Source organism: Crinia signifera, chromosome 1 (genome assembly GCF_055691185.1).
Source record: "Crinia signifera chromosome 1, ASM5569118v1, whole genome shotgun sequence".
Taxonomy (NCBI): domain Eukaryota; kingdom Metazoa; phylum Chordata; class Amphibia; order Anura; family Myobatrachidae; genus Crinia; species Crinia signifera.
In genome coordinates this window covers 336,158,058-336,302,236 of record NC_139217.1, presented here as the reverse complement: position 1 = coordinate 336,302,236, position 144,179 = coordinate 336,158,058, and the positions used below count along the sequence as shown (strand labels likewise).

Below are 144,179 nucleotides of genomic sequence, written 5' to 3'. Positions count from 1 at the left end.
GGTCTAGAGAAGCCCATGCGTCCCTGAAGTGTGTGAGACGCCCCCCCACCTTTATCACTGTCGGGCAAAACCCCTGACAGTCATGCGGAGGGTTTGTCCTCTCCTTTGGAGGCAGGCTTCTTGTTAAAGGAACCAAACTTGGATTTTTGTGTCTTGCCCCTAGAGGACTGAAACTTTCCCCTGAAAGACTGTCCTCGAAAGGACGCACCACCTCTAGGGGAGGGCCGAAAGGACGGCCTAAAAGCAGAAAATCTGGATGCCTGCTTAGCCGAGGGGGTCGGCAGAAATGTACTTTTGCCGCCCGTGGCCTGTTTAATAATTTCCTCTAGTTCAGTTCCAAATAGTAACTTCCCCTTGAAAGCTAAAGTTTCTAGGGCCTTTTTGGACTCATTGTCCGCTTCCCAGGCCTTAAGCCAGAGCACTCTCCTGGCATTAATAGAGACTGTGGACACTCTGGTCGCAATTTTAAGAGCTTCCTCCTCTGCTTCCACCACATACTCTGCAGCTGCCTTAATTTTCTCTGCCAGCAGCAATGCACCAGGGTCAGCCTGCAGCATGGTGCATAATTCACCAGCCCACTCAATCATGGCCTTAGAGACCCAGGCTGAAGCAATAAGGGGGCGTAGGGTGAATCCCACCCCTTCAAAAATAGCCTTGAGGTTACCCTCCAGCTTTTTATCCACAGAATCTTTAAAAGCTGCACCGCCCTGTACTGGCAATACAGTAGCTTTGGACAAACGTGCCACTGAAGCATCCACAACTGGGACCTTTTCCTAGAGCTCCGCATGAGACTCTGGCATGGGGTACAGACTAAGGAATCTCTTAGGCATCTGTAGCCTCTTATCAGGAGTTTTCCAAGCCCCTTCCAACAATTCCTGTAACCCCTCATCTGAAGGAAAGTAACAGCCTCCTTCCGCTGTCGCTTAAAAACACCTTTAACAGGAGTCTTATCCTCCACAGACAGTTTTAAAGCCTGTTTCACAGCTACAATAAGATCCTCTATACCAGCAGAAGAGGTCTCTTCAAAATCATCACCCTGATTCCAGGGGATGTCAGTATACGCTCCCTCCTCCTCATCTGCCAAAGTAGGCATAGCATAAGACCTTTTAGGGGTCCCTGCAACATCAACATCCATTTTGTCTAGTATTTCACTAAACCTGTTGATCCCCTTAGCAGTATCCTGCATCACCTGAATAAGAGCAGGATCTGCCTGGGTAAGAGGCAAGGAGCCAGAAGACTGCTGAGATGATGGCATAGGTCTCTGTGATTCTACCAACACATCACTCTGCCTGTCCAAAAGCTGCACCAAAGCGTTCACAGACCTGCCTAGGGCACTGGCCCACGCGGGTTCAATCTGCTCTGCCCTATGGGGTTCACTCCCCATGGGTCTCATAGCAGCGCAAGTAATACATAAGCCCCCCTTGGCCATCTGCTCAGGGACAAATTTCTGTGTGCATACATTGCACGCGCTCAGTGCAATAAGGGCTTCCTCCCCCAAAACCACAGCCTGATGCTCAGACATGATGCAAGTGAAAATCTCTTATATATTTGGCTACATCTGTCACTCAAAGTGGGTGTCTGTGTCTATAACGCTCTGTTCCTGGACTTTCCTCTTAATGGCCTTTATTCTGATCGGTGCGGCCGGAGCCGCATATGCGGCTCTGACCGCACCAGGCGAATCCCCGCCTTCCATACGGATCGCCACGGCCGTCCGTACGCGGACATGTGGCGATCCGCATGAATGTGTACGGGGATACGCCTCCTCCATGGTGGGAGCAGCCCCTGCATTCGATGGTCGCCAAACATCGAATGCAGGGCCGCACGCTCCACCAGGTCCCGCAACACAAGACCACACGGACACTTGTCCGTGTGAAATCTTGTATGGGGGCGGGCAGCTGACATCCGGCGATGTCAGATGCCCGCCCTGTACCCACGCGTCACGGCCTCATTACCATGCATACGCCCCGCGTTTGCATGGGAACGCCCATGAAACGCGGGGCGTATGCATAGGGAAATGAGGCTTAGTAGCCCCTCACGCCCCTATCCACCCCCTTTGCGCCGGTCAAAAAAAATGTGCTGCGATTTCGCCTGCACATGCGCAGAGTGACCTCTGCACATGCGCAGAGCGACACCATCGGCGGAACGGCCGCAAGCGGTCGTTACCGCTTAGATCTGAATAAGGGCCAATGTGTGATTGCCTTCATCTGTGCTGAACACCTTTCTGAGAAATTAACCTGTTTAAAACAGGTGATGGCAATCATACATTAAGGGGAAGTCTAGAAACAGAGCATTGTGTCCCTCCTGGAGAGGGTCATGTTGGGAGGTATGTGACAGAGAACCAGCCCAGTGAGCCCACAGACAGTGCCAGACACCCACTGCCTTCCCATGTTGCCCAGCACTGCTACTCCACAGCCACCAGGTGAGCGCCCCCCTCCCGCGATTTGCGGCAAAACCTCCCCCCCCGCGCCCCCCCCTCCCGCGATTCGCGGCAAAAACACCCGCTCCCCCGCGACCCCCCCTACCGCGGTTCGCAGCAAAAACACCCCCCGCGACCCCCCCTCCCGCGATTCGCTGCAAAAAGAACCCCCCCACGACCCCTCCCGCAATTCGGGGCGGCACCCCCCCTGCGACCCCCCTCCCGCGATTCGCGGCACCCCCCCCCCCCGCAATTCGCAGCAGCCCCAGGAATAAATGGCACATGCAAAACACTGACATGGCTATGGTCGACAATGAAAAAGGTTGACATGAGTTTTTGAAGATTTATTTTTAATTTTTTTAATTTTTTCATATTCATTGTCATGTGTCGACATGGACACCAATGAAGTGGCACACTTATGTCAACATTTACATGTGTTGACCTTTCTGTGTTGATTTTTTCTTGTGGCGATTCGCGTCACACCCCCCCGCAACCCCCCCTCCCGCGATTCGCGGCAACCCCCGTGACCCCACACCTCCCGCAATTCGCGGCAACCCCCCACCGGAACCCCTGTGAACCCCGCCCTCCCGCGATTCGCGGCACCCACCCCCGCGACCCCCCCTCCCGCAATTCGCGGCACCCCCCCGTGATTCGTGGCAGCTCCAGAATTAAATTGCACATGGAAAACACTGACATGGCTGTGGTCGACAATGAAAAAGGTTGACATGAGTTTTTGAAGTTTTTTTTTTCATTTTTTGAATATTTTCATATTCATTCTCATGTGTCGACATGGATACCAATGAAGTGCCACACTTATGTCAACATTTACATGTGTTGACCTTTCTGTGTTGATTTTTTCTTGTGGCGATTTGCGTCACCCCCCCCCACCCCCACTCCCGCGATTCACGGCACGCACACACACACACACCTCCCCCGCGATTCTCGGCACCCCACCCCGTGACCCCCCCTCCCGTGATTCACGGCACACCCCCGCGCCACCCCTCCCATGATTCGCCGCAACCCCCACCCCGTAACCCCCCCTCCCGCGATTCGCGGCACCCACCCCCGCGACCCCCCCTCCCGCAATTCGCGGCACCCCCCCCCACGATTCGCGGCAGCTCCAGAATTAAATTGCACATGGAAAACACTGACTTGGCTATGGTCGACAATGAAAAAGGTTGACATGAGTTTTTGAAGTTTTTTTTTTTTTCATTTTTTGAATGTTTTCATATTCATTCTCATGTGTCGACATGGACACCAATGAAGTGCCACACTTTGTCAACATTTACATGTGTTGACCTTTCTGTGTTGATTTTTTCTTGTGGCGATTCGCGTCACACCCCCCCTGAACCCCCATTCCCGCGATTCACGGCACACACACCCCCCCGCGATTCTCGGCACCCCACCCCGTGACCCCCCCTCCCGTGATTCACGGCACACCCCCCGCGACCCCCCCTACCATGATTCGCCGCAACCCCCGCAACCCCCCTCCCGCGATTCTCTGCAATCCCTCCCCTCCCGTGATTCGCAGCATCCACCCCCCCACAACCCCCCCTCCTGCAATTCGCGGCACCCCCCGCGACCCCCCCTCCTGCAATTCGCGGCACCCTCCGCGACCCCCCCTCCCGCGATTCGCGGACACCTAAGTTGCAATACAGGGCATCTTTCATACAATTCTAACCATATTTCTCATATACAAACGTTCACAAATTAAGGGGGCGCAGCCCCTTACGACGGTGTGAAGAGCGCCCGTAGGGCGCGATGAATCACCTAGTAATCATAATAAAAGCGCAAAGCATAAGCTACAGCGACAACCCGAAAAAAGCGCCTAGCAGAGCAGCACATCGTCATACGGCCCCTCCCACAGAAACACACTATATGGATCACACCACTTGTGCATACAAGCGGGGGGGTGGCACAACAATGATATGAGCCAGGATTACCTTCTTCTCGCTCGCATAATCTGGAACCTCCCGTGTCAGGGATGAATACAATCACAGCGGCACACTTGTGAAGAGAAAACGGTGTCACTCAAAAACAGGCTCCCGAATCTTCCCCTTCACGACCACAGAGTGGTATGCTCCGGCGAGGCCAGTAAGCCGCATGCGCGCCGAACACTCCCCACACGGACGCTGGAGCGGTGAGAGGACACAAAATGGCTTCCACCGGTGAGTAACGGCCGATGACCTCCGCAACGCATGCGCTTCCCGTTCCCAGAGCCCCCCTGTATTGCTCGATTCCCTCCGCCATCTGCGCTCAATCTACTTGCTGTGCGCACTATCTAGTTGTTTCTTCACGGAGAGCGCTGCCGGCCCTCTCCACTAGGCCTAATCCAGGCAGGGCGCAGCGTCCGTCCTGAGTACACGCGGTACCTGGCCCGGGAACGCAGCCTCCCCTTCCACCTGCATTTACGTTACCCCTTTGTGCGTGGTGTAACGGGCGGCAGGCTGGGTATCTATTGTGCCACTACAGGTGTGTGTCTGCTGCCCCCGGCTGTGTGACCGCAGGACCCGCGTACTATTCCCCCGGCCTACAACTGTGCCGTCTCTTCCCCCGGCGACCCATTGCCCGCTGCGGGCTGTACTGGGGTGCGTTATGTGGTGTTCCTATTCACTAGTGCAGTGCAGGGGGTCGGTCACGTGTAAGATCTACTTACACGGCTATGGTAGTGTTAGGTTACTCCGCTGATGTGGAAGCTTTGTGTGTGAGTCCCAGCACGTTGTGTACTGTAAAGTGCCTGGTGCAGCGTCTGCCCCTCAACACCTTCGGTAACGCGGGGTTCTACCATACTAAAGAGGGACTAAGGAGATAATTGTATGGTGTGTTCGGAAGTGGTACCGAATAACCTGATGCAGACGATCCTTAAAGTGTGCCGTAATTGTGTGGCAGGAAGTGGGGTTTGTACGTTATGGGGCGTTAACAATGTTGCAAAGTAAATACGTTTTCATTAAAATGAAATTACCTGTTGCAGCTCATAACTTCACTATATAGTTTATATACGTAACTGGTTGTCCATGTGCCACTTCTCAACTTTTTTTTTTTTTTTTTTCCCACTGCTTTATGAATAGACCCCCACACACACTTTTTTTTTTTTTTTTCTTACGGTTGCGGCAAGTCTGCACCTTAGCGTTCTCCAGCTAGGTGGTGGTCAATTCGGAACAAAACATGTAATCTGAAAGTGTTAACTATTTACTACATAAACTTTTTTTTTTCTCAGTGCTTGTAGCGAAACTATACATAAAGGCAGAAATTTATGTTTGTCTATTAATGTAGGATATCTGCTTTATCCCTTTAAGGGGCCTACAAATGTAGTGATCCCATGGCATATTCTAAGTGATCTCACTAGATTTCTTAGGAAATACCCCTACATTTACACTAAATGCCCCATACACATATATCGCCTGGCATAGCGACCATATTCCCTCCCCGTGTACCAGTCGCTGGGAGCATGCTGCTGCGACCGGCGGCTTCCCCTGGCAGTGTCTCATTTTCATCAGCTAGTTGCTGATGAAAACGGGGCAATATGCTTTCTGATCGATGATCGGTCAGAGAGCATATCTTCCCGTGTGTACGGGGCTTTACACTGTAAAGGGGCAATACCTGTTGCTATCGACCCAGCGATTAATAACTGGCACGCTGGATAAAGTTAATCACTCATGTAGAACACTGGCCCCGACAGACCGCTCAGCAGCACATTGCTGTGCAGCGCGGAGTGATCTAGCATCACTAATGGTGTGTACACACTTGTACAATGTGCATGAGATTTTGACTATATAGTCAAAATCTCATCTGGATCTCATGCAGATCGCACAGGTTTTAACCCTTGCGATCCCAATGCGCGCTCTTGTATCGCAGCCAGAAAGTCTTGGCTGCATTGACTATATAGTGCGGATTCAGTATGAAATCCCGGCGTTCAAAATCCAGACCGCTGAAATCCCGACAAGGGGGGATGTGGATCGCCACACAGCGGGCCCGGTGCCTCGCTATGCTCGGCACGCTAATTTATTCTCCCTCCAGGGGTGTCGTGGACACCCCTGGAGGGAGAAAGTGTCGGGATTCTGAACGCCGGGATTTTAACTGCATCCTTATAGTGCAGATCTGCACTATATAGTCTAAATTGTATGCAGGTAGTCTAAATTGTGTCTATATAGAATATAGTCTAAATCGTACAAGTGTGTACACACCATTAGAACACTCATCTCCGGTGTGTAGGCTGACTAAGTCTTGATCAAAAGGAGAGGTACTTAATTTTGTTTGGTGCTGCTTCTGCATGATTTTAAAATAAAAAAACTAACCCCCCTTTTCTTTCTGTTAAACTTTAAAGGTGTATGTCCGCTAACCCGCCCCCCCACGGGTGTGAACCACTTTCCATAGTAGACTACGAAAAGTGGTTAACTCAGCCTGACTGATGGCGACTATGCCAAATTATGAATCGGCTTTCACCATCGCCTGCCCGTAATCACTAGGTGATTGAGCTCAAAATTGACTAGGTTGTATGCATCTAAATTTCCCATGGTGAAAACTCTCATGTAGTGAGCAGGGATACTTTGTGGCTGAAAACAGAGCTCAGAAGAGTCCAGTCTCTACTGCATTATTCCTTAATTTTCATTGCCTAACATGCTGGCAGCTATTTGGTCTCTACAGGTATAGGAAACCTAAATCTAATATTACTGGTAAGAATAATAACGATTGTACAAGTACTAATACAGTACAAGTACTAATGCACTATCTCCAGTAACTCCCATTTTCAACAAGTCTCCTATTCATGTGTTTGCAACCTGCATTATCACTGCACTTTATTCTTTCCCTGGCAGGCCACACTCACTGCCTGCGAACCATTACAAAATGCTCCTTGTATTTGGTGCTCCATGACACAACATCTGTAAGAAACAGATCACTTTAGATTATTACTAGAAACCTATGTATCATTCTGGTCAGGGCAACAAATGAATGGCAATGCCTCATCCATGAATCTATTTTTGTTTAAGAAACTTTTATGAAAGTGCATGTGGGCATTCAGTTGTCACACATTAAAATAATCAATCAAACTCAATATTTCTGGGCACAACGAGGGGACATCAGCACACCTGTCTGAAATTCTGCTGTGGGTGCTCAAACTCCCAACCTACTGCACATTGAGCTCCTGACCGCAGGAGGATGTGAGCTGCTATTTCCTCCCCCTCCCCCCACAGAAGGGAATTGTTCTGCAGGGTGCCATCTAGTGGTAGCTGTGGTGTTAAACTGAATTGACCACAGAATTGCAATAAAAATGGCTTTGAACAACTTATTTATATGTAGCCAGTAACTTGTATTACTATTTTTGCCTGTCTTGTAGATTACAGCACCTATAGCCAAGCTGGAGCTCAGCAGAGGTAAGTCTATGTGCACTTCGTATTGTCTGTGGACAGTAGCTTATTAAATGGGATTTGTACTTCAGTGGGCTGCAATATTTGTCTCGTAACTTTATTAATTTAATTTTGTTTGTTTCCCCCCCCCCCCCTCCCAGCTACGGTGCTTATACTGCCCAGCCAGCTCAAGGATACACACAGGCTGCTCAGGTATTGAATCTATTTTCTGTTCTGATAAATTATCCTTTTGGTTTTGAAATTGTTTAACTCTTAAATAATGTGCACACTCTGTATTAATAGTTTAGGACACATGTAGGATCTGTAAGTCAAAGAAAAAACATTTGAACATTTCTTCTGTTTTTGTAAGTGCACATCACTCTTCAGCTGGGTGCACACTTGAATGTCCAGTGATCTTGCGATTGACCCTTTCGATTTAAAAATCACATCCCCCTTACATGATATATTAATTTAACTGCACTACATCATACATATCATACCATGCAGAGGTGAGCTACCATTGGTGCATATCATACCATGCAGAGGTGAGCTACCATTGGTGCAGCAGGTGCATTGCCCAAATCAGCAATGACTTGTCCCCTGACCCTGCTGCAGACCATTTTGAGCAGTGTTTAATGAATGACCCAGTGCAGGGGGACCTACCACCTCCCCGATTTTCAGTCACATGCTGCCTCTATTTTAACACAGCTATATATTTTTTTCATACACTTTTGCCTGTGAATTAATAGCAGCTCAAAACTGGTTTAATTGGCACTGTCAGAGTAGGTGTGCCAAACTGAGGAAAGACAGGCCAGGGCCACTCTGTTATTTCTTCTTCAAAGGTACATGCTTCCTGTTATCCGCACCGTACAGGACATTCTGCTTGTACTGGTCACCCATGCGCCCCCCCCCCCCCCTCCAAATCTGATCTGCAGCACATCCAATGGAAAGATGAGACCACACAGTTCATAAACAAAGGAATTTAGGGTAGATACTATGATTTTTGCAATTCCTGACAAGTGTGTACCTGGCTTCATTATCCCCCACTTTGCATCTGCGGTGGCATGGAGTCATAGAAGAATTTGAAGGACCTTTTCAGGTTTGATCAATGAGCTTAATGTGTAACTGTAATCCTCCTGGGAGGATGGGTGGGAATGGGATGACAACCTAAAACAGGACAATGCTTCATTTTACTACGGGGGGGGGGTTATGCAATGTGCTGCCGCTATTTCCGACGTGGGCAACAGCAGCGGCTCCCTGTTCAATGCTGTCTTTAACGACAGCATTGATGCGGGATCATGGCATAATGGGCCCGACTTCAGAAGCTGTTTGGCCCGTTCTGTCAACTGCCGTGGATTGTCACATTCCACGGCTGTTTTCGCGGCCACGCCCCATCTGTGCTGAGCGACAGATGGGACATTGAATCCCGTCTGTCGGTATGCAGTCTCTGACTGCAAATGGGCCAGTATCATGGCTGTCGGCAGGGATCGACAGCCATGATCCCAGATTGCATGCCCCCATTGGTAGCCTATCAAATAGTTACACAGAAAGAAGTGTTTACCTTTTGGAAATAGTGCATTATACTGTTTTATTGTAAATTACTGCTTTAAAGTTTAGTAGATTTGTTAATTGATCAACATTTTCTCTAATTCTTGATTTTAACTTCACAGGCAAGCTATGGACAGCAGAGTTATGGCACTTATGCGCAGCCTACCGATTCCAGTTACACACAGGCACAAACCACTGCCACATATGGCCAGTCAGCATATGCTGCTACCTATGGACAGCCTCCTGCTGGTAAGACTTATTTATTTATTTGATTGGTTTCTCTTGTGCATAGACTCTAAAGCTTGTTTAAACACTTAAGTTGACTCTTTAAAACAAAGTGTGCTCATATATCATTTGCTATTGGTTCCAGCCTTCTTAATTTTCAATGGTATAGCCCGTTTTACAAAAAAAAAAGTACTAATTTGAAGGCTTCATGCTTTACTAGTTAAATGAAGAGACCCTACTGTTCCTCCTCCTGTAGGTGGTCACCATGGCTAGGGTTACAGTTTATCATTGTGTTGGCAGGAGGCCACTGTTTCAAGGAATTTGTTTATGTGGCTTTGAATGTGAGCCCAGGAATAAAGCACTGGTTTCAGAGTGACATCTTAGGTTAAGTTGAATCTCCTTCAGCTACCATACCATGAGTGGTCAGACCCTGTGATTGATGGAAGCTGCTCATTTCCCAGCCCTTTAACTATCCCATGCGATAGGTAGCAGCTTTCACATAGTTTCATTAATACTATCTGGATAAGAGCTATGTTTTTACAAGCCCTTTTTTAGGAAGCTGGTATAGAGTATAAATCCAAATTCCCATATTTATGTTTTTAAAATTCTAAATTAAATGTAAATATTGTGCATAGTTTTTTAAATAAATTGTATTGGTGTTTCTCAAAATATGGGGTCATAACATCCTTAATTTGTACAATAAAATAAGAAGTTAACGCACTAATGGCATAAAGTCCTATTTCAATAATGTAGTAATTGCAAAATTCTGTGCATGCTTCAAATTTACTTAACTTTTTTTTATTTTTTTATGTATAAAAACGAAATGCCTTATCCACCACCCATTTTGACTTGCTGCTTGATTTACTTTTTTGCAGCAGCAGGTTATACTGCTCCAGCAGCACCTCAGGCCTATAGCCAGCCAATTCAAGGCTATGGAACAACAGGCTATGATAGCAGTGCTGCAACCACCACCACAACCCAAGCTTCATATGCAACACCATCTGCTTATGGAACCCAGCCTGCATACCCTTCCTATGGACAGCAGCCTGCTACCACCGCTCCAGCAAGGTATTTCTGAAATGTAATGTGTGATAGCTTCAAGGGACTCTATTGTGCCTGAATCCTTGTGTTAATGTGAAAACTGAAGGAAAGCTTGGTATTCAAGCTGCTAAATATTTTTCCAGCACCTTAATTTGAGATGTAGCTGCTTAAAATCTATATATGTATGCTAAAGAAACACTTAATGGGTACATCGTATTCAGGAATTATGCTTCGGCTGCCTGATAGCCAAAGCATTATCCACGATAAGCCATCTGCAAATCATATCACTTGGGTTTGGGAACTTGTGCCCCCTTAGCCTTTTTAGCTGCATGTATGTGGCCTGCCTTTTTAAGTGAACCACCTGGAAAACTGAAAGGGTTAGTGAACGTGCCTATCATTCTGGGTGATATATTGTTAAAAACATTTTTGAAATGGGCTTTTTTTTTTTCCCCTCCCCATTCTCCACCCCCCCCCCACCCACCCTTCCATCACTTCTACCCCAAGGCCTCAAGATGGCAGCAAACCTGCGGACACCAGCCAGCCTCCACCAAGTACAGCCGCCTATGCTCAGCCCAGCGTGGGTTATAGTCAAAGCAGTTATAGCTATCCCCAAGTCCCAGCCAGCTACTCGATGCAACAAGTGACTGCCCCTCCATCTTATCCACCGACAAGGTATTGACTTTTCTTACAATGACTAGGGCTTGATCTTTGTCTCTATTGATTGCTAGTCCTCAGTTGGTGCCACGTGTAAAAAGTTTAGCATTATACTAATGCCATTGTGATATTGAAGTAGCTAGCTTCCCCTGGTGTGTGAAGGCACTATGAGCAGAGTGAAAAAAGGTGTATAATGTAATCCTTTTGCACAAACGTTTTTTTTTTTGTTTTTTTTTTTTTTCTTGCTGGGTGTTCCGCCTAAAGTTAGGGTGCCTGTTAAATCAACTCTGTTATTGCTCCAATCTTGCACCCACTTCTTAACCTACTCAAAAGCACCTAATCTAGCCTAAACTTAAATACTGTCTGCAGTTGAAAAGTCCCACTTGGGCTTCCAAACATGACGTTCTTGGCACATATTAGCTTTGGTCTCAATAGGCATTAATCTTTCCCCTACAGCTATCCATGGATGAATGGAGCAACTATTGAATTGCTCTGACAGGCACTACCTAGTGAATTCTGTGGGGTATAACAATTCACTTGCATCTTGCAGGGTTTTAAAGAATCTAAAGTGATTGAAATCTAGAATATGGATACAGTTCTCTAGATGGTCACCTAAGACCAATGTTTTCAGTTGGACATATTTAATAATGCTAGCTTTAACTAACAGTGTTCTTGGTGGTATGTTCATTCAAGCAGTCTTCTGACACTTGTGATGGAACATAACATAGGCAGTTCAACACCACCCATGGGTAACACTGAAATATTAATGCCAACCATTATACCTTCCAAGCATTTGTTTGATTCCCACCATGGCCCTAAGGCTGGTCTCACACTCCGGCTCCTGCCGGACGGTGGAAATCCGTACGACCAGGAAGCCGTGCAGCGCACAGTAGATTATGATGGAGGGGATGACCACAGCCCGGCAGCCGTCCCTTCCAGTGGCGGGATCCGGCTGCAACCGTGCGGCCGGGCCGTAGCCGTCCCGTGTGAATGGACACAATGGTGTCCATTCACAACTAATGTGTGCGGCACGGCTCCCTGGCCGTGCGAGATTTCAGTCAGGCAGGAGCCGGAGTGTGTGAAACCGGCCTAACTGTGTAGTGTTTCTCTGGTTTCCTCCGACAATTCAAAAATATACTGGTAGGTTGAATGTGTACATGTGCTAAGGAATATATGTTGTAAGCTCCATTGGGGCAGGGATTGATGAGAATGTATTAATAATCTCTGTAAAGTGCTTCAGAATATGTGCTATATTACCAGTTGTTTATAAAGTGCAACAGGTTATACAAGGAACTTAACATCTAGATTTTTATGACCTGAAGTTCTTGGATGCCATGTGTTTATTTATTTTCCTCTCCCTTTTATTGTCTGTTTAAAGTCAAACATGTGTTAAAGGCGCTCTTGCATGGGTTGTATGATTAGTTGTATTTATTTTGAAAGATAATAACAGGCTCTCATATCTTCCTCCTTTTTTATAGGTAAACATAGATAAGTTGTGGTCACCTTACTTTTAAATAAGCTTGTGTTTCTTGTACATTGTTCTGAATTTCTCTTTTTTTTTTTTTTTAATGGAAACTAGTCTACATCAAGTGTTAATGTGTTTGAGAAACACCATTAGTGGTCACCCTAGGATTTTTAGGGCAGAGTGCTGCCCACCAAGTGGACTCGGCCCCCTGTGAAAACCAGCTTGTAGAAACCCTGTGTTTTTTTTCCGTATGGATCTGCCCTGTACCTCCCTAACTGACACCATAATGACGTTTGCATGTAATGAAACCCGAATACGGGTGGAGTGCCAGCCATACACTGGCCACTGACTTTTTAGTATTGGTCAGTCTTGCCTACCCTCCTGGAATGGCCGGGAGGCTCATGAAAATTGGATAAGGTAGAAAAGTCTCCCATTTTTGAGTCCCCCCGCACTGACAAATACTGGTATTTGGACATCTGTGGTGAGGGAGCAGGGCTAAAATGACGTGATCCACTGGATTGTGTCATTAAGGGATGCAGACACTGACAGCTGCAGAAGGGCGCACAGTGCCTTGCGCAAGGGCAGGGTGAATTTAGAAGTCTAAAACCGGACAGGGTGCGGCACCCTGCAGAAGAAGCCTAGAGAGAACTCTGGCCATTTAGATGCTGTAATCCAGTGTATGCAGCTGTGTGGCTGCCAGTAATGGAAGTTATTGGCCTATCGGACTTGCTAACCGATGGGAAATTAAACTGCTATTCTGTATGAAGCAAGGCTATTGCATCTAAACTACTTATCACCTACATTCTGAACTATCAAAAAAAAAAACTCATGCAAATGAGAAACTGTTTCAAAGAATTGCAGAAGCCAGGGGGAAAGTGCAAGATATGGGCCTTCATTACCTTGAACGGAACAATTGTTACTTTGTATAGGTTCACCCATCTGGGCCAGTCAGGCCCCTGTTTTGTAAAATGGATTCGCTGTGGATAATGGGGGGGCGCTGCAATATTGCACAACGAGATTTACGCGCATACCCCAAAATCGTATTTGTTCGTAATCCATTGGGTTTCTGTACAAATCTGAATGTGGTTTTAACTCTGGAATGGTTATTGTCCTAAAATCCCCAGATCCCCTTGCTAGAACATGTTTCTAGGGGTAATGTGGCCTTATAGACACTACTTCAGGAAGTCTAGGAAGGCATAGCCACTCACTCGTTTTCTGCCTGCCTTTGGGAATGTGAGGTCTAGATAGTTTGTCTGACAGGTCGGTTATTCTGTGTTCAATTGCCAGCCCTTGGAAAGGTAAGGGACCAGTAAGTGGGCTCTGTAAATTGTACCTCTGCAGTGCTGAAAGGGATTGAGGAACCCTACAAGTAAAAACATGCTTTATTTTCAGCTATTCAGCATCCCAGCCATCCAGCTATGATCAGAGCTCCTATTCTGCACCCAGCTCCTACACTCAGCAGAACACCTATGGACAGCAGAGCTCCTACTCGCAGCCGAGCAGCTATGGCCAGCCAAGTAGCTATGGGCAGCAGAGTGGCTATGGCCAGCAAAGCAGCTACCAACAGCAGCAGCAACAGCAGCAGCAACAACCTCCTCCCACCAGCTACCCACCTCCATCTTCATCCTATGGCAGTCAGCCCCCAAGCCAGTATGGCCAGCAAAGCAGTGGCTATAGCCAGCAAAGTAAGTGACTTCTACCCTCTGCATAATGAACTCTTAATTGTATTGCAGTTTGATCTATTAAATGGCATTGAGCCAAGACCACTTTATTGATTTGAATCAGTTTTAAGATTTTACACCTTGAGTGAAATTCTGATAGAATAGTAGCAATATTACATGATGCATATAATCATTGCTGAATAAGGAGACAGGACATTCAAATAGTAATCAGGGGGGAAGAAATAGAGGTACCATTTTAAGGAGTATGATGTAGAAAATAGATTAATAGAGGGGGAAAAGGACTCTGCTCATGAAAGCCCTGCTCATGAAAGCCTAACTTCTAAAGGAGCAGCACAGTTGGGCAGAAGCGAGCATGGAACAGTGGGCTAGGTTAAGAGGTGGTGGGGTTTAAGAATGAGGTTGGTGTTGAGTCTGTTTAAAGTTTTTGTGGAGAGGGATGGGGAGAAGTAGAGCATTCCAGAGTTGAAGAGCACCATAGTGTAGTAATCACATTTGGGGAGAAAGATGAGTCGGGAGTGGCGTTTGTCAGGGAGGTTAGGTAGTCTCCCAAATGGACTACTGCAATCTACTATCAGTAGCAATTATGTATGTATACCCACCCAGGTGTGAAGTCAGGATGGGTCGGGCAGTATTTATGGAGAACACCCTGCTACTAGTGTGTAACCAGCCTTTAGTCATTAAGTTTTACGTAAGTGCTGATACATCCAGAGATATAGTAGATACAGAGGGAAAATACAAGTGAGTGGGTGAGAAATGAGGATGCCATAATGTAGAGGACTGAACTTAGTATGGCAGTACTAGTTTGATTTTATTTGTTTTCAGGCAGCTACCGTCAGGACCACTCAAGCAGCAAAGGTTCCTATGGCCAGGAGCCCCACCAAGGTTATTCTGGCTCTGGAGGCCGCAGCTCTGAAGGCTCTGACTCCCGCAGCAGGGGCCGGGGCATGTTTGACAGAGGTGGCATGAGCCGTGGTGGTAGGGGAGGCCGTGGAGGCATGGGGTAAGAGGAAAGCTACAATCTATGAGCTAACCTTGAATTTTCCTTTAACAGGTCATATTGGATTTTAAGACTTGCCTGGTCAACTATTAAGCCCATTGAAGAGATACTGTGGCTGCTACTTTATTAACTCCTAACTGTCCCCTGTCAAACCCAGCCTTTAACTTCAGTTAGTACCTGATTGGCCGGTGATAAAGTACCAGCCACAATGTCACTTTACCTGGCTTAATAAATCTGTCCCTCTTTTTATGGTGAAACAGGTCAAAGCATGCTTTACCGGTGAAGTGAGGGTATACTGGTACTTGTAGTTTTGCAACAGCTCATTGACGCACCAGTTGACCAGGCCAGTCTTACGGGTAACTTTCCCTCTTCTGGTTTCCTCGAATGCCCCTGATGGCTGCACAAATGTGTTATATGGAAACGGCTAACCGTGTCTTAAAGGTTATCTATTACACTTGTCAAAATCTGACTTTGTTCTGGGTTAGATGTGGTTTGCACTTAACCGACCAAACTCCAATCAGGAGGATTTCACCCTTATCCGAAAGACAACCTTGAACTCGTGTAACCAGAATGCACTCCATAGGAAAAGCCTAAACCATTACTATAAAGTCTCTGCAGTGTTACAGGAAACTTTCCATTGTAACATTGTGAGCACTGAAAAATCTTCCAGTAATGGCTTTATCCTATAGTTCTATAGAATAAGTCTGGCTTATCAATTTTTTACTTTTCTGTAACTGGTGTATGTACTTAGTCTTGTAAAGACAGTGGATTGAGAGAAATTGCCTGACAGCTCCTAACTGTCAGTTGTTTCAAACACTGGGGCAGGTGTATTAACAAGAGATAAATGCAAATGTGAGAAAAGATAAACATCCAGCCAATTGCCTCCTAACTGCTATGTTACAGGCTGTTTTGAAAAGCCAGGAAGGAGCTGACTGGCTGGACGTTTATCTCTATCACCCTTGCATTTATCTCTTGTTACTGCTTAATACATCTGCCCCACTGTCCCAAATGTATTACGCCTTAAGAGAAAGTGGAGGGTGATAAAGGACTGGTCAATCAGTTCCTAATTATCACTTAAAACCTAGTCTTTAACATAGAAGGACCTAGCCAATCAGCTCATAACATGTTATCACTCTCCACTTTGTTTCTGAGGCTTAATACATCTGCCCCACTGCCTGTAACATGGCAGTTAGGGGCTGAATTTACTGGTACTTTATCTCCCAAGGCTTAGTTCAAGTTGAAAGCGGATCTGTGTCTTATGGGCCTCCAATGTGCTGTTCTGAAGATCTGCAAAAGTGCATATTAGATGTCTGGTCAATATTGCATATTAATGGCTTTGTTTTTTACCTTTCAGAGCAGCACTATTAGGGGTATCTAGGTTTTCAGGCCTATGACACTCACTAAATTAAATGATTTGTTTGGGAACCACTCACATCAATATATAACATCCCTTACACTGCAATAGTAGTAGCAAGAGGGGTTGTGTAAGTATGTATGTTCCTTTTTTATTTAAAGCTGCACAGATCTCTGCAGTTCCATCTTGGGTTTTAGTTTCAGATTTTGTTTCTCTTTTTCAGTGTGCTCTGCCCAAAAAAACAAGGTTGCACTGCATTGTTTGTGCAGCTTTTTGCAGAAGTTCTATTTAATGAAGCTGTAGCTTCGGTCTGCTGCCTCAATTATTTATTGTAATCCTTTTAACATATGTATATGGCCATGTTTTATCTTGACACTTCTATAATGTACCTATTTTGTTACGCTCTGGAAAATCTGCCATGTAAATGTTGCAGCTAGAACCACTTTGTTTCTTGACTCTTCGCATCATGTGCTGGGTCCACACATACGGAATATAAAAATGGCACGCCACCATGCCCACAGTGCCTACGTAAATTACAGATAACCTAAAGTGCTTTGAGGGAATCTTCCAACTTCTTCTGCCCTCGCCCAACGTCACATCCTTGTCAAGAAACAAGTGGATCTAGACACAATCACTTGGTAAGGTTTCTTGTGAGGTTAAGGTCAAACTGCATTCATGATTCTGTAGCCATGCTCATGAAAGAACTGGAACGGTCTGATACAGAGTAAATAGACGTGCAGCATTTTTTTTTTTTTTATAACTACATTCCATTTTTATAAATGAGGGGGGGAGTTGGGACCAAAATAAACTATATACCTGAAAGCAGTGGCGGTCTGTAAAATAGGCCTGTTTTCCAGAGCTATTTCAGGGTAGGTCGCATTTTTGTTTTGGCCCAAATACATGTATTGTTTTTCATTGTCTGGCTATGTTCTTGATATTATTGGTTGTACATGAAAATCCCTTATTTTAACATGCTTTTGTCAAATTTATATGCCACAGGTTACAAAGTGAGAGCGTTGTGTAAACTTCAGTTCTAAAAAAGTACCCACTCAGCCGGCAGCATAATGAAAGTGGGACTCGGAGAGGAAATTTCTAATTAAACCATTATAGAATGTTATAAATACTGTAACTTAGAATAACACACGTATGGTACACGGTGTAATTACACAAACTTCTTTTATATGTAAATGATGTAGGCTTCTAGGGTTTGAGTTCAGAAAGCTGAAATTACCAAATTAATTGTTAAATGGTTAAGATGAAAGAGTATTAAAGGTGCAATGCTTATGAACAATATGGTGTGGTATTTGTCAGGATACTGTGCAGCATGGTACTGTCCTCACTCCCACCCAAGAATCTTTAATGCAGGCATGTCCAAAGTTGGCCCTCCAGATGTTGTGAAACTACACATCCCAGCATGCTTTGCCATAGTTAGCATTCTCTAATAGCAAAACTGTGGCAAAGCATGCTGGGATGTGTAGTTTCGCAACATCTGGAGGGCGAACGTTGGACATGCCTGCTCTAATGGGTTCGCCTCAAGATTAGAGAAATGTATGGAAGTCTCAAAGCATACACCATATGCTAAATGGCAGGGTTATTTACTTCTGCAAAGGTAACAAAGCCTGTAACATTGAGAATTCATTGTGACTAGCAATGTTTTTGAAATGCTTGGCTATCTGAATCCACCTCCCGTGTAAAGTGTTGATAAGAAATCTTGACATGGTCGTAGTTACTTTGACAATATTTATGTATTGGCGCTTTGAAACCTCAGCTATTGAGCAAAATAGCACAATCCTCACTAAAACAAATGATCCCTAGTATGGATGTGCTAATCAGGAATATGGGAACATTTTTTTCCTGATTAGCACAGGAAATCATGCAACGCTTTTCTAATATAAAGCTTACAAACTTTGTAAATGTGTTTCTAAGGCATAATGCCAACACTAAAATGTCACGGCCGTACTTTATTTTTATTTTTTTCCAATTAAGCATTGCACGCTTAATACAGTCACTGAAGTATTAAACCTGTGTAACGAAGGTTTGTTTAGATGTGTGTGTAAATGCTAAGGATGAACTTAAATAAAGAGAAAAAAAAATGCTAGAAACATACTTGGAAGATTAGTGCCACGCTGAGACAGATGCTATGTATGGACATGTTAAGCCACTGCCGGCTCTGTACCCTTGAACCCCCTTCGTGGCCCAGAATGCTTTATGGCTCTTTAAAGGGAAAAGGCCTTCATTTCTTCACCTTTATTCTCCCAGCAGCGGTGGAGAGCGAGCTGGCTTCAGTAAGCCTGGTGGTAAGTTTTTGAGTATTACAAATGGGTAGTGTAACACAACGATGCCCCTTCCCCTTTTTATGATTTAAGCTAAATTTTTGTTTTGTTTGGTCACCTTGAAACAATGGTGTAAAATTACCTGTGAAAAAGTTTAAGGGTCTGGCCGGCATTACTTAGGGGTATACATGGTTATGTGGTTACACAACAGAAAACCCCCAATCTGATACAGAATTGTGTGTAATATGGGGAGAGTTGCGTTACTGTACTGGAATTGATTGCACACTGGTGCAGAAGCTATACACATTTGGGCACACAAACTAACAAACCATTGGTTGTGATAAGCAGACTTGCCCCCTCTTATAAAAAATTGCCCATTTACTGCCACCATACTAATGTTTCATAGTAGGTTGTAGTAAATGTGCAGCATTCTTACTGTTGGGTCATTCCATCCCCATTAATCAAAGGTAATAATGAATCACCGAACTGCAACTGTGTGCCCTTGAAGCCCCCTTTTCTCACAGTGGTATTGTAGCTATAATGTGAATGTTTGTGTTGCGCAGGGTGTTTTTTCTTTTAACTAACTTTCCCTTGTGCTTTTATCTGCCAGGACTTCTGGACGACAGCCCCGATCTTGATTTTGGTATGATTATTATTGATTTTTATTTTTTTTTTTTAGTGTATTGCTTAAGACTAGACATGGCAAACACATGTTGCTATAATAGAGGAGGGGGGAATATATTATCCGTGAGGTTCTTTCATTATTGGCCTAGTTGTGGTCAATGAATGTCCTAAAGCAGGTCTATTGCCTGTGGAGATTTTTGCTTGCAACATTGGTAGGTGCGCACAGAAATTGGCAACATGGCCTTGTTAGAGCGTAAAATATTAAATACAAATACTGCAAAAATATAAGTTAAAAGCTGATTGGTTAGAAATTTATCAAAGCCATGGTTAGAAATTTATCAAAGCCATGCAGTTCCCAAACTGTGGTAACAAATTTACTTATAAAATCCTACTTGTATTTTTAGTACCGCCAATGGAACCTGAAGAGGAACCGGAGAACAACACCATTTACTTGCAGGGTCTGAATGAGAATGTGACGGTTGACGAGGTGGTAGACTTCTTCAAACACTGTGGTGAGGTAAAGGTGAGTGGTGCATGTGGGTCTTTTTTTATTTAAACTTGGCATTAGAAGGCCAGTTCCCTGTGGTGTTTTTTTATTTTTTTTTTGTTCTGTCTAAATATCAAAGTTGGCTAATACAGTTTATATGAATTACTGCTCTAGGCATAGTAACTTGGAGTTGGCATTTACTGTGCCTGAGTACATCTCTAGTCTGTTGTGCATAATGTAAGGGTAGTAGTAGGAATGCCAATCCCGGGGCATTTTTTTCAATCCCGGGATTGAAAAATGCTCAATCCCGGGATCCCTGGGATTGGCTTCTCTAATAATGAAAATAAAGTGTCCCGTCCCCCGAAAACTTCCCGCCCCGCATATCTCAATAGAAATGCCTAATAAGTCACCCCCGACAATCCGCAGTCACTTACGGAGGTGGGGACATGCAGGAGTCCTCCTGCGGACGGGCAGCGGGCTTGTAGCCGGGCGATCGGCACAGTGATCTGTGCTGACAGGCATGCTAGTGGCGGGCTGCGCAGTGTGACGTGATGTCAGGGGTCACGCTGCACAGCCTGGGCGGCGCCGCCATGCTTGTCGGCACAGATCACTGTCCCGAACGGCGGCACTTCCGGTGGCACAGGTAACTGGTCTATAGCAGTAAGCCGGGCAGCATCTGAGCCATATAGGTGCTCAGCGCTGTCCGGCTTCAAAAAATAAAAAGTGCATTTTACACGGGGTACTAATCAATCCCGGGATTCAAATCTTGCCAATTTTAGGCCCTAATCCCGGGATCCTCCCGATCCCAGGATTGGCCTCCCTAGGTAATAGTGTGCAGGTTGAGTATCCGTTATCCAAATTATTCCAAAAACCATACATTCCAGAAAGTGAAAATTTTTTTTATTTTTTTTTTCTTGCTAAAAACTTACTGGGGACATTTGTAACAGCACTACTTGAGACATGATATGTAACTGGCACTAAATATGTGCAAGACAATGATTGCTTGGCATTTAAATTCAGAGCCTGAGATGGTAAAACTGTTTCATGTTTTGAAACCTTGTTTTATGCTCAAATGGTTTTTTTCATGTGTTTATACAGCATAAATGCAAGATACTTTAAGATACATCATTGAAATATAAAAATATTCTGAAATACGGAATAATCCAGTTATCCAAAACTCTTCTGGTCCCATACATTTTGGATAATGGATACTCAACCTGTACTAACAGGGAGGATACTAAATATTTTATTAACAGATTCTTATATAGCGCACCTATTTTGCAGCGCTTTACAGAGCATTATCAGTATGTGCCCCAGTGGAGCTTACAATCTATATTCCCTACCACATGTACAAGCACACAGACATTCTATGGTTAATTTTGTTAGCAGCCGATTAATCTACCGGTATATCTTTGGCTTGTGGGAGGAAACCGGAGTACCCAGAGTAAACCCACGCAAATACAGTGAGAATATACAAACTCTGCACAGGTAGGGTCATGGTGGGTATTGAACCCATGACCTCAGTGCTATGAGGCAGTAATGCTAACCATTACACCATCTGTACTTCCCAAAAAAAGATGTATAATGATATAGATTTTTTTTTTTCTTCTAAATATGTTGTGGAAGCAAAGCAAACTATTGTTTCGATTGGCATGATCGTTCCATAACACATTATCGATTTTCTATATAGATCAACAAAAGAACTGGACTGCCTTTAGTAAATCTATTCACAGACAAGGAGACTGGTAAACCAAAGGGTGATGGAACAGTTTCTTTTGAAGACCCACCTTCAGCCAAGACTGCTGTTGAGCTTTGTGATGGTTAGTATGCACTTTTACCAGCTTGCCTGTGTATAGGTTACAACTATTATTATTATTATGGTGTATTCAATGCCGTGGGCGAGCGGCGACAGCGAGCAGGGCTTCCTGCTCGCTGTCACCACTCACCCTGTCAGTATTCAACACCCCCCCCCCCCCCCCCCATACACCAATTCCCCCTCAATCCTTTTTTTTTTTTTTTTTTGAGCGAGGTGAAATTGGCGTATGCGGCTCCAGAAACAGCGAGACTCCCAGCTAAATACAGCGTGATTTCTGCATTAGCCGCGGCTCTCGGAGTTTTGGGGAATTCTCACCGTCCTGTGACGGCGAGGATTTCCTCAGAACGTTAAATAGGGCGAGGGGGTTAAACAGTGAGGATCACTGGTTTTCTGCAATCCTCGCTGTTTAACCCCCTCGCCGGCCCCATTGAATACTACCATCTGTCTTGTATTTAACTTCTGTTAAAATAGTCTGTATGTTGCTGTAGCCTATCTTTCACACTTTAATGTTTGTCTAAATGTTTTTCAGGGAAAGAATTTCAGGGGAACAAATTAAAGGTGTCTTTGGCACGTAAGAAGTCTCTGCTGGGAAGCATGAGAGGTGGGCTGTTACCACGTGAGGGCCGTGGACAGCCACCTCTCCTTAGAGGAGGTAAACATTTCTAGGGAAGCTGAGGTCTGTACGTTGGTGTTGAGTTAAACTTTGACACCAAGTTATAATAAAACCAGCAAGATTGTAAATTGCGTGTTCTGTAAATACTTAAACAAGTACCATGTTTAGGTCCCATGGGACGAATGGGTGGCAGAGGAGGGGAGCGTGGAGGATTCATGCCGAGAGGGCCCCGAGGACCACGTGGGAGCCCAGGTGGTGGTGGTGGCGGCGGCGGCGGTATTGGCGGCGGCGGTGGTCCAAATGTGCAACATAGAGCAGGCGACTGGCAGTGTCCAAATCCGTAAGTCTTGTATAATGTATACTTTGTACATAAGCCACACGAATTTGGGGGGGAAAAAATCCCATTTTTATTTTTCTCCCCATTTAGGGGTTGTGGAAACCAAAACTTTGCCTGGCGAACAGAGTGCAATCAGTGCAAGGCTCCAAAGCCAGAGGGCTTTCTTCCTCCTCCATTCCCACCTCCAGGTATGCAACACACTTTTTTTTTTTTTTTTTTTTTTTTTTTATCTTTTTGAAGGAAGGACAAAAACCACCATAGGCCTGGGATGTTAAAAATGTGCACCTAATAGCACTTCTGATTTTAATAAACTCATGTTTCCGCTATTTGGAAATGTGTTATTGCTGTTCGAATCCAGCATTATCTGAGTTATGCAGACAGTGTTGCATAAATTGTTATCAGGCAAATGCTACAGTATTTGACTGAATTGCCAGTTCAGCTGTAAAACATACCATCTAATGCAAGTATTGCACTATAGCTGGGGTAGCCAACCCTAGTCCTCGAGAGCTACCAACAGTGCATGATTTGCAGGTCTCCTCACAGAATCACAAGTGAGCTAATTAGCTCCATCTGTGTATCTTTTAAAATGTGTCAGTGATTAATGAGTGCAGCTGTGCAGCAGCAGCTAGGTTGTCTGGAAAATGTGAACTGTTGGTAGCTCTGGAGGGCTAGGGCTGGCTACCACTGCACTATAGCTTCTTGACAATGCAACTTTCTTTATAAAGGGCAGCCAATTAGAATCTACTTATTTAGCACCTTTTAGAAGAATTGTATCTTATTGGTTGCCCATAGCAACATCCCATGTGAAATAGATCTCCCATCATAGTAAATTTCCCCCTACGGCTTCAGTATTTAATAAAAGGTTCCACGTCTGCTGATGAATTGACAGAATGGATTACTTGTAGTAAACTTGCCTGTGATTATTTATGCTGATCACTAGTTATTGCACCAATAGGTTGCTGTAGTATTTATAAAGCTTTTCAGCAATGGGCAGACTTGTGAAAGAACTGGCCCTCATCACAATGATTGGAAAATCAGCCACTACATTGTACTCTAATGCAAGATTAATAGTCCTCCGGGTCTTGTGAAACTACACATCCCATCATGCCCTTCCAGTTTTATCATGTTTAATATTGTGGCAGGCAGGGCATAATGTCGTTCCTGCAACTGCATGTTGAATATGTATTACCAGTGCTTTATATAGCATGCTCAGTAATGTCTAGCAAATATTTTGGCCATTCACCTCATACCTGCCCAGTGCAGCTGTGGTCTAGTGTAAAACTGCAGTGTCCATGTTCTGTTACATTCCAGCTACATTGGTTTTCCAATTGCTCAAACTGTTAATGGACAAGTGAAGAGTAAACACTGTTTACTTTTCAGACTTTTGTGAACTTCCTGATTTGACTAATCAATGGATAACTTCTTCAACCAGCAAACCTATTTTGTACAGTCTGCAGCAATGCTATGGCCTTTAAGTTTAGAATTCTTACTCTTCTACCCACAGGTAGTGAACGAGGCAGAGGTGGTCCAGGTATGAGAGGCAGAGGATTAATGGACCGCGGTGGTCCTGGTATGTTTAGAGGAGGCCGCGGTGGTGACAGAGGTGGCTTCAGAGGTCGTGGGATGGACAGAGGTTTTGGTGGAGGAAGGAGAGGTGGTCCACCTGGCCCCCCAGGACCTCTCTTGGAACCAATGGGAGGAAGGGGAGGTGGTAGACGTGGTGGTCCTGGCAAGATGGAGAAGTAAGCCGTTTACAAAGCTAATAGTCTACAACTATCTGTAATGTCCACGAATACTTTAACATTTTCTCCTTTCCACTAGGGGTGAGCACCGTCAGGAGCGCAGAGAGAGACCTTACTAGGAGTTGGAAGCCTTCCTTTACTACCAGATTTATTTTTTAAGCCAGAAATGTTTTAAATTTATAATTCCATATTTATAATGCTAGCATGGAGTCCCCTCTATTGTTACATTATGGATTATCCTTTGTCTGTAACTTTAGTATTCACAATTTGTGGAGATATTAAAATGGAAGTTTAACGGTAGTACCAATGTTTTGTTTTTTATTTTTCCAGAGAAACCCACATTTGCAGTTTCTTTTTCTGTAAAATTCCATGTTTTACAGAAGTGGTTTTGTCAGCATGTAGACTTGTGATGAAACATTGTTGGAGGGCGTAATCATAAGATCTCTTGTAACTATACTCTCAGCTTGTTAAATGTGTTTGGCCCTTTTTGTGGGTCACTTTCAGGCTTATCCCATTAACGAGTTTGAGATCCAGGAGTCCGGTTTTATTGAGTGTTTATTGCAAGAAGATTTGGGGGGGAAAGTCATGAATGTTTTATAATGCTTGTACCACTTTGTTGACTCCCACATTACAATAATAAAACTCTGTAAAACGATGTTTACGTCTAGTCTTTTTGTCACATATTGAATTGCAGATAGATGTGGAAAACAGTTTAGAGTTAAATTGTGGCTCGTTAATAGCCATAATTAGACTAAAACAAAGCTTTGTAGAATACAGTAATTTATGAAAACTTCAGCTACTTACTGATTGGGGGAGGCTTTACTGTCATTTTGTAAACCATAATCTACCGTTCCATACTCTACTACTTGTGCCTAACAAAATCAGGCTTAAACTTTTTTTACTCCATTTTTAAGCTTAGTCATATAAAATGTCTCGTTGCTTATATGAAAATATGAAGATGCAGTTAGTACCAATAATATCAGAACAAGCTTTATCACGGTAGAAAGAAGCAGCCTAAATCTGTTGCTCTTACAAAGCTAGAGAAGCATGCGTTACTTTAGCCCAGAACTTTCGGTTTTGTAAAAGGAAGACACTAGTCGTCTGTCCTAGATTTGATCATTTTTGCCTTTCATGATATGTATGTACATTTTTCATGACTGGCCACCTCATTGACCAGTGATAACCATGAAGCAATGGTGGGGCCCTCTGAGGCCATCCACAGCCGAGCCACCCACACTTTCGCTAACATACATAGATTTCTAACCTATCACTGCATGTATCTATCAAAGGAATCGGTACATCTGTCAGAATGAACTTAGGTCGACATGACTTAAGGTCGAATTTGCATAAAGGTCGACAGGAGGAAGGTCGACATGGGTTTTTTCACTTTTTTTTTTTTATCCGAATGTCAACAGTCGACATGGACACAGTTGGCAATGAGAATCGGACCCTCGCTCGCTTGCAATGGTTCGGGCACAGTGGCTCGCTTCGCTCGCCACAGCTTTAATGACCTCCTCCACGCCCTAGTGGATGGTAGGGCATGAAATACCACCTGTCGGCACATGTCTGCTCAAAAAAACAGTGAAAAACCCCATGTCGACCTTTATGCAAATTCGACCTTGGCCCATGTCAACATTAAGTCAGGTCGACCTTCCTGCCAGTCGACCTAGTGGGGTCGACCTAATGACTGTAGACCGAAGTTCATTCTAATAGATGACCGCATCCCTTACCAAATGCATCATCCTCAAAAGCAGCCAATATGCAAACCTGTGGAGTAAAATCTTCTGGCACACCAGTCAGAATCATTATCTTTGTTACTTCTACCCAGAATAAAGCAATACAGGACATGCCCATAAGTGCCAGAATGTGCCTCTCGGTGAGCTGCACCTAGCATCGGTCCTGCCCCCGAATCTCACCAGCTGCTCAGGGGTGATTTATATATTCAATGCAGAATAATGTTGGAGAGTAGTGCAGAGCATAAACCCACTTAGGCTGAACAGTCATTTTGATGATGTTGACCCTGCCAGTTACTGGGGGAGTTTCTTCCACAGTTATACGAGAACGCAAGTATTCTAGCTGAGGCGTCAGGGCCACATACTGAGACGTGTCATTGGAAACCCAGACACCTAGGTACTTAAATGAATCCACCCACTGTAGCAGGAGAGAAATGAGGGTGCTGGCGGACAAGCACCACTAAAAGGGACAATATACTTTTTGCCCCAATTTATTGGCAGCAGTATACTCCAAACTTAGTAATAGTATCCATTACGTGGGGCATGGATGTGTTGTATTGTGATATGAACAGGAATATCATCGGCATATAAGGCAATTTTGTTAGATTTTTTTAACCCAGTGTAAACCCCATTATTTCAGGATCAGCCCTTAGAAGGCAGGCCAGTGGCATCAGTTAACTGACACCCTCGCCGATGGGGCCAAATAAAACAACCTGTAACTGAGAAAATAGATGTCTCGCATTTATGGACGTAGACACAAAGCAAGTCTGATCGCTATGAGCCAATTGAGTGATAAGAGTTCAACCTAAGCGCCAGAACCTTTGCTAAAATGTTGTAGGAAATCTGCCTATAGGATTTAACTCGTGTAGGATTTCAAGAGTATGACCATTAGCGCCTCTGACTGCGGTTCCTTCCACGGTCCATGTCTTAACAGTCTGGGTATATAAAAAGCCATATGCTTTTTATACAGATTAAAGGGTATGCCTTTTTAAGGCCCGGTGCCTTACCACCTAGTAAGGATTTGATGGCTGTTCTATTTCAACAGCTGATAGGAGAGAATCAAGGCATTCCCTTGCCTCAAGGGACAGTGTTGGCATACATATATTATTCAGGTATGACTGTACCTCAGACATCATGCGTCCACTTCGAACTATAGAGATTTTTGTAGTAATTGAAATGCTGTAGCTATGTCAGGAGTTAATATAAGGCTTTCATCATTTGGGTCTAGCAGCTCGACTATGGTATTAAAGGCGTACTCCACCCTTGGAAGTCTGGCCAAGTAGCTGCCCGCCCTGTCCCCCATAGCATACTTTTGAGTGACGGGTGAAACCAGTCTATACTAGGTCTTCTCAACTAAGCAGTTCTGCCATAGGATCTAGGCTTCCAGCCAGGCAGTTTTGGAGTCTAAATAGTCAACCAGGTATTGGGCCTCGAGAGACCTACATGCCGCCTCAAGGTCCAATGTCCACTGTTTGGAAAAGGACTTAAGAGCAGCCAATTAAAGTGCCCCATAGAAACGCCTTAAAGGCATCCCACAATACATCTACAGAGGCCATACCCTTATTTGTCTCTAGATTCACCCCAAGCACACTCCAACTCCGCTCCTGAACCCATACGAGTGAGCCAGAACGGATTTAGCTTCCAAAATGATTGGCCTCTTTGGCCTCCCAAATCTAGGTGCAGAGTGATCCAATATGCCACTAGTCTTATAATTCACAGAACCAACTCTCTGTACTGGGGTATGAGTCAGCAGAGCCAAGTCTATTCTGGAAAAAGCAGAATGGGTAGAAGAGGAACAGGAGAACTGATTAACCTGGGGGTGTTTCACTCTCTAAGCATCTACTGACCTCCACTACGTCCCGGGCCTGTCAGTGATCAGGATTCAGCACATTGTTAAAACCCCTGAGACATCTCAAAGGGGTATCGGGATGGAGGGCAAGGCAAGAAATTAAACTTTTTTTTTTTAAGTATGTTGTGAGAATATGGGGAGGTATATACACATCCGCCAATATTAGAAACAGTGTAGTTTACAGTTTAGAAAAATGTACTGCCCCATGGGTTAATCTGTCTGGATTACAGTAAATGGGACAGTCTTGCGAACCAACACAGACACCCCCTTAGACATAGAACTGTGTGCAGAATGATCGCCCATCACACCAGAAAGAACTTTAGCTCCAACTAAGTGGGTTTCCATTAAACCTATAACGCCAGAGCCATACTGTTTAAGTACCAGCGGCCGTTTAATCTGGTTGTTGAGACCTCATACATTCCAGGCCAGAAAATTAACAGTGGCAGGTCCCATGGATCATCAGTAAATGTGCCACGCATTCTACTGAAAATGCAGCGAGATGTTGTTTGGAAAGCCATCAGCGTTAATGGGAAATTGCTCATAAACACACAGCAATAGCATACTGAAGGCAAACAACAAACTGACCTATCCCACCCTGTATACCATACCTAATCCTGTAAATAAACTAACCCAACTAGTATATATAACTATAGCATGTTTCACCCTGTGGCGGCCCATTGTTAAGCTCTTAACTGCTTTAGTTCACCTGCATGTGCTAGTCAAGGGTACAGTTTTGTATGCTGATCTTTTACATATGACAAATCAATAGGCACATTGCTAAACATTTTACATTTGTTAAGTCTGTGAATTTCATTTTTTTTTTATTTTAATAGGTAAATTGGGGCATATTTTGTTGCATACAAAACTGATTGCATATTGTAGGGAGCTCATCCAGCCACATGTTAGGGCTACTTTAACATGCCGCTCCTAGGGATTCTGCTCTGTCAGTTACTGCCTTATCCCAGTCATGAGCAGATAATGATCTACCACAACAGCCCCTATGCCAGTACCTGGAACTGCTCGCTTCTGGATATGATTGGACACACTGCAGACTTTCGGAGGACTGGCAGGAAGAAGGTGAAACTAGTCACAAAGACATTGCCCAGAAACACTGTATGGAAGTGCTGATGAGAATGCATGTACATGGTTAACTCATAGGAGGGTATTCAAATATTACTTTTCGGCATCAATTTTTCCCCACCTTTCAAATTCACGCATCTAATGTATTTTGAAGTGATGGTCGGGTTAGCTATTCAAATGTTTTTTTTTCTGTAGACTTCTAATCTGCTGTAGTTCTTTTTTTTTTTTTTTAATTCAATAATTTTTATTGAAATTTTTGAGATACAATAAACATACTTCCCCCCCTGCATGGATATTAAATGTAACAAGCACAAACATCAGATCCCGCATAATTGGAAAATCGATATATACAGTAAAATACAGTCGATATGTTAATATCAATGAGGCATACGGAGACATGAGAAGTTTTGCATTACAGGATATGTGAACCACCAACGTCCAAAGGTGCCATCTGGACTGGCGGCAATAGGGGATATATAACTCAGAGATATATGGTAAAATGTCTCGCTAAAATATGACATCTACTAAGAACATGGTAAAGACAATCTAGGAAAGAATGCTGCAAGATCAGACGTTCAAACAAACAGAATATAAGGAATAAAAAAAAGTAGGGAATAAAAATAAAACTTAATTACCACCAACTGAAATACTACCTACACTACCCAAAGCAAAACCCCCAAAAGAGCCCAAAATAAACCTCCCCAAAACCCGCCTCCCTGTATGACCTAACCCCAACCTAGGTATACTTGGATCCCTAACAGCCCACCCCCCACCCCCCCCCCCCCAGCTAACTATACTACCCATTACTAAAAAGGAGATAAATTAGTGGCCGTCAGCAACCTAGCCTAATTCACCCCTTCCTCCCACCCCCTACATTACCGTAGCTACCTAAACCCCCCCCCCAATATATTAATCGGATGATAAACGGATGGGTTAACTGGAGCCATGGCTTGATAATATTCAAGGATTGTAATCGTCTATGGAGAAACCGTCTCTCCCTCCGACAACAGAATATCTTATTAACTAGTATAGAAATAACTGCACAAAGAATTAAAAAAACTTATAGTTTCCATAAGAAAAACTGACCATGCTCTACTAAGGAAAAATAATAAACAAGATAGGGCTGTCACACATGTACATAACAAGCACAAGAGTCATTATGCCAGCAGACATTGAAGGGCGCAAGAGAAAAAAAATATTAATCCGGCCAATCCTCCGCCAGCGACAGAGATGTATATAGAGCAACCCGGTTCATTTTAAGATAATCAGGAGAGTGTCCAGGGTATGTTCTCCAATATTTCAAGTAGCACATAGCCGGCTTCAGGGGCCATTGAGGGACATATGGAGAAGCCACAGCGGAAGCCAGATAGACAAAGATTGAAAAGTGAGGAGCCATATATTTGGACAAAGTTCCAGTATAACAGTCGGCCAGGATGTGAGGGTATATAGGATTTGCAGACATTTCCAAGGCAACAGCCATAAGTGCAGTCCCCCCAGTCTCTCCAGCACGACACTCAGGTGTAGAAGAAGGACCATGCCATTTGGGGCCATCATTGCTGGTAGGTGCACCATCCGAGGAGAACACATCTAGGACATTGGCAACGGATATTCCCATGATCTTGCCGGACATATCAATCCAGGGTAACCCAACCAGGGTAGCAGCAAATGTAGGTGCTGCAGATGTAGCAGGATCATAGCACTGAGGTGGTTTCTCCCCAGCTTCAGGGTCACATTGATCAGGAGCAACATAGGTTGATAGGGCAGCCCCCTGCACCTCAGACAGTTTGGCAATAAGTCTGTCGGCAGAAGCGTGGATAGCCTGCAGTAGATGTTGAAGAGAGACTTCCATAGTCATGGGATTATTGTATGCAGCCAGTGTTCCAAAGTTTAGGGATGGCAATCTGACTGCCATAAAGGAGCCCTTATAAACAATGGTGGTGGCTAGCACACCACCAGATACAAGAGGATAGTGGCAGCAGAGGTGCAATTTTATAGAGGCGCTGTATATAAGGAGGCGCTGTATATGAGGCTACCAGGCACAGATGAATACAGGCAGACCAGTACCTCTGTCCCCGGGAGGGTCACCCGACCAGCAGGATGGAGCTGAGAATGGGCTGTATGCGAGGCTGTAGCAGGGATGTCCACCCCACAGCACGGCAGTCGCACTCACCACAGGACAGGAGCCAGGTGCAGCAGGGGGAAGGTGTCAGCGGCGCCTCTCAATCTGCTGTAGTTCTTAATGATCACGCCTATTTATTACCCTTTATCTCGCGCCCAATTTATCCCTTTTTTTTTTTAAATATCACAGAATGGGCTGTATTAAAATGTTAATTTTTGGGCGGCCGTTTTTTCACACCTTACAAATATGCACACTCTACATCTTGGTTGGTTGTGCTATTCATTTAGTGTTTTTTTGGTAGTCTTACCGGGGGAGGCGGGCTTTATTATGGTGCCCTTATTCTCCTCGCTGTGCTGTAGATTTACCTCTAAGCACAGCAATCTGCAGAGGCTGTTGGCCAGCGGGAGGGAGTAAGTGGCCAGGGATATCTGTCAGCGGTGCGGGGAGAGTCTGTCAGCTGGACTGGTGAGGAGGGGTGGCATAGAAGAATGCTTGCAAGCACTTCAATCGGTGATGGGAATGGAGCTGTGGGCTAGAAGAGTGAGCACAGCAGCAGGCAGCATGTGTGTTTTTAGAGGACATGCAACTTTTTATAGTATGTAAGTGAGCGATGCCAACATTAACCCCTGCATTCCTTACACAGTGCAATCACATTAACTCCTGTATTCCTTTTAGATTGTGCTGCCATGTACATACATGTGTTCTGTCTGTAGTTACATCCCACACCCTGGCACAGAACATGGGGTGCACTTCCTCGAATACTCTAACCCTCAGGGGCTTATTATGTAATATATTTGGGTAATTTAGCCGCAGATATTAAGTATCGCCTGTATGTAAGATGGAGGGACCACAGCAAGAATCTCCAATCCCTCCTGTCCTGTGACCCACATAGGTTTCTATTGGGGAAGCAATGCTGCCCTATATCAACATCAGACAACATCACATTGGGTCCTAGGGCTACAACGCACACACAGCTCCATCCCTCTATTATCAATAATAAAGTGTAGCAGAGCTATTTGACTCCAGTGCTGCTCACACTTCCAATGATGCTGCAATGTATAACCAGAAGCTCCGGGCCCTATGCCAGTCTTATGTGCCTAAAACTAACAGGCTTAGGGCTATGAAGATAGTGTAGCACATGGGTCTTCAACCTATGACCCCCCCCCCCCCCCCAGATGTTGTAAAACTACATGTTCCAACATGCATTGCCACATTTTTTCCTATAAGAGCATGCCAAAACTGTCAGGGCATGCTGGGACATGTAGTTCCACAACATCTGGAGGGCCACAGGTGGAAGACCTGTGGTGTAGCAGCTCTGCTGAAACTGGCATGGGCACTGCTCAGAAAGCCATTTCTGAGTGATGTTTTACTATATCCTCTAGTTCAGTCGTCTCCAGCCTTAATTTGGCATGAGCTACGTAAGACAAAATTAAGCAACTGAAGAGCTACTAATAAGTAAAAAAAGAAAAAATGCCCCTTACACTGTGTGAGCTGCTGGCCATGTCCCCCCAGCCCCTCTGCTAGCCAAGAGATATGAACTATGCCACACATGGCAATGCCCCTGACACAATAGGCTGCACATGATGTCCCACAGTAAAGCTTCTAATAAATTCTATATTGTCTGCTCATTGCCAGGGTTGCAATGCTCGCCGCCAAGGGGTCAATGCTTGCAGCATGTCCGACGCCTTCCCCTCGAGGAAACCGAGGCTAGAGTTCATATTTTACCTCTACTGTCTGACAGGGAGTGCAGTGCTGCAGCGTTACTCGGAAGTGCCGGGAGCGCTTAGCGCTGTGCTCCCTGTGAGACTCTAGAGGTCAAATATGACCTCTAGTGTCTGTCTCCTCAGAGGTGAGGGGTGCAGGGGAAGGTGACTGCAGGTGGAGAGCAGTGGTTGAGTCACCCGGTTTGTTCCGGCGAGCTATGGGTTGGCGACCACTGCTCTAGTGTGTATGGGGCTTGAGTCATTTTCTGTGGTCCCACATTTATACGGAGGATATTTAATATTTTCGGCTTATCCCTGAAAACTATTGTTTACGGGTAAATAGCTGCAAATACTGTGGTAATTTCTTGTGATAAGTAACCATTTATTTTTCTTTTATCACCATAGATCGCAGAAGCTTAAACTATAGTTTTCAGAAGTAGCAATTCATGTATACAGTGATAGGTTCTGGCAGTGCTGTCTTCTCCTGTGGTCCTCTATTTGAAGCCACGAGTCAGCCAGAGGGCCTCTTCTGCACATGCATTATGGGCTGAAGCCAGAGTAAAGGCCCCCTCTGGTGTGAGGTATCACTTGGGATCAGGGCCGGCAACAGAAATCTTCGGGCCCCGTACAATGATATTTCTGGGGCCCCCACCTAATCCCAAATCCGCACAATGCTCTTCTGCATGAGCCTCATTTAACCCTTCGCTGCTCCAGATCCTGCTTCCAGCTAGTACAGGCAGTGGCCGTGCCAGGGCATAGAAGCTCTGGGGCCCATCACACTTGTCCCCCTTGACCCCGCCTGTCGCCTGCCCTGCTTGGGATACCCTAGCAACTGACCCTGCAGCCCCCCAGTATCTAGATAGCATGCAGTCCTTTTGCATATGATATATTGCATGCAATCCCATTCACCACTCCGTGATACGACAAGACCTTGTGGCAGCCATGACCATCTTTGGATCCTATTTGTTCTGAATCTGAAGTAAGACCTCTATTTTGACACAATTCATCGGCTCATTGCATCAAAATTGTGTGAAAAGGGCCCAAATCACACTAGTGTATGGGCACCTAAAGTCCAACCCTGATAAAGAGGTAACTGTTAAGGTTAACTTTTCACATCATTCTTATACCAGTTGGAGGCCTCCATCATGGACCAGGGCAAAGGAAAGGACAGCTTTGGCCTTAGAAAAGACTGATTGTCAAGTGCTGGATTTAAATGTAACCTTAGAACTCCATGTTCACAGATTTATTTAGGTCCAAGAAATCTAATATAATTATCATTTGGTCAAATAAGTGAGATCCATGTATCCCATTCCATATAAAGATACTGTGCCTTCTCCAAGAGCTATTTGGAGTCAGGAGTCAGCCAACCTGGAATCCAATCAATGAGACGAGATTGGAGGTGTTGGTTAAAGCTGCCCTATAAAAAAAACACACGGCAGTTCTGAGTTTTCTATTGTCAAGAAGCATTGCCTGATGTGAACCATGCTTCACAAAAAAGAACTCTCAGAAGACCTATGAATAAGAATTGTTGACTTGCATAAAGCTGGAAAGGGTTCCAAAAGTATATTGTAAGCCTTGATGTTCATCAATCCACGGTAAGACAAAATGTCTATAGGTGTGGCTGTCCTGTAAAGATGACTGCAAGAGCACAGCACAGATTGCTCAATGAAGTGAAGAAGAATCCTAGAGGGTCAGATAAAGACTTACAGAAATCTCTGGCACATGTTAGCATCTCTGTTGATGAATCTATGATATGTATAACACTAAATAAGAATGGAGTTCATACGAGGACACCACGTGGGAAGCCACTGCGGTCCACAAAAAAAACATTGCTGCACGATTGATGGGGTTGGGATCGTTTGGTCTAAAGCATGTTGGTCGACAAGCATTAGGTAGACACCATTAGGTCAACATGAGGAAAGGTCGACATGGGACAAGGTCGATATGCGGTTAGGTCAATAGGTCGACACAAGCATTAGTTCGACAGGCAAAAGGTCAACATGAGGTTTTTCACTGTTTTTTGACCCAAATGTCGACACAGTCGAAATGGACACAGTTTCCAGTGCACCACGCCCTAGTGGATGATAGAGCATGAAATACCGTCTGTCGGCTCAAAAAACAGTGAAAAACCCCATGTCGACCTAGACACTGTTGACCTATGACCTGTCGACATAAACCCATGTCGACCTAACGTCGACCCAATGCTTGTCGACCAACATACTGTAGACCCAATGAACGTATCCCGTTTGATATTTGCAAAAGGGCACCTGGGCGTTCCACAGCACTTCTGGCAAAACATTCTGTGGACAGATTAAAGCAAAGTTGAGTTGTTTGGAAGGAACACACAACACTATGGGGGTTATTCTAGTTCACTCTTTCTGACAAAATTCTTCTTAGATGGACAAAACCATGTGCACTGCAGGTGGGGCAGATGTTACTTGTGCAGAGAGAATTAGATTTGGGTGGGGTTTTACTTCAAAGTGAGATCTATATTACAGTGTAAAAATAAAGCAGCCAGTATTTACCCTGCACAGAAACAAAATAACTCACCCAAATGTAACTCTTTCTGCACATTTTACATCTGCCCCCCCTGCAGTGCACATGGTTTTGTCCATCTAAGAAGGATTTTGTCAGAAAGAGTGAACTAGAATAAGGCCCTATGTGTGGAGAAAAAAAGGCACAGCACACCAACATCAAAACCTCATCCTAATTGTGAAGTATAGTGGAGGGGGCATCATGGTTTGGGGCTGCTTTGCTGCCTCAGGACCTGGACAGATTGCTATCTTCGATGGAAAAATGAATTCTCAAGTTTATCAAGACATTTTGCAGGAGAACTTAAGGCCATCTGTCCACCAATTGAAACTCAACAGAGGATAGGTGATGCAACAGGACAATGCACAGAAGTAGATCAACAACAGAATGGCTTCAAAAGAAGAAATTACACCTTCTGGAGTGGCCCAGTCCTGACCTCAACCTTGATTGAGATGCTGTGGCATGACCTCAAAAGAGCACTTCACACCAGACATCCCAAGAATAAGGCTGAACTGAAACAGTTTTGTAAAGAGGAATGGTCCAAAATTCCCCCTGACCATTGTGCATGTCTGATATGCAACTATAGGAAACATTTGGTTCAGGTTATTGATGCCAGTTATTAAATCCAGGGGTTCACATACTTTGTCCACCATGCACTGTGAATGTTTACATGGTGTGTTCAATAAAAACATGAGAACCTATAATTGTGTGGTATTACTTTCAGCAGACTGTGTTTGTCTATTGTTGTGGCTTAGATGAAGATCACATTTTATGACCAATTTATGCAGAAATCCAGGTAATTCCAAAGGGTTCACAAACTTTTTCTTGCAAGAATTATAGAAATTGACGAAGGTGTGGCACTGGGATAAACAGGCTTAAACGATGGTAGATAACCACCAGTTTTAGTGCTGCACCTTCATCAATTTGTATAACTTAACATATGAGGGCACCATAATATTCATTGTCATTGGGAGTGCCAGACCCTCTGTGTATATATATATATATATATATATTTAATATGCAGAGGGTCTGGATCCTGATGAAGGGGATACTCTCCCCGAAATATTGATGATAATGATGCTTTTATTAACACAAATCTACTTACACTCTCTGAGTGCCGCCTCGTTATTTGGCCATATATCTTTAATTTTTTCCTAAGGAAGTCACCTGAGCTCTTCATTCCCATGGGGGACCCTGGAGTACCAGAGTTCAGGTTGGATATATGTTGTGAAGTACAGGATGGCACACAGGCAGGCAGGGTGCAGCATTTATAAATAATCCAATAGATGCACTTACCCCTCCACCCACGTGAAAAAGAAACAAACCAGCATATAAGGCTAGTATAAGGCAGGGTGCAGCATTTATAAATAGTCCAATAGATGCACTTGCCCCTCCATTCATGTAGAGAAGAAACTAATCAGCATTCAAGATTTGTTGCAATGAAATGTGTATTCGTGAGTATGCACAAACGGCGGACCCAACAGCCACTTCGACTGAAAGCAACCAATCTTCTTTTTAGATCCTCTAGCCTTTTTGAGAAATGCCATGGTGATACCATTAGTATTTCAGCTGGCATACATATTACCACCAATTACAATTATACTGATGGTATTAACAAAAATCAAAAAGAAAGGCATTGCACTAATTATTTTAGCACAAAATTGGCCAGAGAGTTTTAAATGCAGAGATAATATCTCATACACACTGGGCGACTATGGACAGCGATGATGTCAATCATTGCTGCGGGGAAAGCCGCTCAGTGCATACACACTGAGCGGCTTTCCCCCTGCCTGGCACCGACTGAGGGGGGAGGACGGCGTTGCATAGCGGAGCGCTATGCAAAGCCGTCCTCAACGCCGCTCATCTGCTGGTATAACCAGCAGATGAGCGGCTTTCTCTGCGATGATGCGTGACCGCGCAGCAGCACTCATCGCTGGGGCATACACACTGGGCGGCTTTGAGCTGAAAGCCGCTCAAAAAGGCTGTTTTTAGCGGCTTTCAGCTCAAAGTCGCCTAGTGTGTATGGGCCTATAGAGTGGCAGTGAGACCAGGATTTAGGTTTCCTCTTCATAGGGATCTACTGTATCTGGATCTGATGCTATGTCAGGAAATCCAGAAATTAACTTTGATGGCATGGCTCTTGAAGCAAAGTTTTTAAATAAAAGAGGTCAAATTCAGTTATTCACACTATGCATAATTCTGGGAAAAAGAATATGGCAAATAATTACCACAGAATATGGAAAAAGTATATTGCTTGGTGTCAAAAGAAAGAAGTCTCATTCCTCTTTTTCTTTACAAAGGTTCCTTGATTTCCTTCAGGAAGGTTTATGTTTAAGTCTTTGCCTAGGATCCCTGCCGGTTCAAGTTTTAGCTCTTTAAGTGTATTTCCAGATTTGTTGTTTTGCCTGTGGTGAAAATATTCATACAGGGTGTCTTACTTATTAAGCCACCATATAGAGAGGCTATTGAACCTTTAGATTTGAATATTATATTACCTGCAATTCAGGTTCCTCCATTTGAGCCAGTAGGGGAGGTGGGATCTTAAGTGGATCACATACAAGTTATATAATTGCAACTGTATCTGTTTCCAGCCAAACAGTGCAACATAATTTGGTACACAGATACAGTCAAATACCATATAATGCTGCTTGCCTATATTTTGTTTGTATTACTACCGTATCTTCATAAGAAATTATGTTACACTCTAGCATAATATTTTTACGGAAATACAGACACGATTATATACAGAATATAGGCATGCTACATATCATTTTAATTAGAGGAAGCTGTGTGTGTGTGTGCATCCGATTTACATATCAATGTGAATAAAATGCATTTTATGAGGAATAGATGCCATAATGACATGTACAGCACATGAACTATTTTGAGCCAAAGTATATTTAGCCTTTTTAAGGTTAGCAGTAACCCCCAAAATAGCTTTTTTTTATATCTGACTTTATAAAGCTGTTTGGGGTGAGACTTTTTAACTCAGCTACCATTACATCCTGGCCTACCACTGTTATGTACTATACAACTATATTCCATTTGGTCTAAAAAAGTTGGACATTTCCTGCTCTAAATATACAGATAAAAGTCAGATCCAATTTGCTTTCAGACCATTAAAATTGCATGCCATTACATTGCCTGCATTCCTGGGAACATTCAAACATTCTAACGTCTGACTTGGTACAACTTTTCCCGGCCACTAAAATCGTCTCTCATTAAATCTGGACAATGGCATCCCTAGTGTCTCCCATGGCTGAGAGAGAAAATCTTTTATTCAAACTTTGCATATAAATGTAAAGGTTTCTAAACTTAAAATATGAGTGGATGAATAGAAAAACCATTTTGTAGCATTCGCCAGTGGAAGTAGTTAGGTACTGAGCAAGAGCAGTCACATTACTTCATGAAAGGAAATAATTATTTCTGTTCAAATTGATGCTTAGAATTAATTTGTACTTCAGATTATTTGTCATGCCTACAGAGAAGACGGCCACTATGGTCATTTTCCTGTTCCATTAAGGAATGAGTAACTTTCAGTAACTTGGATACTGTGGAAGTTTCTGTGAAAGTTACTCTCCTCATTACTTTTTATTCAATAAATTTTCCCCTCTGTGGTAAGGTAACTTTGCTATTTAAGTGAAATGATTAGAGAAGAAATAAAATATATGAGTAATCGCTGAAGTACAAAGAAGTAAGGCATACCTAACAACTTTTCCATGTTGAGAGCGCCCGGAAAGAGGGTGTGGCGTATGCAAATTAGGGTGTGGCTTATGCAAATGAGGCCAGTGTCCCCATTTTCGTCCACTGCGCCTTTGAATAGATGCTGTGCACATGCGCACAGCATCTATTCTGTCAGATTGGGGGGGACGACTCCCAACTGCCTTACCCACCGCGGGACACTAGCCGCCCCGGGTGGGGGGCGGGACTGTCCCAAAGAACCAGGGCGATCCTGCGAAAAACAGGACAGTTGGGAGGTATGAGTAAGGGGCCCATTTAATTATCTAAAAATGGCGGTAGCCCATTGTAGCAATAGCTCTCTGCCAGCAGGCCAGAGGGTTACCCAGGAACCCTCCCCAGAAGTGGCCACTGTGCAGTGTGGTCTATATGACTGTGCATGTCCAGAATTTCCAGCAGCCAGCAGAGCACATTGCAGTGATGGGCTCTTTTAGGAGTCCTTGTCCCTGCGTTTACTCAGTGTTTCATTCCATTCATGGCTTAAAGTAGGATGGAACGGGGTGGAACTGGGTTCCACCACCTGTAATGGTAGAGGTAGAACTAGTTTATCCTTCACCTTGGCCCAGCACAGAAATTCTAACAGAAAAGCATAATAGCTTGCAGGGGGTGCCAAAAACCCTACCACTGTCCCTGGCTCTGAATATTTGAGAGGAGGAGTCGGGAGGGAGGAGTTCCACCACCTCTCCAGGACCACTTTAAGGTCTGATGCTGTTGATGGGATTGCATATTGCAATGCAATCATGGGTGCTAAGGTCTCCTACATATGAGACCTTATGTGATCCATATAAATTGGTGATGAGCAATCTTCAGTCATCTCTGGAGCTCAATGACCCTTAGAATCTAAAAAGCTTGTTACAATTTTCTGTAGTCTGATTTCCTTTCTTTGACTTTTTATCTTTCAGTGTAAGCGTTGCACCCTTGCTCATTTCATTGTCAAATGTTTATTACATGTAACAGAAGCTGATAAGCAGTCTCACCATACCACATGAATGGAAAAAATCTGTATGGGACAGCAGGCGCCTGCACTTAGCACACTTCCTTCCAGTAACGCCCTGCCATAGCCTGCCTGCTGAGCAAACATGCTCACTTATCTCCCAGCCATGCCCTCACTCAGAACCTAAAACAGCCGGGACACTGCTTACACCATATACATGTTTACAACATCATTATCAATAACTGTTTCTTATGGAGTCCTCCATACATGCTTCTTTATTTTGTAATGTTTGAACTGATAAATAATTTTAATTGTGTACATAAATATTTAAATCCAGTTAAAAGGCAAAACATGCAATCTATGATCTAAAGGCCCCCATCCACTACAGCGAGGCATGGCATCTCACCTGGCAGCTCCTGGGTGGCAGGAACGTGTACTATGCGGTCCTTTTGCATACAATGTATCGTATGAGATCCTTTTCCTGGCTGCAGGATCCGATGGATCCTTGGTGCAGCAGTGAGGATCTCCGGCTCCGATCCGCGCATCAGATCGGAATCAGAGGTTAAACACATGCGATTTGGGCCCTTCTCATTCAATTCCTCGGGCCGATACCTCGGAATCGGATGAAAAGGGACCAAATCTCACTAGTGGATGGCGGTCTGGTTTCATAGGGGATGCGGTAACTGGTCTACAAGAATTAGGTCGACAGTCACTAGGTCGACACATGAAATAGGTCAACATGCATTAGGGTGACAGGGTCATTAGGTCGACATGAAAAAGGCCGACATTAGTTTTTCATGTTTCTTATTTCTCAAAAAATAAAAAGGTGTTTTTTCATACTGTAATATCCAAGTGGGCATAGAGGGAGAACATAATAGTGTGCTGAGTGTAGCGAGGCACTGTGCCCAAACCATGGCGAGCAAAGCGTGCCATACGAGGGGATGCCGTGCACTTATAAGGTTTTGAGAAAAACTAATGTTTTTCATGTTGACCTTTTCCATGTCAACCTAATGCATGTGTTGATCTAATGACCATGTCGACCTATTTAATGTGTCGACCTAGTGATTGTGGACCAAAAGTGGTCGACATAATGACTGTCGACCCTATGACCCTTGCCCATTTCAAAGAGCCATTGTGTTACAACTCAGGAGACCAACCTCCTTCTATAAAGTGTCTGGTTACCTGTATTCACAGCATTACTGCATTGTCAAAGTAACCCTGCCCTCACTGACAGTATAACAAGAAGATGGACACCGACTCCCTTCAGATCATACATCCCCTGATATAATCTTTGCAGCTGTGGACATGCTGAGGAAATTGACTAATAAACTGGAAAAATCCCAGAAAACTGCAGTCAATTAAATGTGATCATCCCAAACATAAAATCCCATAAAAATAACACTTCAGACTGTAATCTCCGACTTCAGACTGTGCGGTATCTGCAGTAGAAAGCATACTTACCTACATTTGAAAAATTAGGTGTCTCCGGCAGGTTCCAGGAAAATAGGCAAGTATGGTATAAGGTCAACTGCCAATTAACATAGAGGGCGACCCCTGCCCATGCTGACCAGCCACGGGGATAATGCTTTGGCCGCGGGACCTTATATAATAAGTGTCCCCTGGCTGTGGCATTACCCTGCTGGCTGGTTGGGTCTGGTGCTGGTTCTTAAAATACGGGGGACCCCTAGTCATTTTGTCCCCCCGTATTTTGGGAACCAGCGCTGGACCTTGAGCCTGGTGCTGGTTTCATTAAATCAAGGGAACCCCTATAAATTTGTTTGTCCCTCTGATTTTATGATACCAGCACCGGCTTTTTGAGCCCGGGGCTGGTTATGCTTAGGAGGGGGGACCGCACGCCGTTTTTTTTCTTTTTGTTTTTTTTTCAACACACCGCACAGTACTGAAAATGTGCCGATTTTCATGACTGAAAATCGCACATTTTCAGGACTTAAAAATTGCCCGAAATCGCACCATATCGCACTTTTTTGCCGCAAATTCGCATCTCATTACATATGCGAATTCGCGGCAAAAAACTCGATTTTTAAAGGTGTGATTTGGTGCGTTTTTTTTCTTACGAAAAAAATTGCACCCTATTACATTTCTCCCAGAATATCCACGCATTATGGCACTGTTGAGGATTTCAGGAATTACTTAGGTTTACAGCAAAAGATGCAGGAAATTGTACTTTCACCATCTCCTACACAAATAAAGTGGTAGCTACTAAGGTGGGTGATGCTTTGATACGTAAAATGTTTTTATTCTCTGTAAAGCACAGCACAATATTGGTGTTATTCTGTTTGATTCGCAAGGCTGCAAATTCGCAGGTTTGTGAGTCCACCAAACCCTGCCTTGCGAATGGTGGCCTGGTCGCCACCCACTTGCAGCGTGTGTTCGCACTGGCTGCGAATGGATGTTTGACACAAACATATGGGAACACCCATGAAACAGAGCGTACGCCACCGTATACGGACGGGTCGCGGCCGTTTTCACACTTACATCTTCCGTATGTCTGAGCATACGCCACAGTGCATGAATGGGTCTCGCCTTTTTTCAATGGAAAACTCAGCGTGTCACTGATCGTGAGAGTGAGCGTACGTCTGTGCACGGTGGCATACCCTTCACATATATGGACCTGCTAATCTAGCCTTTCAACTATAATTAAGACAATTAATTAATTATTCTAACTGTTATTCAATAATCGTTTTTGGTACTTATGTATTATCTGGGCTCCCATGTTAAATGCACCCCATTTTTTCATACCCCTACTATCCAACTACGCATGGAGTTGATTTTATATAGTGTGGCGAGCGCAGCGAGCCACCGTGCCCGAAGCGTGGCGAGCGGACGCGGTCTCATAAGAAAACCGGGAGCCCAGATATTACATAAGTACCATTTATTATGTTCTAATGTGGCATTTTAATCACTATCTATGTGTCCCCACATTGGTTTAACTTTTAAAAGTTATGTTGGTGTTACAGTGAAAAAGTTGACACATGTCGACTTCTGTGAATTGAGTGTCCTGCTTTTTAAAGTATACCAAAACACTTTCTGAATGGGTGTAGATGGTTATAAAATAACTACCTTGACATGGGTGTGGTATAGTAGCCCGACAGTCGGGATTCCGACAGTCATTAGTCAGACGTCGGAATGCCGACTGCACAGCATGGGGAGCGCAATGAAGCCCCTTTGCGGGCTCGCTGCGCTCGCCACGCTGCGGGCACGGTGGCGAGCTGCTCTCGCCACCTATTTTATTCTCTCTCTATGGGGGTCGTGGACCCCCATGAGGGAGCAGTCGGGATTCCAACATCGGAGGAATGACTGTCGGAATCCCGACTGTCGGGGAGCCGTCCGGCACCCCTTGACATATATAAGCAGGTCTTTGAATGAATCTTACCTAAAATGAAACCAACCTCTACATCACATGTCTTCAACCTGTGGCCCTCCAGATGTTCTGGAACTACATGTCCCAGCATAACCTGACAGTTTTGGCATACTCTTATAGGAAAAATATGTGGCAATGCATGTTGGAACATGTAGTTTCACAACATCTGGAGGGCCACAGGTTGAAGACCCATGCTCTACATGTTGAAGTGTAGAAAGATATGCTTCCAATTAGGGATGTGCACCGGCCACTTTTCGGGTTTTGGGTTCTGAGTACCTTGAGGTTTTGGGTTCGGTACTTGTTTCCTAGCACGGCCACAATCGTATGGATCGTGTACCTTTAAGTTAAGGTACACGATCCATACGATGGACCCGATTTCCTTTGACATCAGGTCCATTTGGCCGGCTAGGACAAAATATCGGGGGCATCGCGTGGGTCGGGACCGTTAACAATGGTCCCGACGCGACCGACGCGATGCCCGCGATTTCCCCATAGGCTTCAATGTTAAAAAATATTTTAACATTGAAATCGTGTCGGGAAAGGTAAAATATCGGGGGCATCGCGTCGGTCGGGACCATTAACATAGGTCCCGACGCGATGCCCCCGATTTTTTCATAGGCTTCAATGTTAAAAGATTTTTTAACATTGAAATCCTGAAAAAATGTGAAAAATATGAAATGGGCCAATATGACCCATTTCACATTATAGATGTCCCCGTCGTCACCCCACGATAGACGCCAACCCGAAGCGTGGCGAGCGCAGCGAGCCCGCGAGGGGCGGCGGTGCGCGTCCTCCGACCTTTTCATTCCCCTACTATCCACGTCGGCGTGGAGTTGAGAATAGAATAGTGTGGCGAGCCCGAAGCGTGGCGAGCGCAGCGAGCCCCGCGAGGGGACGCGTATGACTTCACAGGTATACGCGTCCCCTCGCGGGGCTCGCCACGCTTCGGGCCCGGTGGCTCGCTGCGCTCGCCACACTATTCTATTCTCAACTCCACGCCGACGTGGATAGTAGGGGAATGAAAAGGTCGGAGGACGCGCACAGCCGCCCCTCGCGGGCTCGCTGCGCTCGCCACGCTTCGGGTTGGCGTCTATCGTGGGGTGGGGTGTACGCCGTGACATTTGGGGGGGTTGGGAATATTTTACATTGAATCCAATGTAAAATCGGGTCCCAGGGACCCGATTTTCATTTCATTAAAAAAAAAAATCGGGTCCAAAATCGGTCGGTCGCGTCTATCGCATCGCATGCGACCAAATCGCATGCGATACGATCGACCCGATTTTTCCGACACGACCACCCCGATGTAAATCGGTGTGGCCGTGCTAGGAAACAAGTACCTTGGGTTCTAATGGGTTTTGGCAAAACACCTCCTAAGTGTTTTGTGTTTGGATTTGTTGGGTTTTAGGTTCTGATTTTTTGTTAAAAATGCATAAAAACTGCTAAAATCGCAGAATTTTGGTTTTTATTTTTTGCTCCTATGCTATAGTAACCTCAATAACATTCATTTCCACTCTTTTCCAGTCTCTTCTGAACAGCTCACACCTTTTTTTAGGGCAAAAGGTTGCACGAGGTAGCTGAAAACTATGATAAGCCACACAAGTGTGCGGCACAAACACTAGACTGATATGGCACACTTAGCATCCCCTCTAGGCTGATACTGCACACCTAGCATCACCCCTGGACTGATATGGCATGCTTAGCATCACCCCTGGACTGATATGGCACAGGTAGCATCACCCCTGGACTGATATGGCACAGGTAGCATCACCCCTGGACTGATACGGCACATTTAGCATCACCCCTGGACTGATATGGCACACTTAGCATCCCCCCTAATCTGATACGGCACACCTAGCATCACCCCTGGACTGATATGGCACGCTTAGCATCACCCCTGGACTAATACAGCACACTTGGCAGCACCCCATGAATTATACGGCAGACTTGGCTCACCCCAGGAATTATTTGGGAGACTTGGCTCGCCCCTGGACTGATATGGCACACTTAGCATCACCCCTGGACTGATACGGCACACTTGGCAGCACCCCATTATTATTATAATTTTATTTATAAGGCGCCACAAGTGTTTCGCAGCGCCGTACAAAGGAACAATACAGGGAGACAAAGCTTGGCATAACATTAAATAAATAACAAAAATACAGTACAAATAAAGAGCGCCACAGATCAATACACATTACAGCTTAAATATAAGTAGTGAGGACTCAATCAACATACAACTAGAGGCTAGATGCCAATGATGGAGATGAGTATGCGGACAAAGATGGTCACTGAGTGTTGGAGAATAGGAGAGCTGTGAGTGAAATGTGAAGAGAAGTGGGCTTTGACAACAGGAGGGAAGAGGGCCCTGCTCAGAGGAGCTTACAATCCCATGAATTATACGGCAGACTTGCTTACCCCAGGAATTATACGGCACAGATGGTGGCACCCCTGACCTGATACAGCACACATGGAATTATACGGCACAGATGGCGGCCCCCCTGGACTGATACGGCACACATGGCGGCAGGCATGGAATTATACGGCAGACAAATTCCTGCAGTAAAAATAAAAATTTGTATTTTTTTAATTATAAAAAAGAGCAGCACACCTTACTTAGCAACACCCCATGAATTATACAGCACTCTTGGCTTACCCATGGACTACAGCGCATTTAACAGCCCTTTCAGTAAACAAAAAAAAAAACACCTTATTTTTATTTTCATTAAAAAAAGGGCAGCTTCCCTGGTCTGATATGGGACACATGGGGCACCCCTGGAATTATACGGCACATATGCGGGCACCCCAGGACTGATACAGGACACATGGGGGCACCCATAGAATTATACGGCACACATGTGGGCACCCCTGGACAAATACAGCACACATGTAGGCACCCCTGGATGGATACAGTACATATGCGGGCACACCTGGACTGATACAGCACACATGTGGGCACCCCTGGACAAATACAGCACACATATGGGCACCCCTGGATGGATACAGTACACATGCGGGCACCCCTGGACTGATACAGCACAAATGTGGGCACCCCTGGACAAATACAGCACACATGTGGGCAGGGCCGGCGCCACCACTAGGCAGCTCTAGGCATTTGCTTAGGGCGCCGGCACCTGGAGGGTGGCAGTTCGCCCCTCACCCCCAGAGAACTGTGTAAAAAAATTGCTGCCCCGGCGTCCCTGCAGTGCTGGGGCGGTCAGGGGTGTCCGTGCCGTAGGGGTACCTGCAGCGCCGTCATGTGCATAAAGCTGGCTGCGGCCGGCAGGGTCCCTGTAGTGAATAGCAAATAACTAGCGCTATGCGCGCGGCGGCGTGGGAAGCGCTAGTTATTTGCTATTCACTACAGGGACCCCGCCGGCCGCAGCCAGCTTTATACACATGACGGCGCCGCAGGTACCCCTACGGCACGGACACCCCTGACCGCCCCAGCACTGCAGGGACGCCGGGGCAGCAATTTTTGTTACACAGGTACCACTCCCCCCCCCTCCCTCCCCCCGGCACCGGGGCGCCCCCACCCCGACTCGCCTGGGGCGCTCCGGTGCCTTGCACTGGCCCTGCATGTGGGCACCCCTGGATGGATACAGTACACATGCAGGCACCCCTGGACTGATACAGCACAAATGTGGGCACCCCTGGACAAATACAGCACACATGTGGGCACCCCTGGATGGATACAGTACAAATGTGGGCACCCTGAACTGATGCAGCACACATGCGGGCACCCTGGACTGATGCAGCACACATGCAGCCACCCTGGACTTATACTGTGCACTGGCAGCAGTCATTTAAAATTTTTTTTTTTTTTGCTTAATTAAAAGAATGTAGCCCCCTCTGTAGCACTAGCAGCAGCCCCCTATGCATAAATCCCCCCCCCCCCCCAACATTTCATCCCCCCAGCATGTTTCCCCAGCAGCTCAGCTCAGCAGACACCACGGACACATCAGTGCTGTCTGAAATCACCAGCCTGTTTGGAAATGGCGCTGACCGCCGGGAACTATATATCCCCAGGTCTCGCGAGAATCCGACAGCGGGAAGATGACGTCCGGCCTCGTTTTGAACTCAGAAAAATGGCGGCGACCATCGAACTCCCGGGATCCGGCCTCGGATCAGGTAAGTCTGTGGGGGTTCGGATCTCTAGGATCCGAACCCTCTCATCTCTACTTCCAATGTGTTTGAGGGGTGTGTGTGGCTTGCAGGTAGTGAAATCATGGTTTTCACTTAATAGGCTGCAGCATTGCTTATTACATTCAGGTGTAGTAATCAGCGTTAATTAGTAGACCCAGGCATCCGCTCTCATATGGTATCTCTAGGGGTGGTCTGGAGCTATCTTTGGCGTCTGCCTGTTTTTGGCCCAAAATGCACGGTGCGTTCGCCGATCGAGCGGTTGTAGCACCGTACATTTTTGGTGCACACCCCCGTGTACCCCCATGTTTACGCCCAGTTTTCCTCATTATTCCGGCCGCTCCCCTAAAAATGCCCCCATGCCGCCCACAATGACCGTACTCTTGCGGACAGGTTTTTCGCACGGAGAGACCCGTCTGTGAGCGGTGTGAGGTCGCCACACCTGCGCATTGCGAAAGCTACGCATGCGCAGATACGGTACGGTCCCACCGTACCGAGCAGAATAAGGCTCATAGTGACACGACAGTGTTTGTTTTAAAAAGGATACTAGATCCTTACACAGTGGGGCCCCTCTGTACTGCCTTTCCCAATATGTTTTTGTTTCCCAATATATTTTCAATTCTTTATAAAGAAGCATTACTGTTTATGCAAAATGCATGTATACTGAAACATACTGATACTTGACTTGCGTGCCCCAAGGCTACTAGCATGTGCTGTGACTATAGGAAAGATACTCCTTATTATAGATATAGCCAAGTTCTATGTCACAGAGAATGAGGACGGAGAGGTGGTTTACTATGGTTATAAATAGAGACAGGATTATATGCAACATAAAAAGCTTAAAATATGCATGCAAATATGCATGAAAAATACTTAAAATATGCATAAAAAGTGTTAAAATATGCTACATTAAATAATAAAAAAAGTAATTTTTAACTTATTTATTTAAAAATCAGCATACAATTAGTTGCAAATAAACCTCCAAAATAGGCCCACAGCATCTGCAGATGTCTAATGCTGTATACAGGATTTTTTTTCTTCCTGGCTGCTACAGCAGACTGCAGCGTCCAAAGCTCTTCTTGCATCAACTACACGGACCCTCATCTCCAGCGCCGATGGACCAAATGTCAACATAGTGTGTGAGGGCGGTGCAGTGGAAGGCTTTTTCCCTGCGCTGCATACTCACTGTGACACAGCATTTCCTCCGCGCCGCGTGATGTCACAACCCTTCCGCCCACCTCCTCTGCTGCAGAAGTCTGTCTCTTAGTGTAAAGTTCCAGGCCAGGGGCAGGCAAAGGTTCAGGAGCTTCGTAATGGCATCCGCACCGACTGACTTTTATCAACATGAATTGGCAGCCTAGAGGAGTCTAGAGGAGTCCAAGGTTCCCCACACTGTGGACATATTGCCCCAGCCTGCACACTCTACCACTACCTGGCCAGCAGCAGCAGCAGCAGGGCAAAGCAGTGCTGTAACTCGCGGGTGGGAAGAGGACGGGGCCTAAAATATGCACCATCCCTAGATTTTAGGTAAAATATGCAATAACCAGTGAGAATGGGCAAAATATGCAAATGCATATGCAAATATGCAAATGCATATAATCCTGTCTCTAGTTATAAATAATACAAACTGTTACAGTATAATTGACGGAGGGCGGACACAATTCTTTCAAATCTAAGAACAATGCCCAGATATGTGGGCAAAGGGCGAGTACCCGCTATGCCGGTTCAGCACTGTGCGCGGACTGAATTCCGACACTAGATCGCTTCACTGCTCCGGGGAGCAGCCATCAACTGCGGTTACCGCTACGTAGCAAGAGAGGATTGGGGTGTGTAGGTATTACACCTCCGATACACCGTCCGTTCTGGATGGTGTATCCTTTCTTCTTTAATTGTATATACAGTATGGTCTAGGTCGACATTCACTAGGTCGACAGTGATTAGGTCAAAACCGAAGAATGACTGACATAAACTAAGTCGACATGAACATGGTCAACACAGAAAAAAATTGACACATGGTTTCAGTTTTTTGTGTGTCTATGTCGACATGGACTCTGTACAAATGTACCGCGTCCCCTTGCATGCCTCGCTGTGGTTGCAATTCTTTGGACAAGGTGCCTTGCTGGGCTTGGCACACTATTATATTCTCCTTTTATGCCTAATAGGATGATCAAGCATGAATAGATTATGAAAAAAATCTTTTTTAATACTTGTTTCCTAGCACGTCGCCAATCGCATACCATCGCATGCCTTAATTAGTGGTATGCGATGGGACCCGATTTTCAGGTCCTAAGAGCCGCACTGTACAATTTTAAAATCGCATTGCATGCCATTAAAATGGCATACGATGTGATCGATGCGATCAAAATGATGATTTAATTGTACATGCACCCTGATGGGTGATTAGTATGTTATATGCACCCCCATTGTTAACGCCACCGCCACTATTAACGCCAGTCCAAAGCGTGGCGAGCGGCGGTGGTACGCGTCCTCTGACCTTTTCATACCCCCACTATCCACGTTGGCGTGGAGTTGATTTTATATAGTGTGGCGAGCGCAGCGAGCCACCGAGCCCGAAGCGTGGCGAGGGGACGCGGAATACAAGTTAACCGCGTCCCCTCGCGGGGCTCGCTGCGCTTGCCATGCTTCGGGCTCAGTGGCTCGCCACACTATATACAATCAACTCCACGCCGACGTGGATAGTGGGGGTATGAAAAGGTCGGAGGATGCGTACCGCCGCCCCTCGCGGGCTCGCTGCACTTGCCACGCTTCGGGTTGGCATTAATAGTGGCGGTGGCGTTGACAATGGGGGTGCATATAATATACCCATCAGGGTGCATATACAATTAAATCATCATTTTGATCGCATCGATCGCATGCGATGCGATCGATGTGCTCAAAACGATGTAATAAGATGAAAATCGTGGGCGCTGTGCTAGGAAACAAGTACCTCTTTTTTTTTTTTTTTACCTTTTCCTGTGTTGACCATGTTCATTGTTGACATTTTGATTGTGTTGTCCTGTGTATGTCGACCATACTTAGATATTGACCGTATTGACCTAATCACTGTGGTTGACCTAGGCATTGTTGACTGGATACCCCCTGAATCAGGCCCTAAATGACAAATTTACCAAGCATTTTGCAGCTTGGCCCCAGTAGTTATCGCCATTGGTATTATTTGCTGTAGCTACTCTACAGAATCACCAGGATGGAACCCTCCCCAGAAATGTTCCCATAGAGAAGTAAAAGGGTCTCATTAGTAATTCTGTCTTTCTACCACATTAAATATATAACTATTGGGTACTTCCTCATCTTTGCGGCCACCATTACGCCAGTTACGTTACCCCCTACTTAACTGCTACGTAAGGATTTTGGGCGAGCCGTTACAAATCGCGCCACCACCCTCCTGTGTCCACGCCACCATCTATTGCCTTTAGTGAAGTTGTGGCGAGCCACCGAGGGGTGTGGATCGTATTGTCGACCTGACAATACATTGACAGTCATTAGGTCGACAGGGTTTTAGGTCGACATGGGTGAAGGTCGACAGGTGTCTAGGTCGACATGGATTTAGGTCAACAAATGCGTTAGGTCGACATGGGTTAGGTCGACAGTTCGCGAGGACGACATGGGGTTTTTCACTGTTTTTGGACCCAAATGTCACTGCGCTCGGCACACTATTTTATTCTCCCACCACGCCCTAGTGGATGGTAGGGCATGAAATACCGCATGTCGGCACATGTCGGCTCAAAAAACAGTGAAAAAACCCATGTCGATCTTGCGACCTTTCAACCTAACCCAGGGGTCCTCAAACTCTTTTGCTCTGGGACCCCATCATACAATAAAAATAATGTCAGGACCCCAGCAAGTTACTGCATAAGGTCATCACATCACATGTGTAGTCAGCAGACAGCGCATACATGGAAGCATTTTGTAGGAACAACATGATGTGAGGAGTCTAATATAACAGACAATTAAACAGATTGTTCAGACTCCTTGAATCACTGACTGATATTAGAAAAGTCATCAGCCTGTTGGTCAGCAACATGGAGTCGCGACCCCATGCTGAGAAGGTCGGGACCCACTTTGGGGTCAGGACCCACAGTTTGAGAACCGCTGACCTAACCCATGTTGACCTAACGCAATTGTCGACCTAAAACCATGTCGACCTTGTCCCATGTCGACCTAGACACCTGTCGACCTTCATCCATGTCGACCTAGAACCCTGTGGACCTTGTTGCCTGTCGACCCAACGGGGTCGACCTAATTACTGTCGGGTCGACCGTATCCCCCACCGAGCCAAAAGTGTGGCGTGCAAAACGAGCCTGCGAGGGGACGATGAAGCTTAGCAGCACTACGTAAGTTCTGTAGTGTGAGCGGTGGCTGCAAAGATGAGGAAGTGACAATTATTGTACCTAAAATATATATATATATATATATATATATATTAATGGGTGAAAATAGTTACAATTATGTTCAAATTAATAATGTTAGAGGGCAGCTTCTTCTCATCACCTGTTATAAATAGGAATATCTGGAAAGTGTATTACATATTTTTTGATATTTAACCTTTGAGTTTATGTAAATAAATCTCTGAAACTCCTAGTCAGGTAGGTATCAGCAGGGTAATCCAGCCATATTAGCATGTAAACACTAGAGGATAATTGAAACGAGTTTGACCATTTGTTATGACACATTCTTAAAATTATCTACTGTGTATCCACTACATTGCTAGCGGCAGTGGCGTATTTATAATGAGTGCAGTGTATGTGGGGTACAGGGGCCCCTTAGCCTCATGGGGCCAACACCAGACATACTGGACCCATTTTTCCAATACTTACCCTCCGTAGTCCATCGGCGACAGCAGGATAGCTGTAAAAAGTGCCAGGAAAATGGCACAGCAGCCATTTTCCCGGTGATCTGCACATGGGCAGTGGAGTCTGAATGCTTGAGTGCTGACTTCACACCGCTGCAGCCGTAAATATGGCCACCATACCATTTTTTCAGAGATTTGTACATGCAGAGTAGGGTCTGAGAGCTGTAGGGCTCAGACCCTATTACACAGCACTGCTCCCAGCAGAGAGGAAGAGCCTCCTCCTCTCTTAAAATTCCATTTATCGGCATCCCCATCGGCTCGCTAGCAACATCTCCGCCATCTGTAAATGCAGCTCATTTTGGAGGTTGTCATTAGCAATGCCTTGCTACCGAATTCAACATGGCCCCGCTACCCCCCCCCCCCCCTTCCCTCATCACCAACCATTGCTCCATTTACTTTACTCCGGAGTAAGCAAGCGTGTATTTACTTGCCGATGCTGGGTACACCAGAGGTGGAAATACCATTGGTGCAGCAGGTGCAATGAGGACTAAGGGGCCCACTGCTGCCACTGTTTTCCCTGTCACACTCTGCCTCAACCCAGGGCCGGTGCAAGCCCCTCACCCGCCCCAGGCAAAACCCCTCCGTGCTGCCCGCCGGGGGAAGGGTGCGGACGATACTGCGGCACGGGGGGGGGGGGGGGTTTGCGGGGTGTGATACTGCGATGCGGCACGGGGGGGTATGAAATCCCCCCAGCGGGAAGCGGGCGGCGGGGGGGCAGCGTTAATTAACGGGAGGGAGGAGGATTACAGACTCACCTGCTCCCCGCTCCCTGCTTTCTGGTACCTCTCTATGGTACCTCGGCGACTCAGTACCGCCCTCCAGTGGCCGGTGCCCTAGGCAAATGCCTAGTCCTGCCTAATGGTGGCGCCAGCCCTGCCTCAACCCTGCCTTTCCCTGTCACCCACTGCCATGTTGCCAATTGTAAACTTGGGTTGGGGTGAATGAGAGGGGGACCCAATTATATTTTTGCACCTGGGCCCTACACCCACAAGTGGGTGTTTGTATGGTAAGGATGGCACTTTTGACCATCGATAGCTCACCGTCAGGGCATTGAATATACCCCAATGTGTAGTGTGTACCCACTTAACCGTTCCTTAGTCTTGGGGTATAAAAGTTGTATGGATCTGGGTGGTTTTGTGTGAATGAATCTGGCTTTTTCTTTAGAGGCTCATTTATCAATGAGCGACAAAACTCGTTGTGGATGATATATGTACTATAGCCTATTACGTGTTTGAAAAACAACAGCTGGGAGATGATTGGACGGAGAGCCATTTATCTTACCCAAGTAGTTTAAATGGACCCTTTGTATGAATACAGATGTTTTGTGTATGTGTCATGAATCTGCTTTTGTGTGTATTTAGTATGTATTTTTTGTTTTTCAAATTGGATCAATTTAGATAGAGTAGCCATAGTTGTCATAGGTGTGCGCACATTGAGTGTTAGGGGTGCACATGCACCCCCTAATGCTGTGTCCACCCTTATGAACACCTCCCTGCCGCTAGCAATACCCTTTTACCAAATACTTTTGTTTTTTCTTCTACGATCCCCATGGCAGCCTTAACACTGGGATATTCCCATCCCCCATAGATTCAGACAGGACATTTTTCTCTAGGACCGCCCACATTGGGTATAATAGCCCCCTCCTTGCTCTCCTCTGTGTCTTTTTTCCTGTCTCCGTTAAGAGTAGGACAGAGTAGGTTATTTAATTTTGTTTTAAGCAGGGTTACCTCTATACAGTTTAAGAACTGGATGGGGTGGCTCCCCGGGGAGAAGGAGATGCTAAGGTTAGTACACTACCCTTATGCATAATTGCCTGGCGTTATGACTATGGACGCTAACATAGCAAAACGCTGACACCAGAGGTGCGCTCTCTGGGGAAAAGGTGGTACATACCAGGCACGCTGCGGCATTGAAGAGCTGACAGACGCTGATCAGTAGCTGGAGGAAGGAGCAGACAGACCGGGCTGCAAACCGCGTCTGTGCACTCGGGAGTACAGGCAGAAGGGGCGGAAGTGTGCGGTGCACGTCACTTCCGCCCAGAAGCGCTGGAGGTGCGCTGGTAAATGCTTCCCCGCGGAAACAAGGGGAAGCATTTTTTGTTCCGCTTGGCCATCCTGAATAGGGAAAGCGGCAATGAAAGGGTTAAGGCGCCCTATTTAAAGAAACGCCAGGATAGCTAGCATGTGCAGCTATTCTGGATATTCTCTGGACATTATAGCACTGTAAGCAGAGAGCGTTATGGATACACCTTCTCCCCACAAGCCGGTTGATGCCCCAGTGAGGTAAGCCCTTTGGTTTTTGGGCATTAGTTGTTGTTTTAAACAAGATACTTAGTGTAGCTTTGTTTTTATAGTGTGCCTGTTGCGGATACAGCTCATAAGAAGAAAACGGCAAAAAATAAGTTTATAGAGACTAGATGCATGTCTTGCGATAAACTGTTTGCTTGAGCCCAAAAGAAATCGCTGTGTGATGAGTGTGAGGCTGGACAGAGAAAATTGGACAGAAAGGCTGAGCAATCTGAGATTCTCAAAGATTTGATGGCATGGATGAAAGACTCATTTGTCTCAAAAGATGAATATTTGCAGTCAAAAACACCCAAAAGATCCAGAGCTCAGGCTGAGTTCAGTAATGAGGAAGGCTCAGCTGATGAAATAGAGTGTCAGGAGCCAGAGAAAAACTCCACAGATGAAGGGGAGTTAGAAGAAACCAGAACCTTTAATCTAGATTTGGTTGAAGGTATACTGAAGAATATATACAAGGCAATGAACTACAAAGAAGAGGCGAGTACGTCGGGAGTAAAAAACCCCTTGTATGATGAGAGACCGAAAAAGGGAAGAACATTTCCAGTCCACACCATGGTGAGGGATATGATCGCTAAGGAATGGACGAACATGGACAAGAAATTGACACTAGGTAATCGAGTCGATAAGATGTACCCATATAAGGACGACGAGTTCTTAGGCTGGTGTTCAATGCCGAAGGTAGATGCCGCGGTGGCAGAACTTACCTCAAGGTCCACTATCCCAGTTGAAGATTCGGCGGCATTTAAAGATTCTATGGATAGGAAGACTGAGAACGCCTTACGTAAGGTCCATTCAGCTTCTGCAGGGGCACTTAAATCTACGGTGGCAGTGGCATCTGTCTCAAGAGCTTTAAGGCTATGGGCTTCCAATCTTCATACTGACATAGAAGAGAGAATATCAAAACAATATTTGTTGAAGAGCCTTGAAGTTATGCAGAAGTCAATAGACTACCTATGTGAGGCTTCATTGGACTCTGTGTCCTTTTCAGCGAAGACCATGGCCGCCGGGGTCACAGCCAGAAGAGCACTATGGCTTAGACCATGGAGTGCGGACGCCAACTCTAAGAATAAGTTGGCAACATTGCCCTTCAAAGGGAGTTTCTTATTCGGGTCTAAATTAGACACGATGATTCAATGGTTGTCAGGAGGGAAATCAATTTGACTTCCACAAGATAGAAGGAATCGTTTCCCTTACCCTACTTCGTCTAAACAGTCAAACAAAGAGGCTAAGACGTACAGACCGGGCAGGCCATACTATAGAAGAGGTTCCAGCACTTCAAGACAATCCTTTCGTCAGCCCTTTCGTGGGCGATTCCAGAAGGATAGAGGAGGAAGATCATGACTATCTCCAGAAGATGGAGGTAGGAGCCAGGCTGTCACTGTTTTTAGAAGAATGGAGATCCACCATAACAGACAAATGGGTGTTGGGTATAATTCAGGAAGGCTATCACATAGAATTTGCGAAGTTCCCAGCTCAAAGCAGGTTTATGAAGTCAAGGGTACCAGAAGATTGGCAGAAAAGAGTGGCACTCTGGGAGAAGATAGAACAGCTATTGGAACTGAAAGCGATCGAGAAGGTACCACAGACCCAACACAAGGAAGGTTTTTACTCCAATCTCTTCTTAGTGGAAAAAGCCAAAGGTGGGTTCAGGACCATCCTGGACCTAAGAGAGCTAAATTACTTCATAAGGAAGATAAAGTTCAGGATGGAGTGTCTGACTTCAATATTATCAGGCATAAGAAAAAAACGAGTTTCTAGCCTCTGTAGATCTAAGAGACGCGTACTACCACATTCCAGTATTCAGAGATCACAGGAAGTTTCTGAGGTTCTACGTGGCAGGTCAGCACTTTCAGTTCACGTGCCTACCGTTTGGAGTTCACCGAGAGTTTTCACAAAGGTTCTGATCACGTTAATGGCGGAGCTGAGAAAGAAGAAAGTCCAGATCTGGCCATACTTAGACGATTTGCTAATTGCTGGGGACTCAGCGGAAGAAGTGAGACAGAGTGTATCTCTTACACTAGAAACGCTGACAAGACACGGGTGGATAATAAACTACGAGAAAAGTCAATTGAATCCTACCAAGAGAATACAATTCCTGGGTGTCAGGATAGACACCGGAAAGTACTCAGTGGCCTTGTCGGTGGAAAGATGTATGAGAATAAGAGAGCTGGCGGAATGGATACTACTGAAGAGAAGAATTCCGCTTCTAAAAGCAGTACAGTTGTTGGGGATGATGGTGTCGTGTATAAAGATTATACCTTGGGCACAGTGGAACTCAAGACAACTACAGTGGTATCTGCTCCCGCTGTTGAAAAGAGGGTACAAAGACCATCATGTTGTACAGTTGCCACAACCAGTGAGAAGATCCCTGAAATGGTGGACGGAAGATCTGGAGAGCAGAACCTCCAGTTTAGAGAATCCAAGCTTCCAAATACTGACAACAGACGCCAGTCTGTCAGGATGGGGAGCGCATCTAGGCGAATCGTCGGTTCAGGGGAAATGGTCTCAGGAAGAGGCAAAGAATTCCTCAAACGCAAGAGAGCTGCAGGCTGTTTGGGAGGCAATGTCTATGCTCAAAATGAGGATTCGAGGCTCTCATCTCCGAATTATGACCGACAATGTGACAGTGGTGTCCCATGTAAACCATCAAGGGGGAACCAGAAGTCAGAAGTTGATGAAATTGTCGGAGAAGATCATGAACTGGGCAGAGTCGAATCTGTTGTCAATTTCGGCGGTTTACATTCCAGGAAAGAAAAATATAGTGGCGGATTTCCTGAGCCGCAGGACAATACTACCTGGAGAGTGGGAACTGAACCAGGAGGTGTTCCGAGAGATCGTGAAAAAGTTTGGGGTGCCAGAGGTGGACCTGATGGCCACAGTCACCAACAGAAAGGTGAGCAAATTTTGCTCAAAGTTTTGGCATCCTCAGGCAGAAGCACTGGACACATTCGCGATCAAATGGTCGTTCAACCTGGGTTATGTCTTTCCCCCCTTCCCAGTAATAACCAAGATACTGAAGAAAATACGGGAAGACCAGGTTCAGGTGATAGTAATTCTACCTCACTGGCCGAGGAGGGCCTGGTATACCAATGCCCTCAGAATGTCGATGCAACAACCTTGGAGACTGCCGAACAGACCAGACCTGTTGAGTCAAGGTCCGCTGTTGTATCAAGACCCAGCAACATTGTGTCTAGAGGCATGGAAATTGAGCGGCAGATTTTGAGAAAGCATCACCGCAAGTCACAGAGATGATGATGGAGGCTAGGAAGAAAGTATCTTCAGCAGCCTATTATAAGACTTGGAGTAAGTTTATTACCTGGGGTGAATTCAAAGGAGACTTTGCATGTATTCCCACAGACAAGGTGTTACAGTTCCTGTTTGAAGGATTTCAAATGGGCCTAGCCACGGCTACCATCAAAGCACAAACTTCAGCTCTGAGTGTTTTATTAGACAGACCTCTGGCGGAGGACAGAATGGTCAAAAGATTTGGTAGGGCAATGAAGAGAATCAGACCACCAATTAAGGCCATTGTAGCACCTTGGGACTTAAACCTGTTACTGACAGTCTTAACTAAAGATCTGTTTGAACCTTTAGCTGAGTGCTCACTAAAATTCCTCACCTGGAAGGTGGTGTTTCTGGTTGCAGTCACATCTGCTAGACGGGTCAGTGAGCTGCAGGCCCTCTGGATAGAGGAACCGTACCTAGTAATATATCCGGACAGGGTAGTTCTACGTACACACCCAGAGTTTGTCCCTAAGGTCGTGTCTTCCTTCCACTTAAACCAAGAGATAACACTACCTGAGTTCTGTACCAATCCACAAAACGAGGAGGAGGAAGTCTGGCATACTTTAGACTTAGTCAGAGCTATATCCATTTATCTGGAAAGAACTAAACCTTTCAGAACTTCAAATCACTTGTTTGTCATTCCAGAAGGAATGAAGAGAGGAAAGGCACCGGTGAAGCAGACAATATCCAGATGGATCAGAGAAACCATCCTGTTTGCATATAAGAAGACCAGTAGAGCAGCTCCTCCTATTGTTCAGGCACACTCTACCCGGGCAATTTCCACTTCCTGGGCGAATAAGGCGAAGGCGTCAGTGGCAGAGATCTGCAGAGCAGCTACTTGGTCGTCAGTTCATACCTTTGCGAATCACTACGCACTTAATGTATTGACTGCCCACTTTGGGAAGCATGTCTTACAAGAGGCTACTTTGGCTGTTTAAAAGCCTATATAAATAAATATTACATGCATGAATTAGCCCTCCCGTGTGTTTACTTGGGTATGTCCCAGTGTTAAGGCTGCCATGGGGATCGTAGAAGAAAGAGGCGAATTATACTTACCGATAATTCCTTTTTCTTCATAGAGATCCCATGGCAGCCATTGGTTACCCTCCCTGTGTATTATGCCATGTTGTGTTTTTTCTCCAGGACCAGTGTTACGGAGACATCAAAAGACACCGAGGAGAGCAAGGAGGGGGCTATTATACCCAATGTGGGCGGTCCTAGAGAAAAATGTCCTGTCTGAATCTATGGGGGATGGGAATATCCCAGTGTTAAGGCTGCCATGGGATCTCTATGAAGAAAAAGGAATTATCGGTAAGTATAATTCGCCTCTTTTTAGAACTGTAATCAATTAAGAGAAGCGCCCATCAGTCAATTATGTTTTGCATTATTAATTCTACTAGAGTCTGACCATTGTCATATCACTAAATACCTGCCTCATTTAAATAGGTTTGTATTTGCATGTACTGTTACTCAGAGTAATTAGAACAGAAATAGGCAGGAGATTATGGTGTGGTGGGGAGATGTGTTATATAGTAGCTAGTGCCAATAGATGATGGTAGAAACACCTGATTGGTGATGTTAGACACACCAATAGGTGGTGCTAGACACACCCCTTTGATGGTGCACCCCCTAATAAAATGTGCTGCACACGCCTATGATAGTTGTGTGATTCTTAACTGTGAAGCCCAATACACAGTACCCGATGCTGGCTGCTGCTTATATAGTTAATAATATTGATTAACAATATTTTGGGGGTCCTTGGTTATGTTCAGCTGATGGTAGGGGTCGTTAACAATGTGCAGAAGTGTGCATCATTAATTATGTTGAGTGTACACACAAGAGGATATAGATGATATAAGACATCGCTCAGAAATGGGACTATGTAAAAACCGGACCCGGACTAGACTCCGGACCGCCGGACAGGACATCAAAATCTGCAGTCCGGAGCTTGTAGGGTCCGGTCCGGGGGGTGTCCTGTTCGGGGGGTGTCTTGTCCGGGGGTCCCTGTGATAGCTATCACCAGGGACATGGGGGAGGGGAGATTACAGCCTCCCCGTGTGGTCCGGACCATCCGGTTTTTGCTACATGCCCGGACCATACAGGGAGACTTTATTCTACCCCTCCTCCTCTACCTGGTGACAGGTGTCACAGGCTGCCCCCCCGGACAGGACACCCCCGGACAGGACACCTCCCGGGCCGGACGCTACAAGCTCCAAAATGCAGTGTTTGATGTCTGGTCCGGCAGTCCGGGGGTTTTGTCCTGGTCCGGTTTTTACCCATACCCCTCAGAAATCAGTATCCTAATAGCCGCATTATAGTATGAACTAATAATAGGTGCAATATATTTAGCTTCTATTTCATAGAGTTCCAAGTGGAGGATTTTTTGTTAGTATTCTATTTTATTTAAAAAGGTGTAATTTAAAAACAGAGACCGGAATTGCCAAGTTTATGATTTTTTTTTTAATTAACGGTATTATTATTATTATAATGTTATATTACTGTGCCTGGTGATGTTAGCTATGGCCCTATGAGCGCCGTTACCGGCAGGGAGAGGGTTACATAACATTTCCCGCATTGGACAAGACGTTCAAGTGCTCAAACTTGGGATAGAAGCCAGGCAGTCTGGAGTGTGACACGGCCGCGCCCTCCCCCGCCGCCGCTGAGCTCATCCTTAAAGCCACAGTCCGGGGGTACAATACATTACAGACTGAGATTTTATATATGACCAGAGTATGTTGTCCCCAGTCCCACCCGCCGCATCATCTCCCGCAATGTAAGGCCAGCAGGCAGCAGCAGCAGATTGGCACTGGCACCACGTGTGTATGACAGCCACATGTATATACAGTAGGACGGGGCATTGTGTTGTGTTCTTCCCATAACGCTGACAGCGGCGGGGTGAGCACTGCAGGACGTGGCGGGAGTATAACAGGGCTGTCACCAGGGACAGGTGTGTGACACAGGTTCTCTGATGACAGGCCGGTGTGCGTGGTGCTGTCCTTCAGCGACAGCAGCTTCTGTACCGTCCAATAGCAGGGAGTGCGGCCTGTGCCCCCCTCTAGCTTCCCCGTGATCCATCGCACCCCACTCCCGATCTCGCATTTATCCATGCGGGTCACACCCCGCCTCTCCCTAGGCTCGGCAATGAATGGGGACCCCGGGGGCGGCAGGAAGTTGTAATTCGCCGCTGCTACTGCCCATCCCTCTTAGTGCTCCCGGCGAGGCTGCCGACCGGGGCGTGGATGGGGCACCGAGCCTTCCTGCTATGTGTGCCAGCATTTGGTCCTTCAGGGGAAAGCGGGAGAGCACCGCGCTGTGCCGACCGGGAAGAGACCGTCCCCGCTTCTCCGAGGAGACTGCTGCTGGCAGGGGATTAGACAGACTGCCGCCTGATTAACCTTGTGCAAAGGGCGAGGCAGCTCTGTCTCTTCTCCAGCAGCGCCGCCTCCTCCTCCCCATGCCCCTGCCACTGCCCCGGACTGCCGCAGAGCAGACTGCCCGCACGGTGTAGGTGGCCACTGGCCTCCCCGCAGCCGCCCATGTAGGAGGACCCCGGGTGACACAGACGTACAGGGACAGCCTCCCTTCCCCCGGTTCTGGAAGCTGGAGGTGATGAAGTGGCGCTAGCAGAGCGGAGGGAGGATGAGAAGGGCGCTGCTGCTGTGCGGTGCCCGGGGAGAGCCCCCTCTCAGCGCCGGGGGTGACACGTCTCTGATGGGAGAGTGACGTCTACTCTTATTATAGGTAAGAACCCGCAAGTGCTGGTCCCACTCCGGGCAGCTTGGAAAGTGCTGGTCCCACTCCGGGCAGCTTGGAATGTTCTTACCCTGTCAGTGTTAGTATGTATATAATAATCTGCATTTTATGCACTTTTTCCTCCTGATTTGTCCTCCGTCATGTCCATTGTTCTGCCTGTTGCCATCACTTTTTAGTACATTACTATGGGACTCGTTTATTAAAAAAAATAAAATAATGATACATGTGGACATTGTATAAGTTTATATATAACTGTGTGTGTGTGTTGGGCATCACCCCCTGCTAGCCTGATCATCTTTTATGCAACTTTATTTGCCATGCTACAGCTTAGAGGCAGGTTTTTTACAAGCCGAACAGGTTCTAACGGGCCCCAAAAAATATATCCTGGCCATACAAATGATTCCCATAGGAGCATTGTATGACTGGCATGTGATGTCATGACATCACACGGACCTGCTTACACTACCAAAGTCCCTTTGATATTCTTTAATTCTTTAATATGATAAAAAAAATGTTTGGACAAACAAAATGGTTCCATCCACTGTATGTGGGCAGTCAGTATACTTTAAATGTGACACAGGTGACATAGCCTACTTCCAAAAGACCTAGGGCCTGATTCAGATTTATACATTTGTTGACAGATTTGTTGATGTTAATGCAACTCAGCATTTATCGGTAGACTGTGCCTGTGCCAAGGTACTCTATCAATGTTGCCTGAAATAAGCAGCAAAAAATATAGTGCTATCGATTGTTTGAGGGGTGGGGCCACAAATTATTATCTTGCCTAGGACCGCACAAGGACTTAATACACCTCTGACACAGCTTGGCATATTTGGATGGTACTAAGAATGTGTTTTGTTTTGTCCATAGTCCAGGTCAAGGGAATGAGTAGAGATGGCAGACCAGAGCCACATCCAGTCATCCGCATCCAAAAGCATCCGACCGTTCCGCTCCAGCGAAGAGTACCTGGAGGCTATGAAGGAGGATCTTACAGACTGGCTCAATATGCTATATGACCTGGATATGGAGTCTGGAAACTTTCTGGAGGCTTTGGAGACTGGTTACACCCTATGTCAGCATGCTAACAATCTCAACCGGCTGGCACAAGACTTTAGAACACAGTATCCAGATGCTGCTGCCGGTATGAGGCTACCTCAGAAAGATGTGAAATTCCAGGTGAAAGGGGCTGTTCCAGGCTCCTTTATGGCTAGGGATAATGTATCTAACTTTATTGGCTGGTGTCGGAAGGAACTTGGCATACCAGAGGTGTTAATGTTTGAAACCAATGACCTGGTACTAAAGAAGGGGGAGAAGAGTTTTGTTCTATGTTTGCTTGAGGTAGCTCGGCGAGGGGCACGCTTTGGCATGCCAGCACCAACACTTATCCAGATGGAGGAAGAAATAGAAGAGGAGCTTAGCCAGGGCAGGATGAACACAGAACAGAGAGGGTATCCACGAGTCCCAATGCCTGTTAGACCTCCGCGCACCCTGTGTGATCTGAAGAACTTGGATGAGTTGGTGAGCTTATTACATAGAACATACTGTTGCCTTTCCTCTCAGACTCTCCCTAATAAATGACGGTGGTTTAAGGAGGTCATCGCCACAACTAAAGCCTGTACCATTCCTTTAATTAGAAAGTAAAAACTAATCGTATTGGGTAGAATTATGGCTCTTTTCTCAGAGAAGATCACCTTTGTCTAGCTACACTCCATATAGCGCAGGTACAAAGGGGGTTATTCTGGCTGATTCGCAAGGCTGCGAATATGAGAGTCCCCCAAACACCAGTCTGCCCACCCCCCCTCGCACGTCGCGTCCGTTTGCACTGGCTGTGAATGGATGTTTAACAGAAACATCCATTCGCAGGCTTTGTGGAAACACGCACATCATTCGATGGTCACTGAATGATGTGGTGAATGCACGTATATCTAGTGACTCTCCGGTCACCTTCGATCTGCGTGCACATTCGCTAGGAAGTGAGCGGCCAGCTAACATCCAATGATGTCAGCTGCCCGCCCCCACGCCACGGCCCGATTACCATTGGAACGCCCAGCTTTTCATGGGAACGCCCATGAAACGATGTGTGTTCCCATGGGCGTCACTATCCCCCACCCGCAGTCTTGGGTGCATTCGCCCGGCAACTAGCCTGTTCGCCGTGGCTGCACACACCTGACATATGCACGTGCGCAGAAATGCAAACCCCCAGGGGATGCGAATAACCCCAAAACTATGCTGTTATTTGTGTAGGTTGTATTTTTGATTACACAAATCGTAAGACCCATACACACTAGGATATTTTCATTTTAAAAGACTCTGATAGATTTATCTGTCACCAAAGTAGTGTGTACACACTGAGCTATTTTCCCAAAGAGCAAAAGATTTTCAGGAGGCGAAATACTTTGCTGAAAATCTTATAAGCTATTTACATAATGGGCAGTGTTTTAATTCCAAGGGTGGGAGCAGAGGCCATTTATTCAATGTATTTCTGTTCTTGGGGCCTGATTCAGAACAAATCGCTGGGCTGCGTATATTTGGAGCCCATCGATCAGGTAAATGCCCCCCCCAGGCCGAAATCCTGCCCACGTGTATGGCTATGATTTTGTTTGCAGCCATGCACAGAGGGAGAAATCCATTCACCTGCGCCAGCAATGTATACATTACCACCTATTAATAACATAGGTGGGCAGTGGCCCCCCACGCACCCCACCCTGCACACTATACAATACTGCACCTGAGTTGTTTGATATCAGTCATCAGAATGATATGGTAAGATTCTTGTAATCAATACAAAAGAACCAATTACTACGTTCCTCTTCTTAATGCAATTGTGTTATTTGTCAGCAGAGAACACTGGTCATCACAGATCGCTCAGCACACTTCGCTGGTGCATCGCATGTGTGTCAGCGATTTGTGTGCTGAGCAATCTGCTAAAACACATCACTGAGCACGGTGCTCTTGTCGACCTGTGTGTATGTGCTTAAGTCAGTTTCTAAAAGCTTGCTCAAATGATCTATAGAAGGGGTTAGCTTTTTGGGAATATCCATGCCATGCCACCGTTGGGTCGACAGGCGTTTAGATCGACAGAACGTTAGGTCGACATGGGTAAGGTTGGAAGGTCGACATGTTTTTTTTACTGTTTTTTGACCCGAATGTCGACATGGACACAGTTGGAAGTGAACCGCAGCCCCTCACATCACTCGCTATGCTTCAGGCATGGTGCCTTGCTGCACTCGGCATGCTATTTTATTCTCCCTCCATGCCCTAGTGGATGGTAGGGCATGACATACCACCTGTCGGCACGTGTCGGCTCATAAAACAGTAAAACAAACCATGTCGACCTTCACCAATGTCGACATAGACACCTGTCGACCCAACAGTGTCGACCTAATGACTGTCGACCTAAGTGGTGTTGACATTATGACTGTATCCCTTATTTAATACCCCAGTCAATTTGATTTAACGATCAATGTTCAAGCATGGATATCTTTAAAACCTGGTGGTTTAAGCACAGAGTTTGTGAACCACTGTGTTTTTGCAGTGATCAGTCTCATCTAGCTACAATCTGATGAGGATTTATGTTGCAATTGCCATGAATCCAGAGGACTGCCACTACAGGTCACTGTGTCCTGGAAGCTCTTGACTTCAGGAACATTTATTATAAAGATCATATCGTTTGCCAAAGTATAAAGAGGGGGGTTGTTGCAGCGCTCTCAAATTTCAATGAATGAGTGAACTCAATACCAATGAAGAGTTGTTATTTAATCATATAAAAGATACAATAAAAGTAAGAATAAAAGATACCAATAATATAAAATAAAAAATAATAAAAAACAGCAAGTGGACCAATAATGTGTGGAGAATATAACCTGCTCTGGTAGACAACCCGTTAATGGAGGGCACTGGAGTCCAAATTTATGTCCCAATTGTAATCCCAAAAGAGGTCGCTGGAGGTGTCCCAGTCCAATTAAGGAAATGTTGCTTGTAGGGATCCTCTCTAAAGTGCGATTTTAGTGCAGTGGGAAACGGGCTGGATACTCCAAAAATGCAGATGGGCCTTGATCGTTTTACCCCGAACCAAGCTTGTGCGGGGAGGCTCCAATAAGTAAAGTGCTCTGTGCCAAGGGAATAGAATCACTCCAGACAGATAAATAGGTGGTTGTAGGTTCCCAGAGTATTTCAGCAGGTGAAGAGTGAAGTCCACAATTGGTCCAACCTGGTCACCAACGCGTTTCGCTGTCTCTAAGGACAGCTTTATCACCTTGATAAAGCTGTCCTTAGAGACAGCGAAACGCGTTGGTGACCAGGTTGGACCAATTGTGGACTTCACTCTTCACCTGCTGAAATACTCTGGGAACCTACAACCACCTATTTATCTGTCTGGAGTGATTCTATTCCCTTGGCACAGAGCACTTTACTTATTGGAGCCTCCCCGCACAAGCTTGGTTCGGGGTAAAACGATCAAGGCCCATCTGCATTTTTGGAGTATCCAGCCCGTTTCCCACTGCACTAAAATCGCACTTTAGAGAGGATCCCTACAAGCAACATTTCCTTAATTGGACTGGGACACCTCCAGCGACCTCTTTTGGGATTACAATTGGGACATAAATTTGGACTCCAGTGCCCTCCATTAACGGGTTGTCTACCAGAGCAGGTTATATTCTCCACACATTATTGGTCCACTTGCTGTTTTTATTATTTTGTATTTTATATTATTGGTATCTTTTATTCTTACTTTTATTGTATCTTTTATATGATTAAATAACAACTCTTCATTGGTATTGAGTTCACTCATTCATTGAAATTTGAGAGCGCTGCAACAACCCCCCTCTTTTCCAGTTTACATACAACCAGGGACCTGACTAGTCCCTAGTTGCAGCTGCTCACTTTGAGCTAAACAACCACGATCAGCGCTCTTAGACAGTTATCTGTCATTTTTTTGCCAAAGTATAAAGTCTGCTGTTTAGTGAGTCGGCATTATTGCTGAACAAACCTCAGAAGCCAGGTAGTCAGAGACGCCAAAACTAAAATAAATGCATTTAGCTCGTATGTTAGTGCATAGTTTCCCAAAGTCTCCCAGTACAGTGCAGGTTTTAATTATATCCATGCTTAAGTCCAGATGTTTAAATCAAATTGACTGAAGTACTTATTAAGTCATGTGCTTAAGCATGAATATGGACTGTAGTGGGAGAGTTTGGGAAACTGGGTTTATACCCCTTTCCGGCACAAGGCTAAAACCCTGTTTTGTTTTGTTAACCTGGCTCCGGCTTATGTTGGAGAGTGTCTGCTGGGTTGAACGTTCCAGCTCGGTTACTGTGCTCACTAGAAGGGTGTTTCCTGAGACTTGCAACCCAAGTAGACAACTCTGCTTGGGTCTGGAAGGTGCAACTCTCGTCTTGATGACCTGGGTAACACCTAAAAGAAATTGATTAGGAGGGGACAGTAGCTCTTGGAAATGAGATTATCCAAAAGCACCCACTGAATGCCCAAAAGATTTAATTCCAGAAATAATCTGGGTTGTCACCCATATGTGAAAGAGGTAACCAATACATTAAACTCAGGCTCTATGTCCCGGGTCCGAGTCGGGTTGAAGCCCGGTAATTATGTCTGGAAGGGGCTTTTAGTGACATATTATTAGAGGATTTGCATCCTAATTCCCTTTATTAAACAGTACTGTTTTTTTGTTTGTTTTTTGCTATTTATTTATTTTTAGTTTTTTTTTTTTTATACTTATGCAAAACGAGTTGTTTTTGGCTATACCAAGACTCATTTACAAGCATGTGTAATAGCCTCAGATTATTCTATTTCTCTGCTTTTGATATTTTTCTTTTTTTAAACAGGTTCCTGAGTTTTGGGAGTCCTGTGCATTCCTGACAATAGGGCAACTACTTTTTGTCTCCTAGATTTATCTGACAGGTCCTTAACTCCACATTATGGTGAATTAGAAGCTTTCATTTGATACTGTAAAAGGTATCTATAGAGAAGTCCTGGCCAACCTGTGGCTTTCCACAGCGTGGCCAGACATGAGCTGGAGGGTTTTGCACAGAGCCACATTGAGACCTCCTTAAAGGAAGTGATCTAATGACAAGTGTTTCCTGTCCGTAGTTCTTACATGTGAATTCAGTCTGCAGATTTTCCCTGCATGTTTGTATATCTCCAAGGCAATGCAGAAGATGAGGTTTCCTCTGGAAAATGTTATGATCTCATTTCTCTTTTCACAGTATAAGGACATATATCATCAGAATACTAATGCATATCTATATTACTAAGTGGTCTTATGTTCTTTGTGTATGTTCTTTAGATAAAGCAGTACCCTCCTTGTGTGTTGTTTGGTTCATCAGAGGAATTGCTTCATCTCATTAAATCCAAACTAACACTAGCAGAAGCCTAATTGGTTTAACAAGCAGATGATTTAAAACAATAATCTGCCTTGGGCCTGGGAGTGTCCTTGCTTAACGCAGCATGAGGGCATTGTAGGATATTATTACAAGAAATGTTTCAGCAAAACGTCCCTTCATACTCGCTATTTCTGTTGCAGAGTACAGCAAGTTCTGTAAAAGTAATGGATTGTATTTGTTGGACTGTTCTCTAGTTTACCATAATCTAGCAAGCATTGAATTAAGACATAACCGTCCTTGCCAACAGTAGGAATTAGTGGTTGACAGTGCATATAGCACCCAAATGTGATTAGCATGGATTAGCCCAATGCTGGGTGTGGTTTACTTCATAATAACTATACTGCTGAAATAATATATACAAAAATACATTGGTGATTAACCAAGCAGCATTTTCACTACTTGGTTGCTGACCTGCTCACTGAAGATTAAAAAAAAACAATTATAGCACATGATATGGGGTGTATTCAATTCGGCCGGCGAGGGGGTTAAACGGCGGGATCGCAGAAAACAAGCAATCCTCGCTGTTTAACCTTGCGCTGGCCACTCACCCTATTCAACATTCCGGGGGAATCCTCACTGTCAGAGGATGGGGAGGATTCCCCCAAACAACGATGCTCGTGGCTAATGCAGGGAGCCCGCTGCATTTAGCTGCAAGTCTAGCTGTTTTAGCGGCCGATTCCCTCTTGCTCCAAAAACAGAGCGACGGGGAATCGGCGTATGCAGGGGGGGTCAGTTGAATACTGGATGCTGGGATCGCACAGGATATATTGCATGCAAAAGGACCACCTGTATGCCTTTAAAGGACTGCCGGGGGATGTCAAAGAAAATCGGATGCAATACATCGGGATTATGCTCTATAAGGTTGATGGTGGCGGACGGGGGAGGCGGCGGCACAAAAGTGCGAGCACATGTGTACAGTTACTTCTATGTGGTTGTATTGATTGCATTACTGAAATGACTAGGAGATCATTGGTTGCATAATAGTACAGACTCTGGCAATTCCCTCTTCGCTTTCCATGTTGTATTATGTCTAGAAGTGTCCCGTGACAATTCTCTTTCCTCCCCACAGGTTCGTGAGATACTAGGTTGCTGCCGCTGTCCATCTCAGTTTCCAATGATAAAAGTGTCAGAGGGAAAATATCAAGTTGGGGACAGTAACACACTTATCTTTGTGCGGGTATGTTTTTTTTTCTAACATGCCCACATTTGCATTATGTGTAGTTTACGAACAAGCTGCATTTGGATATCGATGCTCCAATATACTTTAATAGAATCACAAATGGGTATCCAGATTGAAGAGGTTGACCGAGTCAAAAGGTCAGTAGTTAAATGGTCAAAATGGACTTAGGTTTGATGTGCAAATGGTTGACACACATGGTTTTTCATGAATTGTAGAGTTTAGAATAACCTTTAGAATTAGGTACTTGGGGGAGGTTCAGAGATAGACTCTGAGAAGGGGACGGTTAGGGTTAGGCACCAATGGGAGGCTTAGGATTATGGGTAAAATAACCCAAAAAAGTGGCAACCTTTTTCTTCTGTTGACTGTTTGACCCTACCAACCTTTTGTTCCTGTCAACCTAAATCCAGATCAGCAATTTGATTGTCAACCTTTTGACCCTGTTTAACTGGGATATGGTCATTAGGACGACCCTATTAAGGTCGACCACTAAAAGTAGTCAGGCCTCTGATTGACACCTGAAATATGTCGACCTCGGTAAAGTTGACACAAGCATTAGGTCAACAATGGGAAGGTTGACAGTCAAAAGTTCGACATGAGGTTTTTAACACTTTGTTTTCTGAGCCGACATGTGCTGACAGGCGTTACTTCATGCCCTACCACCCACAGCCGCATGGTAGGAGAATAAAATAGTGTCGAGCACAGCAAGGCACTGTGCCCAAAGCATGGCTAACCATATGAGGGGATGGTGTCCATGTCGAAATTTGGGACAAAAACATGAAAACCTTATGTTGACCTTTTGACTGTCGACATTGCGTGTGTCTACCCCTTTCAGGTGTCAACCTAAGGCCTGTCGACCTTCAGTGGTCGACCCAATGCATGGCTACCTAAATTGGGTCAACCCATATCCATTTCACTTATTCACTGTCTATCTAGACACCTTCGATCTATTAAAAAGTGATGACTGGAAAGTATGAAACCCGTAAAACTTGATATATCAGTAACTGCACAGAAATAGGAGATATTTTTAATGTTTGAGCGTTTCTGTCACTATGTAACAACCACTACAGTACAGAAGAAGTCCCCTCAAAGCTCACAAACTAAAATACGTAAACCACAGTATCCTGTGATATGCACGGGATGCGGTCATTAGGTCGACATGGGTCTAGGTCGACATAGGAAAAGGTAGACATGGTTCTAGGTCGAAAGGTCATTAGTTCGACAATGTCTAGGTCGACATGGAGTTTTTCACTGTTTTTTTGAGCTGACATGTGCCGACAGGTGGTATTTCATGCCCTACCATTCACTAGGGCGTGGTGGCGAGGCACCGTGCCCCACGAGGGGATGCGGTGCACTTGAAACTGTCCATGTCGACAGTGTTGACATTCAGGTAAAAAAACCTGTGAAAAACCCCATGTCGACCTTTTGACTGGCGACATAGACATTGTCGACCTTTCCCCATGTTGACTGTTTCCCATGTTGACCTAATGACTGTCGACCATCATGCTGTAGACCAAATGATCCCAACCTGATATGCACTACATACATAGCATGGAAATGGTACTTCAGGCTTGGCGCAGTCATGTTGTATTAAGCTTCTTTCTTCTTTATATACCTCAGAAAGCAGGCAAACTCACTCTAATGGTATATCACTGACATACAGTACTTGTATCAATTTTACGACAATAGCAACATAAAAGTAGTTGCCTCTCAGACCCTGTCGACATTATGACCATCCCATATACCACACCATGGGCCTGAAATACTAAGCTTCAAATAGTTCTAAAATGGAGAGTGATAAACTACCAATCAGCTCCTAACTGCCATGTCCCAGGTTGTGTTTGAAAAATGACAGATGGGAGCTGATTGGCTGATGGTTTATCACGCTATCCTTTATCACTTTTTGAAGCTTAGAACATCTGGCCCCATAAAATACTTCTGTTTAGAAGGCTGTCAACAAAGAGAGTGGATGGGGGAGGATTCCTGCACTGGGCAAATGACTTGTGGGCAAATTGGATAAACCTACCAATTTATGAGAAGATTAATGATTATCTGACTTACTATAAGTAATGTGGTTGGTGTAACCCAGAAGTCAACAGAGTGTATATCTGCGGAAAAGGACCAAACTACACCAGCATAAATCTCTTCTTTCTAATATTTCTCAGCTCCACCTCTACGCTCTGAGCATGCACACCTATTACCTACCGTTGATGGTGACAGGATATTTCCTTCATACCATTGGTGGCCACTGGGACAGTGGGAAGGGGGCGGAGCCATGGCGACAGGCACCAAGTAGCTAACACTTTAGTGGTGCAGCCCAGGCCCCTCCTTCCCCACACTCCATCCTAGGTCAGTTTTTTCTTGGTGCCTAGGAGCACAGGCACGTTTTTAGTAGCTGCTGCAGTTTTCTGCAGCGTTTTTTAAAAAAAGTTTTTTTTTTTTTACACTTGCGGTGAGCAAGCCGGGTGGACCACCCAGGCTGCTCACCTGCTCCGGAGCCAGCTCGTCGTGAACTGCCACGGACCTGCAGGCTGGGTCCCAGCACAGAGGGACCGTGCGCCACGGAGCAGGTAAGCCGCACTTCCCCCCCTCCCTCCCCACAGCACGCAGCGGTATTGCGGCTGGGGGAGACGTGAGACAGAGACGCTTCCCGATGGAAGCTTGACTCTGTCCTGCAACGGTGACCGCAGTGAGACGCGAGGCAGAGAGGCTTCCCGATGGAAGCTTGACTCTGTCCCGCAACGGTGACCGCGAGACGCTCTGTCTCGCAGCGGCGTCTGGATACTAGACGCCGGAGGGAGGGAACCCAGCGCACGTAGCCGCCGGGGGTGGGTGCGCTCCCGGCGGTTTCCTGGCGGTGACACTCGGTCCCCACAGGGGAAACCGAGGCCACTAGACCACCAGGGCTATTGTTGTAGCGGTGGGGGCCGCCATATTTTTTTCAGCCCTGGCAAGGTTCCAGGAGGGGGGGGAGGTCCCTCACCTCCTCCCCGCCCAATCCCCGGCAGGGAGCCTCTATATGAGTTCCCGCCGGGGACTGCCAGCGTCCTGTCCTAATGGAGGCTTGACTGTCACACATCGGTGCAGAGGAGCAGCAGCAAAAGCAGCTTTTGTGTGGACACTGTGGCACCCTTCCTTCCCCGGTCTCCAGACGGGTCAGGTTGTATTATATTGACACTGCACCCTTGAGGTGTTCAGTGCTGTGTTTTCACACCCCTCTCTATATAGGGGTTTTTCTGTGCAAATCTCTCTATATTCACTCTGTCTTGTATTGAAGTGCAATAGAGCATAGCCATGACTTCTAAGTCAGGCTCAAAGTCCACAGGACCCTCGCGGTCAGGGGACGCTCCTGCCCTGAGGGCCTTTAACCCCTTCCTGACAGAGCCAGTTTTTGCGTTCCTGACAGAGCCCTTTTTTTCAAATCTGACATGTCTCACTTAAGTGGGGATAACTTTTTTTTGCTTTTACTTATCCCAGTGATTTTCAGATTGTTTTTTCGTGACACATTGTACTTCAAATTAGTGGTAAATTTGGGTCGATACAGTCTGTGTTTTTTTGTGAAAAATACCAAAATATCGTGAAAAAATGGAAAATTTAGCGATTTGCAAAATGTTAAATTTTCTGCTTGTGAGACAAATAATCTTACCACTCAAAATAGTGAATAACTAACATAGACCATATGTCTACTTTATGTTGACATCATTATTTCAACTTCCTTTTAATTTTTTGGGACACTAGGAGGCTTACAATATGAATAGCAAATTCTCAAATTTTCAAGAAAATTTCAAACACTGATTTTTTTAGGGACCAGTTCAGTTCTGATGTGACTTTGAGGGACTTGTATGTGAGACACCCCCATAAATGATGCCATTTCAAAAACTGCACCCCTCACAGTATTCAAAACAGCATTTTGGAAGTTTGTTAACCCTTTAGGTGTTTCACAGGAATTAAAACAAAGTGTAGGTGAAATTTCAAAATTTCTTTTTTTTTGCAGATTTGCAATTTTAATACATTTTTCTAAGGAACACAGTACATTTTACTAGAGAAATGTGACTGAAAATTGATTCCCCCAATTCTTTTGTTTTCATAAATATCCTATATGTGGCCCTAGTGTGCACGGTGACCAAACCACAGGCTTCATAATAGAAGGAGCACCTACTTGATTTTGGAGCCTCCTTTTTATGAGATTATTTTTTAGGCACCATGTAGGTTTCTAGGCACCATAAGATGCTAAAAGTTAGGAACCCCCCCACAAGTGACCCCATTTTGCAAACTACACCCCTCAGGGAATTCATCTAGGGGTATAGTGTACATTTCAAACCCCCAGGGGTTTCACCAATTGTGGTACAACTGGGCAGTGAAAATGAAAAATTATTTTTTTTACACAAAAATACAGTTCTGGCTCCAAATTTGTCATTTTCAGAAGGTATGAAGGAGACAAAGCACCCCAAAATCTGTGCCCCAATTTCTCCCGAGTACGGCAATGCCTCACATGTGACCAAAAAATACCAGTTGGGTGCATGGCAGGACTCAGAAGGGAAGGAGTGATTTTTGGATTTTGCAGCTCAGATTCTGGTGGAATTTTGGTGGGTGCTATGTCGCATTAGCAAGACCCCCAAAGCACCAATACAGTGGAACCCCCCCACAAGTCACCCCATTTTGAAAACTACACCCCTCAGGGAATTCATCTAGGGGTATAGTGTACATTTCAAACCCCCAGGGGTTTCACCAATTTTGATACAAGTGGGCAGTGAAAATGAAAAATTACATTTTTTTACACAAAAATGCAGTTCTGGCTCAAAATTTTTCATTTTCAGAAGGTATGAAGGAGAAAAAGCACCCCAAAATCTGTGCCCCAATTTCTCCCGAGTACGGCAATGCCTCACATGTGACCAAAAAATACCAGTTGGGTGCATGGCAGGACTCAGAAGGGAAGGAGTGATTTTTGGATTTTGCAGCACAGATTCTGGTGGAATGAATGGTGGGTGCTATGTTGCACCAATACAGTGGAACCCCCCCACAAGTCACCCCATTTTGCAAAGTACACCCCTCAGGGAATTCATCTAGGGGTATAGTGTACATTTCAAACCCCCAGGGGTTTCACCAATTTTGATACAAGTGGGCAGTGAACATGAAAAATTACATTTTTTACACAAAAATGCAGTTCTGGCTCGAAATTTTTCATTTTCAGAAGGTATGAAGGAGAAAAAGCACCCCAAAATCTGTGCCCCAATTTCTCCCGAGTACGGCAATGCCTCACATGTGACCAAAAAATACCAGTTGGGTGCATGGCAGGACTCAGAACGGAAGGAGTGATTTTTGGATTTTGCAGCTCAGATTCTGGTGGAATTTTGGTGGGTGCTATGTCGCATTAGCAAGACCCCCCAAGCACCAATACAGTGGAACCCCCCCACAAGTCACCCCATTTTGAAAACTACACCCCTCAGGGAATTCATCTAGGGGTATAGTGTACATTTCAAACCCCCAGGGGTTTCACCAATTTTGATACAAGTGGGCAGTGAAAATGAAAAATTACATTTTTTTACACAAAAATGCAGTTCTGGCTCAAAATTTTTCATTTTCAGAAGGTATGAAGGAGACAAAGCACCCCAAAATCTGTGCCCCAATTTCTCCCGAGTACGGCAATGCCTCACATGTGACCAAAAAATACCATTTGGGTGCATGGCAGGACTCAGAAGGGAAGGAGTGATTTTTGGATTTTGCAGCTCAGATTCTGGTGGAATTTTGGTGGGTGCTATGTCGCATTAGCAAGACCCCCCAAGCACCAATACAGTGGAACCCCCCCACAAGTCACCCCATTTTGCAAACTACACCCCTCAGGGAATTCATCTAGGGGTATAGTGTACATTTCAAACCCCCAGGGGTTTCACCAATTTTGATACAAGTGGGCAGTGAAAATGAAAAATTACATTTTTTTACACAAAAATGCAGTTCTGGCTCAAAATTTTTCATTTTCAGAAGGTATGAAGGAGAAAAAGCACCCCAAAATATGTGCCCCAATTTCTCCCGAGTACGGAAATGCCTCACATGTGACCAAAAAATACCAGTTGGGTGCATGGCAGGACTCAGAACGGAAGGAGTGATTTTTGGATTTTGCGGCTCAGATTCTGGTGGAATTTTGGTGGGTGCTATGTCGCATTAGCAAGACCCCCCAAGCACCAATACAGTGGAACCCCCCCACAAGTCACCCCATTTTGAAAACTACACCCCTCAGGGAATTCATCTAGGGGTATAGTGTACATTCCAAACCCCCAGGGGTTTCACCAATTTTGATACAAGTGGGCAGTGAACATGAAAAATTACATTTTTTACACAAAAATGCAGTTCTGGCTCGAAATTTTTCATTTTCAGAAGGTATGAAGGAGAAAAAGCACCCCAAAATCTGTGCCCCAATTTCTCCCGAGTACGGCAATGCCTCACATGTGACCAAAAAATACCAGTTGGGTGCATGGCAGGACTCAGAAGGGAAGGAGTGATTTTTGGATTTTGCAGCTCAGATTCTGGTGGAATTTTGGTGGGTGCTATGTCGCATTAGCAAGACCCCCCAAGCACCAATACAGTGGAACCCCCCCACAAGTCACCCCATTTTGCAAACTACACCCCTCAGGGAATTCATCTAGGGGTATAGTGTACATTTCAAACCCCCAGGGGTTTCACCAATTTTGATACAAGTGGGCAGTGAACATGAAAAATTACATTTTTTACACAAAAATGCAGTTCTGGCTCGAAATTTTTCATTTTCAGAAGGTATGAAGGAGAAAAAGCACCCCAAAATCTGTGCCCCAATTTCTCCCGAGTACGGCAATGCCTCACATGTGACCAAAAAATACCAGTTGGGTGCATGGCAGGACTCAGAAGGGAAGGAGTGATTTTTGGATTTTGCAGCTCAGATTCTGGTGGAATTTTGGTGGGTGCTATGTCGCATTAGCAAGACCCCCCAAGCACCAATACAGTGGAACCCCCCCACAAGTCACCCCATTTTGAAAACTACACCCCTCAGGGAATTCATCTAGGGGTATAGTGTACATTTCAAACCCCCAGGGGTTTCACCAATTTTGATACAAGTGGGCAGTGAACATGAAAAATTACATTTTTTACACAAAAATGCAGTTCTGGCTCGAAATTTTTCATTTTCAGAAGGTATGAAGGAGAAAAAGCACCCCAAAATCTGTGCCCCAATTTCTCCCGAGTACGGCAATGCCTCACATGTGACCAAAAAATACCAGTTGGCTGCATGGCAGGACTCAGAACGGAAGGAGTGATTTTTGGATTTTGCAGCTCAGATTCTGGTGGAATTTTGGTGGGTGCTATGTCGCATTAGCAAGACCCCCCAAGCACCAATACAGTGGAACCCCCCCACAAGTCACCCCATTTTGAAAACTACACCCCTCAGGGAATTCATCTAGGGGTATAGTGTACATTTCAAACCCCCAGGGGTTTCACCAATTTTGATACAAGTGGGCAGTGAAAATGAAAAATTACATTTTTTTACACAAAAATGCAGTTCTGGCTCAAAATTTTTCATTTTCAGAAGGTATGAAGGAGAAAAAGCACCCCAAAATCTGTGCCCCAATTTCTCCCGAGTACGGAAATGCCTCACATGTGACCAAAAAATACCAGTTGGGTGCATGGCAGGACTCAGAACGGAAGGAGTGATTTTTGGATTTTGCAGCACAGATTTTGGTGGAATTTTGGTGGGTGCTATGTCGCATTAGCAAGACCCCCCAAGCACCAATACAGTGGAACCCCCCCACAAGTGACCCCATTTTGCAAACTACACCCCTCAGGGAATTCATCTAGGGGTATAGTGTACATTTCAAACCCCCAGGGGTTTCACCAATTTTGATACAAGTGGGCAGTGAACATGAAAAATTACATTTTTTACACAAAAATGCAGTTCTGGCTCAAAATTTTTCATTTTCAGAAGGTATGAAGGAGAAAAAGCACCCCAAAATCTGTGCCCCAATTTCTCCCGAGTACGGCAATGCCTCACATGTGACCAAAAAATACCAGTTGGGTGCATGGCAGGACTCAGAAGGGAAGGAGTGATTTTTGGATTTTGCAGCACAGATTCTGGTGGAATGAATGGTGGGTGCTATGTTGCACCAATACAGTGGAACCCCCCCACAAGTCACCCCATTTTGCAAACTACACCCCTCAGGGAATTCATCTAGGGGTATAGTGTACATTTCAAACCCCCAGGGGTTTCACCAATTTTGATACAAGTGGGCAGTGAAAATGAAAAATTACATTTTTTTACACAAAAATGCAGTTCTGGCTCAAAATTTTTCATTTTCAGAAGGAATGAAGGAGACAAAGCACCCCAAAATCTGTGCCCCAATTTCTCCCGAGTACGGCAATGCCTCATGTGTGACCAAAAAGTGGCAGGACTCAGAAGGGAAGGAGTGATATTTGGATTTTGCAGCACAAATTCTGGTGGAATGATGGTGGGTGCTATGTCGCATTAGCAAGACCCCCAAAGCACCAATACAGTGGAACCCCCCCACAAGTGACCCCATTTTGCAAACTACACCCCTCAGGGAATTCATCTAGGGGTATAGTGTACATTTCAAACCCCCAGGGGTTTCACCAATTTTGATAAAACTGGGCAGTGAACATGAAAAATTACATTTTTTTACACAAAAATGCAGTTCTGGCTCAAAATTTTTCATTTTCACAAGGAATGAAGGAGACAAAGCACCCCAAAATCTGTGCCCCAATTTCTCCCGAGTACGGCAATGCCTCACATGTGACCAAAAAATACCAGTTGGGTGCATGGCAGGACTCAGAAGGGAAGGAGTGATTTTTGGATTTTGCGGCTCAGATTCTGGTGGAATGAATGGTGGGTGCTATGTGGCATTAGCAAGACCCCCGAAGCACGGTGAAATTATGAACCTAATATTCCATAGATGTGTGGTATATTTTAAAACACTCCTTTATACATAGGCCGGGTTTGTCGGGGCAAGTGTCACACTGGAAAATAGTTTGCTTTCTTATTCCCTTTTTATAGCAAACTTTGCACCTTTTTTGTGTCCTGCCCTTTTTTCCAGTGGAGGGGATTTCATCAGGAAAATGCTGCCCTGGTACAATACGGGGGCCAGTACTAGAAGTACTGGGGCCCTCTGCCTGCTGGTTCCCAAATATTAGGCCCTTTATGACTTCCTCTTGAAAGTGCATAAATGTCCCCCTCTGGCCGGTAGAACGGAATAGCACGTAAGCGTTATACAGTGCCATCTGGATGATATACACGGCCACCTTCTTGTACCAGATTTTTGTTTTCCGCAGGGCACTGTACGGCTTCAGTACCTGATCTGAAAGATCCACTCCGCCCATGTACCTATTGTAATCCAGGATACAATTAGGTTTGGAGGTGTGGGTACTGGTACCTCGTACAGGGACGGAGGTGGTACTGTCTCCGTGAATTGTTGTCAGTATAAGGACATCCCTCTTGTCCTTATATTTGACCAACAACATATTTTCGTTGCATATTCCCCTGCTTTCACCCCTTCTCATTACTTGGGCAATGTGCGTTTTTGGGAGGCCTCTTTGGTTCTTGCGCACAGTACCGCAAGCTGCTGTACCTCTTGAACCAAGGGCCTTAAACAGGGGGATGCTAGTGTAAAAGTTATCCACATAGAGGTGATAACCTTTATCCAGGAAGGGGTGCACTAAATCCCAGACAATTTTCCCACTAACACCTACGAGGGAGGGGGGGCATTCTGGCGGTTGAATTCTTGAATCCTTCCCTTCATAAACCCTAAACCTGTGGGTGTACCCTGAGGTGCTTTCACACAGTTTATACATTTTTATGCCATACCTTGCCCTCTTACTGGGAAGGTACTGGCGGAATTTAACCCTTCCTTTAAAATGTATAAGGGACTCGTCGATACAAATAAATTTTTCAGGGATGTACACCTCTTCAAATTTGGCACTGAAATGATCAATGACCGGCCTGACTTTGAATAGCCGGTCAAAGGTGGGATCATCTCTGGGTGGGCACTGTGCATTATCGGTGTAATGTATAAATTTAAGAATTGTCTCAAATCGAGTCCGGGGCATGGCCATACGGTAAAATGGAGTACTGTACAGAACATCTGTACTCCAATATTGCCTAATTTCTGGCTTTTTTACTATGCCCATATGAAACACCAGACCCCAAAACGTCATCATCTCTACTGCATCTACAGGGGTCCACCTAGCAAATGATGACGTGGGGTTTTGAGCAATAAACTGCTGGGCATATAAATTAGTTTGGTCCACCATTAAATTTATAAAATCATCAGAGAAAAATAATTTGAAAAAGTCAATTTCTCTGAGACCTGTGGAATCAAATTGGATTCCTGGCATGGCCAAAAACTCAGGAACCTGGGGCTCAAAATTGTCTGGTGGTGGGGTCCATACTAGATCAATTATTGGGGGGGGAATCTCAGCTGATCTACGGGGGCGTCTTTGAGGGGGTCCCTCATCACCAGAGGAGGAAGAGGAGCTTAAGACGAATCCTTCAAATTCCCCGCTTGCATCACTGCCTGTGTCAGAGTCAGAGGCAAGCATGGCATATGCCTCCTCCACTGAATACATTCTCCTGGATGACTGGGAGGACATTTGGGAGGACATTTGGGAGGACATTTGGGATGCCATTTTTATTTTTGTGTTACTGGTAGTGAAATGTTTCAACACGTGTATAGTGTAGGGGGGGGTACAAACTTTATTTCAATCCGGGGGGTATGTAGTGTGTATGTGGTGCAGAAAAAAAAAAATACTTTATACCAATAAAAAAAAAAAAAATGAAGGGGTTAAAAATAAAAAATTGAAGGGGTTAAAAAAAAAAAAAAAAGGTCCTGCGCCAAAAATTGAGCACAGATGTTGGTCAGTAACGTCTGTCACTGAACAGCGCTCAAAGGCAACAGGAATCTGATCAAAAAAAAAAAAAAAATTGATCAACCCTGTGCCGAAAAAGCTGATCAGTGATGTACGTCACTGATCGGCGCACAGTGGCCACAGGACACCCACAAAATCAGTGTGTGTAAAAAAAAAATTAAAAAAAGACCCCACAGCACTCACAAAAAAAAAAAAAGGTGATCAGTGATGCGACACTGATTACCAGTGAGGGACAGCAGGTGCACAACCTTTGGTGCAACTGACAGTGCAACTGGCAGCAACTGACAGGTATATATATAAAAAAAAAACCTCTGCGCCCCCAAAAAGTTGCTGATCAGCACAGATATACTGATCAGCACAAAAGGGGGGGTAGCAGACACAAAATATACACTCTCTATCACTCTCTGTCACTATCTCTCTCTATCTCTCACTATCTCTCACTATCTATCACTCTAGGACACTGCAGCAGCAGCACTGACAGTTATATGTATAAAAAAAAACTGCACCCCCAAAAAGGGGGGTAGCAGACACAAAATATACACTCTCTATCACTCTCTGTCACTATCTCTCTCTATCTCTCTATCTCTCACTATCTATCACTATCTATCACTCTATGACACTGCAGCAGCAGCACTGACAGTTATATATATAAAATAAAACCCCTGCACCCTCAAAAAGGGGGGGTAGCAGACACAAATCTCTCTATCTCTCTACCTCTCACTATCTATCACTATCTATCACTATCTATCACTGTATGACACTGCAGCAGCAGCACTGACAGTTATATATATATAGAAAACCCCTGCACCCCCAAAAAGGGGGGGTAGCAGACACAAAATATAGCTCTCTCTGTCACTATCTCTCTATCTCTCTCTATCTCTCTCTATCTCTCTCTCTATCTCTCTATCACACTGCAGCAGCAGCAGGAAGTCTCAGGAAGTCAGATCCAGGAAGCGTCCAGCACGCTACAAGCAGTGATAAGGTGATCAGGTAAGGTATTTGCAAGGATCAGGTAAGTATTAGCAAGGATCAGGTCGGTATTCACGGCAGGCAGGCACGGTGACCGTTCTGCACGCTATTCCAGACCGGAATGGCGTCTGCAGCGCAGTCACCGTCAGTTTAAATGTCGCGCCTTGGCTGTGATTGGTCCGTGGGTCCCACGGACCAATCACAGCCTTGGGGGCAGGTGGGGTGAGGGTGGGGTGAGGTGTCATCGTCACCGATGACCCCCTCATGCCCCCTGACGCCCGGCGGTGATTGACACCTGTGTTACCGAGCGTCCGATTCGCTGGTAACACAGGAAAACGCTGTGAATGGCTGTTCACACTGAACAGCCAATCACAGCGATCGCCGACGGGGGGGTGACATCGCAGCCCCCCCTGGGCATGCAGGGACATGTCTGCTGTCAGGGACAGCAGACATCGTCCCTCTGTCACTGCGTCTCGAGACGCAGTGACAGTTTAAACTCATGACGTACATTTATGCCATGTGTCGGGAAGTACCTCCCGGCCATGACGTAAATGTACGTCAAATGTCGGGAAGGGGTTAAGTGTGTTAGGTGCAAGGAGAATTTTTCTTCCACCTCGACAGACCATGGGGGTGTGTGTACACGCTGTAATGGTGGGGACTCTGTGGATACGGCCCCGTCACAGGCATCCCATTCCGGGGAACCGGGTTGGGCGCAGGCCCTGACGACAGCCATGAGGGACCTTGCTGAACAGCTAGCCGCTTCCCGTTCACACCCTCAGCCCCCACCAGTGCTGAGTCAGCCTTCACAGGCGACTCTTCCACCAGCTCAACCGGCTCCGCTCACGCAGTCCCAGCCTCAGTTGCTGACACTGGCGCCTGAGCCTGTTTGGGTACAGGGCCTTTCTTCCTCAGTGCAGGGACTGGTTCAGGTTTCTTCCTCTCTACAGAACCTGCTGGGTGCCGCTAGCAAGCGCAAGAACCCCAGAGCCCGCACCCAGAGAGCTGACTCTACGGGGACGGATACTTCAGGGGATGACCAGGCGGACACAGATGACCCTGTTGACCTGGATGACCCGGACGACCCTGACGAGGAGGCTACATCCCAGGACGACGTTATGACTCAGTCCAGGGTAGATGCGCTGGTGAAGGCGGTCCGCTCTTGCTTAAACATACAGGAGCCAGACCAACCCCCTGCGGAGGAGGCACCCTCTTTTAAGCGCAAGAAGAAGGATCCGGCTGTGTTCCCATCTTCAACGCAGCTGGAGGGAGACCTGGCAAAAGCCTGGTCTGCTCCTAATAAGAAATTTACAATTTCTAAAAGGATGGTTTCTTCTTATCCCTTTCCGGCAGACGGGCGCACGAAATGGGAACGCCCGCCTCAGGTGGATTCCCACATAGCCCGGCTGGTAAAGGCTACTACCTTGCCTATTCCCACTGTGGCGGCTCTAAAGGACCCCACGGATAGAAAGATGGAACATGTCTTTAAATCTATCTTTACTCATGCGGGTACGCTTAATAGGCCAGCTTTGGCCTCGGCCTGGGTGGCTAGGGCGGTAGGCAAATGGGCAGATATGTTGACGGAGAACATTACGTCAGGCATACGCAGGTCGGAGCTGCTTTGTCTGGTGGAACATATCAGAGAAGCCTCCATGTATTTGGGCGAGGCGGCCCTGGACACGGCTACGTTAGCCTCTAGGATCTCGGCGTCTTCGGTTGCAGCCAGAAGAGCCTTGTGGCTCCGCACTTGGAATGCGGATGCAGAGTCCAAAAAGGCCCTGGAGGCCCTTCCTTTTGTGGGCGATATGCTTTTCGGTCCGGAGCTGGACAAAATTGTGACTACGGTAGCCACTTCCAAGACAGCCTTCCTCCCGTCGGCACCCTCTAAGCCGAAGCAGTCCTTTCGCTCCTTTCGGCCGCAGGGAAAGCCGAGGGGACAATCTTCAACAAGAAGCCGTCCTCCCAGGAGGGAGTCGTTTGGTAAGAGCAGACAGTCCCAGTCTGGCAAACGTCAGCCTCCTAAGGCCCCGGAGAAGGCCTCCCAATGACTCAGGGACCCCTCAGGTCGACTCCCTGCCGGTAGGGGCTCGCCTCCTCCATTTTGCCAACAGATGGAGGGAGACGACATCGGACGATTGGATTTTGAGTATAGTGTCGGAAGGATACTATCTCTCCTTCAACAGGCGTCCGCCGACCCGATTCTTTATCACGGGGCGCCCGGCCTGTCCTCTGAAGGCGGAGGCTCTCAACGCCTCCGTTCAGACTCTTCTCCAGTCTCAGGTGATAGAAGTGGTTCCTCCTCAGCAGAGGGGCCACGGCTATTACTCCAATTTATTCCTGGTCGGGAAGCCGGATGGTTCATTCCGACCAATCCTGAATCTCAAGGATCTCAATTGTTACTTGAACATTCCGCGGTTTCGCATGGAGTCCCTCCGGTCCATTATACAGGCAATGGAGCCGGGGGATTTCATGGTATCTCTGGACATCAGAGATGCATACCTGCATGTTCCGATTCATCCGGATCACCGCAAGTACCTCAGGTTTGCAACCAAGGATCTTCATGTCCAATTTCGGGCTCTTCCCTTCGGAATATCTACAGCACCAAGAGTCTTTACGAAGGTGATGGGAGTTATGGCAGCCTTCCTTCACCTCCAGGGAGTGCGGATTCTGCCTTATCTGGACGACCTTCTGATTCTGGGACAGTCCAGAGAACTACTCCTGCAACATCTAGGCATTACGCTGGACCTGCTCCAGGCTCACGGTTGGCTAGTGAACTGGCGCAAGTCCAGCCTGGAACCCTCCCAGGAGATGATACATCTGGGAGCGCGTCTGGATTCCCAGGCCCAGAGGGTCTATCTTCCAGACAAGAAGCGGCTGGCTTTGCAGGCCCTCTTACGAGGGTTTCTCAAGCACAGGAGAGTCTCTCTTCATCTATGCATGAAGATTTTGGGCAAGATGGTCTCGTGCTTCGAGATGGTGGAATTTGCCCAATTTCACTCTCGTCCGTTGCAACACCAGATCCTCAAGTATTGGAACCGTTCACCACAGGCTCTGAAGAGGCAGGAGGTAGTACTCTCTCAGGAGGTTCGACTATCGTTGCTCTGGTGGCTCAAGCCACGTCACCTGTCCATGGGACGGCCCTTCCTAGTCTCCGACTGGGTACTCTTGACGACGGATGCCAGCCTCAGGGGCTGGGGAGCGGTGGTGGAGGACCGATCCTACCAGGGAGTTTGGTCCCACCAGGAGTCGGGGTTGCCGATCAATGTTCTAGAGCTCAGGGCAATCTACTTAGCCCTTCTCCAAGCGGCCCCCCTGATTTGCTCTCGTGCAGTCAAGGTACAGACAGACAACGCCACGGCGGTGGCATACATCAATCACCAGGGGGGAACTCGGAGCAGAGCAGCTTTTCTGGAGGTACAGCCAATTCTTCGTTGGGCAGAACGTCACCTCTTGGCATTGTCGGCAGTGTACATTCCCGGCGTCGAAAACTGGGAAGCAGACTTTCTGAGCCGCCAAGAGATCCACTCCGGAGAATGGTCTCTTCATCCAGAGGTGTTTCACTCTCTAACCCTTCGTTGGGGAAGGCCTCAGATAGACCTCCTGGCATCCCGGTGGAATCACAAGTTGCCTTGCTACGGGTCCAGGACTCGGGATCCAGGCGCATTTCTGGTCGACGCTCTGTCGGCACCTTGGCCGTTCGATCTGGTGTACGCCTTCCCGCCGGTGGCTCTTCTTCCTCGGTTCCTAAGAAGACTCAAGCGGGAACGGGTAAGGGTAATCCTGGTGGCCCCAAACTGGCCACGCAGGGCCTGGTATGCCGATCTCCTGCTCATGGCGGAGGAACCTCAGTGGCGGTTACCTCTCCGGCCAGACCTTCTGTCTCAGGGACCCTGTCAACATCCCAACCTAGCTCGTCTCGGTTTGACGGCTTGGCTCTTGAGAGGGAGATCTTAAGAGACAGGGGGTTCTCAGATTCTGTGATAAGAACCATGATAGCGGCCAGGAAGCCGTCTTCAGCAAGAGTCTACTACAGGATCTGGAGTTCTTTCTTTCGCTGGTGTGAAGAGCACGAGAAGAATCCAAGGAGGTTCTCGTTGCCCAAGGTTTTGGCCTTCTTGCAGTCGGGAGTGGATTTGGGCCTTCAACATTCCACTTTGAAGGTTCAGGTCTCGGCGCTCTCGGTTCTGTTTCAGAGGCGCATTGCGACAAGACAGGAGGTTCGCACTTTCCTCCAGGGGGTCATGCACGTGACTCCTCCCTTTCGGAGTCCCGTAGTCCCGTGGGATCTGCCTTTGGTTCTGAGAGCTCTTCAGGTGGCTCCGTTTGAGCCTCTGGACTCGGTGGAGTTGCGTTGGCTTTCATGGAAGGTGTGTTTCCTTCTGGCGATTGCGTCAGCTAGGCGGGTCTCGGATTTGACCGCTCTATCTTGTAAGCCACCGTTTTTGGTCTTCCACCAAGATCGGGCAGTCCTCCGTACCAGGTTGGGTTACCTGCCAAAAGTGGTTTCCAGGTTTCACGTAAACCAGGAAATCGTAGTTCCTGCTTTCCAGGATTCAAGAAGTGGAGGGGCTCTCGATGTGGTTCGGGCCCTTCGCATCTATGTGGATAGGACCAAGGAGATTAGAAGAACAGAAGCTTTGTTTGTTCTTTATGATCATCAGAAGCGGGGTTGGCCCGCATCTAAACAGTCCATTGCCAGGTGGTTGCGGCTTACGGTTCAGCAGGCATACCTCCTGGCGAATAGGCCGGCGCCAGCAGGGCTCACGGCCCATTCCACTCGCTCGGTAGGATCATCGTGGGCTGCGGCTTCAGGAGTCTCCGCAGAGCAGCTGTGCCGCGCAGCCACATGGTCTTCCATGCACACTTTTATACGCCACTACAGGTTTGATACTTTCACCGAGGTCGACTCTGCATTCGGCCGTGGCGTTCTTTCTGCAGCTCAGGAGCGTTCCCTCCCGTGAGGGGACAGCGGTGGGACGTCCCACTGTCCCAGTGGCCACCAATGGTATGAAGGAAATAAGGGGATTTTTGTCCTTACCTGGAAAATCCTTATTTCTGAATCCTTTGGTGGACACTGGGCGCCCGCCCAGACGCCCCTGATCGGCGGATGGGTTGGTTTTAGGGAAATGCTCTTGTTCATGGTGATACAAGATCTCTCTTTTTCTTTCTTTCATTCTCTCCTTTCCTGTGCTCCTAAGTCCGGTGGTAGTCTAAACTGACCTAGGATGGAGTGTGGGGAAGGAGGGGCCTGGGCTGCACCACTAAAGTGTTAGCTACTTGGTGCCTGTCGCCATGGCTCCGCCCCCTTCCCACTGTCCCAGTGTCCACCAAAGGATTCAGAAATAAGGATTTTCCAGGTAAGGACAAAAATCCCCTTTTTTTTCTTCTTCCGGGCTACACCCACTCTGTGGAATGCCATCCCACTCACAAGAAGATTTTCATCTAGCCTCCAAGCCTTTAAGCTTTCTTTGGAAACTAACCTCTTAGAATCTTATATACCAGAACAACCCACATAACCTTTGTCAGTTATTCTACCTAATTTCCTCCCCTCCGCTGAGTACACACAACCTTTACATACGTTCTCTTTTCACATTCACTTTCTACACTGATAAAGCAACATAAACTGTTGATAATCCCACCCCTGGCAGTCTAGTACAGAATTTCCCAAACTCCACATTTACAGTTCAGGTTTTAAGGATATCACAGGTGGATTAATTAGTAGTTCAGTCAATTTGACCGTACGGACTCCGGCATGGATATCGTTGAAACATGGAATGTAATGACTCGGGAGGACTATGTATTAAACCTGGAGGGAGATCAAGTTAATGGAGATGGAGTAACAGCCAGTCAGCTCTTAACCACCATGTTACATACGGCCAGATGCACTAAACTTCAAAAGTGATAAAATGGAGACTAATAAACAGCCAGCCAATCAGCTCCTGTCTGGCATTTTTCAAACCCAGCCTGTGACATACCAGGTAGGAGTTGATTGGCTGGCTGTTTATCACTCTCTCCATTTTATCACTTTTTAAGCTTAGTACATCTGGGCCATAATGAGTTAGAAGCTGGATGGTACTTTGGGCGAGATTTACTAAAGGGAAAATGCCTTAAAACCCCCGTTTGACGGCATTTTCCTATGTATCAATCCCCGTCCGCCCCGTTTTCGCAAGGTTGGGTATCGCCACCCCCTGGGTGGCGATACCCTATAGAAGCCTATGGGCTTTTTTCGCCTCCCGCCGTACGACGTCCGCGCGCCCCCCTCCCGTCCTCCAAAATCTCCTCCCCCCCCCCCTGGTGTGACAGCCGGGAGGACATCTGGCTTCAGGGGGGAGGAGGAGACGCAGGGGGACGCTGCCAGCCGCCGGGAGGTGACGGAGACCCCGGCAGCCCACATCACAGGTATCGCGGGGGTCTCCGTCACCGTTAGAACATATGCGGCGGCTGCAGTGCGAAGGGCGGCGATGTATGTTACTACATCCCGCCCTTTATCTCCATACACTTTCTCTTCCCAGGGCTTAGTAAATAGACCACATAGTGTAGAAAACTTTGGTCTAGTGGTAACTTAACTTTTTCCAATGGCTTTTTGTGGGTCCTAGCTGTAATGTGAGTAGCAGTTCTGGTGCATGCATCTGAACTGTGGGGTGACTAACTATTCTGTCACTAACCCTAACCTTTGGCATCCTGAGATTGCTGTCATTGCACGTGTGGTGTCGACATTGGTGTCATTGCACGTGTGGTGTTGACATTGGTATCCACGTGGAAACTGTCGACCTGGATCCGCCTAAGCATTATTGTGCTTGCAGCAAGACTTCTACAAATAACCGTTTCTCTTCATTGAATCCTGACAACAGAACTGGTGATGGAGTAAACCTGTAACACGAGTTCCAATTTAAATAATTTAGATGGTATTAAGTTACCTCATTCCCTCTGAATGCCTCCATTCTCTGATATTTTCCATTAGTAATGTGATTTGACTCTCCGAGGTTAGACAGGCCTAGCGGTGTTTGGTCACATACACGTCTGCCAACAACATATTACATATTAACCATATTAGTAAAGGTTTGCACGCTCATGCCTGAGCTAAACACTGTTGCTTAAAGAGATTGCCCATCAGACTCCTGCTTGTTGGGCCGTTACGTGTCACGTTATGTACCTTCTATGTATTTGCGTTGCTATTTAGTGCACATCATCCACTTTTCAGTATTCCATGTGTTCTTCCCCTTTATCATGCAGGTTCTAAGGAATCATGTTATGGTGCGTGTTGGAGGAGGCTGGGACACTCTAGAACATTATCTGGACAAGCATGATCCCTGCAGATGTCAATTTGTTTGTGAGTAAAATAATAGTGTAATAATAAGCGGTAGTCCATAGTCAGATGGTCACTTTTTTAAAATATTGGTAAAAATTATAGCATCTGATACTTACTTTGCACTATAATATTATATATGGTGCACTTATTCATTTCATAATGTTTTGCCCAAAGGAATCCAATTTCTACCAAATTACCTTCAGGCAAATAAAGACTCTGCTGAGGGCTGAAAGTAGCAGGCATCATAGCAAATATAGGCAAAGAAAGGGAGATTAAACAGTGCAAGAAAAGTTTAGGTTCTGGTTATCATTCTCTTTTCTTGTCTGTTTTTATGGAACCAACATTATTCATAGAGATGAATGTTTCCTATTTTTAGCTTCTTTCATGCTCCATTTGTTTTCATTACATCTGTATGAACAGTGTGAGACATGGAAGGTACACCACTATCTACATTCCCTGAAAGAACTCTTGGGTGCAGAACGATGGAGCGACAGTCTGGATTCTGACGGTCATTACACCGACATCGGAATCCAGAATGTAAAATGCTCGACAGTCTGATAGGGGCTGTTCTCCCTGGTGGGGGTCCACTTTAGTGATTCTGGTTAACATTGTATAGCGTCCCGTATGGTTAGTTACCGGGTACAGGTAAGTCGTGGTAGGACGGGTCTCCCCCCATTCAGTACCTGTACCTGGTAAATTAAACATACAGGACGCTATACTTACCACATTGTTTTGCCTAAAGCAAGACTGGGGTGTATTATTCTTTTAAAAACCCCAGTTTCTTGCTCTCATACTATATGCTCAAAGGCGACCTTGTTACTGAGCTGTCAATGTTAGCCAGAATCACTAAAGTGACATTACAGATCATTTTTTTTATTTATTTTTTTGTGATAACTGATGCTCTGGCTAATACTGCAAATATCAGATATATTAGGGGATCATATAGGGTCGGGTCACACTGAGTGAGGATTCTTTATCCTTTTTAATACACTGTCTGTGTTTTTTATGTTTTTCACTGTGTGTCTATATTTTGCAACTATTTTAAATATACCCAATAAAGGTTACTTTTTATTTAACTGTATCCTCGAGTGCACCACACAGAGACCTACATCTCTTTCCCTTGTTAATCTAAATCAACCTATGTCCAGTGGTAGCACACCCTCATATTTCATGTTGGATATAACAATATAATACCTATTGAAGGTTCCTTCTGAAATCTGACTCTAATAACCCTGTGCGACTGTCATTCCCTACTCCCCTCCCCCATGTTCATACTCTAGACATACATTGTATAAGATGCACACAAAAAAACAATTGATCATTGTGACACCAGTATATCATCTGTATCAATGTTCTACTTCATCAATGTTCATTAGTTGTCATTTCTTCTCTACAGCCCATCGTGCACAGACATCACGTCCCATAACATTTTCCCCACAGCGTGGGTCTAACTTTGCACCTTCCCGCACATTAAGCCCATCTAGGGGACGATATTCTGAGGGATTTCCCAGAAGCAACCAGAGCCCTGAACCCAACACTCCACAACGCTCCAATTCGGCTGCAGCATCTTCCCTGAATAAAACCACCAAGGCCCCAGTATCGCAGAAGGAACGTCCAGGGGTGCATAACATTAACTCATTCAGGTATGTGCTGGCTGCAGATATAAAATGATAACTTCTGAATGAATCCATACATCTATGACTAAAGCTGACCAGTTTCGCCCACTACATTTCCAACTTCAATTAATTGAAATAATATAAATTATTTTATTCATGTACCCTTTGTCTTTAACATCAATACTTTAATTTAACTACCTGACACAATTTCTGGATGGTGTTCACCATTTCCCTCATTGAGGACCAACAAAGCTGTAGAGGGGCCAAATTACCATATGTCAGCTTACACACAGCAGCCTTGCAATGGTGCATTAGCCTGCCAGAAACCTGGAGAAAACTAGTTGCTATGGGTCCGTGCTACACTGATCAACGTATCCAATGTTTTCACTGCTTGATGCATCAGTCCCTGATTGTATTAAAGTGCCCATACACTTATACGATATGACCCATTTTCACACAATTACGACCTATTGGGCCGATAAATCATGTGAAAAGTGCCATATCATATGTGTTTTACCTCCCCTGTCTGAGCCAATGCTCAGTCCTGTGCGCATCGGATCGGATGTGGAGATTGCCATGGCTGCTACAAGGACAGGTTTGTGCCTGTCAGATACATCGTATCAAAAAGGAGCGCATTTGGGACCTTATTCTGGTTGACTCGCAAGGCTGCAAATTTTTTCCATCAAAGGCCGCTGTCCCCACCTCGCACTCCGCAATCCCCCACAGGCATGTGAATGGATGTTTTGCATAAATATCAATCATGATTTTGCAAGCGCTGGCAGATCTGAGACACCTCTTCGGTGTCTCAGATCTACGGGCGCCCTGTGCGGGAAGCGGCGGGAGCTGACGTCAGCTGCCTGCCCCCCACACCCGTGTCATCAGGGAATTACCGTGAGAATGCCCATGAAACGCTGATCGTTCCCATGGGCGCATCCCCAGGCTCCCTGCCCGCACTGTTAAGTGCAAGTGCCCGGCGAATAATCTATTCGACATGGCTGCTCGCACACAGTGACTGCACATGCGCAGAAATGACTATGCGCAGACGTGGTAATTGGTGGGGTATCGCATGCAAGGTACGCATGTGATACCATGCAGCAGTATATGGGGGCCTTAACAATCACTGATGAAGGCCATAGGTGTAGTTCACCAGGAGTGGACGAGCTGCTTACCTGTCACAGTAAGCTGTCCCTTCTCAGCAGGAAATGATTCAGTATTGTGTATTTGGATTTCGTCAGTGTGAGTTATATAATTTTATATCGTAGTGTATAAGATCTTTTAATGGTTAATAAAATGAGTCAGGTATGATTCAGTCCTTCCATTCCTTTGGTCATATAAACAAGCTGCAGTGAGGCGTGCTGTCTTTTCCACACTAACCACTCAGGTGCGCCTAAACAAATGGTATAGTCATTACTTTTCCATTGTGAGAATTTAGTCTGTACCCTCATATGCCACCTCCAATACGATGGTTTAAACAGAGCAGTATATAATGAGAGTATAGGGTTATACAACGTACATTTAAACACATGACCGTTAAAATACGACAAAGCTGTATAAAGGAATTTCTTTTTATTTTAAAAAAATTCACGGCCTATTTAGAGAAATAGAAACGTATAAGTTCCTGTGAAAATTAAACATTGACCGTAAGGTAAGGTATGAGTTTTTTATAGGAGTAAACTACAGTAACCTAGATGAATGACTACTGTCTAAATACCTTATGCTGCTTTCCCACTGCCTACACGGGTAAAGACCCGTTTTTTTTAAACGGGTCTTTAAACGGGTAAGAGCCATAAAGACTCTTTCCCACTGCAGCTTTTAAACGGTAAATTACCGTTTAAAAGCTGTTTTTGTCACATTCACACTTACCCGTTTAAAAACCCGTTTAAGCAGTGTAAAGATAGGGGGGGGGGGGGGGAGAATTTAAAAAAAAAAACGGCGTGGGGTCCCCCCCACTGCCGTAACCAGCACCAGGCTGAAAGAGCCGGGGCTGGTAATAAAAAATCAGGAAACCCGACAAATAGGGGTTCCCTGATTTTTTACAACCAGCCCCAGGCTCCAGGTCCGGGGCTGGTTCCCAAAATACGGGGGACAAAATGACTAGGGGTCCCCCGTATTTTAAGAACCAGCCCCAGGCACAACCAGCCAGCAGGGTAATGCCACAGCCGGGGGACACTTATGATATAAGTTCCCGCGGCCAAAGCATTAACCCTACCGACCAGTCAGCCTGGCCAGGGGCCCTGGGGGAGTGGGGACCCCCCCAATAAAGGGGTCCCCCCCCTCCAGGACTTACCTGACCAGGCTGAAGCCTGGTGCTGTCCCCGGTGACCCTGGAGCGGTGGTCACCGGGCTGATGGTATTGTGTAAAAAATAGAATAAAAACCATTGTCTTTTACTGGTGAACTATGAGTCCCAGCAAGCCTCCCCCGCAAGCTGGGACTTGGAGAACCACAAGTCCCAGCCTGCGGGGCATTAAAGGGCCCGCTGGGTCTTGTAGTTCCACAGTAAAAGAAAGAGTTAAATAAACACACTGACACACGTGAAAAATAAAAGTTTAATACATACATAACACATACATACTGATACTTACCTATCTTGAGCCCGTAGGTAGCCCTGGTCCTGATGTCCTGGTCCGTGTCGGCGTCTGTATCCAGTCGGCATCCCTGTCGGCGACGGCGTCGGCGGTCCGGATCCGACGAAATCCATTTGGGAAGCTGTGGAAGGAAACCATACTCACCTGTCCCAGCGCGACGTAGTCCAGGTAAGGTCTTTGCAAAAAAAACAAACCGACACCCGAACCAAGCGGACACAGCTGAGAGCCGCACGGTGTTTACATCGTGCGGCTCCGCCCCCGAATGCCGCTATTGGCCGCCTTGCGGCCTAGCGGCCAATCAGGAGCCGCTAGGCCGCAAGGCGGCCAATAGCGGCATTCGGGAGGCGGAGCCGCACGATGTAAACAAACACACCGTGCGTCTCCGTCAGTCCGCTTGGTTCGGGTGTCGGTTTGTTTTTTTTGCAAAGACCTTACCTGGACTACGTCGCGCTGGGACAGGTGAGTAGGATTTCCTTCCACAGCTTCCCAAATGGATTTCTTCGGACTCCGGACCGCCGACGCCGTCGCCGACAGGGATGCCGACTGGATACAGACGCCGACACGGACCAGGACATCAGGACCAGGGCTACCTACGGGCTCAAGATAGGTAAGTATCAGTATGTATGTGTTATGTATGTATTAAACTTTTATTTTTCACGTGTGTCAGTGTGTTTATTTAACTCTTTCTTTTACTGTGGAACTACAAGACCCAGCGGGCCCTTTAATGCCCCGCAGGCTGGGACTTGTGGTTCTCCAAGTCCCAGCTTGCGGGGGAGGCTTGCTGGGACTCATAGTTCACCAGTAAAAGACAATGGTTTTTATTCTATTTTTTACACAATACCATCAGCCCGGTGACCACCGCTCCAGGGTCACCGGGGACAGCACCAGGCTTCAGCCTGGTCAGGTAAGTCCTGGAGGGGGGGGACCCCTTTATTGGGGGGGTCCCCACTCCCCCAGGGCCCCTGGCCAGGCTGACTGGTCGGTAGGGTTAATGCTTTGGCCGCGGGAACTTATATCATAAGTGTCCCCCGGCTGTGGCATTACCCTGCTGGCTGGTTGTGCCTGGGGCTGGTTCTTAAAATACGGGGGACCCCTAGTCATTTTGTCCCCCGTATTTTGGGAACCAGCCCCGGACCTGGAGCCTGGGGCTGGTTGTAAAAAATCAGGGAACCCCTATTTGTCGGGTTTCCTGATTTTTTATTACCAGCCCCGGCTCCTTCAGCCTGGTGCTGGTTTCGGCAGTGGGGGGGGACCCCATGCCGTTTTTTTTTTTAACGGGTAAAGGGCTACCCCTTTCCCACTGCCGAAAAAACGGCTATTACACGTTAAAAACACTGCTTTTTACACGGGTAACAAAAACCGGTATTTGTTACCCGTGTAAAGCAACCTGGAGCTTTCCCACTGCAGCTCTAGCCGTTTAAAAAGGCTAAAAAAACGGCATTTACACGTGTAAAGCCTGCAGTGGGAAAGGGGTATTAGATATACAGGTTTTGCAACAAAATTAAAGCACTTAAAACACAAGTGAGTTTATGTTGTAGTGCTACTAATAACATCCTAAAATATATATACAGAAGGTCAAGAACTTGGCAGAAATTCCTATATTTTGAAGTAAAGAGGCAATTTGGGGGCAGCACAGTGTTTCCTTCACACCGCAGACTTTCTGTCCATGCTACCAATGAAAGATGCTGTAGTCAGTCTGTTTTAGGCACAATTTGCAGGAAATAACTGATAACGGTTAACAAAAGCTTGCACATCACGGCCCTTTCCTATGAGGCAATTTGTATTTTAATATTTGTGATCCTTTAATACAGTTCTCTCCAATTAGATGTATGTATTCATGTAAGCTGAGAATTAAAGTCCCTGAGCCTGAGGGGGTTTATTCAGTAAGGATCTCAAAAGCAAAATCTTTCTCAAATGGGCAAAACCAGGCGCACTGCATGTGGGGCAAATTTAGAGAGTTAGATTAGGATGGGTGTGTTCAAACTGAAATCTAAAGGTGCCCGTACACGGTGCGACAGGGCAGTGCGATGAAATGCGCGCTCCCGTGGGCATCCCATCGCACAGCACAGAAAGTCTGTGCAGCCCGTGCTTTTAGTAATAGATTGCATCGGGTCTAGTACAAAAAGCACGGTGCTGTAGCACATTGTATGCTTTTATTACTAGATGCTATGCAATCTAGTACTAAAACCATGGAGTTCATTGCACCGTGTATGGGCACCTTAAGGAGTTCATTTACTGAGATGGGAGTTATATTGAAGATGGGATGTTGCCCATAGCAACCAATCAGATTTTACTTATTTATTTAGCACCTTCTAGAACAGGGGTGGGGAACCTTTGGCAATCCAGCTGTTGTTGAACTACACATCCCAGCATGCCTTGCACATTACATTTGCCCCACATGCAGTGTAGCATGGTTTTGCTTTTAAGATTCTTACTGAATAACCCCCTCTGTAAATTCATACATTTTAAAAAGGCAAGTATGCAAGTACTCCAAAATGCCTAAAAATACAGTAATATGCCATGACAAGGAAACAAGCTGGACTGCTTTGTGACAGAGAATGCAGTCTTCTGGAAAGTCAGCTGACCAACTGCAATGTCTCTGACGGCAGAATTAAAGTAGCGAAACAGTTCTGTCATAAAAATCTGTAGTGCAAAGGTTAACTATTTATCTGCGTAAAAACTAATAGAAGGGAACACTAAAGAGTTAAAACTAAAAATGTTAACTCTTTAGCACTCCTTTCCATTAGTTTTTGTTATTCTACCTTATATTAGAGCAGCTGTTTAAAGGTGTAATGTTTCATCTTCTAAGTGTGATTATTATAATAATCACATAGTTATAAAATTGGTTGCACCTGATATTTTAAAGTTTTATTATGTATCTGCATATTTTGATGAACCTTTTACATGACTTGTACACATTTCTTGTACATACAGTATTTACATTTAATTAAAGCGCTCCTCAAAAGGAGACTTGTTGAAGTCACAAGAAACGCATTTACTATGAGTGAGTCCCATGTATATGCTCACACTGCCCGGCCACGCATGTGCCTTTCAGTCATCCCTCTACTTAGATAGTTGTTTTTCTTCACTAAAATAGTCACTGCCCAGTGCCCTTTGATCAGCAGCCTCCTTGGGGAGGGGGTAAAGGCACAGTAGCAGGTATGGTGGCAGAGTTACAGATGGGATATGAAACACAAGGGGGTGGGGGGTCATAGGCACATGTGGGGAATTAGAAGGCGCAGGCACTCATGGGGTTAGAGAAACAGTTGGGTAGGCAGTGGACCGACATTCATGGGAATGGGGGAAGGGTGCCAGACGGGGTCCCGACAGTTGGAATCCCGACAGGCATTCACCCAAATTTGGGATCCCGACTGTCAGAACACCGACAGCCGGGTTCCCGACGGCCGTCGGCTATTTTCCCTCGTGGGGGTCCACGGCCCCAATAGAGGGGGAATAGAATAGGTGAGCCCGCAAGGGGCTCTGTTGCGCTCGCCATGCTGTCTGGGTCTGGCCAGTCTGGATAATGACTGTCGGGATCCTGACTGTTGGAAGTGCCAGGAGCGAGTAATTAGAAGCCTCACTGCGAGTCCTAATATTTATTGGGCATTAGGGTGTGTGGTATAATGTGTAATGGGCATTAGAGTGTGGCATAATGTGGCCAACCCCTATTGCAGGCCTGGCCAACCTGTGGCTCTCCAAATGTTTTGAAACTACAAATCCCAGCATGCCTTACCACAGTTTTAACACTACCTTATAGCAAAACTGTGGCAAGGCATGATGGGATTTGTAGTTTCACAACACCTGGAGAGCCACAGGTTGGTCAGGTCTGCCCTATTGCCATGTAGCCACTCCCCTAGTTTCATGTGACCACACCCCTTTATGACACAAGGCAACGCTTATTTTTTGGCATGCGCTGTCAGTGCCACTAAAAAATATTTCCACTTGCACCACTGGGCAAGGGGCCAGTAGCGCACGCAGGGGGGGTTTCTGAGTACCCAGAAACCCCCCCAGGAGTCTAAGGGTCCTAGTCTGAAAGCTGAGGGTCCCCTCTTTCCATGGGTAAAAGAATTTTAAAAATCGGCCCTTGGGAACCAGAGATATCTGACTTCAAAGCAGTGGTCCCCATCCAAGCCTGTTAATTGCTCTTCCCAGTCAGATATTTCAGGTTCTGTCTGACTTAGAGTTTTTATGAGGGTATATTCCAAAAGCTGGGACCCTCCCCCTTTGATGGACACTAGTAGCTTGTCTCTACTCTGCCTAGAACCAGAGAAATCAGCCTTACAGCAGCTGGTTACTGCTCCAGCTCCACACACCTGGTATGTAGTTTTATATACTCATTGGCAGATTGCTCTGCCTCCTGAACTCTCATCCCCCAGCCCCCAATACCATTTGGTAGGTGGGATTCTCTAGTTTTTAATTCCATTAAAATCTAAGAGATCTATTTCTGGGAACTGGAGATATTTGCAGTCAAGCAAGCTGTGCTCCCACCAGAAAATTATGAATAATAAGCCCACTCCACTATACACCCCTCCTCTGCGTATTAAACATCCTCTACCACCCTGGAAGTTATGTGTATAAATATATTTATTATTATTATTATTATTATTATTATTTATATACATTTGGTCTATCTATAATACTTTAACTGACCCGGCATATACTGGGTCACCTAAGTGTCCATCTCCGTGTTTTGCTCCGCCCCTCTGGAAACCCCCTTCTGAAAATCCTGCGTTTGCCACTGCAAGGGGCAGAGGTACTACTGGGCAGGGATGAAGATAGGTGCACATGGGTGGGTAGGAGGCAGAAGCACTTATAGGGAGAGGGGGCAGAGGCAAGCTTGGTAAGACAGTGGTGCATATGGGGAGGGGTGATAATAGGTGTACACAGGGAGGTAGGAAGCAGAAGCACTCATAGCGAAGGTGATTAGAGGCACTCATTGGAAAGACTTGCCTGTATGACTGATGACTCCCAAGGGAGCAGGTGTAGGAGAAGCATTAAAGAGAGATGGTGCAGGGACATATAAGAAGGATGATTTCCTGAACCCTTCAATGAGAACACATCTAAAATTGTAACTGTTCCTCTTCCTTTTGTAATAGATTAATGTTTAGTACACTTAAAAAGGGAATATATATATTTCACGATTAGCTGTCCTCGTCAGCAGTTGCCGGGGTGCACATATATATCTAAGTAATATATATATAAATATATATCTATATCTCAATGAGATAGATATATAATGATATAAACACAGAGGCTCTGCACTCACTATATTAACTACCAATAATAGTGGAGATTTAGTTAATGTATTGATTAATGCACTTAAGCCTGCAGCCCCCAGCACGGGACCCCACAATATTTCCCACAAACATAGCTATCACATTAGGCATGCTATCTGGTCTAAAACTCAGAGCAACTATGTTTTTAAAGGTGAGGAAATTACTAACATTCCTGCTGCAAAGCGCCTAGGGCAGGCATGTCCTAACTGTGGCCCTCCAGCTGTTGTGAAACTACACATCCCAGCATGCCTTGCCATAGTTTAAGCATCCCCTAATAGCAAGGCATGATGGGACTTGTAGTTTCACAACAGCTGGAGGGCCATAGTTTGGACATGCCTGGCCTGGGGAAACAGTTGACACAAGCTATGATGAATACATTAAAACAGGGTGCATGAGAAAATGTGATCACAAAAAGAATATTTAAAGATTACTCTAATAAACAAAAAGCACTAATCATCGACCCTTACCATTCCGAGATTAGGGGTGCAACACAGTTTGTGACCACATTGTTTCAATAGAAATCTCGGCACGCACACATGCAGAAAAGTTGCTTGCTGTGTTACCTTCCTAGAGACCATGCTGAGTTCACAGTAGTAGGGGCAAGAAGGCGGCACTCAGCAGACTTGTTAGTGAAGTTTCATAAAAGTCCTTTTTCATTTTCAAATGTTTTTGGGGGACTGAGCCCCGTCGTCAGGGAGTTCAATACATCTTGCTGTCCCCGACGACCTGAAAGGGCATGAAACCATCAGACTAAATAGATTTATAGTTTTAGTTTTTTAAATGGGGAAACCTGTTTATGGAAAGCAAATCTGATTTTAAGTTTACTGATCCTAATGATCCTTTTACTGCATGGTAATAATGACTGGTGAATTTGTTAACCATTCTGTGTCCTGTTTTCTACTAAATGATGCTTCTTTTAATTTCTTGCTACATGCAACTAGATGAATTTGAATGTGACTGATTTTTATTTATTTTTCTGTGCTGTATTATATCTTCTGCTCATTTAATATTTTAATTGTTATGAAACGAATTATGAGTGCCAATTACTTGTGATTGTACCTGTACGTAACCTAGTGTCGTACATTTCATCTTTATTTTTGTTGTCCTATAATTTCTCTTGCTAATGTTTACTTCTGTACTTTGCTTTCTCCAAGTTTCACTCATTCCTTCTCTCTCAGGCCTCCTCGTTTACGTCGCTATTCTGGTGACAGTGACTCTTCTGCCTCCTCTGTTCAGAGCGCCCCAGCTGGCAGAAAATCAGTTGAGGTGATGAGACCAGGACTCCGCTCTTCTGTAGTACGCAGCCAGTCCCAGGACCGGGGCCCCCTTCCCCGGCGATCACCAGCATCCCAACCTGCCATGCCTGATCGTGGTAGGGTCCATGGTATATCAACTGCTGGTGCTCCAAACAGACGGGCTCGGAGCCAAGGTCCCCCAACCAATAAAAAAGCAGTTTTGCTCATTACACGGGACAAAGATGGACAACATTCGTACACAAGTTCTATAACTTCCAAGCCCCCTAACACTCGCACCCAGACAGAGCCCCCCAAATCTCATACTCGAAGACAACTGGCATACCCACCTGTGGCTTTGGATGTTCGCCAGGAGCAACAAATTTATCGCAGTCTTGAGAAAGAGTTTTTGGAAAATTCACGACTTTTGGGAACGTCAGAGAATTCTGGTGGAGCACAAGGTGCTGCTATCTTACTAAGTCCACCTTCCTGTGAACCAGCCACTATAGACTCTGCGTACTGCTCCTCTAGCTCATCATCTTCCTCACTCAACTTCTACATTACTGGAGGGGGAAGGGAGCAAAGTGCAGATGGGAACAATGTAGCACTTCCTGCATCTACTTGGAGGAGACTTCCAGCCCTATCCAGCTCTTCAGATGATAGTTCCTGTCCACCTGCTTCTGAGGACCTGCAGGAGGAAGTTGAAACAGAGGAGCTCTCTGCAGTTGCGGAAGTTGAAGTAGACACTAGCGGAGTGGTTTTAAGACCCAAAAAAAATCTAAAACGCCCAGACAGAGTGCCTTCCATCTACAAACTCAAACTGCGCCCGAAAATCCGGCCTAGAGCAGACACCCAACCAGATAAGTCACCTTCTCGCATTCCCACACCACTTACCTACAGAAATTCAGGTTCTCCACCTAAACAGACACCCAACCGTCGCTCTTGGAGAGCTCTGCAAGCTGTCTTGTTTTCTGATTCGGGAGTACAGGCAGAACATCCCTATGGATGAGCAGGTTCTGGAGACTCCTTACCATGGCCACAGGATATCAAATGCAATGTGTCAGTTGCTGATGCTGTTTAAGCTATGCTTTAGCAATCAGTGTGTTAGGATGGGACATGTCCTGAAAATAAGCATGATGAGTGACATATTACACTACAGTGCGCACGGGAATAGGTTGTACAAGCAAGGTTACACACTAAGACATTATCATTATGTAATATTACAGCATGTACGTTTCTAGGTGGCTGTTATTCTAAGCAATACATTACAATATCAGGGCAAGGGGGATATATATATATAGAGGCTACCGCTAGCACTCTTAATGCCTTGTGGCAAAAGCGTATGATTATAATATTCAAATTTTAGGCTAGAAATGTAACTTAGTAGGCCTGACTGGATTTTAATTTATCTGCATTTAGTTTTTATTAAGAGGTTTTGGAGTGTTTTTAATTATCTTAATTTCCCATGTGGTACAGTAACACAGTGCTGATAAAAATGTTTGGTTCTCTGTTTTCTGTAAAGACGGAGGTTCTCCACTTCCATGTTTTTTATTTTATTTTATTTTCAAGAATACCATTCCAGTTGTTCATCTTTAGAGACTGTTATACTCCAGGTCTCCTCTTAAAGAGAACCTGCCATGAGTCTACAGTACACATTTATGGTTTGCAATTACCATCCATGTCCCAGTGTTGTGGTTTAAATGATCTTATTCCCACTACTCGTGTACCACCAACAACAGGCCATGTTTTCAAGATTTTTTTTTATTTTTTTTTTTAAATCATGTACAGGTCATCATCGTTTTTGCCAGGTCAGTAATTACCCCACCTGTTTCAACATACAGATATCCTTAGAATATGACCTGTAGTAAGTGTCCTTACTGGAGGACAGGAATTGAGAACCCCTGTGCTATTTAAATAAGTAAACCCACCGCTGATACTAGTGACAGGCCCTATCTTTAATATGCATGGGTTTAGAAAGTATATTACAAACTGCTGTTAAAAGAAAGTTCAAAATAATTTATAATATTTTTTTTTTTATTCTAAAGAAAAGATAATTTTGCTCAGGAAACATGATCCAAACAGCAGGAAGCAAACGCCTAAGTATAATCATTTTTGTTACTTCACAAGTGCCGTGTGTGTAGCACTAATGAGATGAAACCTGTTGGGGAAGCATTTCGGGCAGACTGATAATTGCTGTATGCATTCCTGCACACAAGATTTCACAATCTCTAAAAACTCCTTCAGGCTAAATATAAAAGTAAAAACAACAAACTAGGATCTATCTCGCTTAATGGATGGATTATTATAGCATAAATCTACCCACAAGTAAAACTTAAATTTTGTGGAAATACAAAGAGTTAAAATAAAATCACAGTGTTTAACTGCGCCGCTCTGTTTGCTGGATCTACTGTGGTATCTCTTGTCCCACGATGCACTTTGATTTCCTCTCTGCCTTGTTTTAATCAGAACAACCAGGAGCTCATTCCTCTCTTCCATAAATATAAGTATAGGGAGTGCAACATTGGATCACAATGCATGCAGAGAATGGGCAGTATATACTGGGGTTTTATTTCAAATCTTAAACCTCAACTAGATTTTTAATTTTGGTCATTCTGTTTTAAGTGCTTTCCTGCTGCCGCTGAAAGGAGACATTAGATATGGCAACATGAAGAATTCATGATCTGTTAAGAGGCGATACAGGAATTGTGATAGAAATGAAAGGTTATATATTATGCATAAACCAAATATTAAATGAATATTATTATGTCAACGTAAGAGAAGTTCAGGAAAATGTAGGTAAGCTTTGTCTTTTGATAACTGCATGTCAGCTGCCAAGAATTTTGGAGCCTAGCCGTTCTATATGAAACTAAGAACCCCCCCCCCCACCACCACCACCACCATCACCACCTATTAGAGGTTTGACGCAACAGAATGAGATGGAGATAATTTTATATGAAGCACTTTTAAATGTTACAGGGAGAAATGTATATGGAGCAATAGGGGATGTTAGAGGGTGGAGTCCTATAAGGAAATGGCTGTCTATTTTAAAAGAAAGTTTTTAAAGAATAATTTTATAGTGCATGAGAAGGTTTTAAAGAAAGAGCTGATTCTAGCTAAACGTAAGTGAACTAAAGGTGGAGACCCAGCAGTTATAAGTCACATATTATTCATATATATTGCCAGCCACATTTTTTTGATGTGGACTGAAAGTGTACACCAGGTGTATTCAACATGTGGCCCTCTAATTGCTGTGGAACCTCACATTCCAGCATGTCCTACTACAGTTTAAGCATACACTAATGGCAAATCTCTGGTAGGACATGCTGGGATGTTTAGTTCCACAGCATCTGGCAAACCGCATGTTGAATACCCATGGTGTAGACCACTCTGGCTAATATCACCAGATAGGCTTACCCTTTCCCAATGTACAACTAGAGACTTACAAACGGGGCAACGCCAGCCCCTTACTGAGCATTATGTTCTAAGCTACATGCTATGCACCACCAATGTTTGCTCAGCGATCTGTGACACTCAGTTTCTTGACCAACATATAGTGCAATCTGATTAGATCTTGACTACACGTGGCCAAGATCTGAGTGGGCAATGGCGATTTGCATCGCCATCGCTCAGAGGTATACACATGGAGCGATTGATACTTAATCTCTAAGCAATCTAGTCAGATCACTGGCTAACATTTCCCCATGTGTATGAGCCTTTGCAACTCATGCTGGGTCAGCCATGTGGTAGCATATAGAATACATGCATGTACTCGGTTGTGTGTATTGAGCTAGTGTGTACCTTAAAGTGTCCCCTTTGTAAGCAATAGAACTGACGGGACATTATAACCAAAGGTTTTTCTGTAAATCAAGTTGTTTTTTTAGTTATGGGTGGGTACAGAATAGTTTTAGTCAGTCATATGTTTTAATTCTTGCAATTTTCAAATACTACACTTTGGTGCTTATTACTCCTTTGCTAGGTAACAATGTAGTCTTCACTGTACACTTGACCAGCTCAGGGCAAACCGGTATAAACTTGAGTTAAGGTCAGGTGCTAGTCCTACAGCAGGCACACCAGTTTATGCAAGTGCAGCTCAGGAGAGCACACACTGATCTATCTGCTGTGAACCGTGTATGGCTCTGTTCTGCTGAAATGGAATTCCAGGTATCAATAATGTTTGTAAGGAATCAGATGCGTGTAAGAAATGGAATGGAAGTGTTTGATAATATATTGTATGGCAGGGTTTGGAGTAATGGGATTATTGGTAGAATGAGGAACAGTCTATGTCTGGGATGGCCAAACCGGTTCTTGAGATGTACCAACTGTTCATGTTTTCCAGACCACCCAGCTGGTGCACAGGTGCAGTCATTTCTAACTGTCACATTTTCAAATATGTGCTGCATTCATTCCTAACTGACATATTGTAGAGATTTACAGTTGGTTTGGGAAACATGAACAGTTGGTAGATTTTGGTCCTAGTTTAACCATCCCTGTTTATGTGGTTGCACTCAAAATGTATGTGCCATCAGTGGATGGCTTTGACACATATGTTAAATAGAAATGTCTGAAAATATGTCTCATGCTATGTATGATCTCTTGCTGCTGATTAAATCTCTTGGGAAATTCTGTGTCATTGACTGTGTCACACTGACATCCCATACATAATGTTTATAATGCTGGTCATTTACAGAATAAACTGGCAGGAAGTGTCTCATGCTTCCTATATCTCCTAGTGAATTGTGCTCTGCATGGAATACAGTAATATCCAAAGTAGCTGCCTCCAGTCTGTGGCAAAATGCACATCACTAAACTAGACTCTTCCTTATACAGTGATATATTGTATAGCAACAGAGCAGTGATGTGCCGTGAGGTAAATGGCTGAGGAGGAACTGGCTAGTACAGAGCATGTTTCAGACTTGTTCTATAGGCTGGATATGATCGTAGCCTATCCAACAGGCATACGCCACCGCGCCTGCTGACCAAACATCTGCCCCCTGAATTCCCGCATTTGCATGCGAGGGGATGTGTACACTTTCACATCCCCTCGCATGCAGCCAAATCATTTGATGGTCGCCGATTATGGAATATTTTTTTAATCCTTCATTGATAAGTCAGCCTAGACTGACTTTTATCTTGGATGGAAATGGGCGAATTTGGGGTGGGAGCTAACGTCATGTGACATCTTCCGTCTGCCCACACAGGGGAATGTCCATAAAATGCTGGGTGTTCCCCTGCACCAGCCCCCTTACCTCCCCTGACAGTGCGAACACTTTTGCGAGTGTGATACATGCCGAAGGCCTTCGCAAAGGGAGGGTTGCACATGCTCATAATTGCGTATGCGCAGACCCCCACCTTCGAAAACGGGTCTGAATTCGTCCTAGTGCTTCCAGACAGACACCTCAGCTGTTAATGCTATGACCCATAGTAGTTCCCATGTTTATATTATACATAGAAATACACACACGCCCCCTGTAGGCCCCAAGGCAAAAGTTTTTAATGGTCCCTGTGTCCTGTATCTGCCAATGGTGAAACATGTATGTAACACATGTAACTATGGCAGAAAAGTTGGGCCCCCATAGCAGCGGCATTCCCTGCACCTACCCCTTTGATTCTACATTAGCGTAGTTCTTTTTAAAAGATTATACCCTTTAACTAATTTAATATAAATGTTGTTATGTTTCTCCCCTAGAAATGATCTTACTGCTTTGTATATTAGCCTTTATATATTTCTAGAAGGGAGTATCCATAAGAAACCGGAATTAGTTCAGAAAATTCTGTTTATTTGTACATGTACAATATTTTTTTCATTTCTCCAAACGGTTTTTATTATTAACTTGTCATTTAGTATTTTTGCTGTTTTTTGTTTTTACCTTTTCAAAAACAGCAAAATATTTTTCTTTTAAGCTCTCTTTTCATCTGAGGTTAAAAAAAATGCACGTGATAAGTTCGGGTGATGGTGGGCAAAGGTGTCATGTCAATTTTGGTTAGAAATTATGAAACTTGTGTGGACAGGTGTTTTATTACATTTTATTTATAAGGCATCATAAGTGGTTTGCAGCGCCGTACACTATGAACCAGTCACCACAAATTGAATATTTTCTAAGCTTCAACTGGTTGACGGTTTGACCCACCAAAAATTCATCATTGATCCGATAGCAACCTTTTATAAAGGTTTGACAAGTTTTTGTCACCTTTTTCATCAGTTTGTGCAGTCCTAGGATGTCCAGAACAAGGTTGATCGTTAATTCATATTTTACCTTGTTTGAAACAGGAGAAACATTAGTAAACTTGTGTTTTACTCATGGCAGCTTCCTTTTAAGCTGTTTGTAGCATACAGTAACAACCATTTTCTGCCACATTTTTTCACAAAAGTAAACAAAACTTTACAGCAGCATGTTTGTGTAAATCCTCCATCACAAAAATATTCAAAAGATTGAAGAACTTGTTGAAAACAAAATATAATTTGAGTCAAACACTACATTCCCCAGCAACTTTGTACATAAAGCATCCCGGGCCCTGGTAAAAAGTACCCTCTCCCCTCCACCCTGTCTCGACGGCACTGAATACAACACAGTAAACAGACTCCCTTAAGTAGAAACCTTATCCTGTTGAGTGGTGGGTTTTTCTGGTGCCCCAAGAATACCACAGAAGGGGCAGCCACTGCCTTCTGCAGTAGCCCCTGCTCCCCTGGGGCTGCTGCTGCTGGCTTCGGCTGTTTGCGGTCGCTTGGTGAGTGTGGTCGAACCTCCCTGAGCGGCGACAGGGAAAATCTGCAAATAGGGGGCAGGGGGATCAGCGACAGGGGGGATGGTGGTGCGCCAGTGGTTCACTGCTGGAAGCACCTCTGGCGCACCCTTTCTCAGGAGAGCCCGCTCCTGCAGCACAGCTCAGCCTGTGAAATGTCTGGCAATAGACAGGCTTTAAGACTTTTGTGGAGCCTAGCAGTACACTCTCTATTGACTGGAAGACAAAATACCTTTTGCATGCCAAAAAATCTATTTCTATATTAATATTTATCACGGCTGGTGGACACCACGTTCATTTCTGTAAACCTATCGAGTTTCCACAGCCATAAAATTGTGCCACCTAGGAGACTCCTAGTGTTCGACTACTATCGTGTGACCATCGTATTGTACCATGCCCCTGAGGAAGTCGTGTGTATGACGAAACGTGTTGGGCTAAACTGGCGTTTATGGACATCCGTCTACTGTTTAATTGTACAATTTGTTGTAACACTATCGGTTCACTGCAATTGTAATTGGACCTTACATACATACTGCTATGCTCCTTTGAGCAACTTTTTAATAAATTGTTTTTTACTGTTATTTGAATTGCACAGTTCAATCATATAAGGTTTTAGCGCACCATGAAAACCCCCCATTTTTTCCATTTCTTTAACCGGGTCCCATCTAACAGGGGATCCTTTCAGGGTTGCAGCTTGTCGCACCACCCCCATTGAGCGCACTGTGTGGCCCCTTTTGCCATTCCCCATATAAAAAAAATATATATATATATTCTATGTGTGTTTCTGATACTTAAAGAGCCTTTTCCACTCCCCAAAAGGATAAGATGCACCAGGTCAGAGCTGGCAATCTTCAAATCTCGTATAACTTTACTATGAACCATATGACAATCGGCTGAGAAGCTGGTTTCATGTTGAACTTCACATAATGTGATAACTTCATTGATCAAATTGCAACATACACTATCAGCCCCTCACTATCTTGATGATATATTACAGTTGAACATTATGGGGTCGATCCTATTAACCCACGAAGGTGCAAGATGCCGTTCGGGTGCTGTTCATACGATGGAAACGGCACCCGAATTAACCCTAACTCGCATCCTTCGCAGGGCCGAATTCACTGAAATTTTCTAACGCCCCTATGGAGGTGCAAGCACTTTTCAGTAAATTCGGGCCGCTGTAAATTGCACCTGGTGGCGTGACGATTCACAATCTGCAAAGTTGTGACTGACATTATAACTGAGGATGCATTTACATGTGTCCTGCCCCATAGAGCTGTCAATCACCACCGGATGTTCAGGGAGTCAGTGAATCACCTGTACACACAGCACGCTGCACCAATATATTGGCAATTGGCTGTGTTACACAGCTGACGATATTTCTATGCACAATGTTGTTCACAACTTACAGTATTGCTAGTACACACTGGCTGATAGTCCAGCAATATATCAGTCGAACAGCCAATATATCGGCCAGTGCTTACTCAGCATAAGACTGTCCTTATTGAGTGACAGGAATCTCTGCCAATTATGGAGTTAGAGTGATGTGTGAGAGACTAGGAAGTATTCTCATAAATACTGACCTAGCCCAGGTAATGGCTGCCTGCATTGGATGTGCTCACATCTATGTTAAACAACCCTCGCACCCAGAACCTTCAGTTGTATATTTGTTGTAAAAATCACATAATCTAAAAAAGGGTATTGCTATTCCTTGCATAAATAGACTGAATAAATAACTACTCCAATATTAGGGTGTGAGTGCATGTACAGGACACATGCTTTGTCCTGGTTGTAAGGCTACTGGAATGATGAAAAAGTCTGGACTTTGGACTTCTGAGTCAATAAAAAGTCAGTGAGAACTTAAACATTGCCATTTTTAATTTGAACGGCTATTACTCAATAGTACATAAATCAATATATATATATTACATATTGCTACTGCACACATTTTAGGGTATGCACCATTATCAAATATTAAAACCTTTGACAAAATGCTTACATTGTTTTTCTTTAACATAAACCAGGCCTAAACAGGAGGCTCTTGATAAATGGTTACAGGTATCAAAATGACAGTGTTCAACAATGAATTATTGACGAAGCCCTTTTATTGCTGTGTTATTATAGGTGGTAGAAGACATTTTGCTTGCATATGTGTTTGAAAGTCCCTTAATACTTTGGCTGGGTCACACTTGTCTTGTGGTGCAGATCACATTATGCTGCAACGCTCTCTATGCAGTGCCCCCTGCAGGCAGATGCTGGGTGTGTTGCTTCTGCTTCTTGTCATGGTGCTGATGAGAAGCTCCTTAAAAAGTAGGAGAATGTGCCAGTTGCTCCTGGCTGAACATTCCAGGTACCCACATTTCCAGTTCTTCTTCACCAGTACAGACAGAACATGGCGTGGTGCAAATCGATGCTTCTGCTGGTCTCGCTTGTTTCCAACCACCACAATGAGTGGTGGTTTGCTGGTGCTGTGGGGAATGTCAACCATCTTACCATAAGTGTGAAATTAATGGTTTTACACATATACCAGCTAGGAGGCAATGCACAATTGGCATGATTCTGGTTCACTCACAAAAGCAAATTATCTCTTTAATGGACAAAACTATATGCACTGCAGGTGGGGCAGATGTCACATGCAGAGAGAGTTAGAGATGGGTGTTGTTTGTACTTCAAACTGATATTAATATTGCAGTGTAAAAAAATAAAGCAGCCAGTATTTACCCTGCACAGATGCAAAATAAATAACCCAAATCTAACTCTCTCTCTGCACGTTACATCGGATTCGGTATGAAATCCTGACGGTCAAAATCCCAACAGGGTCAAAATCCTGAATGGGTCATAATACCGACAAGAACAAAATCCCGACATTTAAAATCCCGACATATAGAATGTACAGGTGAAACAGTCAACATGACTTTGTGTCGTCAGGTCGCGAGGTCGACATGTTTTTTTTCCAGGTTTTTTTTTACCCGAATGTCGACACGGTCGACATGGACACAGTTGGAAGTGAACCGCAGCCCCTCTCATCACTCGCAATGCTTCGGGCACGGTGCCTCGCTGCGCTTGGCACATTATTTTATTCTCCCACCACGCCCTAGTGGATGGTAGGGCATGAAATACTGCCTGTCGGCACATGGGTCAAAAAAGGTGAAAAAAACCATGATGACATTGCGACCTGTCGACACAAAGTCATGTTGACTGTTTCATCTGTACATTCTATATGTCGGTATTTTGACCTTGTCGGGATTTTAAATGTCGGGATTTTGTCCTTGTTGGGATTTTAAATGTCGGGATTTTGACCTTGCCGGGATTTTTTCCTTGTCAGTATTATGACCCATTCGGGATTTTGACCATCGGGATTTTGACTGCATCTCGTTACATCTGCCCCACCTGCAGTGCACATGGTTTTGTCCATTAAAGAATTTGCTTTTGTGAGTGAACCAGAATCAGGCACAATATACAGACCAGTAAATAGTCCACATTCACTTAATATTTGGGGACATTTTTGGAAACAAGTTTAAAGGATCAACCCGTTTGCTTTTATTTTCAAACCTATGTATACCCACCAATCAAAAGGAATCTCTCTTTTTTTTTTTTTGTAAGAGTAATGCATTTATTTGTTTCTCCTTTACAACAGTTTACATAAATGATCCCCAGTATTTGATAGTAAAATCCTGACCTGTCTATGATTTGCTGCCTCAACTGTTTAACATGGTGAAAACTCTCAGGACTGCAGATATCAAAGACCAAGATAAAGACTCTGCTGTTCCGGAGCCCACGAAAACGTGGATCCAGCCACTCCTGTGAGAAAAAAAGGGAGGAAACATAAATTGGTCAACTTTACTATTTATCCGTACATAAGATAAGTCTACAATGTACCCATTAAAATGTTAACAATGCATTCCTCCCATAAAGATTGATGCTTGCATTGATAAAACAGGTTGGTTGTTAAAGAGAAAGTATTATTTCAATATAGATTTTACTGTGACTGTATGCATCTGTCACCCATCAGCATGGGGGCTGGGAATTGGATCATGCGTCAGACTGCATTTAGGTCTACAAGCATTAGGTCTACACCATTAGGTCGACTTGCATTTAGGTCGACGTGACTGAAGGTTGACATGGGTTAGGTCGACAGGGTCATTAGGTTGACAGGGTCATTAGGTCGACCGGTGTTAGGTCGACAGGTATAAGGTCGACAGTGAAAAAGTCGACAAGGTTTGTTTTTGTTTTTTTTCAAGCGTCAACACAGTCAACAAAGCACTGTGTCCCCTCGCATTGCGAGCGCAGCTTCGGGCACGGTGCCTCGCTACGCTCGGCACACTATTTTGTTCTCCCACCACGCCCTAGTGAATGGTAGGGCATGAAATACCGCCTGTCGGCACATGTCGACTCATAAAACAGTCAAATGACCCCATGTCGACCTTTTGCCTGTTGACCTTCCCCACGTCGACCTAATGACCCTGTCGACCTTATAAAAGTCAACCTGATGACCCAGTCGACCTAATGACCCTGTCGACCTTCAGTCATGTCGACCTAAATGCATGTCTACCTAAATGCATGTCTACCTAAATGCAGGTCGACCTAGTGGTGTAGACCTAATACTTGTAGACCAAAATGCTGTAGACAATATGTCCGTATCCCGGGGACCGACTGGGTTTCTGTAGAAGTTATGATACACGCAGAAATAGCTGCTGGTTACATGTTTACTTTCAAAAGACTTAAGGCCCCCTTACATTTGTCCGACTTGTCATAACGACAAGTCGGACCCGATTGTCCCAGCAGCTCCCTGGGAGGGATCACATGCGATGGCACTTCATGTGCCAAGTTTTGCATGTGATAGATCGCATGCGATTTATCACATGCCACTCCCGGGGTGCTGCAGGGACAAAGGGAGCGGGGGACAGCAGCGGTGATATGCCCGCTACCAGAGAGCGGGCGGGGGTGGAGGGGGCGCAGGGAGCCGTGCAAGAAGCTGCTGGGCAGGAAGCAGGGGGGGGTTGGCGGCGCAGAGTACCAGGGAGCCGGGCAGGAGAAGACGATGCAGCAGCAGCGCGAGTGGCACGAGCAGCAGAGCACTTCCAAAAAATGAAAAACTCCATACAAATGCATAGTAAGCCATTGATTGGCTGAGACCTCTCTCAGCCAATCAGCGATTGGCTGAGAGAGGTCTCAGCCAATCGCTGATTGGCTGAGAGAGGTCTCAGCCAATCAATGGCTTCCTATGCGTTTGTATGGGCTTTTTTTTTTTTTGGAAGTGCTGCTGCAGCTTCTTCTCCTGACCGGCTCTCTGGGTACTCTGCGCCGCCCCCCCCCCCCCCCCTGCTCCCGCTGATGCTGCCCGGCTCCTTCTGCTCTGGTAGGTCCCCTGTTGCGGGGGAGCACGGCTCCGGGCAGCACATAAGATTTAACAAATCTTATGTGCAGCCCGTCCGACCTCCTGTCTCCGATCCGATGCGCACGGGGCCGCGCATCGGGTCGGAGGGGATGTCTCCATATGCGATTTGGGACGATTTCACGGCCCGATTCATCGGAATCGGGCAAAATCGTGCCCAAATCGCATAATGTAAGGGGGCCTTTACAGAGGTTCATATTACAGTTTCTATACATGACACATTAAGGACCTTATTTGGATTATGGTTAGGTCCAGTGGTGGTATTTATCTATGGGCTGCAGCTCCCCAGGTAAAATCTGCCGCTTTGTGAAGCCAGATACAGTCTGAGACTGCACTGGCTTCACTGTGAATTCCTATTGGAAGTCGGGCCTGCCATTCACCCAAGGCAGTTCCATTGGGAGGTGTTCCCACCCTTCGGAAACGGGTTGTGTGCATGCACAGTACTGACGATACTGCGCATGCGCCAGGACCATGAATATGCTATGGACTGCTGCCAAAGCAGCCCTTAGAGCCTGGGGGCCAGAAATTACTGCACGTTCACTGGTCCCGCAACCGCAAGGGGAGTCAGGACCGGCGGCAGGGTCGACAAACATCAGCAGAAGGGGGGCCACATCGTGACAGCCCCCTACTCTACAGATGTAAGGTCTATTTCCTGGTGGTGTGACACTGAGAGGTCACTGGCATTTCTCCTATCCCTGTGCGTGAGCCACCGACCTTGCTCCTCCACCTGGGTGTGGAAGGTCCTTGAGCCTACTTTTTTTTTTAGCCTCAGCTCTATGTACTGTTGTAAATTCAGTGCTTAAAAGCAATCAGTACTTCAGTGTTATATAGGGCCTTATTTTGGTTCATTCTTTCTGACAAAATCCTTCTTAGATGGACAAAACCATGTGCACTGCAGGGGGGGGCAGATGTAACATGTGCAGAGAGAATTAGATTTGGGTTAGTTATTTTGTTTCTGTGCAGGGAAAATACTGACTGCTTTATTTTTACACTGCAATATAGATCTCACTTTGAAGTAAAACCCCACCCAAATCTAATTCTCTCTGCACAAGTAACACCTGCCCCACCTGCAGTGCACATGGTTTTGCCCATCTAAGAAGGATTTTGTCAGAAAGAATGAACCAAAATAAGGCCCATAGCGAGAATGTCATTTTACTATTGCTTTCAATAGTATATATTGGGTAGAATGATATTTGATAATTTTGCAGGTTATGTGACCTCTTAAAATAGGTGAAATAGATGCAAAATGCATTTTATTCCAGTGAGGGACAGGGCCAAGATTTATATAATATGTGGTGTTACCTAACCTACTGAAAGAATACTTTACTATTATCATATAGTATGTGAAAATGTCCAGGGTGCAGTGAAAGTCCCAGCCAATCAGCTCCTAACTTAATTTTCAAACACAGCCAGCAGTAACTCAATAGTTAGGAGCTGACTGGTTGGAACATTATCTTTCTCCACTTTTTCACTCTCCAAACCGAATGCTTCTCCATAGCATTATTATTTTTCTGTGGCGGCGGCAGCAGCAGCAGCGGTGTAAGTCAGTGAGTGTCTCACCTGCCCGGCAGAGCCAGGGTACCTGTGCAGAGTAGGTAAGTCCAGGATAAGGAGCTCATACATCCTCCCGCTGAGGACAGCAGAGGCGCGGTACAGCTGCCTGCTCTCTGTCGGAGTGTATTCCTCCTGGAATTCCTGGGCCACAAACTGCCGGATAATTGCGGATTTGCCAACTCCAGGTGCCCCCAGCACTGCCACCTGTACGGTCTGCACCATCATAAGGGCCTTACTTACGCATAACCATCAACCATAGGGATCCACTACAGACATGAGCCGCTATTATCTTAGCATCAGCGGCATCCTCATTCGGAGATCTGTAAATGCAAAACAGGCAATCGGCAAAATAGGGGGAGGGCAGGGTGTCAGCATGTGCCTTTGCGTCTGAGGTTCATGCTATAATATGCATACACACAATATATAATACATAATACAGCCGGCAACACGGTGACTGATCACCAGCACTTACAGCAACCTGGCGCCGTACTGCGGCTGCTGCACCGTCCCTGGGCAGCGCTAGTGCAGCAGCCGGCGAGAGCGCACATCCCTCCCAGCAGCGTAATACGGGACATTCTATTACCCACTGACGACGGATAGAACTCAATTACAACAATATGATTAATAGAGACAATGCTGCATATAGGAAACCACTGGCTGCATTACTCACAGGCTATTTTAATTAAGACGATTCATATTTAATTCATTGGAAGATACATTCCCCGTTCCCCGCAATGAGCCATAAATGAAAACCGGAACCGGACTAGCAAACCGTGTATTCCGGAGCTTGTAATGTCCGATCCGGGGGGTGTCCAGTCCTGGAGGCGATACCTGTGATAGCTTTCGCAGGGGATATGGGGAAAGGTCAGATACCGCCACCTTGTATGGTCCGGACCGTTCCGTTTTCTATTGCACCCCCGGACCATGCAGGGAGGCTGTAATCTCCCCTCCCAGATAAGAGGTGTCACAGCAGCCCCCCGCACCGGTCAACACAAGCACCAGAATGACATATATTGATTCTCGTCCGGCGTTCCGGGGTGCTGTACGGTTCCGGTTTTTACCCATACCCAGTAATAACTTTATAGCTGGCCTCGATGACCCGACATTAATGATGGATGACAATAGGATAAGGGCTGTGCCCGCTGTATACTAGTAACCCGATACTAATGGTACCCCTCAAGGTCATCTGTCTGCCAGCGGACGAATGCCAATGGCAGCGTCTCAATAGGACGCCAAACGTGGCCTATAGGATGCAGACATGGAACATCAAAGGATTGCCGCCTTATATCCATCCAGCTCCCTGCATATATGGCAGTATGCTGGCTTTGCGATGGACGCACTGTAAGTGGCCCGAGGGCTTACCCTTTGTGCTATCTTGCACCCGGATCTCCGATGCAAGCATTGACCTTCAGCACCATGGACAGCGGCAGCACACCCGGCCAGTACTCTTCTCTGCACTGTAGTACTCTCCCCCCTCCCCTTGTGTACATTAGCGGCTGAGAGAAGCAGGAGCCCGAGCACGTGCTGCAGAATACAAATAATACCACCCCCCCTTCTTTAAACTGCGGCATACGCCTGTGTTAGCAGGAGTGCGGGCATTGCCACTGAGGAACTACTAGGGGCTCAAGCATTGTTCCTTAGTACTCGAGAACAGCTCCATACAGGTCACCAGTCTGCAATAAGAGACCCTCGGTGCCTAGTCCTATGATTGACATTATCTATCTGTGCTGAAACACCATTCTTACAAATTAACTAGTTCAACACTGGTGAGTGCAATTATAAATTAAGAGGGAAGTCCAGGGACCCTCTAAAATGGATAATATTGGGAGGAATAAAATATCACTTCATCAGTGTACTAATTAGTAAAGTCAAAAAATTAAGAACTATAGGACAATCCATATTGTTTATAATGTTGCAGAAGTCCAACTGGGCCCGCATACCTCCTGCACTCCATCAACCATCATACAGTAGCCCCCACATCTGCCTGCATCTCTTCCTGACTCTCCCCACCCAATCACCGCAGGGGTGGCAGCATTGAAAAGTGAGGACCAGGTGAAGCTTGCTTTGGGACCATGCAGAAGACCAAATACAATATTTATATTCATTTTAGCATATAAATTTGCGGTGAAGTAATTATCCCATATAGCAAAATACATAAAACCGTTCTATTCAGATCTAAGCTTACACTAAATAAGGCATAGATGTTTGTGTAGATATTGATAAATGTTCAAAGAATATACATACAGCAAAACAGATTTGCATACTACTGAACCATTTACAGCAATAAAAATAAAGGGACATTATAGATAAGGTTTGATGCAAGTGGTGTATGGACCACAGCTATTCCACAAGAAAAATGAATACAAAAGAATAACACTTTAAACAATACAATTCGACACAACTGAGACTAAAGAGCCTTTTGTGGAACTCAGAAGTCTCGATTAGCGTAGTAATGTCATAATAAAATATAGGGCTTGTTACACAGTATAGATCATACTTATGCCTATGATCCATACTTTGTGACAAGCCCTGTATTTTATTATGACATTACTACCATTAAAAAAGTCTCTCTGAGGGATGAAACGCGTTTGGTACCTACACCCCCTTTTACCACCCCTACCATTTTCGATTGTATATCGTTTTTACAGCTAATAAATTTGTGCTTGAATTTAAGCACTAGTCTATAGTCATCATTATTTATCCGACCCTCCTGCCATCGGACTGCTACACAGGGAGCTATCCAGGCAAGGAGTGTATGCTGATTCAACAGAACTTAAGGGTAAGTCACTACAGCAGCACCAGCATTGCAATTGATTTATTCTGACACATCCCCTTGCATCTGAGGTATCAACACCACAGCCCAGAAGCAAGTGATCCACATTTCCAGAACTCCCAGCCACAAGTCCCCCTGATTTAAACATCTCTCTATGTGGGACAGGTTACTAAAGGTCAACAGATCATACCGGTCACCCTATCGCTTTTCACAACACCCAGCCTACAGTTTTTGCCCACTGCCAAAGACCACACCATCAGTGACTACCTACACCACCTATCCTTCATGGCAACCCCAGAGCGCTAGCACCACACAAATCTTCTACCTGATCTAACCAAGGGGGGAACAGGACTCCCCCCTACAGGTGCAAGCTGCTAAGGGTTCAGCCCCCTTCCGAGCACTGTGCAAACAACATCTACTCACATTCTGACATTACTACGCTTATAGAGACCAGGTTGTGGTATGGAGCCATAGGTGGTATTAGCAGAGCACAACCGGAGGTGCACACACCCTGCTGGGCTTCAGAGGCACTCTGCTAAGACCACCTGCGGCTCCATACAACAGCCTGGGTAACATTGGATCCCATGTCTACGACCCATACTTTGTGATAAGCCCTATGATACTTTATTATGAAGTTTTACTAAGCTTAGAGAGACCACAAAGGCTCTTTTGTCTCAGTTTTGTCAAATTTTATCTTTTAGAGGGCAAGATGTACCAAGCCTTGAAAAGTGATAAAATGGAGAGTGATAAACATCCAACCAATCCGCTACTACCTGTCATTTTTCAAACACAACCTGTGACATGGTAGTTAGGAGCTGATTGGCTGGTGGTTTATCACTCAACTTTATCACTTTTCAAGCTTAGTACATCTGGCCCTAAGTGTTATTCTTTTGAATTCACATTAAATATCTTTTCTTGTGAAAAACCCTGTGGGCCTGTGGTCCACAAACCACTTGGTGTGAAGGACACCATAGTATAGGAACCATGGCAGCACAGGTCCAAAGAGCGCTTGTTCCTCACAACACAGTTTGAATGATTACTGAACAGTTATGCAGCTCTGGAGGAGCTGTGATATACCCACTGCCTACACTTGTGGCTGCTTGACAGTACCAATGGCACACTGGGGCAGATGTATGAAGCCTGGATAAGAGATAAAGTGGAGATAAGGTAAAAGGAGGTAAAGCACCAGCCAATCAACTCCCAACTTTAAAGCTGGTGCTTTATCTCCTTTTACCTTATCTCCACGTTATCTCATCTCCAGGCTTAATAAATCTGCCCAGTATGGGAATCGCCTCTTGCTTGAAATCCAAGATCATGCAGGTATCTAAAAACAGAAACTCAAGCGCATACTTGTAACCACTGAATCTATATAAAAGTCTCGGTACTTGTTTCCTAGCACGGCGCCACTGATTTACATTGAATGGCATCAGGTGTGTGAAATCAGTCGCATCGTACAGCCACCCTGATGGCTGATTACAATGTTAAATGCCCCCCCCCCAGACCCGATTTTTCATTGTATACCCACCATGATGGTTAATTAGTATGTCAAATGCCCCCCCCAACCCCCCCCCCCACGATCAACGCCAACCCGAAGCGTGGCGAGCACAGCAGGCCCGCGAGGGGCGGCAGTACGCGCCCTCTGACCTTTTCATACCCCCACTATCCACGTTGGCGTGGAGTTGATTTTATATAGTGTGGCGAGCGGACGTGCAGTACTTCACGTGTATTCCGCGTCCACTCGCCGCGCTTCGGGCTCGCCGATGTGGATAGTGGGGATATGGAAAGGTCGGAGGACGCGTACCGCTGCGCTCGCCACGCTTCGGGTTGGCGTTGATCGTGGTGTGGGGGGGGGGGGGCATTTGACATACTAATTAACCATCATGGTGGGTATACAATTACAAATTGGGTCTGGGGGGGCATTTAACATTGTAATCAGCCATCAGGGTGGCTGTACATTGTATGGCAACGTCTTTAAAAGCCTAAAATTGGGTCGGTCGGGTCTGATCGGGTGCCATCGCATACCTTAAGTTATGGTATGCGATGAGACCCGATGGGCGCCGTGCTAGGAAACAAGTACCAAAGTCTCTACCATGGAGAAGTATCAATTTCACTTTAATAGATTTTTATCAAGTAAAAAGCAGAAAAAAAACAATATGAATGACTATTTGCCTCTTAAAGCTTTCACGAGAGTAACTCCACAAGTATAATTTCATTTTCCCAGCAATAAAGTTCTGTATCAATTATAACAAAACAGCTATCGAGATTCACACATATCAAAGTTTTTATTATATACATTTTAATCCAAGTTGCCATTTTTTTTTTAAAGTTAATAGGATCCAGCAGAACCTACCTCTTATAGAGAGAATACAGCATCTACCATAAAAAGGAGTGGGATCCACCCACATTCTCATGAAAGACTAGGGAACATTTTATCCCCCTGTGCAGACCATGTGTTATCAAAGGCTTTAAAATGTATTTATGGGTTGGGGTAAGAGCATAAAATCAACACTTTTTATTATTTGGTCCAAGTTTTTCCCGATTAGAAAAAAGTAGCAGACACATGCGCACAAGGCCTCTGTCCTGTATGTCCAAACTCAACGCAGGAAGGACAGTGATCATCACACAGCTGGCATGGAGAAAGGCTTAGTTCTTCAGCATTGTTTCAATGGATTGGAAGATGAACGGTGATACCTCAGGTGCCCGACACTTTAGAGAGAGCTGTTTGTGGAAAATGAAAGTTAGATTGATCTCCCCATTATGGTGTGTACACACAGTGCAATCTGGGCTATCGATTTTGACTATATAGTCAGAACTTGATAGCAAGTTAGTGCAATTCAGTAGAAATAGACCGTGCAGCACCGTGTCAGAACGAGGGCTTGCTACACCTCCCACCCCCACCAATGCCGTCCCTCCGTCTCCGCCAGCCAGGCAATGCCAGCACCCCATTGGTTGCTGATATCGGTTGATATTGGTGGCTGCCACATCGCACAGTGTATACACACCATCATTCCAAAAACTATTACCAAATATATGCGCTAGAGCTTTCCAAATAAATGAAAAACTAAAGAGGTTTCAGATACAGTGGGGAATATTTATAAGATGGGCGTTCTTTTGAAGAAGGGATGTTTCCCATAGCATATTTATTTAGCACCTTCTAGAATAGGCATGGGGAACCTTTGGCCCTTCAGCTGTTGTTGAACTACACATCCCAGCATGCCCTGCAACAGTTTTAACATGGCCAAATAGCAAAACTGTAGCAGGGTATCCTGGGATGTGTAGTCCAACAACTGGAGAGCCAAAGGTCCCCCCATCCTTGTTCTAGAAAATAACAGTTACAATCCGATTGTTTACGATGGGCAACATCCCATCTTTAATAGAGCTCCCATCTTAGTACATTTACCCCAGTGATCAGCAAGCAGAACTGGGTTTCCTCAGCTGGTGAGGAGTGACTCCATGCGCTGGTCATTGATATACAAACTAGTAGTGTCTGAGCAGTCATTCCCAGGGTCGCTAGCACACAAAATGCAAATATGAACTGGAAAGTGAACCGTAGCTGTTGTGCACTGCCAACCATTAGTTTTCCTTCAAAATGCATAATATTAGCTCTTTCCATGTAAGAGCATGGCAGACACACTGACTAGGAGTCAGGCAGCCAGCATGAGCTGTAGGGACAGCTCTCCCCACAGCTCTCTGCTAAGCCTATGCTACACTAAAACCACAGCAGCAACGGAATATGCTGCACTTTATAAGAAGCTATTAATAAATAAATAAATAAATAAATAAATAAACTGAAGTTAGAAACTTACCGCACAGCTAGAACTTCCAGACTGCATCCTCAGCTCTGCCAACACCCAAATGCCATTTGTAAGCTTCATAGACTGATACAACATTTCCTGACCATCCACTGTACGGCGAGCTACTGTGAAGATATTGCTGGGCTGCAGCTTGTTACTGACCGCATCTGTGGAATCAGACAGTATTGGAAGCTCACCAGCATGTAATCGAAAAGTACAAGATAAACACAATAAAGATATAACAAGTCTGTCTTGCTGATTATATAGGGGCACATTTATCAAGATCGCATTTACAATACGATCTGGGCAGAATATAACCGCCCAGGATCGCATTGTAAAATGCGATCAGATCACCTGAATGTATCAAGTTTGAGGGCGCAGGGCGCCCCGCGACCCCGATGACCACACTGCCGCTCGGGCAGTGCGATGTGTAGCCATAGGCTACAATGGGCTATCACCATCCCAGAATGGCGATAGCCCAGGGGTGCGAAGCCAGGCTGCCCGATGTTGTTACATCGGGCAGCTTTGCATCCCCCATACAAACCTATGGAGGATGCGGCCGTTGGCGCTGCAGGGGGATCGCAGCAGGGAGCGGAGATTCCTGCTGCGGTCCCCCTTTAATACATTTAGGTGATACTTAATATTTGCGGTTAACCTCCGAAAACTGGTGTTTTCGGGGATTTAGCCGCAAATATTACTTGATAAATTTGCCCCATAGAGAGCTATTATAGGGGTAGAAAAACACTCCTGGATACCTTTACAGCAACATGTTTTTGTGTTTGTTCACCACTTATGTGGCTTTTTCAACATTATAAACATAAAATTGTACAGCTGATAAGAACCACTGGACCAGTGTTCCCTCTAAGCTGTGCGCATGTGCGCGCGCACACACCTCGATGAGCGTGCGCACAGACATTACAACTGAGCGCACAAAGCAGCAGTGGTCCCTTTTTGCAGTTGTGGACTCAATTAATGTGTGTTTCACCCATTAACTACATTGTGTGCTGTGTTTTGAATGTTTAAATGTTTAATATCATTTTGAAGTAAATTTAACGCAAATGCTGAACCTCATTCTTCAGTTATATATAAGTGACGCACAAAAATGTAAATTTCATTCCAAAGTTGCACAGCCAAAATCTTTTGCCGCACACAGCCTTCGTAAAATTAGAGGGAACATTGCACTGGACCCATCTATGTACCCTAAAAAGATGTACATTTACACACTAACACACATTTTTTTTGTCAGGAGACATTTAGCCTGTATATTTCTGTATTGTTGAAAGAAACCGGAGTACCTGGTAAAGAACCTACAAATTCCACACAGTTCGCGCCATTGTGGAAATCGAACCCATGACATCAGCGCTATGAAGTAGCAATTGCTAATCATTACACCATCTGTACCATGCTACACTGAATTATCTGTACGGTTCCCATCACTGAATTTACTATGCACATTATAAAAATATGGTTGAAAGACTTTTTCATAGTGTATCCTTACAATAGCATGAAATATTTGTACAAAACAAAAAAGGGAATATTTATTTAAATGCAATGTAGTACACATCACATTCAAGGTTTTCCAGGAGATTGATGGAGACAATCTGATTCCAAAAACCTATAAGAGCTTAATCCAGCTTTCTTCAACTTGAGGTATGTGACTGTGCCCTGGCCTAGAATGTCTGTGTGTACATGTACGTGTGGTAGGGAACATAGATTGTAGACTCCCCAGTGGAGCTGCGGAATATGTATGCGCTATATAAGAAAGTTAATAAATAAACGGTTTGTTGTGGGAAACAGTGCTTAACACCCTATCTCTGATGTGCAGAGTGATAGTAATCAAGCAGTGTGTTGTTGATACAAACTAAATACAATTTAAATACAATCAGTCACTTGTTTCTCTAACTTTCAAAATGAAACAGTGTATTGTTACATGCAGTGAATGTTGCCAGTATGTTGGTCCTGTTTGTAATGCTGTGTACACACGGTCCGATTTCCTTTCCGATGTTGACTATATCGTCGGCATCGGATCAACATCGGATGCAGATCGCAAGGGTTTTAACCCGATGCGCGTTCATGTATCGGAAGCCAGAAAGTCTTGGCTGCCTTGTCTATATAGTGCAGATCTGCACTATATAGTCAAGATAGGATGCAAATCGGATGTGCCTTAAGATCCTATCCACGATCCTATCTGACCAGATCGTGGATAGGATCTTAAGGCACATCTACCGTGTGTACACACCATTAGGATTAGCATCAGATGACAAATATTTACAATACAGGTTAGATGAAAGCATATTTACTTGTTTAAAAAAAAAACTATAATCTTACATCAATACTGTTTTTATTATATGTTTCATTGTATATGTGTACTAGTGTTCCCTCTAGGAATTTGTGCGGGCAGGGGGCGCCGGGGGGGGGGGGGCGATGTCACAGCTGTGGGCGGTCCCGGGCCACCAACATCATCAAAGGGGGCGGGCCCGGCCACGCCGGAGTCACTGTGCTGCCGGGGAAGCGCCAGGCATCGCCGTCTACAGCGGTGCTGGGCTTCCCCGTGCGGTGTGTCAGGCAGACATGAGGCTGTTTTAGTGGGGCAGGGTGCATTTTGCCCTTTAAAAATCGGGCAGGGCACAGCACTGTTCCCGCTAAAACAGCCTAGCGGGAACACTGTACTGTTTTCAGATACAGACCATTTTTTAAACAAGTAAATATTCTTTCAACCAGCAGTCAGTCAACCTGTACTGTTACATTTGTCATCCCCTCCTAATCCCAACAATCAGGACCATTCACATACGGGCAACACACTGCTTGATTACTATTACTCTGCACCACTACAGCACATCAGAGATCAGGTATTGAGCGCTGTTTCCCTCAACAAACCATTTCTATTTAAATAATAAGGGAGAACAGCCCTGAGAAGCCAGCAGCACTACCTGAAGCATATATAGAAACATAATAACACACTCGGTGCACAGGTAAGTCATCCAATGTCCTCTAGAGCAGTGGTTCTCAAACTCGGTCCTCAGGACCCCACACAGTTCACGTTTTCCAGGTCACCCAAACGGTGCACTTATTACTGACTGAGCTAATTACCATATATACTAGAGTAGAAGCCTACTTTTTCAGAACATTTTTTATGCTGAAAAAGCCCCCCTCGGCTTATACTCGAGTGAGGGTCCCACTTGAGTCAATGAGTTTTCACAGTTTTTTTGTTGTAAAATTAGGTGCCTCGGCTTATATTCGGGTCGACTTATACTCGAGTATATACAGTATTTCACTTGGTTCTGTGAGGAGACCTGCAAAACATGCACTGTGTGGGGTCCTGAGGAACGACTTTGAGAACCTGTGCTTGAGTCTAATACTGATGGAGGCAATTATGACAAGTAGAGTGGGAAAGGACATAACAGAAAGGGAAGAAGGAAAACAGAAAGAAACAGAAAACAGCTAATAGGTATAAAAGTTTGAAGCAAAATATAAAGTAAGGACGTAAAGAAAGAATCTCAGTAGACAGACATCAGGGAGAGCAGTACAATTCAACCACATATCATCCAGCAATAATCCGGGTTGCTGACGTCAGGCGAGGGTGGGGCGAGGCAGCACTGAGCTGATGCAGTAAAGGGCTTCCTCCTCCTTAGTGTGAACTGGACCAGGGCGGCTCAACCCAGGCTACCTGTTCACACTGCACCGAACACTGGTCCGAACACTTCTTTTAATCCAGGCCGGAATGCCAGGTTGCTGAACACCGGGAATTTAAAAAGACCCTTTCACATCGCACAGAAACCCGTACAGAAGAACCTGGGTTATTTTGGCGACGTGAAAGTGTTTTTCAAATAGTTTGTAAATATGAGATTGCTATGGAGGATCTAATTGGTCGTACTAGAGACCCCATTCTTTATGAAAATGTAGTATGCAATACTAAGATAATATACCATCTCTTAAATGTCTCATTTACAGTAAGTATTATTGGTACTCTTTACCTAGCACGGCGCCCATCGCATGCACTAAAAAAATCGGGTGCGACGCGACCGACGCAATGCCCGCGATTTCCCATAGGGAACAATGTTAAATGTCTCAATTGACCCGATTTTTCTGTTCAATGCCTCAATTGACCCGATTTTTACATAGGAAACAATGTTAAATGGCCCACAGAGGCCAAATAGGCACCCTAAAATGTGAAATGGCCCCCCAAATTGTTAACGCCACCCCACGATCAACGTGAACCCGAAGCGTGGCGAGCGCAGCGAGCCCGCGAGGGGCGGCGGTACGCGTCCTACGATCTTTTCATACCCCCACTATCCACGTCGGCGTGGAGTTGAGAATAGAATAGTGTGGAGAGCGCAGCGAGCCACCGAGCCCGAAGCGTGGCGAGCGCAGCGAGCCCCACGAGGGGACGCGGTTACCTGTGAAGCCCGCAAAGGGACGCGTTTACCTGTGAAGGTATCCGCGTCCCCTCGCCACGCTTCGGGCTCGGTGGCTCGCTGCGCTCGCCACACTATTCTATTCTCAACTCCACGCCGCCGTGGATAGTGGGGGTATGAAAAGGTCGTAGGACGCGTACCGCCGCCGCTCGCAACGCTTTGGGTTCACGTTGATCGTGGGGTGGCGTTAACAATTGTGGGGGCCATTTCACACTTTAGGGTGCCTATTTGGCCTCTGTGGGCCATTTAACATTGATTCCTATGGAAAAATCGGGTCAATTGAGGCATTGAACAGTAAAATTGGGTCAATTGAGAAATTTAACATTGATCCCTATGGGAAATCGCGGGCATTGCGTCGCACCCGATTTTTAGTGCATTCAATGCCCGCGATTTTTTACCTGCGATGCCCACGATCAAAATCGTGGGCGCCGTGCTAGGTAAAGAGTACCGTATTATTTAGTGTTTGTAAAGTACTCACCTGAACTTGGTGGACAGTCTCTGATCTGAAACTGTGCCTCATTCTCATTCGGGATGTCTTTCCAAGAAGCCAAAAACATTTGTCGCTCTGATAAAATGAAATACAAAACAAGCAAATGTTGAGGTAACCGGAAAGGATGTGTTTAGAAAGTGCTATCACAAAAAGTGCACATTGTAAAATAAATCATTATTGTAAAACATGTATTCTGAAACTTAATAATAGGGGACTTCGCAAACTCTCTCCAGGTATTACTCACCCATCTTTCCGTCTTCCACAAATAGGATGTGCAGTGGATACACAACGCTGAAATAGAACACATCAATGTTGTTCTTTACTGCCACCTGTTGGGGGGGGGGGAGAGAGACCTCTGTGTAAGTCAAAGCATGCAGTACTAAAATACATATCCATGGCTTTGCTAGTATAGATACATATTAAGGGGGAAGGAAGGCTCCTCGTAACGGTGTAGGACCGTGAATAAAGTTACGTTATTTTGCTGAATACAGTCTGTTGGAGTGCCGCCTATTTCTCTTTCCTGTATGTATGGACCGCAGCAAGTAGTGGGTAATGATACAGAGTGCCGGACTCTATCTGATATTTCCACATATTAAGGGGTACATTTACGAAGGTGGGAGTTCTATTTCACATGGGATGTTGCTATGGGCAACCAATCAGATCCTGTATATTATATTCTAGAAGGTGCTAAAATAAAGAAGATGTAGATTCTGATTGGTTGCCCATTGCAACAACTCATGTAAAATAGAACACCCATCTTAGTAAATTTCCCCCTAAATGACTTATGTCTTGTTCAGGTCGCTTTCTAGCAATTAAATCTACAGACTTTTTAACTATATAATAAAAGAAAGAAATATAAAAATGTATATAGTTTTAAAAAAAAAATCTGGATCTCTCACCTGCAAATTAGTGAGAGGTTCCATTTTCATGACTGATCCAATTGTGTTTAAAGGCAGGGAGACCTCTGTAGATTGGTTGGGTGCCAAGGGAGTAAGTATCTGAAGAGGAGCAGCAGGTGCCAGCCCAAAGCTGTGTGGACAATAGTAAAGAAGATGCTCAGCAATAACCATATTGGAGGATACTACATAAAAGCTGCAAGACTTGCTCCCGAGAATTTAATGAAGCTATACCTGTTGCGATTGAACTGGATGGCAAAGTCACTCATGACCTGGAGGGCTCGATTGGTGAAGTGCAGATCCATGAATACAGAACCGGATCTTCGGGCAAATGTACCACTAATTTCTAGACCTTTGCCTTTCATGGCATGCAACCATACCTAAAGATAAAGCACACAGTAGCCATTACTAGCACAAACCTCACAGTCCATTTGAGGAGCTTGACAACAGGACTGTGTAAGTACTGTACTGTATGCATTTGTAAATGTTGCAGTGGCTACACCAGAGGGGACATGTATAACAAAGTAAAGGGGCTGATTCTTGGTGAAAAGCTGCTGTGTCATTGTCTGTAGTATCAGTCCTTCACCTTTCCTACAAGTGTGCGCCTGTGACCTTTTGCTAATGCTAGTAACAGCCCTTCACCTGGTGTACAAGTGTGTCTGTAACCTTATGCTTATGCTAGTACCAGCCCTTCCCCTGGTATACTAGTGTGCGTCTGTGACTATATGCTAGTACCAGCCCTTCCCCTGGTGTACTAGTATGCGTCTGTGACTATATGCTAATGCTAGTACCAGCCCTTCCGCTGGTGTACTAGTGTCGGTCTGTGACTATATGCTAATGCTAGTACCAGTCCGTCCCCTGGTGTACTAGTGTGCGTCTGTGACTATATGCTAGTATCAGCCCTTCCCCTGGTGTACTAGTATGTGTCTGTGACTATATGCTAGTGCTAGTATCAGCCCTTCCCCTGGTGTACTAGTGTGTGTCTGTGACTATATGCTAATGCTAGTACCAGCCCTTCCCCTGGTGTACTAGTATGTGTCTGTGACTATATGCTAGTGCTAGTATCAGCCCTTCCCCTGGTGTACTAGTGTGCGTCTGTGACTATATGCTAATGCTAGTACCAGCCCTTCCCCTGGTGTACTAGTGTGCGTCTGTGACTATATGCTAATGCTAGTATCAGCCCTTCCCCTGGTGTACTAGTGTGCGTCTGTGACTATATGCTAATGCTAGTACCAGCCCTTCCGCTGGTGTACTAGTGTGCGTCTGTAACTATATGCTAGTATCAGCCCTTCCCCTGGTGTACTAGTATGTGTCTGTGACTATATGCTAGTGCTAGTATCAGCCCTTCCCCTGGTGTACTAGTATGTGTCTGTGACTATATGCTAGTGCTAGTATCAGCCCTTCCCCTGGTGTACTAGTGTGCGTCTGTGACTATATGCTAATACCAGCCCTTCCCCTGGTGTACTAGTGTGCGTCTGTGACTATATGCTAATGCTAGTATCAGCCCTTCCCCTGGTGTACTAGTGTGCGTCTGACTATATGCTAATGCTAGTACCAGCCCTTCCGCTGGTGTACTAGTGTGCGTCTGTAACTATATGCTAGTATCAGCCCTTCCCCTGGTGTACTAGTATGTGTCTGTGACTATATGCTAGTGCTAGTATCAGCCCTTCCCCTGGTGTACTAGTGTGCGTCTGTGACTATATTGCTAATGCTAGTACCAGCCCTTCCCCTGGTGTACTAGTGTGCGTCTGTAACTATATGCTAAAGCTAGTACCAGCCCTTCCCCTGGTGTACTAGTATGTGTCTGAGACTATATTAGTGTTCCCACTAGGCTGTTTTAGCGGGGCGCTGCACCCTGCCCGATTTTTACAGGGCAAAATGCGCCCTGCCCTGTTAACAGTGCCCCGCTAAAACAGCGTGGTGCCTGCCCTGGTTGTGTACACGGGGAAGTTCAGCGCCGCCTTAGACGGCGATTCCCAGCGCTTCCCCGGCAGCACGGTAACTTCGGCGGTGCCGGGCCCGCCTCCTTTACTGACGGCGCCAACCGGGCCCGCCCCTTTTCGTGACGTCGCGGCCCGGGCAGCCCCTTTTTGTGACGTCGTGGCCCGGGCACGCCCCTTTTTGTGACGTCGCGGCCCGGGACCGCCTACAATTGTGCCGTCGGCGGGCCCGGTCCGCCCCCCTTGCACTGCCCCCGTGCAGCGGAGCCCTGCCCGCCCTAATTTCTAGAGGGAACACTATATATGCTAATGCTAGTATCAGCCCTTCCCCTGGTGTTCTAATGTGCGTCTGTGACTATATGCTAATGCTAGTATCCGCCCTTCCCCTGGTGTACAAGTGTGCATCTGTGACCTTATGCTAGTGCTATTATCAGCCCTTCCCCTGGTGTACTAGTGTGCATCTGTGACTATAGGCTAATGCTAGTACCAGCCCTTCCCCTGGTGTACTAGTATGTGTCTGAGACTATATGCTAATGCTAGTACCAGCCCTTCCCCTGGTGTACTAGTATGTGTCTGAGACTATATGCTAATGCTAGTATCAGCCCTTCCCCTGGTGTACTAGTGTGCGTCTGTGACTATATGCTAATGCTAGTATCCGCCCTTCCCCTGGTGTACTAGTGTGCATCTGTGACTATATGCTAATGCTAGTACCAGCCCTTCCGCTGGTGTACTAGTGTGCGTCTGTAACTATATGCTAGTATCAGCCCTTCCCCTGGTGTACTAGTATGTGTCTGTGACTATATGCTAGTGCTAGTATCAGCCCTTCCCCTGGTGTACTAGTGTGCGTCTGTGACTATATGCTAATGCTAGTACCAGCCCTTCCCCTGGTGTACGTCTGTGACTATATGCTAATGCTAGTACCAGCCCTTCCCCTGGTGTACTAGTGTGCGTCTGTGACTATATGCTAATGCTAGTACCAGCCCTTCCGCTGGTGTACTAGTGTGCGTCTGTAACTATATGCTAGTATCAGCCCTTCCCCTGGTGTACTAGTATGTGTCTGAGACTATATGCTAATGCTAGTATCAGCCCTTCCCCTGGTGTACTAGTGTGCGTCTGTGACTATATGCTAATGCTAGTATCCGCCCTTCCCCTGGTGTACAAGTGTGTGTCTGTGACTATATGCTAATGCTAGTATCAGCCACTCCCCTGGTGTACAAGTGTGTGTCTGAGACAACACATTTCAGATCGAGTGCATCTCAACCACAACTGTGCCTATATGCGTACAGTATAACACAAGCACCACAAACAGCTTAAGGTCTTTCACAGTAGCTGAAAATCTCTCAACTTCATAACCAGAATTGCATGACACTAAGGCCCAAACTGTTACTTACAGATTTTGGAGCCACGTAAGATCCAATGATTGCCCCTGTTCCACTGTTTAAATCAAATAGGTCTCCAAGTCCCCCAGAGAGAGAAGGGCCCACCGGAGGAGCCATAAATCCAGTAGGGACCTGGAGGCGACAGGCAGAAGAGGTGTATACATTATTACATGTGATCAGAGAGCAATATGGAGGGAAAATGTGAAGGAGTATGGCCATGACAGGTAAAATGCACAAGTCTCCATCTTCTGAAACTAAAGACAGACCAGGGGGTACATGAGAGTGACTCCAATTATAGATGTATAACCAGAAAGTAGAAATACAACAGCTAAAGACATTTTGAAGGGTAATACATGGTAAGAGATAGGAATAGATCGCTATTTCTCTCCCATAACTGATGAGTGATAGTTAATGACTAAAAAGGTACTTACAGACAGATTTGGACCTGTATCGCCACCAAGCTGTAAAGATAAGAAAACAATGGATTACACAAACCCAGAAAATGTCGATAGAATGATGGCTGATGACTGTGAATGTTGCTAATCTGTAGAGTGGGTGACAGCTTTGATGAAACCCTCTAAGCTCGGTTTTGGGGTTAACGAGACCCCAAATATCGATGCAGTATAGATGTAAAGGTCTCCCTAGCATACCCCTTCTGTGTCTTCCACAATCTTTGGAGTTGAAGTAGATGGGAGGGGAGGCACAGCACAGGCAGCCAGAAAGAGGCAGGGAACACACACAAAAGCCGGAGAACAGCAGGTGAGAGCAGCATAGGAAAGAACATCGACAGAGAAAGAAAAAGATGAAATAAGGGATCAGCCAACACACTGTATGGAAAAGATATTTATCATTAGAACGTCCTTGCCCTCCTCTTGAATGAGGGGTTCTACTTTAATATACTGTACACACCAGGGTATCCAGTCCACCGCTCAGAAGATCCACTCCACCAAGGGGCACAGAGCTAGTAGTCAGGGGTGGTCCGCTAATGGGAGGCGCCAGGTCTAGGTTTAGGAGATCACCCAGCAGATCTCCCTGGGATGGGATGACCGATGCATGTGTTTCAGTCTGAGGTTGACTCTGGGGTACAGCCTCTGGGCTCTCTGCACTTTCACCACTGTGTACAAAGGAAAGCAGGAGGAATCACGAGAATATAGAGGTTCTTTCTTAACCTTAATATTAAATGCTTTTACTTTATGTATTTGTTCACAGGGGCTCATATGTTTCTGCTGCATAGGAAACTTGTGTAACATCAGGCAAATATAAGGGCAGCGGTTCTGGTTCTAAATTGTGCAATCTCTCCATTAAGCTCTGGCTTTATTACCTTTTTTTTTTTAATCTAAAAAAAAGAATAAAAATACTACAGGGAGTTCAATAAGTTCCTCTGCAGTGAGCAGTGCCTCTGGCTGGAGCTATCTCCTGCAGCTGCGGGAGGCCATAGAGGGACAATACGTTTAACCCTTAATGTAGATGTAACCAATGATATTGTCATATTGCTTAACACACATTCTCTACGGGGTGTGACAGTCATTGCGCAGAAAGTGTGCCATATTTGTGTTCTGAGGAATACACATGGATGGTAGGCGGTCAGAATCCTGACAGGGGCTCAGTACGAATACTTAACCCTAACCCTCCCTGCCAGATGCCTAACCCTCCCCACCACCCTAAGTGCTTAATATTAACACCGTAAAAAAAAACAGCTATAATCCAATAAATACTTACGAGCCTGTTCGTGGTGGCAACCTTTTAGGCACAACGCCACGGCTACCCTCCACAAAAGCATTTGGAGGCTTGTGATAGACTGAGGCCAGTGTGCCAATGTAACATATGAGTTCCTCCAACAGTGTCGGCTCGATGAGATCGGTTTCCTCTGAGATGAGAGGTTTTTCAGCCAGGACCACCTCTTTGGCAGCAACTGGATCTGTTGAGAGTAGTCTCCAGTATATATATCCACGATCTCTCAGGTCTGGGTTGTCTGAATCCTGAGGTGAAGATCATGCATTAGAGTAAAAATACAGGTTCAGCAAGAAACGATTCAATAAAAAGGTCTCTAAATTTCCAATAACACATCCTCCCTCCTACTGTTTTTATAGTGCACTGAGTAAGGAACAGTTACAACAACTTAAGTAAGAAAATTACAGCTAAAAACTAAAACATCTGTTGTGGAAAGTATTAAATAGCTTTATGGCAGCTCGCTGCAAACTCAGATGACTCGTAGATAAGCTTACCCAAGAGATTTCGTAGTTACACCCACCTGAGTGGCCAAGCTTAGCACTTGTTGTACCAGTTCCTGTGTCTCTGTAGGTTTCTTTAAGAACAACTTGACAATAGCAGTTAGGAGCTGCAGTTGGACCTAGTAAGGAGAGGACTCGTGTCATTATTTGAAACTCTTTCCAATAAATAAGGTCTGATTTGTCAAACTGAGTGTTAGGGGGGTATTCAATCTTCGGGTCACGGCAGACGAGCTTGCTCGCCCGCCGTGACCCAGTCCCGTTCTCGGTCAGCTCGACCGAGAACATGCAGGCGGGATTCAATGTCCCGCCTGCAGCGGGACGAGAAGGGGGCGTGGCCGCGAGTTGCGGCCGGGAAGTGACGAGATGCAGCTGGCAGCTCGTCACTTCCCGGCTGTTCTCGGCAGAACGAGCCCGACAGCTAGAGATGTCGGGCTCGTTCTGCCAGGAAACCCTGTTTAATGCTGTCGGGGAAGACAGCATTGAATAGGGCCCGTCGAGCATCTCCCCCACGGGAGATGCTCGACGGCGATTGAATATCCCCCTTAGTGTTTCCCTGGAAAATGTAGTCCTATTTTAACTCTATTTGCACATGTGAAAGCATTGGTTAGAATGAGCCCATCTCATATATAATAATAAGAGTATAAATATGATTACAAAAAAACTTGAAAAAAATTAACCATGGGGTCCACGTTAATACCCCACAGACTTAACCTTCACATTCCTCCCCAATTGATGATAAATACAGATATTTTCTCCCCTCTGCACAGGCACAAGACTCACCTGTGTGCTCTCATCATGGAATCCCTCTAAGAAGCTCTCTAGTAATTCATCTGCATTGTCAATACGCTCAGCATACTCCCCCACTATCCAAATCATAGCAGCTCTAGCCTCTGGCTCATCTAGGGAGTCCAGGTTCTCACACAGGGTTGAGATGACACTTTCATATCTGGAATAAACCAAGGGTGAGTATAGGAACAGCATCTTATAGAAGGAGTGTAATAGAACTTGTAAAAAGGAAATCAGAGCAACAAAAAGGATAATGAAAAGAAAATTGCTTTAGAAAGCCAGACTAATACTAAACATTTCTTAAAAGTATATTAACAGTAAAAGGTTATGAAAATACAATACTGGACCCATAATAAATGACAAAGGTGAAAAGATTAGTGACGATAAGGCAAGAGCAGAAGAACTGAACTCCTTTGTTTCATTAGTGTTTACAAGAGAGGAGAGTACAGGGAACTCCTAAAACACCATAAACAATGATAATGCAATGTTATCAGAGGAAGAAGTCCGAAGACGACTCACCGAAATTAAAATAAAACACCGGGACCAGATGATATTCACCCAAGAGTACTAATAGAACTAATCTCGGAATTAGCTAGGCCATTCCACACTTTTTTTTTGTAAACTCAATTTCATCTGGCTTAGTACCATGGGATTAGCATATAGCAGAAGAAGTCCCAATATTTAAACAGGGAAATACCCGAGATGGCTGCCACTTTGCACTCTTTCATTAGATGGCTGCCACTTTGCACTCTCCCCTCCCCTGCCCCCCCCCCCCCCTGCACTTCAACTCTGCGGTCCTGAAATGACTCCCTAAACCGGATCGCGATCGCTCCCTCCCTGGCTTTTACCGACTCAGCTCACCCCTCAACCTTGATTATAAATGGTTAGCACAAATACTCGCCGATAGGCTTAAATCGATTCTACCCCATATTATCCATTCCGATCAGACTGGGTTTATCTCTGGCAGACATTCTGCAGTAAATGTGAGGAGAGTTATTGCAGCTTTGTCTGAAAGCAAGACTAACCCACTCTTCCAGAATTCTGCGATAGTCTCCTTAGACGCAGAAAAGGTCTTTGACCTCATCGAATGGCCCCACCTATACAATACCATGTGCAGATTTCACTTCCCAGTCGCTTTCATCAACGCCATTAAAGCCTTGCTTGTATTCAACCCCCGGCACTCAGGTATCCTGCAATGGCTTCCTCTCAGACACATTTATTATTGAGAAGGGGACGAGACAGGGCTGTTCCCTCTCTCCAATAGCGCTGGAGCCGTTAGCAATGGCTCTTAGATCTTCCCCTACATATAAAGGAATTATGATAGGCGATGTCGAGCTCAAAAGCTGTGTACACACGGGGGAGATAGGGGCTGAAATCGCTGGAAATATGGTCGCTGGCGACCATATTGCCAGTGATGGGAGTGTGCCCCGGCGATCGCCGGGTGCGCGCTCCCGTTTTCAGCCCCGTTCTAAATCTCTGGTCGCAGGAGCTTGCTCCTGCGACCAGCTGATTACCTCTGCGGCACCGCCGGCAGAGGTTCCCTTTCATCAGCGACCATCTCTGGTCGCTGATGAAAAGCAGAAACTGAGCAATATATTGCTCAGCCATATATTGCTGAGCAATATATCTCCCCCCGTGTGTATGGGGCTAAAGTAGCACTTTTCGCCGACGACATGCTCTTGTTTGTTTCTGACCCCCTAGTTTCCATTCCTGAGATTTTGCGAGTGATATCTGAACTCGATGATATTTCCCAAAGTTTTCTATATACTGCAACTCCTTCCAATTCTCCTTACCGCTCTGGATTTATCCCATCTAAAAAAAGCCATGACTCACTTTATTTGGAATGGCAAGAATCCAAAAAAAGTCAAATTGATTATGGACAAATCGTTTGGACAAAATGTTTGAGATACTTCGGAAGGTCCTAGCTAAGAGATAATACAGTACCAGAATTTTAAAGATAGGTTGAACTCGATGGACTGACGTCGTTTGTCAACCTCACAAATGATGTCACTAAATCTAACACGGTCATATAGAGCCATAGCACCAACTATGTTCTATAGCAAGCTATAACCCATTATACCTTAAGAGCAGACAGAAAAGCATTAAATGAGCTAATAATTCCTATACTATAGGCTACGTTTCCAGTGACACCTACTTGTTTGGGTATTTCCTAAAAATGTCCTTTATAACCACGATTGCTTCTTGAACCACATAATTCACCTTGGTCTGAATAAGATCCAGCAGGGTACTCACACAACGCTCAGCGGATTGCTGGAGGAAAACAAAGTAAAATAAATCACAATATTTCTCTTTAATACTCTTAAAACTGCAAACATGCACACTCATGCAGCAGACTCGTCATACCTCAACTTTAATGGCGCAGCGTCCAATTGCCCTAACAGCTTTCCGTACAAAGTCCACATCCACCTCAGTGGCATATTCCTTCAGTTCAGCAAGAACCTAAATTGGGTAGAAAATGATTCATTTTATGGGCAAATAACATTCACACATTTATCTAATAGCAGTGCTATGTTTATTTCCTCATGCAGACATGGACTGAAGGTAACATCTTTTATATATATATATATATGCTGACCTGTGCAATATTTGCAGGTGATGCCAGTCTGATCATTATGTCAAGTTTTTCAAGTTTCACGTAGATTGGATCATTATATTTGACAAAGAAAACTTTCATCTCATGTTTTAGGATCTCCGGCCTGAGGAAAAAGTCACATGTGATAAGCAGATGCAAGTGTACAGTGAGCACTTACAATAATGGTCAGCATGGAAACAAGGCCCTACCGTTTCTGCACAATCAGGTTGATATTGCGCAGAGCCACGTATTGTAATTCCGGCTCAGCAGAGAGCAGAGTCACTAGGGGGGGTGCCAGCTTCTTCAGTAGTGTCCCATAGTAGTCCAAGTCTTTGGCCAGCAGCTCCATGAGTTTCATTAGTACCTTCACTGCAGACAGCACCACGGCGGAATTTGCATGTGAGAGACGTGGCGTAACACGTTCACATACACTGTATTGAAAAGAAAGGCAGATAGCGTAAATTTATGGCAAGGAAAAGCTAACAGACTCCTTTTCATTTCTAGGTAAGTATGAAATTGTTTTTAGATGGCTTTATTTCGGACAATTACTGTTTCAGAATAAGGTAATGTCACATCACCCATACCTTTGGATTTCCTTTTTTATATCATTCAACAGCTTAATGTAATACAACCTGCTTTCACTGCTTCCTGGCAAATACATACTCACCTCTGAGCTTCACGGTCATCCTTGGGGATATAGTTGGCCAGACAGTCCAGTATAAAGATCTGACCCCACTCAGTACACTCGTTTAGTGCAGTCAATAGCTTGTTGATGGACTGAGGGTTCAAGTCCAAAAGGTTACTGCTTGGGTGGGACTCTGCAATCTCTGACAAGGCTGCTACAGCATTAGCCACAACCTAGAAGGTCAAAGTAACAGTGAGGTGTTTGTACTTCTCATTATATATCCTAAACCAGTGAAATGGCACAAAGCAGATCAGATCAGTACATGGTTGCAATATTTAATCTCTGCATTTCATTCTATAAATGAGGAGGGTAGGTAGTCATTGGGTCTACATTCAGAATATTGACATGTTTAGAATGTCCATACTCATAACATACACTATGGGGTTTATTTACTAAGATAGGAGTTATATTGAAGATAGGATGTTGCTATGGGCAACCAATCACAATCTACTTATTTAGCAACTTCTAGAAGATAACAGATCGAATCTGATTCATTGCCCATAGCAATATCCCATTTACAATAGAACTCTCATCTTAGTAAATAAACCCTTATGAATGCCATACATGATTTCAGTATTAGGCTTCATCTATGGAGGCAGATGTAGTAAACCTGGTGAAGAGATAAACTGGAATGTGATAACGCAGCCAGCCAATCAACTCCTAACGATAATTTTTCCATCATAGCTGATTGGCTGGGGAGTTATCACTTTCTACTTTATCTCTTCACCAGGCTTAATACATCTGTCTTATGGTTAAGCTACAAAGGGTTTGTCTTAGCTTAAAATACCATTGTCAACATTCTGACATACTGACCATCCTAAATGTTGACATAAAATACACCTGGAGGGTAAATATACTATGCTCTGTGTTGTGTTTCACCAATGTTTGATCGATATCCCCCGTGTTTGATTATAGTCAGACAGGAGTGCTTTTTTTATACTAAAACAAATGAATTTACTCTGCACTCATGTTTAAGTTCATCGTGGTTTCCTATGGTGTCTGTGCTCGTGTTTCCCATACAGGAAGCCTGCACAGCAAGATTTGTGTAATGCTTTTCTGTTAAAATATGTGAAATTCCTGCCTTTCAGCTTTGTCTATGGAAAGGACATTGGAGTCTGGCCGATGGTGTATTTGGTTGTATCTCCCTGTACTTCTAGTTGACCTAACAATCGTGCGTTTGTTATGAAGTAAGTTTACTAGTTTAAAAAAAAAAAAAAAAAAAAGACTCCAGTGTTGGCAACTGGGGCAGCCATGGGGCTTAGTAAATTTACCCCTAGGAATTCCAGCAGCAATTTGTCACTGACTAAGTATCACTGCACTATATGTAAAAAAAAAAAAAAAAAGCACTGCTGATAGATGCCCAACATAACTGCTTCCTTGTGTATTGTTCTGAATATCTACGGCAACATATCATACATAAAGTAAGACCAGAGGATGCTCACCATAGGATTGGAGTCAGAAATCAGGTCCTTTAAAGTATCAAGAAATCCCTGATCCTCTACTAGCTGAGCATTAATGTCATGCAGTTTGGCTACACACACTGCTGCCGTCTTGCGTACGTATGGGTCCTCGTCTTTCAGGCACTTACGCAGTGGTTCACAAAGATATTCTGTAATTTTGTCCACACGGATACAGCCCATAGTGCGAACTGCTAGTGCACGGATCAATGGGTTGGGGTCCTCACAGTCCTAAAAAAAAAAAAAAATAGAATTACTTGTATCGAAGTAGCCAAAAGGACAACTCATTTAATGATTGTGTGTGGGGAAAAAAAAAACTATTTAATAACAACTCAAATGACCTGAAAAAAAATAAAAAAGCAGCTAATTATAAAATATATATATCTTTTATATTATAGTATAACATTTACAAGATGGAGAATAGGACTGGACAAAGCAGTATTACATTAACTCTCATTGTCCCATTACTCATCGGACCACCACTCGATCAGCTGACTTCAACAGAAGTCACACACGTATAACATCCGGGACCTAGAAAGAGATGCTGCTGGACCTGTTGGGAGCAGGTAAGTCACTGCTGGCCCACCAGAGATGATAGATCGACATTCTATAATGTTAACATTGTGAATGCTCACTACCAACCTGTGCAAACATTGTATGGAAAAGCAACGGATATGGGTTAGGGAAGTGCACTGTACAAGGAGACTGAAAACCATGAAGAGAGGTGCATAACAGCTTTTTGGAATGTTCTGAGACTAGGAGTATTAGGTTCTTGCATTGATACACATATGTCTCTATGGCTGCACTATTTGTAGTTACATGCCCTTTCAATGTAGGTCTCAAATACCTTTTTAGGGTTTAAACACCAACCTTAACAAATGTGTTTACAGCCATGATAGCCATATCTGGTTGGCTCTTGGCGTAGTTCATCAGGTACAAATAAACCAGTTTCTTCAGTTCCAGGTTATCCGTCTGCATGCAGTTCACCACATCAGGGAACAGGGCACTGCCAGGAGAAGCAGAGAGTCAGCTGCACAGCAATACATGCTGCCATGAATACAGGATTAGGTAGAGGAAGTATATTGATGTGACACGCACGCACACACGGAACACAATCAAAAAGCTAAATAAACAAAATGTGACAAACATAATGAGATTTCAATTAAGAGCAGATCAACGCTTTCAGAAATAACACACACACACACAGCATAGTTAGAATCAATATTGCATGTGATGACTGGTAATTCGGCTTCTCAGCACTGGCAAAACCCAAGTCACCTGTTCACCCTTTATTTTCCACTCATCTATCCTAAATGGAAAATTGTTCTTCACTGTACAGAACAATGCAGAATAGCACACGACAACAGATGTCTTCAATTACACTGCAAACTACCTGCAAAGTGAAAACCTACACCCCCATTCACCTGACATCCTTCCCCACAGTCATGGAAGCGATGACTTTCTTAACAGCTTCTTTCTTCTTTTCCTTCTTGTCGCTATTCAATTCTGCCTTCAGCTCAAAGATCTCACCTACACGTGTGAAATATAAATATAGCACTTGTTAGAACTACTAAAAAAGAAAGTATTACCCTGAGTTGCCCAGAGCTCAGCGACTCACCTTTCTTGGTGGTGGTGAAGTACTTTGAGTCTGTCATATCTGCTGTGGGATTTCACACTTCACTATAGGGAGAGGACAGATGGTCAATGCATGAAAAGCAAATTTTATCCAGAGGTGTCAGCTGAGGCTCCAGGAAGGAACAAAACTACACCACCCCCATCCAACAGGAAAAAAAACAAGGAGAAGTTCAGAGGGGAAATGAAACAGGGTTAGATAATGGTACATACCAGAGCTAAGGCATTTATTACACTGTACTGTAAGGGGATGTGGATTAGCTCACAGACAGTGAGAGTTGATTCCATTGTGAATGCTGTGAACAGCGCTGGGAGGGAGCTATTCAAATCAGCGCACTGTTACGTCTGAGAATGCCAGTACTTGCGGATGTTTAGTTGCAATAACTGCCATTTTCCAAGTAAAGTGCCATGCCCCACTGCGTCATACAACAGCATCGCAACCTAGTTTTGTCGGATTTCTGCGGGGGGGGGGGGGGGGGTTTCATCAGAAAATCACTGGTCAGACCTAGAAACGCACTAATTACAATAGCTTCGGGAGCTCCCTCCTGTGCACTGAATTGAACTGACCCAAATGTCTAGGTAGAAAGTCAATAGTTCGACATAGTTTGAAACATGAAAAGGTGGACATGAGTTTCTCAGGTTATTTTGGTGTTACTGTAGACACCTTAGCACGTGGACCCCCTATTAGTGTAGCCATACCACTATGCTCGGCACAGTTTACCAATCGGCGTCCATGTGGATGGTAAAGCATGAAGTTGTGAAAAACTCATGTCGACATGGTGCAATGTCGACCTTTTGGAATCAACTTATTGACTGTCTCCCTAGACATTGTCTGTGAGCCATGCGGATACCGGTTCAAAATATCCCATATCTCAATTTATATCATGCATATATATTACTGCTTACAGTGTGCAGGTCTGGCTTAACAACAGGATTTAAAGCAGGCATGTCCAACGTTGGCCCTCCAGATGTTTTGAAACTACACATCCCAGCATGCTTTGCAATAGTTTTAGCATTCTCTAATAGCAAAACTGTGGCAAAGCATGCTGGGATGTGTAGTTTCACAACATCTGGAGGGCCAACGTTGGACATGCCTGATTTAAAGGAAATGAAGGGACAGTTCTATTGTAATGTGAGCCAGCAAATTATCTACTCAGGAAAAGAGAAATCACTTTACAGTAAGCAGTGTTCTTTGTGCACTGTGATAGAAAAGCTGGCGGGACAAGCTCGCTCACTTACTACTGTACCTCAATAGAGATAGACTTGTAGAACAAGGTGAGAGATCTCCAATCAGAGAGTATTAGTAAACTAATGGAAGTGTTTGTTACAGAAGGAATCTTTATTATTTTGTGCATGTTTAACACAAGTAGCACAATCTAAACACATGTAAAGTGTGTTTTAGAACACATTTCTACACTTACTTCCTATAGTCATTTTTGCTTGACCCACACAAACTACAACAATAAAAAAAATTGACAGTACATTATTACTATTGATGCGGGATTTTACAGTACATTAATTCAATGCAAAACTAGCAGCACTGCAATACTGAACACTTGAGTCTGTAACTAGGCGCAAAAGGACAGAATTCAAATGGTTTTATTTTACGCACTTGTGATTTTTCACACCCAACAAAGCTATTCATTTGTTCCTGCCAACGGGCGCAATTACATGATTTACGCTCTTTGCGTGCGTGTACATGTGGTAGGGAATATAGATTGTAAGCTTCACTGGGGCAGGGACTGATGTGAATGTAAGTATTCTCTGTAAAGCGCTGCGGAATATGTGTGTGCTATATAAGAAACTTAATAAACAAATAAATAAATAATAAAAACAATTAACTTCCCCCCATATATAGAATGAGGGGGGAAGTGCACTATAATTCTACAGTGTAACTATTTTGTTAGGAACAGAATATTAATAAAACGATCCTGAGTAATAACAAACATAGAAATTGGTACCATAATACTACTTTCAGACCGCAAATGCCGTGTCGCACACGGGATTAGGACATGGGTCCCATCCCCAGAGCAACACGGCAATGCGGTCTGAAAGTTCCGACACCGACACGGCATATTGCCGAGTCGGTGACGTCACATGGGGCGGTGCTGGGCGGCGGCGCGTCATCGGGGGCTCGGGAGGAGGCAGTACTTGGAGCTGACAGTGCTGCCTCCTCCATACTGTGAACGGGACACGGGTCGCTCGACCCAGGCACCCGTTCACACTGCACTTGACACGGTTCATAGCCGTGTTCAACCCTGGTCATTACCAGGGTTGTACACCCGTGTTGCTCGACCCGTGGTGGCCTTTTCAGACCGCACCGTGACCCGTGTTTAGGCCCCGCGAACACGGCAATAAGCCGTGTTCGGAGTGCGGTCTGAAAGTGGTATAAGTGGGTTGAGTTGTGTGCACCAACAATATGTCTGTGAATGACGTCATTCAGACAAAACACAGCCAATGACCAATATATCACCGGTGGTGATTGACAGCATATTTGGCCATGCAAGACTGATCAGGCAGCATGCATGGAGAACACACAACCCCATCCATTGAGAGATATCTGCAGTGATCTATCTATCTTTAGATACATCGGTGCTTATCACAGACATATCGCTGGTATACACTGGCCTTTCACGTAACATTCAGACATGATTGCAAAGCAGATTTTTTTAGCAAATGGACAAACCATGTAGCACTGCAGGTGGGGCTGGTGTAACATGTGCAGAGAGTTAGATTTGGGTGGGGTGTGTTCAAAATTAAATCTAAATTGCAGTGTAAAAATAAAGCAGCCAGTACTTACCCTGCACAGAAACAAAATAACTCTCAAATCTAACTCTCTGCATGTTACATTTGCCTCACCTGTAGTGCATATGGTTTTGTCCATATGCTAAGGAATCTGCTTTGCAATCAGGTCTGGATAACCCCCATTAGCCAATCAATTGATTGGTCAATATATTTGCCAGTGTGTACCCATCATAATAATAACCCGCAAGCTTACAATCTATAGCATTAGTCTTGAACGCTCAGGCCACCTGTGGAAGTAGGTGAGATGATTACTGTCCGAGCAAAGAAATCCTAAAAACATGACTTGTCCGTGGAACTGACCTCTGTACTGCCCATGAGCATGTGGCCAGCTTCTAGCGCCTGTACAATACACATGAAAAGCGCCAAGGGGGAAATTCAGACGTGATCGCGGGGCCGCGGATTCAGAGTGGCTAGCATTCAGATAGACGCTGGCCAGCTAGCGGGATATCCCGCCTTGCGATTTAATGTGCTCGCTGTGCGAATAGATGTGTATGGCTGCACATCTATATGCAGCTGTGCAAACATGGTCAAAACCATTCTTACTTCGCTCACCATCAAATCATTTTCACATTGAGCACCACTCATCGAAGGCTCAGAATAGCCAGAGGCTTACTTGGTGGCTGCAATGAAAACAGGCATAACCGTACAGGAGACCAAGCAAGCAGACTTCAGAAATATGTGTTGTATTGAAGGGTGGAACAGAGAAAGCAGTTGCTGAAACAAACTCAAAGATCAGCACTTTGCCCGAAGACATGTGGGAGCAATGATCATGTGGAGGAAGAGTCTATGGCACTGGTTCCCAAACTGTCCTAGGCTCCCTGGGGTGCCTTGGAGCACTTGCAGGGGTGCCTCAGGTTGGTGGTCCAGAATCAATTCAACTTATTTATGGCCAATGAAATAGGCAAAAACAGTGCTTGTGGCTTCCAATTAAAAATATGTGGGTAAACAGAAGTGAATTGTGTTTCTCACCACATAAGTGGACCTAAGGAAAACATTTAAATCACAATTTATTTAATATCTTTCCTGAAACTAGTAACCAACTTTTGGCCTAGGGGTGCCGTGAAAAATATTCTGATACTTTAGGGTGCCGTGATTCAAAAAGTTTGGGAACCACTGGTCTATGGTCTTAATCTACAAGGATAAAATCTATGCTTGGCACAAATCTAATTATGAACAGTTTCTTATATATCGCACACATATTCCGCAGCGCTTTACAGAGAATATTTGAACATTCACATCAGTCCCTGCCCCAGTGGAGCTTACAATCTATATTCTCTATCACATGTACGTTCACACACACATTCTAGGGTTAATTGTTGGGAGCCAACAACCCCACGCAAGTACGGGGAGAATATACATACTTTGCACAGTTAGGGCCATGGTGGGAATCAAACCCATGACCTCAGTAGGCAGTAATGCTAACCATTACACCGTACTGCCCCAAATCTAACAGATGAAGCCGGAGTCATTTTTTTTGTGTGTCAGCAGCAATATACTGACTTCAAAGACACTCACATGTTTTTAGACACATAACCCTGATCATTATCTTGCATGAAAGAACTGCTAAATGGCTGGAGATCCAATAAAGTGTTCTTGTGCAACAAAAGAAGAAAAAAAAACCAATCCTGCACCACATTGTTTTGTTATTAAAACAATAAAGTTTGGGACAAAATGAGGAAGAAAACATGAGGGCTAATGTATTACTACTAATGAAGGCGTCAAACAGAGGAGTCTATGTTAAAACGGAATTGTTTAGAAACTCTAAATGAAGCTAGAGTGCACACTACTATGCTGCATTAGTTTTGTAACACAACTACAGCTGTACACAAAACAGCAGCCTACCATGCAAACAAGTGAAGGAATGCAGAAATGTGGTTTTAAAGGAAATGTGACATATACATTGCATTGCAATTCATATATTTGGAGCACAAAAAACCCCCCACAAATATTGGTAATACCTGTGCATTATTAGGGCACAGCAGGTAAGCCATAGTGCAGAAAAGGATGGACATGTGTCTGGGGAGATTAGCCCTTTCAGCATTAATAGAAGCTTAAAGAACATGAGTGACTGTCACAAGGGGAAACTGCTCATCTATTAAGCTCAGAGACCTGCTGCACCTTAGCACAAGACTTTCACTAGCAGGGGATGTGCCAGTGACACTCAATGAATGTCCCTCCGGGTGAGGAGCACTGAGGTCCCCCAAAGTCTGACTCACAGACACAGCTGTCACTGTAACCTCTCTCCGTATAGTAACCCCCGGAAGCTCTGGCAGGTGAGGTGTTAATCACATTCCCCATTCATCAGCTGCTCGCCCACTTCCGGCCCCAGCCTCCCCGCCCCACAACACCCGAGTCCCTGGTGGATACAAGAATGGTAACAGCGAAGATTCTGACCTCTGATGAGGACGCGGTGACCGGTCCGGTATCGGGCCCCTCGGATGTCTGTGATGTGAGGCGTGTGCACAACGGACTCCTCCTCCTCCCGGCAGTTCTCCGCAAAGATGGCTGTCACTCGCTCCCGGACGTGACGACAAAAGGACATCCGCCATCCACGTCTATTAGTTTCTATGGAAACATGGAAGCTGAGTAGTGAAAGGCCGATTAGTGCTCTGTACAAATGCCTTGATATTATTATTATTATTATTATTATTATTATTATTGTTGTTGTTATTCTTCCTAGTATTTTTTTTATTCGTATAGTGGCACATTATTTATTACCCAGTGGTTACCAATAATATTTATTGGTCCTTGACCTCTTGTAGCCAGGTGGATATTTTCTAAAGCTTCTAAAAAAATAAAAGGAGGTTGCCCAAAGCAGCAAAGAATCTGAAGATCGGAAGGTTGACACAAGCATTAGTTAGAAAATGGAAGGTCGACAGTTAAAAGGCGGTATTTCATACCCTGCTATTCACTAGGGCAGTGATGGCTAACCTTGACACTCCAGCTGTTGCTGAACTACACATCCCAGCATTACCTGCTACAGTTTTCCTATTTGGCCATTCTAAAACCGATGCACTGCATGCTGGGATGTGTAGTTCAACAACAGCTGGAGTGTCAAGGTGAGCCATCACTGCACTAGGGCGTGGAGGGAGAATATAATACAGCGTGGTACGGTGCCT

General features: G+C 45.2%; 4 protein-coding genes across 12 annotated transcripts; 2 read left to right on the top strand and 2 right to left on the bottom strand.

The window, feature by feature from the left end:
• Positions 1-4,467: 4,467 nt before the first annotated feature.
• Positions 4,468-25,274, top strand: EWSR1 (EWS RNA binding protein 1). 5 transcript variants are annotated; one of them, XM_083145423.1, is made up of 17 exons: positions 4,469-4,584; positions 7,752-7,788; positions 7,923-7,974; positions 9,432-9,558; positions 10,410-10,602; positions 11,080-11,247; positions 14,087-14,379; positions 15,199-15,376; positions 18,990-19,024; positions 19,611-19,643; positions 20,029-20,147; positions 21,802-21,931; positions 22,457-22,579; positions 22,709-22,880; positions 22,968-23,065; positions 24,382-24,619; positions 24,699-25,274. In XM_083145423.1, exons 1-17 carry the CDS (start codon positions 4,572-4,574, stop codon positions 24,736-24,738), a joined length of 2,049 nt encoding a protein of 682 aa, XP_083001549.1. In that variant the 5' UTR covers positions 4,469-4,571; the 3' UTR covers positions 24,739-25,274. The 5 variants fall into 5 exon arrangements, 4 of the variants coding, with proteins under 4 accessions (XP_083001549.1, XP_083001547.1, XP_083001561.1 ...); XM_083145421.1 differs by having other exon boundaries at positions 18,987-19,024; XM_083145435.1 differs by lacking the exon at positions 11,080-11,247.
• A 35,731-nt stretch (positions 25,275-61,005) lies between these two features.
• GAS2L1 (growth arrest specific 2 like 1) lies at positions 61,006-102,367 on the top strand. The gene is made up of 6 exons (XM_083145400.1): positions 61,006-62,028; positions 62,911-63,558; positions 69,502-69,609; positions 88,708-88,804; positions 90,180-90,426; positions 99,441-102,367. The coding sequence occupies exons 2-6, from the start codon at positions 62,935-62,937 to the stop codon at positions 100,501-100,503; spliced, it is 2,139 nt and encodes a 712-aa protein (XP_083001526.1). The 5' UTR covers positions 61,006-62,028; positions 62,911-62,934; the 3' UTR covers positions 100,504-102,367.
• A 5,724-nt stretch (positions 102,368-108,091) lies between these two features.
• Positions 108,092-114,696, bottom strand: RASL10A (RAS like family 10 member A). 3 transcript variants are annotated; one of them, XM_083145404.1, is made up of 4 exons: positions 114,547-114,696; positions 113,191-113,504; positions 109,915-110,036; positions 108,092-108,703 (listed from the first exon to the last, which is right to left on the bottom strand). In XM_083145404.1, exons 2-4 carry the CDS (start codon positions 113,407-113,409, stop codon positions 108,442-108,444), a joined length of 603 nt encoding a protein of 200 aa, XP_083001530.1. In that variant the 5' UTR covers positions 113,410-113,504; positions 114,547-114,696; the 3' UTR covers positions 108,092-108,441. The 3 variants fall into 3 exon arrangements, with proteins under 3 accessions (XP_083001530.1, XP_083001537.1, XP_083001531.1); XM_083145411.1 differs by lacking the exon at positions 114,547-114,696 and adding an exon at positions 113,855-114,517; XM_083145405.1 differs by lacking the exon at positions 114,547-114,696 and adding an exon at positions 113,957-114,517.
• A 3,520-nt stretch (positions 114,697-118,216) lies between these two features.
• Positions 118,217-143,602, bottom strand: AP1B1 (adaptor related protein complex 1 subunit beta 1). 3 transcript variants are annotated; one of them, XM_083145379.1, is made up of 23 exons: positions 143,455-143,602; positions 138,242-138,303; positions 138,048-138,153; positions 137,494-137,629; positions 136,609-136,854; positions 135,149-135,339; positions 134,691-134,912; positions 134,485-134,605; positions 134,253-134,348; positions 134,044-134,159; positions 131,883-132,048; positions 131,128-131,221; positions 130,591-130,855; positions 129,781-129,985; positions 129,522-129,542; positions 129,303-129,332; positions 128,884-129,003; positions 125,787-125,932; positions 125,556-125,685; positions 124,901-124,985; positions 124,645-124,731; positions 119,764-119,918; positions 118,217-118,675 (listed from the first exon to the last, which is right to left on the bottom strand). In XM_083145379.1, exons 2-23 carry the CDS (start codon positions 138,276-138,278, stop codon positions 118,601-118,603), a joined length of 2,850 nt encoding a protein of 949 aa, XP_083001505.1. In that variant the 5' UTR covers positions 138,279-138,303; positions 143,455-143,602; the 3' UTR covers positions 118,217-118,600. The 3 variants fall into 3 exon arrangements, with proteins under 3 accessions (XP_083001505.1, XP_083001509.1, XP_083001512.1); XM_083145383.1 differs by lacking the exon at positions 143,455-143,602 and adding an exon at positions 143,019-143,315; XM_083145386.1 differs by lacking the exon at positions 129,522-129,542.
• Between the last annotated feature and the right edge of the window lie 577 nt (positions 143,603-144,179).

What these genes read in the sequence shown, in the direction of transcription:
- EWSR1 (XM_083145421.1), top strand. An exon ending in CTATGGACAGCCTCCTGCTG is followed by an intron (nt 9,559 to 10,409) that starts GTAAGACTTATT and finishes ACTTTTTTGCAG; the next exon opens with CAGCAGGTTATACTGCTCCA. An exon ending in AACACTGTGGTGAGGTAAAG is followed by an intron (nt 20,148 to 21,801) that starts GTGAGTGGTGCA and finishes TTTTCTATATAG; the next exon opens with ATCAACAAAAGAACTGGACT.
- GAS2L1 (XM_083145400.1), top strand. Translation starts at nt 62,935, where the DNA reads ATGGCAGACCAGAGCCACATCCAGTCATCCGCATCCAAAAGCATCCGA. An exon ending in ACACACTTATCTTTGTGCGG is followed by an intron (nt 69,610 to 88,707) that starts GTATGTTTTTTT and finishes TTTATCATGCAG; the next exon opens with GTTCTAAGGAATCATGTTAT. An exon ending in CATAACATTAACTCATTCAG is followed by an intron (nt 90,427 to 99,440) that starts GTATGTGCTGGC and finishes CTTCTCTCTCAG; the next exon opens with GCCTCCTCGTTTACGTCGCT.
- RASL10A (XM_083145404.1), bottom strand. Translation starts at nt 113,409, where the DNA reads ATGATGGTGCAGACCGTACAGGTGGCAGTGCTGGGGGCACCTGGAGTT. An exon ending in ACCCTGGCTCTGCCGGGCAG is followed by an intron (nt 110,037 to 113,190) that starts GTGAGACACTCA and finishes TTTTTCTCACAG; the next exon opens with GAGTGGCTGGATCCACGTTT. An exon ending in AGGCAGCAAATCATAGACAG is followed by an intron (nt 108,704 to 109,914) that starts GTCAGGATTTTA and finishes CATTCCCCACAG; the next exon opens with CACCAGCAAACCACCACTCA.
- AP1B1 (XM_083145379.1), bottom strand. Translation starts at nt 138,278, where the DNA reads ATGACAGACTCAAAGTACTTCACCACCACCAAGAAAG. An exon ending in CTGTAAACACATTTGTTAAG is followed by an intron (nt 136,855 to 137,493) that starts GTTGGTGTTTAA and finishes TTTTTTTTTTAG; the next exon opens with GACTGTGAGGACCCCAACCC. An exon ending in AACCTCTCACTAATTTGCAG is followed by an intron (nt 124,986 to 125,555) that starts GTGAGAGATCCA and finishes CCCCCCCAACAG; the next exon opens with GTGGCAGTAAAGAACAACAT.